This window comes from Sinohyriopsis cumingii, chromosome 17 (genome assembly GCF_028554795.1).
Source record: "Sinohyriopsis cumingii isolate HCF-2022 chromosome 17, ASM2855479v2, whole genome shotgun sequence".
NCBI lineage: Eukaryota > Metazoa > Mollusca > Bivalvia > Unionida > Unionidae > Sinohyriopsis > Sinohyriopsis cumingii.
The window spans coordinates 115,461,240-115,601,400 of record NC_142977.1 but is presented as its reverse complement, the minus strand read 5'-3'; the positions used below and the strand labels follow the sequence as shown (position 1 = coordinate 115,601,400).

Below are 140,161 nucleotides of genomic sequence, written 5' to 3'. Positions count from 1 at the left end.
TTACAAAAACGGTACTAACAGCTCGCTTGGCGGTCAGCATTAAGAGGTTAGTGTTAGGGCTGGTTGGCCTGGTGTGAGGATAATGTGACTGGGCATCACTATAAAATGTTACACTGCAGACATCGTAGCGATATGACTGAAAAACTTGTAAAGTTATGTTAAAAGGCCTAAACACACACACACACACACACACACACCTGTTAATTAAAGGTCTAAAGCTTTAACCCGATTATTCCAGTTGAAACAAGTCTTGAGTGCAAGATTCAACAGATGAGATAAACTCCGTGAAGCAAAAATAAGGAAATGAGGCTATCCATAGGGAAATCAGAAATGTGAAGAAAATTAAGAGAAAGAATTCAGAAAAGTTAGAAACGAAAATTAAATAAAAATACATTATTTAATATTTTAACATATCTATGAAATGCTGTATCAAATTTGCACAGATCGATTTTATAATGCATATTATTTAACATGTTAATTATAATTGAAAGCACATTGATGTTGTAATTCATTTTATTACCACATTCTAAATAAGAAAATAATGATTAAGAATTTACTTAATCATCTCCAATATCTGAAAAATCCCTCGAAGTCTTCGTCTTTGTATCGGAATAAAAAATGGCGACTGTCTCTGGGCTCAGATCATTGGAAATGTTCTCATCAGCGTTTGTCTCCATCTCATTGTCCTCATCTGGCTTCTCTATCCCACTGACAATTTCTGCTTTAGCAAAGCCATTCACAATAGCCAGTTCAGGAACCCTGTTCCATGCATCCTTAACCCAACGTGCAACCTGAAAATATGTAGCGCGCCGCATACGTCCCGTGTTTGTGAAGCTGTTCTTTCCTACCGTCATCCAATGTTTCTACAACTTCTGAAGATCAGCTTTGAAACAGCGATTAACGGAAATTTCTAACGGTTGTAATAATTTTGTCATACCACTTGGGATGATGCCTAACAATGTCTTGGTTTCAATCATCACCTTTGTCTCGGCACTGATGTGTGCACGGATATAATCCATAATGAGAAGGGACTTCTTAGCGATGAAAAATGCAAAAAAGATCGATAATACCGTATTGCCATTTTGTTTTTACAAAATTTAATACAAAATTGTAGGTTCGAAAATACAGTGAGTTATGCATTATTTTATTGCTATTATAACAACTACTACAACAAATGGACAAAGGACTTCAGAGAATATACTTTTAAATATTATTATGAATCGGAAGACTATCAGTACAGCATTAGTCTTCAGGCTAATGGTACATTAATACATTCAAGACAACAGGGACACCAATGTTTTAAGTACTGGATCTTATTTCTTATACCAGTGGAATTTAGTTAGACCCTTATGCATAAGGACTGGTGATAGAGCTCTATGGACTGTTTTGGGATTTAACTTGCATTACCATGATTTTTTTTTCAAATTTTCACTTAGGTTAGAAAAGTGAAAGTAACTTCTCCCCGCAAATAAGAAAGGGAAACGTGATAGACCGAGGGAATCGAGAGATAAATAAAGTGTATAGCATTTATTTGTATGACACCCACACACACCCACACACACACACACCAACCACACACACCCACACATACATACATACATACATACATGTCAAGATTTTCATGAGGGTTTTGCAAACGTAATACAATTTTCTTTATTTTTGAAATGTTTGTTTAGCTTGTTTTGAAAGCTTGTCTCTTGAGAGTTTATTATATGCATAATTTTAGAATTGTTTCACCCTGCAGATTACAAACAAGAAAATAAGGTCACTCTATTTAGAATTTATTAAATGATATGCCAGAGACAACAATGTAGATCTCTGACTTTTCCATCTGTTTTAGAATAAAACAACCAAAATCAGTGGCGGTCTACTCCCCCTACTACATTCTTATGTAGATATCGCCTATATTTTAGGTGGATTCAAGTTGTATTCTGCTTACAAAACCCAAATTTTATACGGACTTTAGGCAACTCAGAATACAGCTAAGGTGACACTGAATCCTTCTAATAGGTAAGCGTACTACTTCTAATATTCTTCCTAAAGGATAACTGTTAGATTGAAATGTTCTGATTTTTCACTTCATTTTCCTACTGCAAGATGGATTTGGACTTAGACTGATTTAGTAGAAATGTTGAGCATAATTCTAAACTTTATAATAAGAACTACAAGCATAGAAAATTTAGTATAAGGTGTATTTTGGACTTGATCTGAGCTTTACTCTGAGAAATATTTGTGTTTTCTATTAAAGAATGATCTAAAAATCATATCTAGTGAAAATTTTGACTGACAGATCAGTAAATTCGCAGTGAAACGTCAGTGAAATTCGCTAAAATGTCATTTGTTTTCTCTAGACTTCTTGTGCTTCACCAGATTTCAGTGAAGTTTCAATGAGACTTTGCCAAAATGTCTAAAAAATCAGTGAGAATTTGTGATCGTAATATCACTGAAATTACAACAAAATATCAATTTTAAACATTAATTTACCGATATAAACGAACCTATATTCCAGTCTAATATAAATTATTTTGTATCATGTATATTTTGAATGATTTTTCGTGTTTCTGATTTAATTTTCTTCATTTTGGGAACAATAACTTTATTTGTTATTTTTTTATTTTTGTGTTTAACTAGAATTGGATTGAACTGTCCTCAGACAACGATATTGTTTTCCACTTTAAAGCAGAATTTTATTGGACCTGAATATGATTTTCCTCCATATGGACCTTTTTTTATATGGTCTTTTTTATATGATCTGTCTAATCCCGTTCTGCAATGACCATTATAATATGTATTTGTTATATATATTATTTAACAGATGATCAATGTAAAAAGCTTTCTGACTGGTAAAACAAATTGTACTTGCCCAATGAATGTTCCCTAATGGAAACTGATGTGAATGAACATGCTCGCCAAACATGGTATTTTGAATTTTCGAGCAGGACATGAGTTTGAATAATCATATAAAGATAAGCGGAAATGAGAATGACTTGAATGTAAAGTCATACTCATTCTCGTGAAGTTTTCAGCAATAGCAAGAACAAAGCAAGAAGATGGAGACAACACAAATGGGTAATAAACACTGCGTAAAACCTTTGTTGTGCCTACTTTTCTCTGCTTAACCCATCGTTGCATTACGCTGCACGTTTGTTTATGCACACTTTTTATCCTTGTTTCTTATATTTATTGGTATTCCTTTTCGGACTTTTCTTTTCTCTGCATTGTTTGAGATATCATTTGACTGACCTATATTCACCTGAGTGAGTAGAGATCAAGCCTAAGTGGGTTTTTTTTTTCTTTTCATACCGGTGTTAGCACCCATGCTGTCTTTGAGTCCAAGTTAAAGAAAATTTAATTTATAATGCATTTTTAATGTTCATTTCCAATCTGAATACTACGGAAATAGTCAATTTGACTCTATATTGTGATTTGTTTAGCCATCGTTCAATAAGTTTGTTAGAGGAATGCTCTTTTAACACAAGAATTTTAAAAATCATTTTGAAATCTGAGATAATTTCTATATCGATCTCTGAGAAGTGAGCTCAACTCAACCAATTTGACATTAATGGATGTCAATGAAAACACAAATGGAATCAAATCTACATTGTTATTTCAAAACCACGATAGAAGCGGGTGGGGATTATCAGAGACTGGTGGCATATCACCCACCTGGATGTCAGGAGATATATTTTAGGAGTAGCCCAGATTTTTCCCCGATAGGCAGATATATCCTGACAGCCCTAAAGGCCACAGGCTCGCCCGGTATTCGAATCCACGACCTCCCGCATCTGAGACACATGCTCTAACCATTAGGCCACCAGACAGGTAAGAGATATAAGTAGTGAATAGGGATAGTATAGGGTCTATGGGACTTATCATTAAAAACACCCCTGGGACAATATAGGGTCTATGTAAATTTAACATGGACAAAAATCGTGGGACAATATAGGGTCTATGGGAATTAACATGGCCAAAAACCCATGGGACTGTATAGGGTCTATGTAAATTTAACATGGCCAAAAACCCTTGGGACTGTATAGGGTCTATGTAAAATTGAAACAGGGAGGGTCTCTATTTTTTAAAAAAAATAAAAAACAAAATAAAAAAGGGGTAGGCAATGGAAAGGCTATCTCTTTTCGAGAAATATGGCTGGCCCTGAAAAGAGCCTTTGGGTTTTCTTCTTCTTCTTCTAATTTCTTCTTTTTCTCCACCAAGTTCTTATTTTATCTCCTACACTCTTTTTCTTCTTTTTTTCTCCTCCTCTTCTTTCTTCTCTTCCTCTTCTTTCTTCTCTTCCTCCTCCTCTTCTTTCTTCCTCTTCTCATTTTCTTCTTCTTTTTTAATTTTTTCGTTCCATTTTGTGACGATCGTCGAAAAATACCTATGTATCTATAATCAGCTGAAATTCCTATGAAATCCCACTATCTATTTATAGCTCCAACTTGTGGGTTTTTCCTTTGGAAAATCCCACTATCTTTTTATAGCCTCAGCTTGAGTGACGTTCCTGTTTATGAATTCTAGTATATATGTATAGCTACAAAATGTGGAAATCCCCAAGTCGATATTTATAGTCTCGAAATTTCCAGCGTCAGTGACGTCACTGTACTGAACACTAGGGATAAATATCAACAGTGTTGCAAGTGGCTGACCTGAATGCACGCTACTGCAGGTAGGTAGGTAGAGTGTATTTGATAGGGATAAAGTGAGTTTTATACGGACAAACAGAGACCAATACACACACCCACACAACGTACGCGCGCAGACACACACACACACACACACACACACACACACACACACACACACACATACACACACACACACACATACAGAGGGAAGAGGAAAAAACAAACCCCAAATATACTATCAACACAGAAGGGAGATGATACAAACCCCAAATAAACTATCCACACAAACGTACGCGAACGCATACAAACCCCAAATATACTATCAACACAGAAGGGAGATGATACAAACCCCAAATAAACTATCCACACAAACGTACGCGAACGCATACAAACCCCAAATATACTATCAACACAGAAGGGAGATGATACAAACCCCAAATAAACTATCCACACAAACGTACGCGAACGCATACAAACCCCAAATATACTATCAACACAGAGTGAAGAAGTAAAAGTTTTTTGAAAGCACCTAAGCCCTCACCTGCAATGACCAACTCTGCCAAACACCTACACCCACCCCACCCCACCCCCCACTCCCAACACTACAAAACCCATTTAACCCGTTATTTTATGGCATCAGTGTGTGATTTAGGAAATATCAAGACATAAATTAATGGAGGAATAGACTGACTATTGTTTACCGACTTGCATGCCTAAAGAGCGTGCGTGAAGGAAAACATCCTTCCATTTCAATTCTAACTAAAACATGATCCAGAGGGATAGAGATAGGTGAAAGGGCACAATTTCATAAAGTGTGAGTAGAAAACAAAACACGCCATCCTTATTATACAATGTCAAGACCAAGAGACACTTACGTGTTCTTTCTGGTCTATTCTCTTTTAGAAGGTAGTATGAAATTTCACATCAGGGCCAACGCATCGGCTCACATTGTCAATTTTTCCATTTCCATGTCTTTACTGGCACAAGTTCTTCATCATCTTCAATTTCTTCTTCTTCTGAATCCCTCTTCTCTGTTTCGTCTTGTTTTTGTTTATTCTCTTTTCTCGTAGGGCACTCTGAATTCCAGTGTCCTTTCTCCTGACAACGATATTAGGTATCTTGACTTTTGTCTCTCTTTCTTAGACGAAGCAGGTATTCTGGAGACAAATACCCATTTACCTTTGCAGATATAGCAAACTTCATTAGCACTTACACACTTTCGTATGACTCTCATCAAATCAACGACCAAAAGAGTAAGTTTTGTTGCCACTTTCGCATGTGAATTATGCTTTCGTATGACTTTTAGCAAATATTTGACCAGCAGGTCGATCTGTGCTGACTCTTCCATCTTTGATCGTTTGAGAGCGGAATGAATACTCTGACGCTAAGACACTCTCCTTATATACAGAGACCTGCTGCGTATGAAACCTAGTCAAATGTAATTTTGCAATAAGATGAAACGATTTCATTGAGGAAGTAAAAGGCAATGATGTACCGTATCGCCTCACACAAAACATGAAGTGTTAGTTCAAATCCGTGTCAGCGATTTCGAAGACGACATAACTGGGCTTTAATCAATGCTCTCCATTTCTGCCACAAAACCACGAGTCCTGATTCACGCCAAAAGAAATTTCGTTCGGTCCATAAAAAATAGTATCACATCTGAGAAACGCAAAAACGAACTTCCAGAAAACTGAGAACGACGGCTTACACCTACAACGTAAATGTATGAGTTCAAGTAGTGCGTAAAACTTAGTCAAATTAAATTTTTATAGTCAAGACGAAACGATCTCTTTTCGAAGAAGAAAGCAGACACCAAACGACAATGGCCATCCGTGTCACACAACACTTTTCAAAATGTGTATGATCAGAGGTTTATTTAGCGATCTGCACGGTTAAATTAAATGTTGATGTATTTTGCAATAAGACGGACACAATTTCCATGGGATCGCCCATGGTACGATTGTTCGTGCATTAGTTTAATTTTTAAAAATATTTTTTTATATAAATCGCCTATAGGATAGACCCAGTAAAGCATGGCCATTCTCGTCACTGTCTGAATAGCTACTCAAGTCAATTCGAAGCGAGCGCGGTAAGAAAATAAGTATAGCCAATGAAATGGCTTACAACGGGTGATGCATTGTTTTGTTCTAGGACTGTGTGGCATAATAATCCCTATGTTCTTGCGTTGTTACCATTACAGTGCAGACACTGAAATGTGAACTTACAAGCCCTCTTTGTGTGTGTGTGTTGTACCATTTCCTCTTACCACATCAAAATACTGAGCGTCACAGTATTGGTTCGCGTTTTCAAGCTGACCATTTTTTTATATCTCACTTAAACATTTCGACATAAACACTCACACTCACATCGGTAGAATCAGAACAGACGTGTTACAGTATTGAGGGGCATGTTATCTTTTTTTTTCAAGCCAATAAATTTGGGGTTTGTATGAAGTAAAGAACCGAAAGTACAGTGAAACTCAAGGATGATGACCCAATCTGTCTGTCTATTGATGCATGTATTTACTTAAGAAGAAATATGACCTCTAAAACACAAAGAGATACGGCAAGCATGATTAGATTAAACACAACGATGTTTTTCCTTCACGCCTGTGTAATTTAGAGTTGCAATCGTCTTTGAACACAAACTTGGTCTCCTTTTGTAGGGCTTGAAATAATAAAAAAAGCTGAAAAATCTTAAGCACTTTGCTATAGATAATTTCATCAACAGACTAAACAACATAAATACCGTTACAACAATAGAAAGCCTTAAATCTTCTATCAAAAAGAAATGCATGAAAAAAATTAAAGATTAACGATAACTAACCAATGAAACCGAATTTAACAAAGGCAATGACATGTGAAGAAATGCCTCTCACTTTGGAAAGGTAGGCGAATGTACTCTGTCATGCACCATCAACTTGAAAAAAATTATAAACAGAGAGAAACCTGAATTCAAAATTCAGTTGTTTTTTTTTTTTCTTCAAAATTATTTCGTTTCTTTTTTCTTTTTTTTCTTGAACAAATCTAAGCACTAATATAGAGTGGAAAAGGGAAAATGCACATACAAGCTTTGATATTTCTGAAAAAATGAGGGGATATTCCTAACGTTCATAACCACCTATATATGCTTGGACTTGTCTGTGACTTATCCACAAATCAAGATGTACATATTTCTGGTCAAGCTGCAAGTGTGTGCGTGTTTTTGAAAATGGTAAAAACTTGGATATACAATTTTCTCGTGACACTTATAAAGTGAAGAGTCTGTGCAAGTGTCAAAAGCCAAAGTCATATAAGTTTTGTATTTTGTACGGCTTGTAAAGATTTCCACTTTAGGAAATGTGAAGTATCACAAGTTATTATCACAAACAGAAGTGGAACATAGGGGCTTGCAAGAAAGAAAATAACCCAGACAGTTGGTGTCATCAAGAGTGCTAGAGACGGTACCCGAACTTGCTTGCTTGCTTACTTGAATTAAAGTGATTTTCGCTCTAATGGAGCATGTATCACTGGTTTAATAACGCACCGCGTGATTTTGAATTACTCCTGGGGAAGGAAAGAGAGCCTCATCCCCCAGGCTTTTATGTACTCACAGACTATTTTTAAATTTAGCCACTCAGGTGTAGGACTAACTAGTCCTTAACAACCTGACTGAAAGGCTTTACACATGAGTGGGAATTGTCTCACCACACACTCATTTTTCTGTCCGAGCGTGGTAAAGGAGGAAAAAGGTGCTCAGCAAGACAGCCATGGATGTTAAGTACTCACCAAAACGCTAGCCAGTACTTATTTCAAATCAAGTCCTGTTTTTTGCTAATCGACAATAATAAGTACCAATAATGTGTTAACCACCTGTGCAATTAGTTCAAATCTAACGAGTCTGTTAAATTTCCTAACATATCTGTCTAATATTAGTTCTTAGTGTACATAAAAATAGTCATACTGATCTTATTTAAATTATTATGTCTAAGCGACATATACCAGTTTGGTCACTGTTAGGTTTAAAAAGTTAAGTTTGTTGCAGTGTTCCAATGGGTCAAGTTTGTTTCGAGAATAGTTTAGTCAAGGAGGGATACCAAGCCAAATATGTTCCCTATTTAATAAAAAGCAATCTTTTGGAGCCCTAAAAAAAGTCTGTTTATTCTGTTAGAAGGTAACACGTCTCTCTTTTGCTTTCACGTTCTTTCCCGCACTCCTAGTCACATGATTCTTGATATCAGGAAATGCGTAGCCATGATGGGCGGTAATGTAAGCAGCGGCTTCTACCAGTTGACTGAGGGGGTATCCAGTGTAGGTTTGTCTGTAGAATTGGGGAAGAACTCTGACCCCTAATCCCATTGAGAAGGTCTTGGTTTAAAGGTGTCTAGAGATTTGTAGGCAACGTATTGTATGGCTCTAATAAACTGCCCTGCTATGTTGACGTCATACAATGCTTGATCTAGCCCCATTTCGGTGTACTTTTCAACGAGGGTCAGCGTCCCCCTCCTCCTCCTCAACCGCCTCAATTTCTTTTTCTGGTTCTGATACTAATTCTTCAGATAGTTTCAAATCCGCCGCTATGGTGTCTGTCGCTGTTATTGTTGTTGTGGTTGTTATTTCAGCTGAGATTGCCTGTAGTATCGGAGTGAGAAAAGAACGTAGTGCCTCCGATAATTACATTTGAGTTTGCCATACCGTTTGTGTAACATAATTGGACCTTTGTTTTGCCACCACTCTTTCCGGGACGGGTTGTTTGTTAGGTATAGTCGGCTGTTGACTAGATGTTATTTGTGTTCTCGAGGTGGGTGGAGTGCTAACTGGCAGAAACCGTAAAGTGGGCAAACGACGTCAAAGAAGTCAAAGTACGTTGGAAAGGATATCCGACCAGTTATCATTCTTGGATCGACGCTTCGCACGTCATCGACTATAAAAAGAAGTGACCATCATTCCCTTTCACACAGATTCAGCTACTGCGATGACTCCTTCACCCAATTCTTCTCTGCAAGATTTACAAAAACAACCCTTGTGGGTGTAGTGTGGAGAACGTGTGCCTAAAACGCAAATCGTCTTTTTCTGCCAAATCTTCGTGGTGTATTGTGTCATCGGGGCAGCCATCGCCAATTTGAGTTTGCAACAAGGAGACAAACAATTGTGGACCATTGTATTGAGCAGTTACATCGATTACCTGCTTCCCAATCCCTCCCTGAAATTCTCCTCGAACGGGAACCACGGGAACCTTGTGTCCAGTGTCAGTGCCAGCCACCACTCCAACAACAACTCCATTTTGGGCGGAGACACTCCTCTGACTTCCAGTATCGCCTCGGAGAGCCACAAAACTCTGGAATTATGAGCAATAACAGCCAATTTTACTTAACCTTACCCAGTGACAGTTCCATGGAGGTGTTTCCCAACATAACGTTGTACTGTTACACGGTCAAATTACCTCAGACCATCCAGTTAGATCACGAAGCCGATTGGGAAGTGGCTTTAGTGGAAATCATTCACCCAACACAAATCAAAAACATCACCGAAAAGCAAAACACTTTCGAGGTGGAAATCCTGAATGCCCAACTGGAGGAAGAAATCAACAAAATCGGGTTTTTAGGGGACACAAGAGCAGCCAGCAATCCAGCCTTCATTATCTACACCTTGAAAATTCCTTCAGGTTATTATTTTAGTGGTGAACATTTGGCGGACACTATTGCGGACAGGTTCAACTTAGCCTTTGGCAAAGCACTGAACAGAGCCAAAAAAAGTGTGAAGATTGAGTACCATAAAGTGGCTCATCGTCTCGTGATCAAATTTCAAGATACGGACACATTGTCCCTCAGGTTCAATGGTAGTTTGTTTGAAATTTTGGGTGGACATGCAGAAATGGTCGCAAACAATATGAGCCCCAAGATGAAAAGTAATATTGATTTTTACAGAGCTTTTGGAAACCCGGTAGAACTGAACCAAGGACTTAATTTGATCTTTGTGTATTCCGATGTGGTGGAGTACAACGTGGTGGGACACACCTCTGTGCCGTTACTGCGTGTCATTCCTTTCAAAGTGGATAGTACCACAAACAATGACCAGGAAGGTGCAAACACCTATCACGTACACCGTGAATTTGTACATCCTCACTATTTACCCGTCAGTAAGTCGTATTTAGACACTGTCAACATTGCTATAAAAGGAGATCTGGGACAAAATATTCCTTTCTCCAAAGGGAAAGTTACAGTGAAACTCCATTTTCGAAAACGGTTCTCTAACGAATTGTAAGTCAAGACAGCGACGAGTGACATTTTCACCCTATAAAATCCGGCCAGATCCGTGTGGAATTTCAGTTTGCAGAAAATCTACGCGCAGATAATACGGTGAACGTCCTCCTGTATGCTGAATTGGACAATACGATATAAGCCAACAGTTTGAGAGAAGTCATTCTACACTATTAGAAGTCATGGAAGACTTTTATCAATGTTTGTATAGTAGGGATTCTTTGGACATGGAATGTGAAGATCCTGAGGAAGGAGAACCCCAAGACAAAGACGAAAAAGTCATCATGATGAAGTCTAGATGGCCAGAACAAGAATCACATATAGTTTCCTGTTATGCTATAGTCTTGACAGAAAAAAAATTAAGGAATTGATCAAGAAAGATTGCTATGGATGTCATAACGATCATCCCAGTCAAATTCAACACGATAAATGCTAATGCTGAGTCAAGAAGAAAAATTGGACGAATATCTGGACGAAGCTTGGAGTCTCATATCGGAAGAAGACGTGTTACAACAGTGGAATAAAGGCTTGCGTGAACATTATTGTCCTCCATTAACAACTCAAGAGATCCATCGCATCGAAGCTCTGTTGGATCAGAGTTGGGAGACAAGGCGAAGAAAACGATTACTTGTCAGACATTTTCAAGCAGAAAGTCAGGATCGAATTGATGACTTAAGAAAAAAAACAAAAAATGGATACCTGAGAACTTTATTACCTTTTGAACCACAGTTCGTATACGGCTTCTTGGAATCCTGTCGTCTGTGCTAAAGATGAACTCCCTCATCGCAAACCTAAAGACCATCAAGCTTACGTGATCAACACGGACGACAGTCATCTCCCAGGAACCCACTAGGTAGCCGTCTACTTTCCTCAAGAAGGATGTGTGGAATATTTCGATTCGTACGGATTGCCCCCTTTGGAAGACGATATCATCGACTTTATGAGAAGAAATGCTCAAACCACCCGATTCAATAATGTGAAATTACAAGGCACAGATTCCTTGGTGTGTGGACAGTACTGTGTGTATTTTCTTCATCATCGCAGCCTGGGCTATTCCTTAGAACATTTAGTGACTCATTTTGATCCTCGTTCTTCTGCTAGAAACGATGTGAAAGTAGATCGATGGTTTTGTGACCATTATGCTTATCTTTTGTCTCAAGCTAGGAAACGTAGTGTCCATCAATGGCCTAATGATTTCCAACAGTGGAAATCACAATTTCATTCACAACGTTGTCAGCCCTGTTTAAAGTAGAGTGTGAATTAAAAAAACGTTTGGTATTTGAAAAAATGTTTGATGTTATAGTGTTAGATTATTGTTAAAAAAATGTTAGAGTTGTTTGTTAGTATGAATAAAAAAATGTTGTGTTTTGAAGAAAAAAAATGCCTTTGTGGTTTGTTTGGCTATAGGAATGTTGAATTGATGCTCTTTGACTTCTTTCTATCCCTCCCATCACACTATTTGAACGTTCCGGCTCGAAAACCGTGTAGCACTGTTTTCCTTCACGTCCGCGCTTTGACAATACAAACGGGGAAGTCTCCAGTCTGGCCATCCATTGTTAACTTATCTTCATACGAAGATGTGCTCAAGATTAGCCAAGTTGAACGAAGCCTATGTGAATTTGCATAGGGTCACGACAAGTCTGATACCGAGACCTGAAGAGATAGACAATATCATAATGTTAAAAGTCACTGAAGACCAGAAAGAAGAGCTCTTCAAGGAGGAATTCAAGAAGGAGAAAGAAGAATGGATGGAGAAGTACAGACTTCATAAACGGCAGAGAGAGAGCAGCAACAGCAGCAGCATGAACCTGACAGAGGCTTTGTCGATTGTCGTATCGACACCAAAGAGTTCTTCTTCTCTTTTCCGAAGTTGCAGACCTTATCCTGTGAGAAAGCCTGTCGTCAGAGGAGGCCGCCATCTTATAACCTAAGCGATCGCCATAGCTTCAAGTTCCCAAAAAATTTCAGGGCTACCCCATACTCTCGAAAAGAAATAACATTCCATTGCCTATGATATGTTAGTCAGTTAGAAGAAAAAATACAGAAGTGAGTCTATCAGCACATGATTTCTTTATCTTGGTTAGAAAGTGTGACTCTAAGTTGTTCGTTTCCGTCGATTATCAAAATTTTAAAAATAGTAATATTCTGTAAAAAAGTGAGTGAATGTTTCTTTTAGGTCTGTGCGTTTTTTTTTTTTTTTTTTGTTGGTGATAATATGGATAATGTAAGTTCGGGTACAACGAAATTAAAATAATTAGACCCAGAACTCGGTGTGGAGGGAAGAAATATACGCAACAGCAGCGGGAGCAAGAAATGCAGACCTAGCCAGTTAGCATTGAGGCATTCTGCGTTTGACAATGCCTTTGATGTCGTACACGTCGTCTTTTTTGGTGACACGACTTGATTTGAAATAAGTACTGGCTAGCGTTTTGGTGAGTACTTAACATCCATGGCTGTCTTGCTGAGCACCTTTTTCCTCCTTTACCACGCTCGGACAGAAAAATGAGTGTGTGGTGAGACAATTCCCACTCATGTGTAAAGCCTTTCAGTCAGGTTGTTAAGGACTAGTTAGTCCTACACCTGAGTGGCTAAATTTAAAAATAGTCTGTGAGTACATAAAAGCCTGGGGGATGAGGCTCTCTTTCCTTCCCCAGGAGTAATTCAAAATCACGCGGTGCGTTATTAAACCAGTGATACATGCTCCATTAGAGCGAAAATCACTTTAATTCAAGTAAGCAAGCAAGCAAGTTCGGGTACCGTCTCTAGCACTCTTGATGACACCAACTGTCTGGGTTATTTTCTTTCTTGCAAGCCCCTATGTTCCACTTCTGTTTGTGATAATAACTTGTGATACTTCACATTTCCTAAAGTGGAAATCTTTACAAGCCGTACAAAATACAAAACTTATATGACTTTGGCTTTTGACACTTGCACAGACTCTTCACTTTATAAGTGTCACGAGAAAATTGTATATCCAAGTTTTTACCATTTTCAAAAACACGCACACACTTGCAGCTTGACCAGAAATATGTACATCTTGTTTTGTGGATAAGTCACAGACAAGTCCAAGCATATATAGGTGGTTATGAACGTTAGGAATATCCCCTCATTTTTTCAGAAATATCAAAGCTTGTATGTGCATTTTCCCTTTTCCACTCTATATTAGTTCTTAGATTTGTTCAAAAAAAAAAGAAAAAAGAAACAAAATAATTTTGAAGAAAAAAAAAAACAACTGAATTTTGAATTCAGGTTTCTCTCTGTTTATAATTTTTTTCAAGTTGATGGTGCATGACAGAGTACATTCGCCTACCTTTCCAAAGTGAGAGGCATTTCTTCACATTGCCTTTGTTAAATTCGGTTTCATTGGTTAGTTATCGTTAATCTTTAATTTTTTTCATGCATTTCTTTTTGATAGAAGATTTAAGGCTTTCTATTGTTGTAACGGTATTTATGTTGTTTAGTCTGTTGATGAAATTATCTATGGCAAAGTGCTTAAGATTTTTCAGCTTTTTTTATTATTTCAAGCCCTACAAAAGGAGACCAAGTTTGTGTTCAAAGACGATTGCAACTCTAAATTACACAGGCGTGAAGGAAAAACATCGTTGTGTTTAATCTAATCATGCTTGCCGTATCTCTTTGTGTTTTAGAGGTCATATTTCTTCTTAAGTAAATACATGCATCAATAGACAGACAGATTGGGTCATCATCCTTGAGTTTCACTGTACTTTCGGTTCTTTACTTCATACAAACCCCAAATTTATTGGTTTGAAAAAAAAAGATAACATGCCCCTCAATACTGTAACACGTCTGTTCTGATTCTACCGATGTGAGTGTGAGTGTTTATGTCGAAATGTTTAAGTGAGATATAAAAAAATGGTCAGCTTGAAAACGCGAACCAATACTGTGACGCTCAGTATTTTGATGTGGTAAGAGGAAATGGTACAACACACACACACAAAGAGGGCTTGTAAGTTCACATTTCAGTGTCTGCACTGTAATGGTAACAACGCAAGAACATAGAGATTATTATGCCACACAGTCCTAGAACAAAACAATGCATCACCCGTTGTAAGCCATTTCATTGGCTATACTTATTTTCTTACCGCGTTCGCTTCGAATTGACTTGAGTAGCTATTCAGACAGTGACGAGAATGGCCATGCTTTACTGGGTCTATCCTATAGGCGATTTATATAAAAAAATATTTTTAAAAATTAAACTAATGCACGAACAATCGTACCATGGGCGATCCCATGGAAATTGTGTCCGTCTTATTGCAAAATACATCAACATTTAATTTAACCGTGCAGATCGCTAAATAAACCTCTGATCATACACATTTTGAAAAGTGTTGTGTGACACGGATGGCCATTGTCGTTTGGTGTCTGCTTTCTTCTTCGAAAAGAGATCGTTTCGTCTTGACTATAAAAATTTAATTTGACTAAGTTTTACGCACTACTTGAACTCATACATTTACGTTGTAGGTGTAAGCCGTCGTTCTCAGTTTTCTGGAAGTTCGTTTTTGCGTTTCTCAGATGTGATACTATTTTTTATGGACCGAACGAAATTTCTTTTGGCGTGAATCAGGACTCGTGGTTTTGTGGCAGAAATGGAGAGCATTGATTAAAGCCCAGTTATGTCGTCTTCGAAATCGCTGACACGGATTTGAACTAACACTTCATGTTTTGTGTGAGGCGATACGGTACATCATTGCCTTTTACTTCCTCAATGAAATCGTTTCATCTTATTGCAAAATTACATTTGACTAGGTTTCATACGCAGCAGGTCTCTGTATATAAGGAGAGTGTCTTAGCGTCAGAGTATTCATTCCGCTCTCAAACGATCAAAGATGGAAGAGTCAGCACAGATCGACCTGCTGGTCAAATATTTGCTAAAAGTCATACGAAAGCATAATTCACATGCGAAAGTGGCAACAAAACTTACTCTTTTGGTCGTTGATTTGATGAGAGTCATACGAAAGTGTGTAAGTGCTAATGAAGTTTGCTATATCTGCAAAGGTAAATGGGTATTTGTCTCCAGAATACCTGCTTCGTCTAAGAAAGAGAGACAAAAGTCAAGATACCTAATATCGTTGTCAGGAGAAAGGACACTGGAATTCAGAGTGCCCTACGAGAAAAGAGAATAAACAAAAACAAGACGAAACAGAGAAGAGGGATTCAGAAGAAGAAGAAATTGAAGATGATGAAGAACTTGTGCCAGTAAAGACATGGAAATGGAAAAATTGACAATGTGAGCCGATGCGTTGGCCCTGATGTGAAATTTCATACTACCTTCTAAAAGAGAATAGACCAGAAAGAACACGTAAGTGTCTCTTGGTCTTGACATTGTATAATAAGGATGGCGTGTTTTGTTTTCTACTCACACTTTATGAAATTGTGCCCTTTCACCTATCTCTATCCCTCTGGATCATGTTTTAGTTAGAATTGAAATGGAAGGATGTTTTCCTTCACGCACGCTCTTTAGGCATGCAAGTCGGTAAACAATAGTCAGTCTATTCCTCCATTATTTTATGTCTTGATATTTCCTAAATCACACACTGATGCCATAAAATAACGGGTTAAATGGGTTTTGTAGTGTTGGGAGTGGGGGGTGGGGTGGGGTGGGGTGTAGGTGTTTGGCAGAGTTGGTCATTGCAGGTGAGGGCTTAGGTGCTTTCAAAAAACTTTTACTTCTTCACTCTGTGTTGATAGTATATTTGGGGTTTGTATGCGTTCGCGTACGTTTGTGTGGATAGTTTATTTGGGGTTTGTATCATCTCCCTTCTGTGTTGATAGTATATTTGGGGTTTGTATGCGTTCGCGTACGTTTGTGTGGATAGTTTATTTGGGGTTTGTATCATCTCCCTTCTGTGTTGATAGTATATTTGGGGTTTGTATGCGTTCGCGTACGTTTGTGTGGATAGTTTATTTGGGGTTTGTATCATCTCCCTTCTGTGTTGATAGTATATTTGGGGTTTGTATGCGTTCGCGTACGTTTGTGTGGATAGTTTATTTGGGGTTTGTATCATCTCCCTTCTTTGTTGATAGTATATTTGGGGTTTGTTTTTTCCTCTTCCCTCTGTATGTGTGTGTGTGTGTGTGTATGTGTGTATGTGTGTTACAGCGAAACCGTCATTACGGCGACAGTTCATTGTCACTGGGTAGTCATTATGGCGACAGTAGCATTAGGGTGACAAAATCTGTGTCACCCTAATGTGTGCTATTCTTATGTAGCTTAGCTTGCTGACTGATTCACTTACAGAATTGTATACATGTATCACAATATCATCGGTAACTAGTATTAGAAATTTTGATGCAAGATATACACGATTTTATTAAATATTGTTATGCAAAAACTGAACCGTGTGTTAAGGTTGTGCTTTCTCCCACCGTCAGTGAATAACTATTAGGAAATTTCTGAAATTGCTTCCTATTTTTTCAAAGTTAATGAAAAATTTTAAGCAGATATATTGAATTGATTTAAGATAAAAAGATTCTTTTCATTTCTTTTATTTCGAATCAAATTTCTTGTTAAGACATAACACACTCAACTTTTCGAAACTGGTTCGAACAAAAATCGAGCTGTAGTTAAAAATAGCGTTATCTTAAATTTGTGTTTGGTAAAGAATACATAAATGGAACAAACTTAATAAATAAATCATAAAAATAATATAAAAAAGTATTATAGATCAAGAGATTTATAAAAATGTTATCAATGTTTTACACATTCAAATATTTTATTTTGTTCTTAATTTATATAATAACCAATTTTTCTCTTTCCGTAAATTGTAAATCCGTTGACAAATAGGACCTCGAAAGTACGAAGGACATACATGTAGAGAACGCTGGTTAGTATTGTTATATATTATTTGTGTAATAAATAACTTTGTTTTACTCATGAGATAAAGACGTATAATAGCTCGTTGAAACTTTTAACATAAACAAATGATGCCTAAATTATTGAAAAGAGTCGCTGACTTAAGTAATCAAAGGCAAGGTTTGAAACTGGAAGTTGAACATAAAAGTTCATAATAATTCTACTGGAGTGCTACAGTATCTCGGGTCTTAAATTTTGCGATTGGTGAATAAGTAAATAAAGACATCGACCTTCTAGATATTATATGTCTGTTTGGTGTTCTTTGCTCTATACTAACATAACATACATTTCAGGGCCAGATCAGGTCAAGTGTTTGGGGGAGTGGGTTTCCAAAATTTCAAAAGGGCCTTGACATTCCTCGAAAGGGCACCATAGGAAAAGTCTGTGTAAAATGTACCTACTAAAGCTCTGTTTGTGTAAAATGTACCTACTAAAGGTGTGTGTGTGTGTGTGTGTGTGTAAAATGTACCTACTAAAGGTCTAAAGTGGAGGACGAAAGGACCGGTTATCAGTATTATTTACTTGATTTGTATGTAAAGGATGCACTGTCATGTTCCTTTTTAAAGCTGAATATATATATATATATATATATATATATATATATATATATATATATATATATATATATATAACATTATCAAAAATAAAGGATAAGGACTTTGGAGTATTTATAACTGGAATTTTATATCCATGATTCTCCGGCGACATATTTGAGCTGAAAAATTTACGGTCTCTCAAGTCTGTGCAAACTTTGTCCGATATTTGCACTCCGTCGTATGAGATCAAACTAATGTAAAGAGTTTTATATGCAAATAAATTACATGGTCCATTAGACTAAAATACACATTAAATAAAGTTGAAGGCAATATCCTACTCTGTTAGAGGTCCAAATTATTTGAATACGTCCCAGCTGTATAGCAGTAAATTATTATTTCATGCCGACTCAAGCACACATAAATCTTAAAGTAAGAACATATTAAACATTTTACAATGCTATTTATAGCTGACAGACGTCTACAAATCATCGACACTTTGCGATTCAAGTAAAGACGGTCATATTTCAAAACGGTGCTGCGTACTCGTAATGTTTACTCGTCCTAAAATATCCTCGTTTTAAGTGGTTTATTTCTCTGTACAAGATTAAGTTGAAAGTACTCTAATGTTAAGAAAAAGGAAATGTATAATTCATTTATGCAGTAGTTGTATAACTTCTCAAAAAGCAGTTGCTATTGAAAGAAGAAAAAGATCAGCATTTGATACTAAAACATCAATCGGATATTTAAACAAAAAGTAAATATTCATTTTTTTTCCACAATACAACTATTTTGGATTGAATGTTTATACTACCTACGCATCCACTTGCCTGCTAAATCTCTTTCGATTTGACCAACATATGATTTTGTTTTGTTTTGTTTTTATTTTACTTTTCTCTTTACTGATTTAATAATCACTGTAGGATTTGCAAACCTTTCTTGAAGCCATTGCATTACAATTACTATAGATCGGGTAACATCTATCACCAGGCCTATAGGCTTGATGGCGGTTGTGTGTAACTACAGGACAGTAGTAGGCAGAACAGTGAGCGAAAACCATACATCGATTACAATCATTTACGTCAAGAAGAATTATATATATATATATATATATATATATATATATATATATATATATATATATATATATATATCCATCCATTATTAATATTATCATTATTATCACAACTAATCATGAAAAAAAATCTTAACAACAAAGTTTCACGAAAATGCTCGACGAATTTTCTTTACATACATAGCTTCACAGGTATATATTCTCATATTTTTCCAAACCTCTATCTCTGAACTGATGTTTGATAAGTCAAAACCTGCTGCCATGCGACACTTAATGCAGCTCGGTTGATGTTTTCCAATAACAAACACACACACACACAAACATACAGACGTAAAGGGAGAAATTTCTACCGTTTTATTTTTTATTTTCCTTTTGATTTTCGGCCTGTTTTCTTTAGACCTCTTTTCCAGCTTTAGGAAAACTCGAGGCACCACAAGACCATGTCCTAAAATAAGGAGCAGCACGATTATCAAGTAATGGTAGTGTAGCCCCCTATATCAGGCTAGGCAAAGTGCCCTATATCAGGCTAGGCAAAGTGCCCTCGAATAATATTAAAAGAATGAGAGAGAAACTTACAACAAGCAAACAGAAAAATACAGTTTAGGGGTTTCTTTGCATTTTGTATCTTTTGATAAAATACATAAACGTCTCTCATTCTTAAAGACATTTAAAAGCAATAAAGAACCAAAAAGAACTCCAGAAAGGAAAATGTTCCTATTTAAAAAAACAAGTATACAACCAGGGGAATGATAGCACATAATGCCGTCCTTACAATAACATCTATAGCATACAAACACTATAGCAAATATACATATAGTAAACACAGGGCATAGACAATCACATAAACAACAGGAGGAAGGGGATCGGCCATAGGGAATGGTCGTTGGTCAGGTGAACATCCCCATTAGCTAGAGGAACCAGCCTGGGTAACTCACATATACATATACAAGCTTTTTCTTATATTGCGGGATGGGGGGGGGAGGGGATTTAAAAAACAAAAGTTAAACATAAAAGCGATTCCAAATGGATAAACAGACGTTGTAATACAGTTTTAAAAGGCATATATTTATGATTTTGATCACCTTAAAAATATAATTTTATTTCTTTGTTTTGTTTGGCATGGCAATACGGCCATTAGAAACACTGTCGCCTTAATGCTGGGTTAGACACAATATGTGTGTGAAGATTATGTGGGCATATGGATGTGGATGCACATACGTAATACAGTTTTAAAAGGCATATATTTAAGATTCTGATGATCTTAAAATATAATGTTAGTTTTCTGTTGTGTTTGGTATGGCAATAAGGACATTAGAACGTTGTTGCCTTAACGCTGGATTAGACAGAATATGTGTGTGAAAGTTTGTCGCCATAAGGATGTTTTGACTATCACAGTTGTGTGTAGGCATTACGGCGACGCAGTATTAAGACGATATGTATGTGTTTATATTCAAAAATGAATTTTTGTTTGTTTTAAACATGAATATTGAAGCTTGATAATAGGAATTATAATTTATTTTGATGAATTCAAATACAAATATGTGCTATTGTTTCATAACACAACATGATGTCATTCTGTCACTCTAATGCTGCTATGTGACATATGTCACCCTAATGCTGGTTACGTGCTCATGTGTGTGTGTGTGTGTGTGTGTGTGTGTATGTCTGCGCGCGTACGTTGTGTGGGTGTGTGTATTGGTCTCTGTTTGTCCGTATAAAACTCACTTTATCCCTATCAGATACACTCTACCTACCTACCTGCAGTAGCGTGCATTCAGGTCAGCCACTTGCAACACTGTTGATATTTATCCCTAGTGTTCAGTACAGTGACGTCACTGACGCTGGAAATTTCGAGACTATAAATATCGACTTGGGGATTTCCACATTTTGTAGCTATACATATATACTAGAATTCATAAACAGGAACGTCACTCAAGCTGAGGCTATAAAAAGATAGTGGAATTTTCCAAAGGAAAAACCCACAAGTTGGAGCTATAAATAGATAGTGGGATTTCATAGGAATTTCAGCTGATTATATATACATAGGTATTTATCCACGATCGTCACAGAAGTTGATAGTGTAAGTAGTTACTAATTTTATCTATTTTATAGTGTGTTTGTTTATGTGTGTGTGTGTGAGTATGTCTGCGCGCGTACGTTGTGTGTTTCTGTGTCTCTGTGTGTGTGTGTGTGTGTGTATGTGTGTGTGTGTGTGTGTGTGTGAGTATGTGTGTGTGAGTATGTCGGCGCGCGTACGTTGTGTGTGTGTGTGTGTTTGTGTGTTTGTGTGTGTGTGTGTGTCTGCGCGCGTACGTTGTGTGTGTCTATTGGTCTCTGTTTGTCCGTATAAAACTCACTTTATCCCTATTAGATACACTCTACCTACCTACCTATAGTAGCGCGTATTCAGGTCAGCCACTTGCAACACTGTTGATATTTATCCCTAGTGTTTAGTACAGTGACGTCACTGACTCTGGAAATTTCGAGACTATAAATATCGACTTGGGGATTTCCACATTTTGTAGCTATACATATATACTAGAATTCATAAACAGGAACGTCACTCAAGCTGAGGCTATAAAAAGATAGTGGAATTTTCCAAAGGAAAAAACCCACAAGTTGGAGCTATAAATAGATAGTGGGATTTCATAGGAATTTCAGCTGATTATAGATACATAGGTATTTATCCACGATCGTCACAGAAGTTGATATTGTAAGTAGTTACTAATTTTATCTATTTTATAGTGTGTGTGTTTATGTGTGTGTGTGTGAGTATGTCTGCGCGCGTACGTTGTGTGTTTCTGTGTGTGTGTGTGTGTGTGTGTGTGTGTGAGTATGTGTGTGTGTGTATGTCGGCGCGCGTACGTTGTGTGTGTGTGTGATTGTGTGTTTGTGTGTGTGTGTGTGTGTGTGTGTGTGTGTCTGCGCGCGTACGTTGTGTGTGTCTATTGGTCTCTGTTTGTCCGTATAAAACTCACTTTATCCCTATCAGATACACTCTACCTACCTACCTGCAGTAGCGTGCATTCAGGTCAGCCACTTGCAACACTGTTGATATTTATCCCTAGTGTTCAGTACAGTGACGTCACTGACGCTGGAAATTTCGAGACTATAAATATCGACTTGGGGATTTCCACATTTTGTAGCTATACATATATACTAGAATTCATAAACAGGAACGTCACTCAATCTGAGGCTATAAAAAGATAGTGGGATTTTCCAAAGGAAAAACCCACAAGTTGGAGCTATAAATAGATAGTGGGATTTCATAGGAATTTCAGCTGATTATAGATACATAGGTATTTATCGACGATCGTCACAAAATGGAACGAAAAAATTGAAAAAGAAGAAGAAAATGAGAAGAGGAAGAAAGAAGAGGAGGAGGAAGAGAAGAAAGAAGAGGAAGAGAAGAAAGAAGAGGAGGAGAAAAAAAGAAGAAAAAGAGTGTAGGAGATAAAATAAGAACTTGGTGGAGAAAAAGAAGAAATTAGAAGAAGAAGAAGAAAACCCAAAGGCCCTTTTCAGGGCCAGCCATATTTCTCGAAAAGAGATAGCCTTTCCATTGCCTACCCCTTTTTTATTTTGTTTTTTATTTTTTTTTTAAAATAGAGACCCTCCCTGTTTCAATTTTACATAGACCCTATACAGTCCCAAGGGTTTTTGGCCATGTTAAATTTACGTAGACCCTATACAGTCCCATGGGTTTTTGGCCATGTTAATTCCCATAGACCCTATATTGTCCCACGATTTTTGTCCATGTTAAATTTACATAGACCCTATATTGTCCCAGGGGTGTTTTTAATGATAAGTCCCATAGACCCTATACTATCCCTATTCACTACTGATATAGAAGAAACTCTAAATTGCACCACCAATAAAATAATTAGAATGGGAGAAGTTTAATGGGACAAGTCCCTTTCAAAAGCACACTCCACAATTCTGACAGATAAAGAGTTAAAGGAGAAGTAGCTTTTGCAAAATAATTAATATTATCTCCATTAAGTCTCAACTGAAATGGGAGAAGAGTCCTCGGACAAGGACTAATATGGCTGGGAGTCATCTATAGTAGGAGAAATTATATTCAAGGGGCCAGAGGATGACCTAATTCATTTCAAGCCCATCACATCTACCCCGGCAAAGAAGGAAAAAAGCGGAAATAGTCAAATTCAGAAGAATGTTCACAGGAGGAGAACAAATCCATAGAAAAAAGTAGGGTAAAAACATCAATGACAAAAATTCCCGCCCAAATAATAACAATACTAAGTTGCAAAGGAAAAGTAAAGATCAATCTTAAAACAAAAGTGATAGGGACATAGAACAAATAAACAGGTAAATATGGAACTAGAAACGGGCGAAAAACCAACAATAAGTGACAAACAGAAAAGCGATGCAGTTACAAAAGACACAATACAAACTGACAAAACAGGAATGGACAACTTAAGATTAAGCATAACAGATGGACAGGAACAAATACCGGAAGAAACATGTGGAGGCAACTTAAACAAGATAGGACAAGACGGGTTAAAAAGCTGACAGAACAAATGCAACAGAAAATGCTACCGGAAGAGGCCGCCGTAAAAATTAACAAAATTAACAAGACATGTAAAATGTACCACATGTCTAGAACCGGACCTAGTTCTAAAATTGGATACAAATGAACTGAAAATAGTAAGCATAAATGTTAATGGAGTAATGAAAGCAAAAATAGGTAATGGCGGATCGCAATATATACTACTGCAAGAAACATTAGGAGTATTAACGTTCCATTAGACGAAAATCAAGAATCGATGATAATAACAAAAAACAAAAATAGACGTAATGCCTGGGGTTGCCACACCTACAGAACTGAAGAAATAGAACAAAACGATGGGAAGAAGTCAGCGTAGGGGAAGTCTTCAATGGCAGATAAACACATGCAAAGATGCCATGGCATGTTTTAAAGGTTTACGCATAATTGCAGTACAATGCTACACAGATGCAATTTTTGGATAAATTGACACACAAGATTTCACAACGCAAAATTTTATATTCAGTGGAGATTTTAAATGGGTGGAGGGAGAGATCGATAGGAAGTGGGGTCTTACTAATAAAGATGTACTACTAAAGCAGTACTTAGAAACTTGTTGAGGGGAACAATTTGTAGATAGTTACAGGAAACTGGATATTTTAAGAACACTACACTTATGAATTTAAATATGATTAAGTAGGCTTAACACGTTTTACGTATCAGAAATAGGAATGAAGCACATACATGATACTGTAATAAGAGAAAGAAAGACTAGGCAGAGAGCGACTTAGAAATACGGTAACATTGAAAAGAAAAACAAAAAAAAGGCAAATATAATAAGAACAGGGACGTATGAAGATATGTACGAGAAGGCAGAAGGTTTATATGAGAGGAAATAAGGGAAAAGAAAAGAACAGAGAACATAACGGAAGACGGAGAATTAACTAGTGGGCAACCGGAATTTCCTGAAAAATTAAGACACGCTATCAATTAGTTTGTACATCACAAAAAATAGAAGAGGAAAACACTAGGGCATTACTGAATGATGTAAAAGTAAAGGAAATAACAGAAGATGAAGGGAGGGTGAAGAGATTATAAGGGGAGTGGAGATAGCACGGATGATCACATCAATGTCAAAGGGCAAAGCACATAGATCTAAAGTGCATGCTGCAGAATTTTACACCACATGCAAACACAACATCATTCCCATACTAGAGTTCTTATACAATATTTATTTACAAAATATTATATACAAAGGGGAAGGGAATCATGACAAAATTGAAAAATTGGAAACCAGTATCTCTACTGAATGTTAATTACATACTATTCAAACAGGAATTTAGCAAAAAGAATTAGAACATGGGTAAATTAATTAATAAATACTAGCCAAAGTTGCGGGGATGACGGGATGGACATACAAAATAACATCTTGACAATTAAAACTACCATTGATTATCTGATCATGGAAGGATATCAGTGATGATACTTTTTAACGAAGACAAATCATTTGAGCGATTAGAACAAAGCTATATTTATACGGCACTGGAATATGGCACTGGCAAAATTTGGTCTCGGAGAAAACTTCCGAAAATGGACTACAATCCTGTAAAAGAAGATCTTCTTAAAAGTACAGATAAATGGCGCAACGACTTTTGAGGTCGAAAGATCAGTAAGACAGGGCTGCTCTCTGTCTATGATACGATACGTAACAGCAATAGAAATACTGAGTTCCTAAATTAGAAATTAAAAAGGTATAAATATACCAATTATACCAAACTGTAAAAGTGAACAGAACATTCTGCAACACGCTGACGATTTCACAAACTTAATATCCGACTCAAATTCATTTAAACACCACGAAAAGGATGTTGAGAAATTAGAGGAGGTTTCAGGGTTAAAGAATAACGATGACAAGACAGAAATTTGTTTTACTGATAGGTAACTCGGGGAGGGGAGAGAACAACCAGGACTCCACTTATCCAGTAAGTAGATTTAAATTTATTTCGGAAAATATCTAACATAACAAGGGATGGGTGTTAATTACTTCCACTCCTTTTATATATATATATATATATATATATATATATATATATATATATATATATATATATATATATATACAAATCCATTACCAATGGGGGGAAATCGACAACTTACTTGATTTGAATTTAATGCCAGCCGCAATACAAACAAATGCACAAACACTATTATATGCTCATTTTTTTCTTCGTTCCCTTTACATTTGTCAGAACCATTCATTATTTAACGATATTGCACACCTTCATATTGCATTCACGTATATACAGGAACTACTTTATATTGTAAAGAAACAAATGGACGCAGACGCCAGCACTTTTGATTTGTAAACAAATCATTTACTCTCGCGTAGTGGGCATTTTACGTTGTGGTTGTTTAAATTTGTTTCTGAATGAAGTTAAAAAGCAATTGTTTCGTGGACTGCCACATACCAGTTGCTTTGTCATGAGCCATGTCATAGGTTATCAAAGTTGATTACACATTTCGAAATTGTACTGTAATTTCAAATATAAATGCAATTACATCCTCCTTACTGCACTCTAAATGAAATAAGCATTACATTCCATAGCGTCTTTTTGATAACTGCAAATGAAAGACTTGATATGTTTCCCACATTATGATATCAAACATTCAGTGACAGAAACAGAAACACATTTGCAGATGTCAACACGCTTCAATCCTATGTATTTCTTGTGGAATTGTCACAAATAAATCCAGTCCATAGTCACGAAATTTCGTAGAATCGAAAAAATACCAAAATCTATTCATTCCATATCAGATGGAAAAGTTGTGTCATGCGTATTCATTCACAATATGAGTCAAAATGTCAATTTTAACTAGACACGCCATTTTCTTTGGAAAGTTATGCCGAGCGCGCGACTAAATTTAAATTTATCTTGGCGGAGTTATGTGCGCAGTAAAAATGTTATTGTATACTGATGAAACTGCGCTTGTGTATTTAGTTTGGAATACGGCATGCATTCAGTTATTTTGTTTCTTGTTGTGTATTTTCTTAATATAATTAAGCATTAGGTAGAATTAAAACATTTTAGCATATACTAAAAAGTTACTGCATTTGTATGGAAAAATATGAACTCGTTTTGTCGGATAAATATACTGCACTCCCAAGGTCCTGCAGTATTTACGTCAGAAAAAGCTCATTCATATGTCCCCATATAAATGCAGTAACCTATAAATACAGCATAGAACATGTCACAAACACAGGGCAATATGGAAATCTGGCAACAGATTATTATCAGACAATGGGTGGAAACCAGCCTTAGAAATGTGTCTAAGGGAGGAAGTACAACCCCAGTAATTTCTTCTTTTAGACATTAAGAATGTTGAGGAACCAGCCTGGGAACCTTAGCAAGTCCCACCGAAATTATTAAGGTAAGATCAATCGAAATTTCCAAAACATTATCCAAATAAATTTTTGTCACTAATTTATTTTAATAAAAAGTACAACACTACGGACCTATGGGAGATACATCAAGGGCGGATTTCTCAAAGGCATACGAGCTAATATTACTGGGAGTCTGCGAATAGCTCACATATAAAGAATACAATGTCATTGGCAACATAATTCGTCAATCTGTAAGACAACTTAATATCAGGACTAGCATTTTGTGATTTTAGCCATAAATGTTTAATCTATTATGAGCTCAACAGTAGTGACTAAACGTTTTAAATGAAACAGAAATGAGCCAGAATGATTTTGAAGTTATGCAACTCCAAACTCATTCACTTCCAGAATTTGAGGAGGGACAATGCATATATCACTGGTGGGAAAGTGTTGATTTTGCTGCCAGATACCCATGTCTATCAAAGATGGTCATATCTTTGCAGAGTTGTTTTCATGGCCTACAAGTAGAATCGTCTTTCAATGTCGTAAGTGATATTTTGTCTATTGTTGTATTAGTATTCAGAGTGAAACCAGTGTAATTATATCATGATAAACGCTTGCCACGGCTGCCTATTGATCGAGGGCTCGTTCAAGCGATCACAACAGCATCATAGTTTGTAAATTCAAAAGTCGAATTGCCGTACAACTCCCATATCTTATGGATGTTATAATTATAACAGCCGTATAATTTTTTTCATGTGTACTGAAATATTAGTGGTTAGTAAAGTGGTATATAATTCGTATCCATTATTTCGTTTGAAACCTTTTGAAATGTCTGTCAAAATTATTTCTGAAACTTCAGTAAAACACTATATACTGGTCAATCCGATAGTAAAATCACACCAAACGTTCAATGAAATGTTAATGAGATCTAACAAAAGTTTCAGTGAATGTCTGGATCAAAATGCTTGTGAAATCGTAACAAAATTTCAGTGAAAGGAAAAAGACATGAATAATGCCATTATATAAAAGTTTCATATGCATAAAAAGAAAATGAGAACAATAAAATCTAAATCTTATTTGATGATGTCTGTCAAAATATAATTTATGATCCAATAATAAAAGTATTGTATTTATTATTGATTCCCAATAATTCCTAAGCATCGTTAGTGTTTTTAATGGAAATCTGAAGCAGATTTTGTATAGGATGATTTTTAAGTGGACATTTTGGGCAGCACTTACTTATACAAAAACCTCAATCAGATTTTTATATCAGTTGGGAATCTCAGGTGGGATTTTTTTCAGGCAGAAATCTCAGACCGGATTTTATTACAGGTGGATTTTTGTTTCAGGCAGGAATGGATTTTTGTTTGGTTAAGTGGACACTTAGAACATCTAATTTGCATATGTCGCCTACAATTCCATCCTCAATCCACGTAATAATAAGCAGGTTATGGTTTAGGCAGAAATCTTTTAAAATTCCTTTCTAAAATCCGCATTGAGTCCGCCTAGAAAATTTTGTATGGGTCAGATTAATCTTGTCACATAAAACAGCCTATATAAGGCAACAAATGATTATGTATTGAGTTAAGCGGGTAATTACGTTGACAATAACAGGCACGTGCGAGGCGAACCACATGTTATGGATAAAATGGTATTGTCACAAGATGCAGCAGGGTTGGGACTGGATTAGTGAAGACACCCAAAGCAACTGCGTTTATAAGATGTTTATTTATAAAAGCAAATTAAATATTAACAAATATGACACCATTATAAACAAAAAGATAAGGAAAATAATAAGGTTCATAACATGGGACTATCAACAAGTAACTCAACAAAAAAAAATCAAACATGAATTTAACAAATGGAATTTCAAACAAACGTGAAGTCCTATCACCAAACAACAAAATAAAAGTAGATGATCTACACCCCAATATCAACAGTCTTAAATGTATCGTTCATACAACGATATTGAAATGCATGTAAATTTGAATGTATCGTTTTATATAACGTTAATGAAATGCACGTGAATTCGAATGTATCGTTCATATAAGGATATTGAAATGCATGTGAATTTGCTCAGATAGCAATAGTGAAAATAATAACGTGGAACGCATAATATTTATAACTATCGTGGCACCCATTTGACGTCCAAGATGTAACTCCGGTTCCACTCGCTCTAGTCAATGGCCAGAGAAGCGCCCACGCATGGTCCGCCCCACTCAGTCTGTTGAAGGATCCCTCTAGAGCCCTCACATTTCACACAGACCCGATGGTCGCGAAGCGCTGGTCCCTCGCATCGAGAAAACTAGTACACTCTTCCGAACCAACGTCACTAGACACAGCGTATACGTCACACGAAACCACACAGAGTTATGTGACTCCACATCAAACCATGTATAAGGCAGCTAAAATTATAACAACTAAACCGTGTAGTACATATGACACTGATAAATACTTCTACATTGATATATGTTGCGGATGCGCGTACATGAATTCGTTACCCATTACATAAATCGTTTAATGCATGCAGCGTATAATTAAATTCAATTTGTCTGTTCAGTTACAACAAATAGCTAACTCGAACCAGACTATAATATTTATAATATGGCGTTGTATAACCTAGGTATTGACTCTGTAGAATTTAGAATAAATTCTAAAACATCTAAAGTATGAAACAATTCTGTCATATAAAACGAAAAGTAATAAAGAATACTTAAATTTCATTACCTCTACAGCTGGAGATTTGCTCCCGTAAGAGGGGTAGGCTTTCTGACAAGACTCGTTGTAATGGAATTTGGTTATAGAGAATTTGCTCTATATGTATACTAGCTGTGACAGATATGGGCAGGTACTCTATATGTATACTAGCTGTGACAGATATGGGCAGGTACTCTATATGTATACTAGCTGTGACAGATATGGGCAGGTACTCTATATGTATACTAGCTGTGACAGATATGGGCAGGTACCTACCTGCCCATATCTGTCACAGCTAGTATACATATAGAGCAAATTCTCTATAACCAAATTCCATTGCAACGAGTTAGGTTTTTCCGCTGCAGGCAATTCGCACGTGCAGCATGGTTTGAGTTTTTCTAGTATTTCGAAATAACTAGAGCCGAAAAAATATACCACCCTCGGGTGACGCTGTACGCGGCAACGAAACCCGAGTACATTTTTGACAACATATACATATTGATATAACTCGTACACAATTTCTTCACATGGGTCTGAACTATGAAATTGCTGTAAATTAGGGCCCTGGGATAAACCCATGATAAGGTTCTTCAGGAACCTTATAGTTAGAGTACATTTTAAGGTCATCTTTTATTGAATGTCATCTCCAGATTTAGTTGGCTAAGTGGAAACTGGTCATATACACCAAAAACAAAGTATCTGGACCAAAAATAAAAAATAAAAAGCAGATTGTTATCACTTGCTTGCCTGCTGGATTCATCTCTGTAATATTTGTGTGGGTCCAAAGATGTTCTTATCATGTTCTTATCATAGATAGATAGATAAACAGTTTTATCAATATTTGTATTATGTATAATGCAAACTGATTAGAGATATAGAAAATAATAAATAAATAAATAAATAGAAAGAAATAATAATAATAATAATAATAATAATAATAATAATAAAATTAAAAAAATAAAAATATATAAAAAATATATCTTGATATAATCTTGACAAATGTTAAATCGGTTATCATAACTCACTACGTTTAGATATTTGTTGACTGGTTTGTCCAACATATTGGATGCCACATTTTTTGCATCTCATCAAGCAAATAGCATTTGATGTTGCACAATTAGTATCACAACGCATATTACAAGTTTCTGTCGTATTATTGCTATTGAAAGAAGTATTTTCATTAATAAATGAACAGTGTGAACATCTAGGTCTATTACATTTAGTTGATGATCCTATTGTATATGATGGCTTTTCTAAAATGGAATTAGTTAGGAAATCTTTAAGATTTTTAGTCCATTTATAAGCAAGTGTGGGTTTGCTTTCTTGTAGCGATTTAACACTTGCTTTACGTGATAAGTTTAATAAATCCCAATATTTATTGATAATCGTACCTATATTAGGCAAACTTGGATTATATTCAATAACAATAGGAATGATATCTACATGTCTACTTTTAATTTTATATTGTAAAGATTCAAGGTGTGTAAGAGAGGATACTTTTTGGAAAGCAGTTTTAATGATGTCAATAGGGTAATTTCTATTTAAAAAATGCTGACCTAACTCTGTCAAAGATGATTTAAAGTCATCCGAAATAATTCTTCTATATCATTTTGCTTGACTATATGGTATCCCATTTTTACATGATTTAGGATGGCAAGAATAATATTCAACATATTGATGAATATTTGTGTTTTTAACATGAACCATGGTAGTAATGTCATTAATTTCATTTTTCACGACATCTACGTCCAAAAATGACACTTTAGTTTTAGAGACATTGAATATAAATTTTATTGTTGGATGTAATTTGTTTAAATTGTCTATAAAGTAATAAAGGTCTTCTAATAAATAACTCCATATCATGAAAATATCATCTAAAAACCTTAACCATACATCCGGTTTTAAGAGGCATTTATTTAGAAAATCATTTTCTAATTTTCCCATAAATAAAGATGCATAAGCAGGTACCATTGGACTACCCATTGCTGTTCCCATTTGTTTGGAGATAGTTTGCATTACCAAATTGAAAAAAGTTATTTTCGAGCACAAGTTTTATCAAATCACAAATATGTTCTTTTGATAGTTTATATGTATGTTCGTTTTCTTCAAGATACCATCATTGTGTGGTATATTTGTGTAGAGTAAAACCATATGAAGTATAACAAGGAATGCATTTTCAGTTAGTTTCGGTAAAGATTTCAATTTGGCAATGAAATCAAAAGTATGTTTGTCATATGAAGGTAGTGATTGCATCAGTGGTTGTAAAATGTGATCGATATGTTGCGATATATTATTTGTAATTGAGTTGTATGTAGAAATAATGGGTCTACCTGGATACCCTAAAGGTAGTGACTTATCAACCGTTTTATGTATTTTTGGTAAAATATAAAACAGAGGTGTGCGTATTTTATCTGGGAAGATATATAGTTCATCATATATGGAACAATTGTGGACAGCTATTTGATTAATACATTGGCTTATTTTTTCTTTTATTTCTTCAGAAGGATTATAGGAATATTTTGTGTAATATTCTTCATCATTTATTTGTCTTTTTACTTCTTTAATATAATCCTCCATATTCCTTATTACTATGGTGCTAGACTTATCAGCTTTTTTAATAATAATACTTTCATCTTGCGATACGCTACATAAAGAATTTAGTTCTTCTTTAAATATGTTTGTAAAATGTTTTCTTTTAGGACTGCTATTTAGAATTTCTTGTTTAGTTGCTTCAATATAAAAACCGAGATAAATATCTCGTCCACTAGAAGGTGTAAATGTTGATTCTTTTTTATTGTAACAGGGCTTATTTTGTAGATGAAAACTGTTTTCATATTGTGAAGATGAACATGATTGTGAGAAAAATTATTTTAATTTTAACGATCTTGTGTATTTGCAAAATGCTTCTTCTAAATTAATATTATCATGTACTTTAGTTCTCGGACAATATGATAATCCCTTACCTAGAAGAATGTAATCACTATTAGTTAGAATTCATTTAGAAAGGTTTAACACAGTTTCTTTTCCTTTTTCGATTTCTTTTTATCTTTTCTTTTCTTTCCTCCATCTGTTCTTGTTTTGTATTCTAATGAATCTCCTATTCTTTCTTCTATTTGTGTAGTTTTCAACAGATCCTTGAGGGTTTCCATTAGACTTTGTATTGTTGCTATAACGGTTCTGTTGGATTCTTGTGTAGTTTTCTTCGCCCCATTTTTTTTGCATCTGCTTAGGTAGACTTTCGTGTGCCTGGGGCTGTTAAGTTTTTTGCTTGATCATTTTTGCAATTGTTTCGAATGGATCTATTAGTGTTTTCAATGTGATTTGGTTGATAGATAATTCTTGCTCTTGGTGATGCTTGTTCCATTTCCTTTTCCTGTCTTGGTTGTTGGTTATTCCGTTTGTGATTCTTAGTTACTGCTCGTTTCCTTTTTACATTGATGAAGTCAATTTCATCTGCTGATTTATTTGGTTGTTGATTATCTCTTTTTGATTTTCCTCCAGTTATTTTCGATGCTGATGTTTCTCTTTGTCCAGGAAAATTGTTTTTCTCTCTCTGTAAGTTCTGTAACTTTTTAAGCTGACTTTATAATAGTTCGTCTATTTTGGATTCAGTTTAAAAAAAAAAATAAAGTTCTCATCAAAAATGCCAGTATTTCCTTTTATCAACGTTTTAATTTCATCTCTTTGTTTTTCTAGTTCCTTGCCTATCTTGATCACTCTCCTCTAATGTTCTTTTATTCTCTCACATCTTTCCAAAGATACCTTTTCCAATAGGGAGTCAATAGATTATTGAAACTTCTTTGATGCTGTTTCATTCCCAATTTGAACTTTTAATTTTAAACGCAATCCCTTTGGCACAAGGTTGTCTTCCAGACAATTTTCAAGAAAGCGTGCGTGTAATCCATTTTTCATCTGTCTCTCCGCTAATTTTTCCGTTGTCATTTTTAAATAAGTCGCTCTATTGCTAATTCGTGGATCATATGTTGATGCCATGGTGTTGTCAGGGTTTTCTTGATAAATTATAAAATAAACAACACCAACACGTAGAATATATATATATATATATATATATATATATATATATATATATATATATATATATATATATATATATATATATATATATATATATATATAGGCACTCAACAGACAGAGGAGATATCGTGTCAGACGATTACAGTCAGAATACAAGAGAGGAGAGAAAGTTTCTCTACACGTTCGTTAGGAAAGAAGAGGGATGACTTTGCAAGAAATATAAATAAAATGATTATCCACTTTCAGGTTGATATGTGTTATTGGGAGAAGGACATGGTTTGTTCCGTTGGCACAGTGCAGATATTGGAGTGGTGAAACTTACCAATGAACATACGGCATGTGCTGCATCAACAAGACAGAGGAAATGTCGAGAGAACTAATTTAATCAGAGAGTAACAGGACATTGGGAATATAAATATAGTTTTGAATTTCCTTCTTATTAAATGCACTTCTCTGTAGCCAGTTTTTAAGAAACATACAGTAGGTCAGACGAAGATTTTCAAGTTTCTTTGAGGTATGTAATACTTTTAGCGTTGCATGTGAAACGGAAAATCTAGGTAGGAAATCGGGGTGTAAACATTTTGTCAAGACATGTTTAGTAGATCAAGATATAATATCAACAATGTGCAGAGATAAGCGTAAATTGTGTTGTGTTACATATTTATTCTAATTTACCAAATAATATCAAAGAGTTTTTATATTTATTCATCACATGAGAGGTTCCCAATTTATGACAAATTTGCTACCGCGGTATTTCCCAACGTACCAAAGTATACTACAATTATATTAACGACCAACAATTCAATGTACTGGGGCAGGTGCCTGACACGTTTTGGTTTAATTTCCGTGAGTGAATAACTGGAACAAAATATCGTGCTCTGATTTATAACAAAATAAACCATATTATATTCATGATAGTATTAGGAAAGAGATGTTAATTATCTCGAGAAAAAATAACAGAATATTTTTCATCTTAAACAAAAATCGCAGTCCCCCATAATTGAATGTCAAGTACCTTAAAGTAGATGCTTTTGCTATGTGAATGTTAATTGTTGTATAAGTTGCAAACTAAAACCTGGAACTGAAGATTGATGATTAGGCTTACAATATACCTGCGACTGTGAAAGACATCGTGCTGACATTAGAGAACCTTTCGATATACATGTGATGTGTTGATACAGACGTTTACAGTTTTCTTTCTACACTGTTGTTATAATAGGCACGGAACTTTGATAGAAGGCCAAACAGTCGGGTAAGATATTTATCAGAGAGAGCCTGTAACCATTAAACAGTACTCAACAAACGAGAAAATATTTAATGGAATGAGAAATTACGTACAGTTCACACCACAAATGAGTTCGTGAAAAACGTCTTACAAAGGAATGTATATACTTAATATATTCGTGGCACAGCCACAATATTTGCCATGGCCATATTATAACTTAGACGTTGCCCATCAAACAGTAGTAACCCGTGTCCTTTGCTATTCATCCAACCATATTAGCTCGTGATAAAATTTCGTGCAGATATTACCTAACATTAAAAACCACATTGGTTCCATGAATCTACAAAACTGCATAAAACGTGAATTAAGTTGTTCGGATTCATAATAGGCGGAATAAAGTAGAATTCTAACATAAATCTGATTAGGTTTACTGCTTTTGATTTCACCCACCCCAACCACCCGATCAACAATAGAACAACAGCAATACAAAACAACACATATGTCAGCAATTACGCAGTTTGTATTGCTTCACCAGCAAATAAAACAATCGGCATTGCATGCTTAGTGTATATAAAGTTTACTGGTTACATCTCTACGTTCGGAACAAACCTTTAACTTGAACTGCGAGTCTGGTCCATGGATTCTATCTTAATTGGCAACGAGGTAGCTTAACATTAAAGATGTAAAAGTATATAAGGAAAACATAACGAAACAATTTAATTATTTATTGAATCATTTCCTTTTATTAGTTGGTCAGATGTTTGGTTAGAGTCTGATGGACGCAGAGGCAATGGTCAAATACGCCAAGACATGGAAGACCGTACCAGATCAAGTAAACTGTACGGGCATTAACAGTACGCCGCATTGGTATGTCATCCATGCTTGTTTATGATTATTTTATTTTGCATGCTTGTTTTTCTTTATTTATTACTTTTGTATAAGTTGCAATATATTTAAAGAAACGAGGTACAACAAATCAAGAGTATTCACGTCTTAGTTTTAATGAAACAACTAACATTTAAACAACAGGTGAATATAATTTCCTGTCTTTTGGAAATTGCGCAGAAGACTAAAATGTGAGTTAAATATAGCTTTGCAAGATTCTCTCTGGGTGAAACTTTCTTACAGTAATACAACATTTAACACATGTGGCAACAAGACTATATATATATATATATATATATATATATATATATATATATATATATATATATATATATATATATATATATATATATATAGAAGCATATGGTCAAGTTTAAATCTTCCGTTGTTATTTTTCACATCCTACGAAGGAACTGATACACATAAACTTCGACACAAAATATAGGCCTCAAAGATATACAATCGCAAAAAGATTACATTAGTTGTCTTGTGGAAACATCTCAACCGATGAAAGTTTGATCCTACAAATTGTGACTTGAGAGATACTATATAAAGTACAAATAAAAGACAATGTTTATTTTACAATTAAAATATAAGGTGCTCAATTCAACATTGTCAACAAAGTCTGACTACCTCACGGTGGAGGAGAGAACGTGTCCAATAAATTACTTTGAGCACGTGCAGGTGCAACATTTTTCCAAAGCAGTGAGCGAACGTAAGTGGAGCTAGAACTGGTTTCCCCAGCGGGGGCACGGAGTAAGCTGATGAACCAAAGGAGATACGGCAAAGCGGTTAGTAAACAACAAGAGTGGACCTTTATGTCTGTTCAATTCTGGGGCGAAAACCCCTTGGGAAACTGGACTTTCTCCATTACGATTCCCAGAAATCAGAACGGTAAGGAATGACTTTCTTTCACTCATGCAGTTTGGAAGTAGTTCTATATATAAGAGATTGTAGATTCAATTGCAAGAGTGGTGAAAGGATATGACTTGTAAAACAGAAACACTGAACGTGTTTTGGCAAATGTAATTCATCTCTTCTTAGATTTGCGGACGATAAGAAAATTAATAGACTTTTATTATTTAGATGGATTCTAGAGGACAATTTTTCTGGCCGAGTATTATCTTGTTGTAGAAGGTAAATATTTCAGGTTACAAATGTTGACATGGCTAATGTTTGACAATTAAAAGTTTGAGGAAAGGAACAGAATTGAAAATTAAAAGAACTTTTCTTCATGAAATGGTTTTTAGGGTATAATATTTCTGGCGGATTAATACCTTGATGTAGAAGGGAAATGTTGCACGTTACCGAAGCTGACATGTCTTGTTTGTGATGATTGTAAATTTGAACAAATAAACAGATAAATGTAAATTGATGACAAAGAAATAGACATGTAATACACCAGTAATTAGTATGAATGCCATATGCATTAAAAGTTTCGTATGTGTGTTTCTTTTACTGAATCAATATCAATATATGGCAATGCGGACACAAAGTTTTTAAGCCGACTTTTGTAGCCCTCCGAGTACCAGTCGGCGTTCTCAAGCTAAAACAAAGTCTTCTCTGCCAAGGGCTTGATAAAACAAACCCAGGCAGTCATTAACACTTTAAAATTAGGTCACTGTAACCTACAGGTGGATGCGCTGAATAGTTCTTAAGGCAAATCAAACTGCAGGCAAAACATTTCCGATTGCGCACATTTATTTTGCTGGATATGAAAATGTATTCCATTCAAAAGAGTAACTAATGAGATTATCCTTACTGCTTTTGTCGTCCAAAGATGATAGTTTCGTCACTTTGATAATTACAGGCTATAATTATTACAACTGATATATATCAAAATGGTAAACGATAACAGCTGAAAAGCGCAGCATTGTTCAACTCCAATCAAGGTAACTTCAAATCACCATAAATAAAAAAGGTATGTTAGCCAGCATTGTTTTTTTCCGTTACAAGATAAAAACTAGTGGATCACGTTACAACCTTACTTCATTTGTAAACATTTTGTGTATTGTTTTGGTAGATAACTGGAGTTTACCGTAATAACTGACTTAGTTTGAAATGGGTTTGGTTGCCAATGTAGTGCTAGGTTGTTGCAAAAAGTACAAAACCTCGTCAGGCATATTCGTGTAATCGTTGCATAGAAAGTTGACGTCAGAAAGATAGCTTCTACTCGGAAAGAAATATAGCTACCGTCATACAAGGTTTTTGGTGTCTTTGCATTGCGATTGATGGATATTCAAAAGTATCTTAAATAACTTTAATATAAGTTTTATCACATTTATTCGATAACTTACAGGTGAGTTTCAAATGAAACCATTAAATCTTTTAAAACAATTTAGTTAGTCTCTATTACTTTATAAGTGCGTATTACTCATATATGTTTCACAACCCACTAGAAAGGATAGTTAATGTCGCATTTACAGCATGTTTTTTCAAGCACAAAATATTTTGAATAAAAACAGATGACGTCTAAATATTCATAACGTCAGTAAATGATGTCATTATTATAACAACATTATATATATATAAAGAGACAGAGAATGTTATATACCCTCTATTAAACTGATGGTGCATAATTTGATTTAGTTAAGAGAAAAATATTAAAAACGCATATTTGTTGTGACTTTAAATTGCTGTAGATGTAAAGAAAATGATTTCGTGTGGAATTCAGTAATTTTATCCATTATGCATTGGTAATGTCCGACAAGTTCCTTGAAACAGTGAAACAGATTCAATGTTTTATTTTATCATATGCTTTATCCACAATTATGAGGGATACATAAATAAAAGCAAAGATTCCGATTAAGTTCACTTAACAGCCAATATATAGATGACCAATGTATACAGAACGCAATTTGAATTTGAAATATTTATAATACACCTCATGCATTATGCGTAACTTGTTTATTTATCACAATGATTTATTATCAAAATAACTGAGATAAAGAAGTAAAACTCATAGCACACAAAAGATGAAAAGTACATATCATTTAGAAAGGAATTGGCAGCTGTTAGGTTTTTCAATAAATCTAAGCTAACATAAGGCTATGTCACCTATCCTTTCACTGACGCTTTAAGCATGTTGTGGCTTCTCCTATAATGTGCAGTGACTTCATTAATAAAACTTGATTTAATAATATCGATATTTTCTTTTTCAAAGATTGTTATTTCGCTTAGGGTATAAAAACGTCTTTCTTTGAAAATAGGGAGGGAAATTACTGTCATCAATAGCTGAAATCGATTGGAATGCTCATTTAATAAATCCGCCTTTTCCTTTTGTGGTGTAATTGAATTTGACGGATTTGTCTCTTTGTTCCAAAAGGAATGTTATATTTTTTCCAAAATGGCTTAGAAATTTGTCCTCAGAAGCTGAAAGATCTGAATCAATATTACTTAGTGTACGTTTTCATTTTGCGTACATCATTCGTGATTTGTATATACCTATTCTAATCGATTGTCCTATTATGATTAAAAGCAAATGTGTGTCCTCTGTCGCTTTTTCGCTATTTGCAAATGGGAATCAGAATATTGTTCATCATTTGGGCGAATGGTTACTGTTTTATAAGGAATACAAAATGATTAGAATTCTAGAAATTTGTATTAAATATTTTAGTTGTATCATCTTAATATCTTGGAGTTAGCAATACATCTATCCGGTTAAGTCCTCTTATCAGAACGTTGAATCGTTTGATCTCAGCTTTGCTGTAAATCCAGCCAGAACGCTTATGGACCTGTTGGAGGTAAAAACACTGATTGCTCTATTAGGAGCAATCAGTTCTCTACCAATGATTAAAATGTCAGGGTGACGTATGTTTATACCACTATTTACAAAGATTGAGCCATGCAAGGTTTTGGTACTAGATCTATTTGTTTAACGTTTGTTATCAGATTTTGTACAATATATCCTGACATAACATTGATTAATTCTGCAGAAATAGAAGGTGTGAGTAAATCAACTTTATGGTCACCCATAATAATACTATGCTTATACATGTCACTAATGACATCAATCGAAGTTTTAAAATATTCCCATACATTAGAAGGATAGCCGTTCTTATCTATAACCTACCCACTACTTTATGAGAGTATAACTTAATCTCAATACACATGATCTGAACGTCATGATATCCTAAGTTCGAATCATTCAGACGTTTGCTACTTAACGTTATTGGAACGTATACCATGATGCCGCTTCTATGAGAGTTTCTGTTGTGTATAAAATATTCTTTAAAACCATCGAGTTTTTAAACCATCCATATAGATGCTAGAATTTAAATGTGCTTCTCTATAGCAAACAAATTGACAAATCTGCAGCTGCATTTTCCAAATAATCAAGTTTCTCTTGGATGCTCCTAACATTTAAATCAAGTCAAGAAATTTCATTATCCTCTGGATAGTTTCAGTATCTCCACACAAAATCAATAAGAGTGAAATCAATATATCATGGAATATTCATGATACGTTTCAGTACAGCAAACGCGTATACTTGTATTAAAATCATATTTCGGGACCAATTTGTGTCGTTTATTTTCATGCCTTTACCACTGAATAAAAAGGAACGATACTTTCAATACCCCGATTGAGATTCTGTACTGCATAATGGAGTTATCCGGAACGATTAACAGGTTAATTAATGTCATGCCTATTCTCCATTGGAGTACTCGCACTTAGACAAGATATCCACAAATCAATATAAACTTCTAAATGTACAACACTGTGGTACTGACGGTGTGCCCGGTGAAAGAGAAAAAAATCAAAATAGAGAAAGAGATGAATAAATCATTAAATGAGAATATGTTTCAAAGTTTTTCTATATATGGACGTATGCCAATGTTTCAGTAGAATGGACATATATGGTAACAGTTAAATGTACAACATTAGTCAGACTTAGATAAGATGTGTCTAAGATGTTATTGACACGGCGTCTGAACCAGTCATAATAAATTATATGTGTTAGACAAGGTGCAATCGTAATAAATGGTATGTTTTAAACCTGGTGCAGGTTTGGCAAAAACATTCCAGATTATTGTATCTGTGTAATAAACAAAGCTGACTATAAATTGTAACCTTGAGTTTACCTAACATTTTGTTTTTCACATTATTTTTATTAATCATTTGTTTAAATTAATGGACTTATGCATAATGAATAGGGGTTGTTTAGTTCGAGTGTGTGTGTAGTGTGACTGCACATAAGATAGCTGGAACCGGATTGGATTGGTTTTATGTGCTGACGTTGGAGAATTGCCAGTATTGCATAGTTGTTATTACAGGTTTCGTTCTATCTGGAGTTGCTTCAACATGCGTTTATTAATTTTAGGAATTAGTGATTGACAGCCTAATTTCTCATCTTAATATGTTTTGTTACCACTTGGTGGTGGTGGTGGTACCGAGTTGAAGATATGTCGATTAGTTTCTAGGGACTTCATAGAGCCCTTGTCACTGATTTTATTCAAGACTTTCGGCTTTTGGATTCAATCCTGATTGATGTATTTTTCAGAGTCGGAGACAATAACGTTAGAAGATGTGTGCCAAGGGCCATTTTTGCGTTTCTATGTTCCCTGTGTCTGCTGATGAGATCTCGTAGTGTTGTTGTAGTTTATGTTGGACCCATGCTGTGTCTTTCTATCCCTGCTAGAGCTCTCGTCGTCCATATTCTGAAGTCATCAATCTTATTAATCGTCCGCTCTCGACTTCTCTAAGTGATTTTCCTAACGATGATTTTTTGGTCCGATATGTCCTACCTAATCGCATAAAGATTCAAATGTTTGTATAATCGCTTCCAATCAAGTACATCTTTTATATTATCTTTTTGTTTTTCTTGATAATTACAAAATATAGCCAAAGCTGCTCCAAATTCCCTTTGATGATGTTTTTAAGTGAATTTTTTATGACAGACGTTTGATGTGTGATAATATGTTAATCACCGTTGACAAGGATTACCAAAAAATACATTTCAAATAATTAAAACCCATTCAGAGTCCTAAATTAGACATCGATATCGATTTTATAAAATTAGATATTTGTTTCTTTGAAAATGTTTATTTCATCCTAATTGCTAAAAGTTAGTAAAAAGCCCCGTACCTTGGCATCGTAATGTTTCTGAGGGAATAAGAAAAAGAAAAAGTTACCACTTTCGAAATAAGTATCTGGAACTAGAAAAATCGTGAAATGCAAATGATTTTTGTGGCTAAATCCTGACCGAAAGTCTAATATTCCAAAAGAGTGCATCGGATTCATTTTGCCTATATCTGTTTTTTGACGAAATTATAGGTATAAAAATGTTTGAGAGACTGAATTAGAATTGACATACAGATTTCTCCGTTTGACATAGTGCCCGACAGTTCATCAATCAAGCTTTAAAAAAAAGCTCAGTGATGGTTATTGATAATTCTGATTAAAGTTCACAGAGATCTTTGCTCATCTAATCATGTTTTAATGGTCAACGTAATAGTTGTATGCATATCATAAATATTTATATTCTTCCGTTCAATCCATTAGCTCCGATTGAAAATGTATAACACAGGAGTTTTAACACAGGATGGACGAAGATAAAAAAATCCATGTTGCACATACCTGTCGCACATATATGTCTAGTGACTACTGTATTAACTTCACACACGTATACTCACATAATTTCATATGATGAGTTTGCCATTTTAGATGTGAAAGTACAAATATGTTCTTTCTGCGATAAGACGTACTGATTACGTATTTGTAATTTATTAAATACTCAAGCAAGTATAAACAAATCTACTAGTTTCGATCATTAGAATCCAGCCAATCGTAAACGAGCAGCATAGGTTTATCTGTTCAGAACTTTAGTTGTGCTCTCAGTTCGCTCCAGGTAATTCGATTCTTCAGAGCAGAGCTTGAAGGTTTGGTGGCGCTAGCAGTATCGGGTATGTATTTTAATTGCAGGAACAAAATTATGACGCTCTTGATTTCCTCACCACCATTTATCTGACAGTGACATCTTTAGTCTTCTTCCTTTATTGGCACTACCACTAAAACTAACAGTAGCACAACTGTTACTGATAATAATACTACTGTTGCTTCTCGAATGAACTTGAGCCCGAACAAATTTCCCGCTGGTTAATATTAACATTTGCATACGTGTTCTTTAATCTGACATGTTTAGAAAGAAAAAATTCAAGGTGGTACGATATATATTGATATTGATTAACTCTCACGAAATATCATCGGTCATCCAATCATTCTCTGCAAACATCCAATCTAAATGAAATTGTAATTGAAGAAAATTGTAAAATGTCATTGAAAATAAAACACAAATATCATAATGTTGATGCTGATTGTGATTATTTTTGCTGTCTTCGTTATTATTATTATTATTATTATTAATCGCAGCAGCAGCAGTAGTAATAGTAGATGTTGAAATTGTTGTTTCTGTTGTAGGTCATCGGCTCTTTAAGTTGTTTCATTATACCAGTAGCAACTACTGTTGCTGTTATTACGGCTATAATGATAGTTTTCAGGCTGGTAATCCAATGGAGCTTTTTTCCTTTATTAATTGTGTAACTTTCATTAAATATTATAATATATTCTTCAGAATACCGTAATTATTTAAACACTGTATTCTGCAATAAATCTGAAATGATAAATAGAGTAATCATTACTAATATATATTCCTATGAGTTGAAAATAATTAAAATACTATTTTCTAAAAAGTACATAACGTAAATCTTGTATTTAATTCAAGCATGTTTAACACGTTTTGACGTTCCTCGTTACATTTTATACACTTATCTGTCTTATATACAAGCTCCTAAAGAAATATGATTGACAAAAAATTTTAATTTTAAGTTTTATGCAGCTATATTTTTATGATAAAAAAATTGCATGTTAAGACAAATATTAGGATAACTCAGCTGGTGTATGGATAGAAGAATAACATTTTATCGAGAGACATACATATAGGAAGAAATAAACACCAACACTTATCTCCCTTTAATACATGATGGCGATATGAATTTATTTTCCGTTCAATATAACCTGCACACATGAGTTAGACTAAGAAGTTGTACAATATGTAAAAGTTAGAAGTAATGCTGTACAATAAGAATAACTTAGCAGATTGCTCTAATTCAAATAAAGCCACAATATTGCTCAAAGATGCATGGAAATTATTCAGTTCTTTCAACAGACTGATGTTTTAAAGGAAGACTTTGTGCCATCGAAATATGGTGGCAAAACAGTTCATTTTCGAAAACAGAAGGAAGAATCACCAAATGCGTACCTGAAATAAGGTCAACGCTAAACTCGCCAACAGCTTCAACTCGATCGGACAGTCTGGAAAGACCCTTGAAATGCTAAAACATCGCGTCGTCAAATTAAGTTTGGACTAGTAGTGAAGAACATTTTGGGAATTAATGAGTAAAGTAGTGACAGTATGACATCATGACATTATTATCAAGACGTATCTCTGTTCGAAACTTTAATGCCTCGAAACGAGGTCACTATTTAAATGCATCTGAGATGAAACTTTTAAGTAAGGAAATACTTAAGAACCAAATATGAACTGGATTATTTTTTAATTACATCTTACTTAAGAGGAAGAGGAATTCACGTACCATAATTCTGACACCCCATTGTACTAAATTAGATATAATATTTGTAACGTAAACAAAAGATGATGAGGCAACTATAAAATATAATTTGAGAGGTTGATCTATATGATATAACCCTAATCATATCCAGTCATAAAACTTGCTGTATTGTTGTAAAAATTGCTATTTATTTATTGCTACCTTTAATTCACCCTGTCAGTAGTTGAAGAAAATTTCTTTTAGAGCGATTTGTTCACTGTCTACAACTGTTAGTCTGTTTTTGACCGATTGCATATACGCTAAATCAATTTTTCATGTATTACTCCAGGGGTCTTGACTAAATCATTGCTAAGCGGTGTATGTATGCATATTTTAAGCCTTGAGATGCACACCCACTTATCCATCGAATGTAGTTTATATTAATCCATATATTACCATTATTGTTCTATCTATGGAGCTAGTACCAAGTAAATCGTTCAATTATTTCTATATTTTTGAAAATTATATATCCATTATAATTTGGTTTAATTGAGAATGTGTATGAGTGTCTTTGCTTTAAGCATAATAGCTTTGTTATTGTAAGATATATGCCATGCTTATATTGTTGGGTTTTTTTACAGTGTAAAGATAATCATGGCTACACAACCTGCAGTTGCGCTGACTTTGCTGATCATGCACATTTCTGCTGTTCTACTGTTGCTAGCTTTGGGAAGTGTAACCGGTATGATAGACATTCTCTGCATGTACATTCTTGCCTGCACATATACAGAACACGATGCGTGGTATTACGTGTTATATATATATATATATATATATATATATATATATATATATATATATATATATATATATATATATATATGTGTGTGTGTGTGTGTGTGTGTGTGTCTGTCTGTCTGTCTGTTTATGTATGTGAGCTTGTGTGTGTATAAGTGTGTATTGCAACAACAACAACAACATTAAACAAAGAAAACTCCACTAATATAACTATAAATGATTGGCCTAAAGAAATTATACAATATATAAATGCTCCAGTTACAGTATATCACAATTAATTCAATACAAATATATTTTCTTTACCGACATTCAGGCACAGACACCAAGAATAAAACAAATGTCTCTTTAAGACCGCCATGAAAGTACGACTAAGGTTGCTATCTAAGCATTAATGACCTGGAAGGATCAGAGCTTATTTTTTAAAAACGGCCTACTCTAAGAAGGATATCCCATTATTACAACTTGAAATAATCAGGAATCATAGAAATTTTGCGCACAAGTTTGTTAACTGCAAACTAAGATCAAATTCTTGCATAATTTAAACATTAGTGTTTCTGGAACATGCGTGGGTAAGGAACTTTTACCACGAAAACACTCTGTCCTGTTGCATAAATGTTGTAGATAGTATGTCTCGTCTCTTAAATTGCGGTTTGTCACTTACAGTGGAGATATTTCATGGGTATAAATAATCTCAGATGCATGTTTTTGAATATTCTCTTGAATCATATTTTTTTTAAAAACAATAATGAATGATCGTATGGAGCGAAAGTGTTAATTTAAGATTCTTTTCAAACATGCTTCTACTTTGTATGCAACTCTGTTGATAAAAAACATAATTTGTATCACTCAGGTCAAGACTGCAATGACAAGTACGATATTCTACCAGATTTGGATCGACGTAGCCGAAACTATGCAGTTTCCCGTCCCAGTGAGCCATACGTAAATGACAGATATTTACCACCAAAATGGTATAACGTTCTGAGCAATAACATGCCGACTGACAGCGCAAATATTGAATCAGGATCATCATGCGGGTCCTATTATCCAGGATGGATGAATGGTGGGTTTTCTATGCCAACTGCCTTTCAAACTGTCATACTCGAGTTCTGTTTATACATATATATGAGTGTTGTCTCATATGGGCCCTTGAATGTCATTATCTCTCCAGCTATCCTTGAATTTGTATGTATGTCTGTCTGTCTGTATGTCTGTCTGTATTTATGTATGTATGTATGTATGTATGTATGTATGTATATATGTATGTATGTATGTATGTATGTATGTATGTATGTGTGTGTGTGTTTGTGATGAGATGTGATTTGGATTGTTAAGGTTGCATTAACAATTTTTAAGTCATATCGCCACGATGTCTGCAGTGTGGCAGTTTATAGTGATGTCTAGCACTGGGGCATCATGCAGCAGACATGTAGCATGATATCCCACCCAGTCACATTATCCTGACACCAGGCCGACCAGTCCTAGCACTAACCGCTTAATGCTGAGCGCCAAGCGAGGCAGCTGTTAGTGCCAGTTATTGTAAATCTTTGGTACGACTCGGCCGGGGATCAAACCCACGATGTCCCGCATCCGAGGCGGACGCTCTAACCACTAGGCCACCGGAGGGTATGTATGTATGTATGTATGTATTACTAGCAGCTTTATGACGCATGTTTTTGCTCCTTACATATATTTCAAGTGGACCTCGCATATGTAGCAATAATGTATCAATAATCAATTAAACACTGATACGTTATATGCAAGAAAAGAAAACAGAAAATGGAAAGATGATGCTCAGTTTGTCGTTAACTTGTTTGTTCGAAACTTCTTTATTATTATTGAAATTTCAAAGCAATAAATTAATAGCATTTTTTTACAATACTTGTTTTTGTAACAGGTACGGTTCCTGACAAAGGTAATGTTGTTAGCCGCAAAGTCTGTTTCGTGACATTTAGTGGTATTTGTGGCCAAGAGAGGACCATACAAGTAAAAAATTGCAGTACATTCATGCTGTACAATCTAGTGTCTACTGCTGCGTCCATGGCCTACTGTTTTGGTAAAAATTCATGTCAATTGTGTGTGTGTACAAATAAACATAGTTGTTAATACAGTAGTTAATGTATATTGGAAATGATCAAGTCTAAAATCGTTCCGATAGTTCTTTGTCTTCTTCAAATTAAATAATTCCAAATACATTTTATTTCGCCACCAGTAATCGACTAAATTATTTTTGTCATTTAGTTCAATAATTATGTATTTGCTTTTAATTTCCTATCAGATATTTGAACAGATTTCCAAGATTCTGGAATTATAAAAAACGCAAGAAAGTTAAAATTGTTAATGACTTCTTACTTGCCAGAGAAGTATTGACGTTACGTGATTTCAGCAGTCAGAGGTTTGTCTTGATTAGATATTCTGAACTTTCATGGTTGTAATTCTGGCATCACGATGTGTGTATGTTTATCAGAGAATCACTTCTTGCGACAAGAAAACATTTTTATTTTACTCACGAAGTCGAATGCAAACGAACGAGATCTGGAACGAGATTTATTAAGATGAGATGACATATTATTAGCTGTGGTGTTACTTCTCTCATTTCCACATTTTTTACTCTTATCAATCTTAGAACATAAAGTTTAAGAACGCTGTACACATTTTAATAAATACTCTGGCTTAGTGATTGATTTGATCAACTTGAGATCACCTGGAAAGATTTCCACTAGCCCGACAAAACTGACAAAATGGTTATCATCTATTAGACATCTGATTGTATCCAATCTAGAGAAGGTTTTCTGACCAGAAATAGATTTGAAATTAATATATAATTTATCTTCCTGTGTAGCACACGAGAGTGTAAATATGCGTGCGTGCGTGCGTGTGTGTGTGTGTGTGTGTGTGTGGTATCGGCTTATTTTTATTTCTAGTGGCATTGTTTTGTGATATTTGTTGTTCTTGTGTATTAGATTCCAATTGAGTGACCTTATAGTTATCCCAATGTTTGTTTTCTCTCTACAAGGGTTATTCCATTCAAACTTAGTTTTGAATAGTTTAGAAGATAGTTTACTTGGGAACGGATGCATATAAAGATAAAATAGTCTCCGGCAAGAATAATGCATAGCAATAACATTTGACTGATCATGCTCTTCGGTTTATTTGTTATGGCTGACAGTAGTGAAACTATTCTGGTTTTAGAATGGTCACAAGACTAGTATTAGCGACTTTATCTAACACATAGTCCCCTTTCCATATTTTGTTATAATATTTCTTTAAACTTCAATTTCAGATAGCTTAAAAGACTTTAAAGGTAAATATTCTCCGCCACATCTTTATCGACACAGTAGTGATATAGCAACTTTATTGTTTCAATCAAGAGATACATTTATATTTTACGCTTTGTAACAATTATTTAAGGAAGTGTCTGTGTGTGATTTGGATTTTTAACGTAGCTTTAACAATGTTTCAGTCATATCGTTACGATGTTTGCAGTGTGACAGTTCATAGTGATGTCTAGCACTGGGGCATCATGCCGCAGACATGTAGCATGATGTCACACCCAGTCACATTACCCTGACACTAGGCCGACCAGTCATAACACTAACCGCTTAATGCTGAGTGCCAAGCGAGCCAGCTGTTAGTACAATTAGTACAATTTTTATAAGTCTTTGAGATGACTCGGCCGGGGATTGAACCCACTACCCCCCGCATCCGAGGCGGACGCTCTAACCACTAAGCCACCGGAGCGGTTATTTTAAGAAGTGAGAATTATTGAATTGTTCCACTCCTATATATGACACGTGATAAAGAGCGATATTTCGCTGATTCTCTTATATTATAGGTGCATTTCAAATAAACTATTGAAATACAAGTAAATTCGAACGAAGACAACATTGAATCAATAACATACAAAATGTATTAATTTGAGAGCATTTATTCAAATCGTTTTGATAAATGCAACCCATTTATTCCAGTCCCCGTGCATGCCCCCGAGTTTCAGCCTGATTTTATAGCAGTTCAACATGATCTCATATTTACACCAGAAATGGAACCATCGAATAGCAAAGAGTATTATAAGCCAAGATTGAAGTTCCAATGCAATTTTACCAAAAGCCATGAAGTTGAGTGGTACTACACCGTGTATTGGTAAGGGAGATACCGATCGCAATGTACTGGCCGAAATGTAAGGGATAAATAAAAACCTAATTCAAGAACTTGTAAACTTTGAACTATTTGCTTTTGCATATAATATTCCGTTTGTTTAATTTTGATGTATTTTATTTCGGGGCAGTAAATATTGTAAGCTCTTCCGAAATTGGAATTTATATTAGTATATGCTCGTTTTTTTTCTTCGTTGACTTTACATTGTCAGAATCTTTCAGTATTTTACGATATTTCACACCTTCTTATTACATTCACGTGCATAAAGGAACTACTTTCTATTGTACTAGTAGTCGCTTTACGTTTTGGTTGATTAAATTTGTTTCGGAATGAAGTAAAGCAAATGTTTCGTAAACTGCCACATACCAGCTGTTTGGCACATTCCGCATTAACTTTTTTGATACAATGTTTCGGATTTAGGCTAGCTATACAGCAGACGCCAGAAAGGGACCTTACAAATAATATCCAAGTGACAAGGCATAAACAGTCTTCTTTAGCTGGTAATAAGAATGGCAAAAAATATACTTAGTTTTACATTCTGAATTTCCTCAGAATGTACTTTCTTATTTCTGCAAATCCGAATTACGTGAGCCATGTCATAGGTTCTCAATCTTGATTACACATTTCGAAATTGTACTGTAATTTCGAATATAAGTGCAATTACATCCTCCTTATTTCACTCATAATGCAATAAGCATTAAATTACATAGCGTCTCTTTGATAATTGCAATTGAAAGACTTCGTATTTTTCCACATTATGATTTCAAACATTCAATGACAGAAACAGAAATACATCTGCAGATGTCAACACGCTTCTCCCTAGCTTCTTGAATCCAATGTATTTTCATATGGAATTATCACATATAACTCCAGTCCATAATCACGAAATTTCGTAGAATCGAAACAATACCAAATTCTTTTCATTCCAGATCAAATGGAAAAGTTGCTGCAATGCACACATTCATTCACAATGTGACTCCAAATTTCAATTTTAACTAGACACGTCATTTTCTTTCGAAAGTTATGTCGAGCGCGCGACTAAGTTCAAATTTATCTTGGCGGAGTTATGTGCGCAGTAATAATGTTGTTGTTGTGCAATGATGAATCTGCGCTTGTGTTTTTAGTTTTGAATACGACACACATTCAGTTACTTTGTTTCTTGTAGTTTATTTTGTTAATATAATTAAGCATTAGGTAGAATTAAAAAATATGAGCATATAATAAAAAGGTTACTGCATTTGTATGGGAAATTACGAACTCGTTTTGTCGGATGGATATACTGCACTCCCAAGCTATATTATTGTATATATTAGTATTTTTCTTCCAAGTAAGCGTTTAATGAACATATTTAATGCTATAATTCCACGAGTAGAACCTTGCGTATCATTATGCAAATTATTATAATTCGTTGCAGGTATATCAATGAGAAATACCTTCTGAAGAAAGGTCCCATTTTGTATCCCAATCTAAACAATACAGATTTGCTGGAATCTGACCTTATTTCCGGCGGATACAAATTAGATATAACCGTAAGCAAAAACTTAATTGCTTCGATTACCTTTTCCTTTCTGTCCGACCCAATGTTGCTCCGTGTTATCTACAAGATCAAATATAAAGCACAGAAGAAAAAAGAAACCGACAATAAAGTTAAGTTTCAGAGGTAAACTGCGTAACCGTTTTACAAATTTAGAAACCAAAGTACATGTTACCCTGAAATAGCATGACCGCAAATGTTATAACAAAAGTATGACATTTATGATGAAAAACTTGGAAAAAACAATACATAAATATCTTTCATTTAAATTGCGAACGAATTTTAAATCGGCACAAGTCATGAGTAAGTATTAAATTAATAGTGTTTGCATAATTTCATTGCAGTTATCAAAATGAGCGTTTGATAAAAAGGTACACAATTTATATTACAGGTGCTACATTGAACACAGAAACTTATACGACTGTGTAATCTTTACCTCCTTAAAATAATTATATGTAATATTTTCTATCGCAAAAGACATAGATTTGAATAGATTACATTAAAGCCACGAATGATAATCGAAACTCCACTGTTGTTATTATTATTATTATTATTATTATTATAAAATAATGAATATGCTTCGTTTTGTTGCACACAGGTTTAAACTTTTTGTTCTAGATAAAATGTGGCGTTTCCGCAAGTGTGACTGAGGAGAGCTATCTGAGCAAGAAGACATTTAGTCCTGGATTTTGGATGGGAATCCGAGTAAAGTCTATATTAAGATTCATACATATTAAATGATTTTTCTTTGTTCAACCCCCTTTCTTCCTTTCTTTCGCTCTCGCTCTCTCTCTTTGATGAATATATATATATATATATATATATATATATATATATATATATATATATATATATATATATATATATATATATATATATAGCTGGTGAATAAATAAAAATTATATCTCATTATATGCGCCAGATAATTGTTTTTAGCACTTTCCGTGGTACACATATTTTGGAAGTGATCGAACAAGTAGATTTTAAGACCTCTATTAACAGAACCCGCAACATTTATTAATAATTAACACTATTGCTTTTATATATGGGATTCACACCATCACTACCTGATATTGTATAATCAATATTCTATTGAACTTCGAGAACTTTGCAGTTGCTATCTGAAAAAAGTGTAGTGAGTTTGTTTTTAACAAAACGTAAGTACACGCGAACACATAATCTTGGAAAGCCGTCTGCGAAATAAATGTAAAGTTTTATTTTGACAATAGTAGAGATTGTGCGAAAACTTATAAGGCAATGACAAATTATAGTGTTCATTTTAATCTTAACACAGCTACAAACATATTAGTGACATTATATACCTTCTAACCCGTATTTATATTTATTAATTTCGCAGTCACACATTTCAGACATCACTCAAAAATACGATTCTTTTCTTTTAAATGTGATATTTGTCGTGATATTTCCTTTTTTGGGGGCTGTTATTTTATTTGTTCCTTTCAATTTGTTTACGGCATATTTTATTGTGAAACTTTTCAGACTTATCCGTTTATTTCTTATGTTTCTTTTCTGGTTGAGATTCACAGAACGAATTCCAACATTAGAAGCATGTTATACAGTATATTTACTACCGATATTCGACACGTTTAATTGAATGTAAAGCAGGTTTATTATTAATAACTGTAAACTTGAATACAGTAGACATATCACACGTTTGACGTAAAATATTCCAACATGGTGAACAATGATATGGTGTCTTCACTTTTGAATAAAGATGAGAAGTGAATGACACGACACCGATTTATTATTGCAGGTTCTTAATTCCACCGTGTTTTTGAAAGAAGGTAAAACTGCTGATATACAATTTCAATCGACTGTACCGTTTGGATGCAACTCGAAAAAAAGTGATGGTCCAAAATGTGTTTTATCAATCCAAATGATTGATCCCAGTGACACTCATGACTGTGAAAAAAGCAGCCTATCTAGTTCTGATCTATGTGCAAGCGAACTTCCTGGTGTAATATACAGTCAGTGGGATGAAGGCATACGTTACTACAATACATCAACGATGACTATAACTACAAGGGACTCAGAAAGTTACGATTCTAGTTCGAGAACATTCAGACTTAGTTTAATTGCAACAGCCACTGACGTTAATGACATTATGAATTATACCCAACTTAAAGACATAACTGTAAGTACAAGAAACGTTTGCTATTTCAATATATTTGGTATATACACAATGCATTACATGCATCTATAATTGGCATTGACCAAGCAGTCAATTCATTGTTTCAATAACACAATAGTGCTAAAATTATTTTAATAACCGTTGTCGACTATATACTGCATGTGCTCTTCATATAAGAATATTGCTATATATACCACTGTCATAGCATATATATGCCCTCAGTTTTAACATTGCACATTGGTATAAAAAGACGTGTATTGAGTGTTCTTTAAGGCTTCCACAAGTGTGGATTTTAGAGTAAATACAATATAACGAACACGCGTACCTTCATAACACACTATGTTTCAAATGTGACAGTACAGTATATTTTTCCATATGAAAAAGATAGTGGAAAAATAGTCGATCAAGGAGGATTAAATGGGGTTGGGGGAGAGCTTTCTTTTTAATCGTAGTTTTTACGATATGTACAGCATCAAGGGAAAATGTTCATATTCAATGCATATATAAGCTGTTCAAAGCCAATCAAAGCGCTATCCATTTTACAAACCTTTGATAGAAGTCTAAGGTATTTGGGAAGAGTAAATGGACACGTTTATAATCAATGTGCAATTTGATACAATTGGTCGCCCCATTTCAAAAATGAAATATTGTCTTTATTCCCGTTAAAAAAATAAAATATAAATAAATGCATTTGTTAGATCATTGAAGCTTTTATATCGTATTTCAACATCCTATTCATGATTCGAAACTTCTTATAATTAGCTATCTAAGTTCAAGTTTAATTTATCATTGTAGACACACCTCTCTTTCTGCTTATGAGTACTTGCAGATGTTTTTCTGAGTAAAAGACTAAAAATTGTCTTCGAATGTCATATTTTTTGTATTGATCCGATACTTATAAACTGGAAATTTTACCATCTATCGTCGGAAATGAAATTAATTCAAGAATACAACTAGGATGGTCTCAAAACGCATGCGCTATTTTCCATAAACAAATTAAATCAAAATGTCTTTTAAAGGTTGCAACTCTTTTTTTAGGTGGAGGTTGTTGGTGAAAAAGTCTATCAGGGGAAAAAATGTGAGGCGAACGTCGATCCTCATATGCTCTCATTCGATGGCAGGTCTGAGAATGACACACTTTTGTAGCAAGTTGCTGCTGTGTACAAATATTAAAATCACTATTACACAAAAAGCACAAGCAGTACAATTATATATGTGTATAGGTCTACTCTTAGGTGCATAGATGTATTCGTTCATAAGGTTAAAATATCGATGTATAGATTAATAGATGTACTTTTGGCAATTTTCATATGATCATTAAATGTCGATTCTTTAGATTTTTTTTCTCTCCATTAATACCAGTTCAGATTTTTCCAATATGTTGGTAAGTAACATGTTACATCATTTAGACAAAAATTGTCCTTCAATACCAACAAGGATTTGGGGTTTATATTTATCGGATTAGTCAGAAAGTAATTCGTGAAAATAATAATCAATAAGGTTTAAGTCGAGTTGAGAACATACTTTTCATTCGTTCATGACTGGAGTGGCATGTTTATATTGAACATTGATCTCTCGATCTCTGATTCATGTATCGATGAAGTCGGGCATAATGATCGTTACTGCATTTATATCAACTATTCTTTATAAAAGGACTTACCATGTTTATGAACTTATTCACGCCTCTCCTTACTATCATGTTCACTGTATATTTACTTACAGAAAATACGACAATCAAAACCTGGGTGAGTTCATCATGTATAACAACACAAAGTTCAAACAACAAGTAAGAATATAAAGAGAACGGGATGTTTTCACAATGGAAATATTGACAAAAATATTAAGAATATAAATGATTTTGCATAATGACCCATAACATGATTCTAAAGATTCTAAACACAGATCTAAGACACCAGATGTAGTGCAAAGTGTCATATCCACACGTTAGGGTACCCAATAGCGGAGCTCATGAAAACCACTCGTTCCCTCGTGCTGACTTAGCCAGTAAAACTTCACAATGTATGCGTGCGTCCCTGGGCCGAGTAGATTCCGATTCGCACCTTGAAAAACAATGTGAGTGCAATTACTACCCCTAACATGCGACGCAGTTCTATTATAAGCAACGTCTGCCTAATTTAACTACTTTTTGTCAATCTAGAACAGGTATCCGATGTAAGGTTTGGCAGGATAATGTGTAAATTTTATGAAAGTATCATGCTGCAGGTTCAGAGAGTGATACCTTTCAGTAATTTATATAGGCCAGTTAGAAATCATCCTCTTTATAATGGAGTTTTCATCAAAATGGATCATTTAGTGGGAATGTTGCTGGAAAATAAGATGGTTGTAAATCGTTCAAATGCATGTTACTGACGTTTTTCGTTTCTAAAACAACTACATACTTATATAAGTATTTTCTGGCGTCTTTACTTTGGAGTATCAAAGTACTAAAAGGGTAGCACAGTCTTAGAAATACTGGTGATATGAAGGGCAAGCAATCCAGGGTCTGACCGGAGGAAAATCATACAATTCTGACATTCCTTGTCTCTTTTCTGCTGATACTTACGCAACTTAAGCAACTCTCTAAAGATGTGTCACAGCCCTTTTAAAAGAAACGAAATGACACCTACAATTGCAATAAAAACTAAGATTTGTTTAAGTGTGCAACTGCAATTTCTTTAGTTATAAGTATATGTTTATTAAATGCCCAATGTATTTTCATGATTTTTACCCAATTTAGGATCAACTTGCATAGTTTAGGTACCTAAGGTTCTTTATTAAAAGCAAAAACAGTTAAGTGGAGAAGTGTTACTTTTTGAATATTATGAGGACAGGGATGAGCACGTGTTGCAACGCATTCGTGTCAGGAAGGAGAGTTTCAGAAATATTTTTATGAGGCCTGCAAAAGGCATTTGATTTGAACAAGTTTCATGTTAATAAGGAACACTTAGTTTATAAGGAACACTTATTTATTTTTGCGACAAGGTTATGTAAACTAAAAGGTATACATTTGTATCCATCAGTCCATATTCATATTTGTTTGCTTTTTACAAGGCTCAATAAGGCTAATTGAAATACTCATTTTTAATGATTAAGCCAATACTTCTCATGTGAAAAGGTAATAATCTCATTCCTTATCCTTGTCTTGTCATAAAGATTTATAATATCAATCGACTGACTATTCCGTCGAGTCTTGCCAAATGCTTTTCATCGTGTCATGAAAACAGTTTTCCCAATTCACCTGTATTACTTAGAAGAAATGATTTCACTGTCTGAAACTAAATAACGGCGAATATGAATTTTGTTCCTCTACTGCAGTGCAATACAAGAAATATTAAACAGTTTGAGCAATTGCTTAAATTATCTTTCACGAAGATAACATTTGCTTCATAATATGATATTATTTAAGCTACCAATACTCGTGATCTCTATTCAGACTTTATGGGGTGCTATTGGGCATTGTATAACATTTTCTAAATCTCGGATAATACTACCTTGCACTTTAGGTTCAGATAAAAACTACTCCCTGTTGGACAGCAGCTGCAACATGTGCTTGTGCGGTGTCAGTCAGAGCTGGAGGCGACTTGTTCGTTCTGAATCGATGCGACAATAAAGCGTTTATTGACTTTGTATCTTGCAAAGAAAACATAATTGATGTTAGGAGACCAAAGGAAACTCCAAACATATATGAGGTACGAATGTGCTTTGAAAGACATTAAGGAAAGCTCTGTGTGAAACAAATTGGTTTCTTTGTGTAAGATAAACGATTTTATACATAAATGTCACATTGAGGCTAATATGTTCTTTAATTTGTCTTCTTTAAATCATAATCATTGCGCATGCATCAATACCTCTAAGTGAACGTCTATTAGTTGTTGCCAAGTTGTTTGTATTCAGTACGTTATAATCCTTACTTTATATCTAATATAATATTTCGTACACATTCGCCTCAATATATATATATATATATATATATATATATATATATATATATATATATATATATATATATATGTGTGTGTGTGTGTGTGTGTGTGCCAGATAATTTGCACAATAGTCCATTGGTATTACAGATACACCTGCCACTTGGGACAATCGTGACTGTTTTCCTCAGTCCGTGGCCTACTTACGGATCTACTATGAACGTATTAATTACTCCGGCAATAAAGGATGTAAATGCAACAGAGGGGTTATGTGGTCTCCTAAACGATCATGAAGGAGATGACTGGAAAAAAAGAAACGGAAATGAAGCCAAGAATGAGAACGAATTTTCCTTATCTTGGAGGTATTCGTGTCATTTTTAATCTATACTGCGATAATAATGAAGAATACACAAACTAACAAAAATGGAATTAAATAGAATTCCTATTGTATGCCTAAATATATGCCTTAATTACATTTACTCAAACGCTTTTAGAAATAGATGATGTATCATATTATCTGAATGTTGTTTTAATCATTGCATTGATGCACGATAAATCATTTGTTTGTTTTTTTTTTTACATTTTTGTGTGTAACTGAGTTCTTTTCTTTTGTTATCTGTATAATATGGGCTAAGCCCAGGTAGCATGCGCAACTGACCGTCTCCTCCTAACTTCATTTGTAACATGTATCTTTTTTATTTGTTATTCCCAGCTGTATTTGGACTAGTTTCAAAACAATGGCCTCTCGATATGGTAAAGATATGAATAAATCTAATTCATTTGATTCGGGGTTGTTCTAATTTTGTTCGCAACACTCTTGTACAAGCCGGGTCATCCACTATTTTAACCCCCGTATGGGATAGCTGATCAACTGTATTTCGTCTAATCGTCACGGTGTTCTCTTGTACGAACTTTCAATTGACACTAGACTTGCTCCAAACGTTCGTGGATATTGCATATACAACTGAGAATAATTAATCTACCTAACCTACATATAAATGCTCAGAATCCCATGGCTTTTTAAAATATCATTTTAATTGATATATCACGTTTTCAAATTACCGGAAAGTGATACGGCACAGTTAATTAAACAATGTTTTCATGTGTGTCTCTGTTAACAGGTAAAATATCCCCAAAACATGTATGTAAGTTAACGTAAAGGTAACATGTTCGTTGTATTGCAATTATCGGCTACTGATTGGTGAGCTTAAAATGTGGCTTCATTCTCTTAGCACATGTTGCAATTTGATGTAGAGAATACCGTCATTAGTAAAGGAGGATAACAACATATGGACTGGAGTAGAACGGAGGAAAAAATAGAATACTACTTTAAATGAGAATAGGATAACCATCACAACTAGTCAAGGCATAGTTTTCTGCAAAGCTTACAAAATAACAGAATAAAATCTAGATGATACTTGTAATGGTTTAGAAATGGTGTAGTTCATGTTAATCATAACTTTCATGATTTGCTTTTTGTTCTTAGAAGATCGATGCTGATACCATAAAAACGTGGTAAAGGCAAAGTGAAACATTAAGACAAAATATTGCTTTACTTCTCGATGGAGTTGTAAAACTTTTCAAGCTTTATATAGAACCATATGAAGAATCCTAAACCTCAGTAGTTCAAAAAGAATAATGTGAAGATTACGTGTGAATACCGCAAGGTCATCTTGCAATAATCATGGCATTTAAGGTTCGGCCAGGTTTCTTTTTCATAGCTCAGACAAAAAAATCTTATACAAAAATAATACAAATAACCAGAACATTAACAAGATATTGCTATAAAATATATGTATTATGTATGAGAAACTCTCATTAGGTAGCTTTGTTTATTTTACTTTTGCTCACAATATTCGTGATCGTTTGACTCAAACCTTAAGTAAATTTAAATATTTACACGACCTTCTGTTACATAATTTTTTGCAATTTCCATTTATTTCCGGTAATTTAATTTGCTCATTTAGTTGTATTCTTAATCAGCTGATTCCTAAGAAACAAGACAATTAGTAAAAAAGATCCGAGGTCTTTCGTCAATACAATAATATTTACACAATATCTGTGCAATAGTCATTTTCATTACAGTATTAATTCCTCTGAATCCTTCCTGAATGCAAAGTATGAACCGGACATGTGGGAAAAGGCCGCTCGTTTTTGTTTTTGTCCAAATAGTACCGGACATATTCAAGATGGGACCAATGATGATCAGCCAGTTAACCCAGTTTGTTCATCTAGTATGTTCAAGACCTGTAAACGGAAGATAGATCCTAACACCGAGAAATATGGCAATTGCAATATAAGAACGAAGAGATCAAAAGCATCAAAAAAGAGAGAAATTCAAAGAATATTCAAAGAGACTACACCTGAAGCAGGCTATAGACAACGAATCAATGATTCGACAAATTTTCACCATATCGGCAAGGTGACAAACAGTCACATGGGATGCTGTCATTAAGAGATACAATACTAAATTTAAATTTCTCAATTTGAAATTCGTTAACTATTGCAAATATTGTGTCATGGGAATATGGATGGGCATTGACTCCAGCAAGGTCTTAACCAGATTTAAAAATGACGACATGACTAATCATTCTTGTCTACTGACCTAGCGTCGAACATTAGTCTGAGCTACAGCATTTGGATAAAACACATGTAAAATACAAAAACCTGGTACTGCATTTACTCATTAAACACGATTGTAGAAAGGTTTCCCATCCAAGAATATTAGTACACAATATTGGGGACTGTATCAATGTTTTTGTGAGTGGGTGTGATTGGTTAAAATCAAAACGCGATTTTGTATTATATTATCGTCATTTGGTAGGACAATTCGCTTTGATAACAATTGTTATGTCAACTTGCGTCGGGAAAACACGATCGTCAAGTGGTTAACGGAGTAAACATGGTTAACGCCTGATTACCTCTTGAAATCCAAAGTTCAAGATTAAGACAAGAATTAACACTTAAATAGTAATGCTAGTTGTTGCTCGTTGAAACGAACATGATTAGAAGGAAATTTCCAGATTCCAACATAATACTGAAGAAAACAAACATGTTACGTAGAATATTTGTTCTTTATAAGTGCATGTTCAGCTTCCGACACCGACAACAATTTAACGATTACTCACGCATACCAATTTTATACGACACTGTCTGTCCTCAGAATGTTATTTTTAACTTGAAATATGTCAGAACATAGCATGTAAGCATTTGGTTGGAGAAAATGTGTTTCAATTGTGAGAAAAGTCAATGGAGATATAACAGTAATTACAACAATATTAGATACTAACTGGTGCTGAGATTTTGACTTAATTTTTTAATGTTTTACCTACTTTTGATAACGATTAGACAAAAAAACATATTTTCCTAAATTAAAGGCATTATGTATCAATAAATAAATATGTCCATTCACACATGCATACATATATATGTGTGCATTTTAACACGCTATTTTGAGGGGTTCATATATATGTTCACTATGCACTTCCACACTATTATAAATGTAGATAAACGTTAAAGATACAGCTACAAAGGCATCTGTAGCTTGGGTTTGAAAAGCATATCAAAAAAATTCTTAGTTGTGTTCACGTTTCTAATATCCTCCAATTACATTAGAGACTTACATATCTTTCGACAGAGATCCACGTTTGAGGACAGCTATGCTATGTGTTCAGAAATATTCAGAGTTAATTGCTCAACGGCTGCTTTTGAAAACGAATTACCGCCGGTCACACAAAACAGTAAAAATGTCTCCCTCGTCAACTGTGCTTTGGATTATCAGGCGAGTATACTTTGCTGACTAAATTTACCCAGAGTGACTGTACTGATGTTCCCATTATATATATATATATATATATATATATATATATATATATATATATATATATATATATATATATATATATATATTTCCCGATTCTTGATAAAATATTAACTCCGATCTTAACAATAAAATACATAAATATTTTATCACAACCGTTATATAATTTGACATATATTATTCGGTTTTTACAGATTTTTGATATATATTGATATGCGTTTTGAGGTTTTGAAAGCGACACAAAATTTTATCAAGTGCCATTTTCTACATTAACTATTTCCCTAAAAAAAAGTATTTGCAAACATTTAAATGTGGTCTTCTCGTATGTTTCACTTACAGTGATCTTTATGCAATAAAATTTGGATTTTTAATCAAAAATTCTTTTTAATAAACTAAGATTTTGACCAGTTTTATTCGGAAATACTCGAACTTTCATAACACGAATGTCATCATTAGTTCATCGATTCATATTTTTGGAAATAACCTAGATGAGTTAGAAAATATGCGTACAATCCCATTTTATTTAATTAGACGACAATATGATATATTTAAAATAGAACAAGCAAAGATTTCCAGCAATAGGCTTTATATTCAATCCTCAAAAATATTATAATGAATTTGGATGTTTTCTAATAAACAAACAGTTCATATTCTGAACAATATCAATCTAGAATAGAAACCTACTAACCACCAAACTTATGTGAATTAGTGGGAACTGGAACCATCAAAGTTTTATATCGTATGTGATTATGTACATTGGAGTAAAAGAGTTGTTGAAATATACTACTCTCGAACATTTAAATCATTACATCATTTCACTTGAAATTTTGGTCTTTTGTCTTTCCCCTTCCCTCATGTCTCTTATGTCAAAAAAATGTACATATACATTATATACATTATGTATTTATGTATCGTCAGATAGGCATTTAGCCTGGCACTTTCATTTTTAGTCTAACTAAACCAATGCAAAGTAAAATAATATAAATATAACACACACATATGCTACAAGTTAGCGAATTGGATGAATGTGAATTGGGGTTAACTGTCAACAGTGAATGGCAAAGATTTGATTTTTTTGTTGCAGAATATTTACAAAACTAAAAACAATTGTCTGGGTAAAAATCACACAGGACCTCACGAAGCTCGAGGACAATTCATAATTAATTGTTGCCTTCAAATTGACGCTCTTAATCATAACCATTGTATAAGTCACCCATCTTGTCCATGATGCGACTTGTGTCACGAAATAGATGCATAACAATGTATTGAACGTTTTGCAAGCAATACAGGTACAAAATTCATGTAGATTTCAGTTAGACGAATCCTCCTCCTCATTTCCTCCTTCACTGATTCATCCTTTCCTCTCTTTTTTACACAGCCACAGCCACACATTCACACTTGCTTGCGCAAATACGTGCTCACACATATATAGAAACCACACGCCGAAGATTAGAATAATCCATATCTCTCTCCAGCATATGTGAATCGTAGAAGGGGGTTGGGATAACTCCAAACCAAATTAAACTTCCATGGAAATTTCCAATTTCTACCTCCGTTTGTTTAGATTCATAGCAACTATACGGACTCGTTAACAACATACTTCCTTGGATTCTTGGTTTTCAAGTTGCGATAATGACATTCTACGTAACATAAGTTAAGCCGATTGATACTGCATTCAACGAATACAAAAAGCATTCTGTACAATATAGGGAGAAAACAGGTTTAAAAGATATTTGACAATTACAACAATGAGACTTTTTCCATATCATAATTGCAAGCATGACATTTTAAAATATCGATCAAAATATTTATATAGAAGAGCCTATTTATCGATTCAGTTCAAGGTTAAAAGATAATTTTATTGCAGATTGTTATATTGTGTTTTTAGTTTTTAATTTTATAGTTCTCTTGATCGGCTCATTTTCCATAGTTTCATATTATCATTATCATTGACAAAATGGTCTTTCCCTCACATGTTAAATTTGCTCATCTTGATTATTTTTGAAATTTCTTTCCTGTTATCTTTTGAATCTGTCTACCATCTCCGTTATCTAATATGATTTTACTTTATCTTTGTTAATTACATCACGTCTTTTGGACCTTCATTTTATTTGCTTCTTTCCAATCATCCTTTACAAACATATGATTAAATTATGTTCTATTTTGCTATATCATTTCCCATACTAATTATATATATATATATATATATATATATATATATATATATATATATATATATATATATATATATATATGGTCTATGTATGTGTCTGTGCAAAATACGTAACTTTGAACTTTGTATGTCTTGTTACATCGATCACACTCTAAGGATTGGTACTATGAAATGTCACGGATTAGTGGATCTAGTTTAGAGAAGAGTTTTGTGAAACTATTTAAAACAAAATTAACATCCTATTTGTCTTCTTCAAGATAGGCACGTTTTTCAGAAGTGGGAGAATTACATTTGATCAAGCTGAGGTTATGAATGTTTTGTTTTCCCGTTTTTTCATATCTTCTACAAATAATAATTTTCAGTTCACCATCTATGGATAATGATAGCGATATAATCATTCTAGATATGTAAAACAAATTATAGAATTACTCCGATTAATATATATATGATTTCAATCTTGATAATAGTAATAACATCCTTCAAGAGCAATTATGTGGCTATAGGAGGTAATTTTAATTTAGTATTGGACTTAGAAGTTCATACCTATAATTAATCTGTGTTAAAAAGTCCCATAATACTGGAATATTGGTGCAAAAACAGCTCATATCCATCAGATGGAAAATTTCTGTTTCATGTAATAGATACAAGAAAAGCTGATGGTATGGTTTATTTATTTATATTACAGTTGAAATTATACGTTAGTAACTATAAATGTAATAATATGAATTACCGAATGTGCCTCATTTTAAGAAATAACTGAAATTACTCATCGTGTCAGAAAGTATATAGCATACACAAACTGCACGTGGGAAAAGTTTGGTACAAAATAGGAACCTAATAAAAGTATTTTTTTAAACTGAATTTTAATTTACCTTAATTATTCATTCTAATTATAGTAAGTCATGCCTTGATACAATTATATTTATATCACGTTAAGCATATATATATATATATATATATATATATATATATATATATATATATATATATATATATATATATATATATATATATAATGATGCTTCCCTGAGGTGGCACACATAAACGAATGTATATACATGGATAGAAAGCCAGATTATTGTCATTCATTTTCACTCTGCATACGCGGTGCAGAGATGTTCCACTGTATCAAATAATATGTGTATATGCATAGAAATACATGTTTATGTATAGATACCAACTTATTTACAATTATGTGTGTATATATGAAGTTCAGCGTGTCGAACATGATAGTAGATTAGGGTACATGCATAGTTTCCTTAGCATGTTCCTTGAGTTAGTGGAAGTAATGATGTGTCACCTGTATGACGTAGCAAGTTTAAATGTCAGTTTTACTTCATGTGATTTCAAAATCAAATATGCTGTTCATCGTGACAGTACGATTTACGAAATCGAAACAATCTTAAATAGGGTTCAAAATAATGCACTCTTTGCTAAATAATTGCTTTGATAATTATGACTAAAAATTTTAACATTAGCAAAATATACGGATTTACATAATACTTTGACGTAAATCTATGTCCGGATTCTTGTTTAGGTATTGTGAACTTTTGTTGTTTATAGTGGAGCTTTTTCATTAATATCAGATTACTGGAGACAGAAGTTTAGCTAACATCCATTGTGAGTCTTATAGAATTGAGTCAGAGATGGAAATTAGGAAAAACAAGACATTCCGAGAGGTTCATGCTGATCTCGTCAAATCTTTCAAATCAGCAACATGCATTAACAACTGTTATGGACATGGAGACTGCGTGAACGGTACGTACTTCAAATATAATTACTATTAGAATATGAAGTTTGTATGCTTGTCCAGTTGTTACTTTTATGTATTGTATGCTGTTTGCCAACATTGTTTAAAAATAACCTTATAAAGATGAATATCCATGTAAAATATATCTCAAAATTTGTTTTCAAAAGGTATATCCTCAAATATATTTGCTGGAATAGAATATGCTTATACCCAGTATGTTTCCATAGCAAATGAGCTTATATCCCGGTTTTACAATTTGTATGCTTTACTAAGGCCTTTATTAGACAACTCAGCAAATTAGTTTTGGTAAAGATATAATCAAATTCTCAAAAACTCGAAATATGTATAATTATTTCCTCAATACATGAAATACAAAACAACATAAATACAAACAGGAAAAAGAAAATCAATAATAGCAAAGTTGGGCTAGAAGGAAGCTTATTTAGTAAATAAAATCAAAATATACAATTTAAATTTAAGATAACTAGTTCTGCCTTATTATTCAAATTTAAAGAGTACATAATAGTTTCTCTTGAACACTGTGCAATAATTCAACAATCTTTATCATTGAAGCATACATCTGCTGATAAAAGGCGTGTAAGTGGATTCTTCGTATCTGAGGTAGAATGGTCAACTACTTTTTATGAGGGGTTTAGAATATTCCTCCAGTCATTACTGGTACCGGATAAATATGAAAGAAATTCTCATATAATAACTTTTGCATTATCACTTCTGCGCTCTCCATTTCTCAAGCAAAACGGTGAGGATTCTATAAAATTCTGTATCTTTATATGCCATTTCATTCTTTTCTCTTTGCTGTCTGGCTGCTACCTGTGTGACCTTGTCCACTCGTAAACCATCGATAGATCACTACTCATATTGTAATGTTATACTTATCAATGTGAAGAAGAGCGACAAGTGATTAATGTGGACCCCGACTAAACTAAATTTGTGGCGTTAACAGGGTTAGTTGTATGTTTCAAAAAGAAGGAAGAAAAAACAATTTAGCAGTCTAAATAACGTCTTCGTCAGAGGAGTATCAATCGTTCTTGTCTCAAATATATATATATATATATATATATATATATATATATATATATATATATATATATATATTGAAGCAGATTATGTTGTATAAACTTAAATATGAACAAATCACCAGAAAACTAGTGCAGATATCGATATATATCATATCCTGCTCTCCCGTGCTTGTCCACTATTATATATATTTGATATTTGAACAAATGTTAATTTGAATTTCATGCCTACATTTAATAGAAGCAGAACTAAGTTGCACCCAGTGTAGTTAAGTATACAATGTTGATTCCCTTGTGTCTCTGTGTTTGTTATACTCTGATTACACTGGTCAACAATGAAATCATTACTGACTTGAAAAGGCCCTAATCTGTAGTATTTTGGTGTGCCGAACACGAATATAACCATGAAAAATTTGTATTGGCTCTCGTTTTGAAGATATTCATATACCTCATTTTCTATGTTTCACTGTGTAAATTTCTCCAGTAGGACTGCAGCAACATCCGGAATAATGATGTAACATTGCATAATACCATCATGCTCACATCATCCACAGTTGATTGCATCATTTTCTGATGCAATGCAATACTAATGCCATGCGGCTGCTGAAGTAAGTTGACGTCAGCAGTGTACTATACATGTGTAGGCCTATTATACTAATGCCAGGCGGCTGCTGAAGCTGACGTAAGCAGTGTACTATATAAAGCCCAATCAGATAGGTTCAGCATTTAAAATATTTTAGACGTTGTGCGAGACAGTTCAAGCTACTGTTACATAAAACTTATTATTTTATCCATTTACGTACAATAAAGAACAGTAATGCCTCGAAAGTGTGTTAATACCGCGGACAATTTTTGCTATATTTGTGGGGAAGTGACATTTGCCAACCAGAAGAAAAGTATCAATTCTCAAGTGAAGAAGGCATATCATCTTTACTTCGGATGCAAGGTTGGTGACCAAGACAAGCCTTGGGCTCCGCATATATGCTGTGCTACATGTACAACACAGCTTTCACAGTGGTTGAATTGCAAAAGGTCATCAATGCCGTTTGCAGTCCCAATGGTGTGGAGAGAGCCAAGCAACCACCTAAATGACTGTTACTTCTGCTTGGTTCCTCCTCTTTCCGGCGGAATAACGAAGCGAAAGAAGTCGAGAATAGTCTACCCAAACATTCCGTCTGCATTGAGACCAGTTCCACATGGTGAGGGACTTCCTATTCCAGAACCTCCAGCAGAATATTCTCTTGATTCATCTGACGAAGACAAAGGTGAGTCGACCTGTTCTTCTCCTGGTCCATCAGCATGCAGTGATCCAGATTTTCACTGTGGTGCATCATCAACCCCACACAGAATAACACAGGAAGAACTAAATGACCTGATTCGTGATTAGGACTTATCAAAGAACAAGGCAGAATTGCTAGGATCAAGACTCCAACAATGGAATCTTCTAGAAGAAGATGTCACAATTACTGCATATCGAAAGCGCCACCAGCAATTGGAGCCTTTCTTCAGAAAGGAAAGTAATCTGATATTCTGTTCCGATATTGAGGGCCTCATGAATGCTTTAAAAATCACTCATGACCCACAAGAATGGAGACTATTTGTGGACTCTTCGAAACTGAGTCTCAAGGCTGTGCTTTTGCACAATGGAAACATTCTTCCATCTATTCCAGTAGCGTATGCTGTCCACATGAAAGAGACATACGATAACTTAAGGCAGCTACTGAATTCCATTGAGTATAACAAGTACAGCTGGCACCTCTGTGGTGATTTGAAGGTAGTTGCCCTTTTAATGGGACTGCAGCAAGGATATACAAAATACATGTGTTTCTTATGCGAGTGGGATAGCCGAGCAAGGGAAATGCACTACATGAGGAAGGAATGGACTCACAGGCAGAATGTAGCCATTGGAGAGAAGAATATCCAACACCCAGCTCTGGTTGAGGCTCAGAAAATCTTGCTACCACCCCTTCACATCAAACTAGGTTTGATGAAGAACTTCGTGAAAGCCATTGACCGGACTTTGCCAGCATTCCGATACCTGCATGAAAAATTCCCTCGACTCAGCGAAGCAAAGATTAAAGAGGGAGTTTTTGTGGGTCCTCAGATTCGAGAGCTTTTCAAAGATGACCGGTTCAACAACTTGCTGGAAGGTGACGCGAAACAAGCATGGAATGCTTTTCGCCTAGTTTCTACAAACTTCCTCGGAAATGTTAGGGCAGAAAACTATAAGGAACTAGTAGAAGACATGTTGATGAAGTATAAGAAACTTGGCTGCAATATGTCTCTAAAGATTCACTTCCTTCATTCCCATTTGGATTTCTTTCCTAGCAACTGTGGTATTGTTAGTGATGAACACGGCGAACGTTTTCATCAAGATATCGCAACAATGGAACAAAGATACCAGGGAAAATGGTCCACTACAATGCTGGCTGACTACTGCTGGACACTCCTCAGAGATGCTCCCGAACAGCTGTACAAGAGACAGGCGAAGAAATCTAAGATGTAGTCAATGACTTGATTTTTTACAGGTAGGCTATTACAGTTGACCTTTTACTATTGGAATGCATTTCGTTATGTAAACATTAATTTCTTGCAGATTACAAAAAAACTAGAGCCAATTTTGCAATTTGACTGTCATATTCGTGTTCAGCACATAAAAATTGATAAGAATTGACTAATTTTATTTCAGTAACATGACTTTTGTAAAAATTTGTTGTCCAGTGTTATATTGCGTCTAAAATCTCTTGCCACGTAAATACAGAATAAGTAGTAAAGTGGACCACTATATTGACAATATACATAAGTAATCGGCTGGCATAGTGAGAAGGGAAATTGAACAGGTGGGTGATGTGACGGGACTTGACATTGGCAACAATGTTGCACGGGGCTGACCTCAAATGGAACCAAACAGCAAACAGCGACAGAGGGGAAAAATATAAAGTTATGTCCCATCCCACTAAGTCGGTAAATTCAGCTATTTCAGCAGTGAAATTATAATAATAATGCGCGGCGGGAGGGGACATCGAACTGGATAGAACGCTTGGCAGGGCGGTACTGGCGGGGCGGGACTGTAGAGTTTTTGTTGTTGTTGTTGTTGTAGGGTTTAACGCCATCTTTCAGCACACGATAGGCTATACATGGCGGCCAGTATCAATGGTGGAGGAAGAACCCGAGGAAAAACCCCGGGAAGAACCACCGACCCACAAGAAGCTACTGGCAAGCTTTCTCACATACCCACATTGGCCGAATCAGAGACTCGAACCCACGCAGACAGAGGTGAGATGGCATTGATCCGTAACGGAAAGCGCTTGAGACCTTTCGGCCAATCGGTGCCCCTGGGACTGTAGGAACATATGAACATGGGACTATTGCATAGATTTATGAACATAAATCTATCACACATAAAATATAAACTCGGCTACAAATTTGTAGGCAAGAGAGATTAGATAACATTTCGAGACATATGAGTGGCCCCAAAAAGGTCATTTGAGTATTTTCTTTTTCTTTTGTTTTTTCTCTCCTCCCTTCTACTTCTACAACAAGACCTCAATTTTGTTGCATCGACGTTGGCTTCTTCTTCTTCTTCTTGTTCGTCTTCTTTTTCTCCCTCAGGCTTGACCTCAAACAAAGGCCTAAGGATGGCGAGAGGCAGGATCCCTCTCTTCATTTCCTCTTCTTTTTTCTTCTTTTCTTCCTCTTCAAGCCTGCAGCTTCTGCAATGGCCTACATAGCCAGCTCGTCTACTAGGCGCCTGGCATACTCCATGTGCATCTGTAGATCAAGTAATTTGGTGAGTCTGCTCATTCTTCGTAATTGACGAGTGAACACTGGGTAGGGAGACTGATGGACGCTAGACTTTATAATCATGAGACATGGACATGAGGGAAAACATCCCCTACACCAAAACTTACAGTTCCACTCCACTATACATAACATGAAATGCGCCGACCTAAAAGAAACACTTACGTTGAATTTTTACTTTCAAACACATACATACTATCTGACAAGACAGAAAAACGAAATTCTTATATGGACACCTTATTTTTTGACATAAAACAAAGAAACGAAGTGTTTAAAGACACACTTCTATTTTTTAACTAAAAAACACACAAAAGCAGACAAATAGCATGGCAATTTGAGTATGATCTCTTTTCTCCAGGGTTGGATAGACCTGAAAAGGGGTGTTGTGTTGACGCGGATTATGACAATCTTTAATTGTCTAAGATTGCGTCCCCGTCTGGCGGCAGGCTTTCCAACATGATAGGGTCTGCTTCTTCGGAAGGAGAAGGCGAACTCTTTCGTGTCTACACGACAGTTGACAAAATCTCTGTCTGGCTCCTGCTGTTGCTGCTGTGGCTTGGTTTTTTATCTGTAATCAAATCGACGACACTGAAATTGCTTGCCGTGTCAGGTTTCCATGCCACGCAAGCATCCATATGGGCGTTTTTCGCTTCTTTTCCGAACGTTAAGCGATTTTCCAGGTATGCTCGGTAATGGTAAGAATCAATGCTGCTACTGATCAGTTTGTTATTCAAGCACAAATCCACTGAGCTAAACAAGGAGTGCGTGAAATTGATGATGAGAGCTACTGCTTCAGTGTCTCTAGAATCTCCATTTGGATCTTTAACTTTGACTTTCAGGTACAAGCAACTGCTATTCAGATCGATGTAAACTTCGGGCTGTCCTTTGATTTCAAAATCGATGTGGGTTGATACTGAATCCTTGACAGAGGAAACGAGATGAAATTTTAGCCCTTACTTATTCTTGCCTCGTCATATGGTGGGCGGCATGGAAAACAGATCGATTTCTGACTTGGAACATGAGCAAGACTCTCGGTGCATCATTTCTCTCTCTCTCTCTCTCTCTCTCGTTCCGTTCTACCGGGGATCCAAAACACTTGTAAAAAGTCATATTCCTGTTGATCCTCGGGGTATAATTCTGTGCTACCATCTGTAGATGTCCACCCAAAATTTCAAAAAGGTACCATTAAATCTGATGACCAACGTTTCATCGAATGGGTTAGTGTAAGGTGTACGTGGCTTGTTCTGATAACTATTGTCGCATTTGAGGTATACTGTTACTTTTCAGTTGGGTTTTGGCAGTACCTGGACTTTGATTTTGGGGATAGGTGATTTATGAGCAATCCGGAGACCATTGAGCATGTTCCAGGTAAGCCGAATCTTTCTGCTCCCCTTCGTGAAGTGACACACCGCAACTGAAGAACTTGACTTTATCCCCTTCGCCCAAGTAGTAGAGGTCACAAAGTACGGCATCCCTGCAATCGCAAGGTACAGCATCGCACTCCACTTAAGAATCATTGAGCTTGAATGGTGTTGTCTGATTGTTAGAAGGATTCATCTTACTCGCTTGGCAATGGTTGTCACAATGAACTACCGATCTTGGACGTTTTCCCATTTTATATGCTGGCTAATATCAGCGTGTACGTACGCTTCTGGAACACGATTTGAAAGACTTTTTTCAAAGGAAGACTGACGATATGGTGTGTGGCAAAACGTACACTCTTGTGAGGCTGGTAGTTGGTCACTTTAAAATATCTATCCTCTCCAGTCTACAAGGATTCATTCATTACCCCAAAGATCACCAAATGACTGGTGCGATAATTGGGAGTCAATCCTTTCACTTTACACTCCGTATGCACTTCTCGTTGTGGGTCGCGGTATTCGTAACCGTAATTTTTGGGGCCACCACTAACAAAGCTAATCTTGTCGTTGGCGTGGTCGTCCTTCCAGGCTCCTAAATGGTCTCCTTCGATAACGCGATGAAGTTGACCCAGACGATCGATGTAAATGCAATTGTCTGTGTCCAAATAAAGCACACGATCTCCAAATTGGTGTAAAGCTTCGCATAGTTTTGAGTGAGCATGGGCTGTCACGAATGCTACAAAGATGATATTTCCAAATTCGTCAGCTTCTGCAAACTTTAATTCTTCGTAATTGACTCAGACCAAGTTCTCACAAAGGACGTCCACGTGTTTCATGCATTTGGTTTTGTCGTGAATCATCTGGAAGTAGCGTAAAGGATCAGACAAATACTTGGGTAAATACGGCCGTTGTGCCATTTTACCCCACAAGCTTTCAAGATCACTTTGACAAACAATCGCCTTCCTTCGTTTTTCTCAATATGGTCAAAAGTAATTCATTCCTCTCCCAGTATTTCTCTTTGAATTTCTATTGGTCTTCGGGAGTCTGGCACCAGGAAGGATATCCGCTAGCTTCTTGTTTTAGTTTCAAAAGAGCATCCACGTAGTCTGCGAAAATGTCATTCTGTGTTTGCTCACCCTTATGGTATTTTTCTGTCTTGGGAAAGTGTTAAATTTCGTGCCATTCTAATAGTTGGTACCCCAAGTCCACAGCTATAAACAATTCCTCACTGACCCACCTTCCCGTTAAGGCGCATTGGTTCTGGGTGTACCGACAAGATCGGTCTTGGTTACACGTTTCGGAACAAGTACGGCACAAGGGATACATCAGTTTCCGCTTGACAATGGTAAGGTAAAACGGGATGGTACAAGTTCGTGGGAGGCAAGACTTTATATTTAATCAATCGTTCATATTGTCGAATGTTGTCCAGGTCGATGTGTTCCGTCAGCAATTTCGGTTGCTCTCCGGAAAATTGTCAGTATTTGTACACATTATTACGAGCACACGTCTAAGTATTTGATTTCTTCTCCTTTCTGCTCGTCGGCTTGATACAGCAAACAGGTGACATTCGTCCGTCCTCCGTACAAACTGTTTGGCTGTTTCAGTGGGTCCACCAACTTGTAACTTTCCACAATGCGTTTAAACTCAGGATCAGTTTTCAAGCGGTGACCGAACTTGTGTTCCCACATTTCCACCACTTGGTATTCTTGCTGTTCTAACTTCAAGCACTGTTGACAAGTGGCCTGGTACAAGTCTTCATGTATTTTTTGTGTCAGATTGAGGGTAGCAGATGGGACATCCTTGAAATAAGCAACCGTTATTAAATTCGTAAACGATCTCAGCGTTTTCTAAATCCTAGCCGTCTAGCCGTCTACCGAATAGGTTCCAATGGCCTTTTTCCCTCCACCGTTTCGGGCATGTAGGACACATTTGTCTTCCTTGTCGCACCGAATATTGACGTTTGACAAAATTGGTCGTTTGAGGACTTATGACAGCAGCCAATGTGTTTTTCGGGCATGAATGGTTTGCCGTACACTAATTAACACGCTTTGCCATTGGTGCAACCTTCTTTCAAAGAATCAATCCATCTGTATTCCACGAACAGTTTTCAAAATTGTCCACATCACGCCGTAAAATGACCACTTCGGAACGAGAATATTTCAACTTGTCTTCCTGAAAGTCGAAGGAGTCCGAGGGATGAGTGTGGTAGCAATCTTAGAAAACTTCTCGTTGTTACGTACGTATGTTGTGAGGGTCGTAGTAGTGAGCATCAGGCAAATGGGACAGAACGGCGTGTTGACTGGCGTTGGTATTAAAAATGTGCGGAAATAGCCTTTGGTTATTTCTGTCATTCCAAACAATTTAGGCACTTGACTCAAAGGCATGACCAAGCAACTCATCGACTAAGCTCCACTGGGCGAAATCGGCCAGCGTGATCGGTCACCAAAAGATTTGTTACACGTTCTCCTGGAATAATGTTGCAGTGAGGGCAATGATTAAAGAGAGGCTCTTGGATGAACATTCTCGATGAGCCACACAGAAATTAGGATTGTGAATACCGGTCTCTTTTGCATGCATTCGTAATTGAAAAAAATGAAATTGACTTTCTTCTGGTCATCTTCTTCTTCATGTTTGAAATGGTATTTTGGAATGAAGCATTCGTGTTCCAAGTCCACGATTTGGTGACAAATGTGATATCGCTTCCTTTCTCAACATACGTGAGCCTTGGCATTATTGGTACACATGCCTTGTCCACAAGTAGGACAAAATCTCAGGAGTTAACAAGCACTTTTTTGTTGTGACCCATCCGTCTTCATATGTTGTTGGTAACATGTAGGGTTCACAACAATGAACTCTTTCTTGTCCTTTGTCAAGACATGATTTAGAGGCCAAATATCCCTCACATTTCGATCCACATTGCTTGTGTTTCTCTTGACTGTTATAGCCATATTTACATTTCTCACAATAATATTTGTATCCCAGGAATACGGTGATACTGGTGATGGCATCGAAATTTTCATCGTGATGACAGACGTGAATGTATTTTCCGTCTTTGAAATCTTTGCCTTGAAACAACAGATGTCCACGCACTTCTTGAGTGTACACTTTGAAGGTGTCGTGTGAAGCCAAGACGTCTTGCAATTTTGGCATTTCAGGAATGCCACAGGGGGTGTCTTTAGATATCATCGCTTGCTGTACCAGGAGTTCTGCTTCTCTTCGTTGTTTGGCTCGGTCCGATCGTTGAATGGTTTTACAGGCTCTTTTCCATTCTTCAGTGTCGTTCTTATAGATATACGTTCATCCCACCACGATGGTACGGGCTAAACACATCTGGTGTTGAGGTATGTTGATAAGGACGAGGCTTCGCTTGATGCTACGAAGGTCGTCCACCAATAACACCTTTTTGCGTCCCGCCCCTTTGGGAAGAGAAACGTGAGTCATATGCAGTGTCACTTTTCCATCGGTGATGTGAAACTTGTTGTTGGATTGCTGTTTATGTTGAATCTTGTTGATGACTTTGGAAGGTGTAAATTCTGACGTCCTGCTAAACTTGATCCAAATTGGGACTTCAGACTGTCGTGATGAATGGAAATTGTGAAGCGATCGTCTTCTTTGGCTCGACATCGCCGTTTCAGTGTGGTTAACAAAGAATCCCATACTTCGGTGATGAACTCTTTTGCATTCTCCAGAGGTAGGTCGGATTTGAAATCTTTAAACTTTACAGTGTACGTGTAGGCCGTGTTTCTAAATTTTCTAGAATAGCGCTTTACCGTCTCTCGAATGGGGTAGTAATTTTTAGGGTTTAGACGTGGTGGACTTTTGTTTGTTGTAGACTCTCTGTACCTAGATGCTGGCTCAATCGTGTCATCTTCAATAACGGTGGCATGGATTTGAACCAAGACTTCAGTTGCTGCGAGAGGAGATAAGTCACGTTTCTGCCTCTTACTTTCTTATTTCTCCACAAAATGATGCGTTCGTTTCATCTTTACTGCAAAAAGTCAAATGACTACATTTGAAATGCCGTGGACCCTAATACCATGTCAGGACTGTGCCTTCCCTATATAATGGGGCAGTGTCTTCCCTCCCAGTATTCATTTCACTCTCAAGCCCAACAGAAAGATGGAAGAGCCAACACGGATCGAACTTCTGGTCAAAGCTTTGCGAGGTGTCATACGAAGGTTTTCTTTCTTCCGAGATAAATTTCAAGATACTTGCTATATTTGTCAGATGAAAAGGCATTGGTGTACATACTGCCCTAAGAAACAACAGGATCATGAGGAAGAGAGCGGTTCAGAATAGGAAGAAGAACCCCGACAGGTCCGCAAAGAGAAGAACGAAAAGAAAAGAAGTCGAGGTCAGTGTGAGAAAGAAAAAGACGAGAAACCTGTGACAGTGCAGAAATTCAAAAAAAAAACCGAGACAGTGAAATGACACAAAAGAAGATAATAAACTTTTTAAAGTGTTGTGTTGTGACATCGGATTGTAAAATTTGTACCAGAATAGACAAAACAGGTAAAACGTGTCTCTCAGTTTCGATTTTTTAGAATTAAGACCTACACTCACACATTCAAACACGTTTATCATAGGGTTTTATTTGATTTGAGAAAAATCAATGTCATCTGTTTTTGAGAGCGGTGGGTGATCCTGAAAAGGACCGTTGGCTGTTTGTTCTTTTACAACACACTCAGGAAGGTGCAGTAATCAGCCTTAACTGTCTTATCTCTTTGCCACGGCCAAGGCCTACTGTTAGACATGCTCCTGTCGATGATTTGGTAAAAATCACTTGTGTGGGTATCTCCGGCGTAGTTGACGTGTGAACAGGGTTGGGTTTTTTGACTGTGGAAGGTCTTTTTCTCTTGCGTCGTAATAAAGACGACTGATACATTTCTTTCGGACTCCTTAACTATGCCAAAATGTCTAAGATTAACGTCACTGTTTGACTTTCACCGTCCTCATTCTGTCCTAGACCTTGTTTCTTCTCCGCTTCTTCTTCTTTCTGTCCCTTCTCGACGTTGCTTTTGAAAGAGAAAAGTTTGTTCTGCTTCTTTCTGCTGTGGCAAGAACGCCTCCAATTCTTCTTTCTATCTCTATTTAAAATTATATATGTGTGGTAAGGAAGGCGAAGGTGGCGATGGTGTTGGTACCGGAACAAATTCTTGCAACAAAGAGAGAAAATCCACTAAATCCCAATTCAAAAATCGGTCTCTTCTGGAAGTAGGACCATGTTGACGTTGGTAGCAGGTGCTATGCTATCACTTCTCGTCTCCATAGCCGGTGCACCTCAATTCATGGTCTTTTTAGTTTCTGTCATGTTCTAACTCTGTCGCATTGATTCACAGCACAGAAACGCTTGCGCACCAATATAGGGAATGTCATGTCACAGGCAGCTGTCTTCGGATTCGAAGACAGATTCTGCACTGTGACTGATTTTTGTAACCCGTATTGCGATTGGTGAAAAATTCAATCCGTTTCCATCCGCTCTTCTACTATAAATAACCGAGGTTCACTTCATTCCCTTCACCTGTTCTCGTCACAAGATGCGGAATTACGTATCCTATCGTCGATGCTGGATTATCCCCTATATGTCAGATCCTCATGGGCTGTCACCCATATGATTGACACAGCCCTTTGGAAACGAAGGATCTATGTGGAGAGGCAAGGGTCTCTGAAGAGAGTCTTAACCTACCGTCCAGAAGTCAGAAGAGGTTTGATGACGAGAAGAAGATCCGTACGATTCCCTCTATGTTAACGGTATGATGTTAACAAAACACACAAAGGTCCTTTTCATGTCCACTCATATATTTCGAAAAGATATCTATTCTCTCTTGCATAATTTTTTTTAACTCGATTATATATTATATATGGGATAGATCTATGTTCATAAATATATTTATGTGTCTTATGCCTATGTCTATGTCCCACCAGTCCCGACCCGCCAAGCGTTAAATCCAGTTCGATGTCCCGCTCCGTCAAGCGTTATTATTATTATTATAGCTTCACTGCTGAACCAGCTAATCTTACCGACTTTGGAGGTGCAGGAAATAACGTTATATTTTTCCCACTTTCGCTGTTTGCTGGTTGGTCCCAATTGAGGTCAGCCCTTTGCAACATTGTTGCCAATGTCCAGTCCTGTGACGTCACCCATCCGTTCCATTTCCCCTGTCGCTATATCAGCCCGATACATTTTGTCGCAATACCGCCCCAATATTCACCATTTTTAAATTCCCCTTGTCGCTATTAGTGACCCAAGGGAGGGGGTTGACTGAGATTTCCACGGTCGCTATTAATTTTGCCGCTATAGTGGCCCACAACCTTTTGATTGTGATTTCCATTTTCGCTATGGTGGCCCATTTCACTACTAGCATAGACATTTCAGAATTTCACTCCTAGCATACCTGCGAATTTAAATAATTTGGAAATGCGATAGCGATCTCTTTATATGGCTAGAGCATTGCCTGTTTGAACTTTACATTCTTAACTTCAGGAACATGCATTTGCCATGACTCCTACATTGAGAAAGATTGTTCAGTGTCTCTGCACGACTATCCTGCAGTAGATGATACCTATGCTGGTGGACTGTGTAAAAAGGATATGGATTTGTGCTGCGGAGAATTACCAATATACGGATCTCGTTTTGTACAGGGCAGAACTAGACAAAAGGTGGAAGGGTTTCAGGTTAGTTTCAAATAAAAAGGATATTTCGTTTGAATTGTACATATATGCATTTGCAGCAAATATTACTGCTTAACAGTAATATGTTATAATATAGACATGAGAATGGTAATTGAAACTAGTTGAAAGATGAAACAACAAGATTTTGTCATCAAATATCTCCATGATAAAATCATTTTAACTGCTTGCTCTGTTATACTCTTGCACATACAAATGGGGTTTCTTCATTCTAAGTATTAGATTAAAACACATAATAATAATAAAAATAATGATAAGGACTTTGCATAGCGACTAATCTTTAGAAGCTCTAAGAGCCTTACAACATTAAACAACATCTATAACATAAGAAACATATAATGATATTATTACAAAAAAACAAATACCATGAAATTAAAATACATAAACAACATGCTGAAAATATTTAAGGTAGGGAACATTATTAGGTCTTTAAGTTTGTTGTTGCAGTCGAAATAAGTGAGTTCTAATAGCACTCTTGAATGTTATCTCTGTGTCTTTGTATGTAAGTTCAGTGGGTAATTCATTCCACGTTGCTGGGCCCTGGTATGCAAAAGAACGTTGTCCATATGACTTTCGTAGTAAGAATAATGAGTATACGACTGTCAGAAGAGGAGCGTAAGCATCTTGCTGGTGTGTACGCATGGGTGAGGTCGGATAGCTATGTTGGACTGGAGTCCGTCAGTGAAACGTAACACAGAGAACAAATTTTGTGTTTGATTCTGGATCGAATGGATAGCCAGTGTATGGTACAGAGCAGCGGGTGTGTGTGCTCTGATCGTGGTACTCTAAGTATGATCCCAGAAGTTGTGTTTTGAACTTTTTGAAGTTTCTGAAGTAGATATTAAGATGAACCTGACAGAATTGAGTTACAATAGTCCAGTCTTGAAAGTACTAATGAACATACAAGCGTTTTATTGACATCAGCTGAAAGATATTTGCGAATGGAACTTATACGTCTCAGCTCAAGATATGCAACCTTGCATATGTTCATAACATGTTGGTGCAACGTGAAAGTACTGTCCAGAGTGAAACCTAGGTTCCGTACCGACCGTGTGAATTTAATGTTGGTGTTGCTGATATTTATTGTCTATAGGATGTGGTTAAGAAATTCTTTGTGTTGTGATCAGAATGGCCTCAGTTTTATCATCATTGATCTGCAGCTTGTTACATGTCATCCATGATTTCACATCAGTAATGCACCTCTCTACACCATGGATGGTAGCATCTCCTTCAGTTGGGTGGCTAGATTTGCACATTTGGGTGTCGTCAGCGTACAATTGGAGAGACACTGAGTGATGATCTATGACACGTGAGAGCGTCTGAGTGTATAGAATGAAGAGAACAGGAACACCACAACATAGATTAATTGGGCTGCAGTGTATTTCATTTGCAGACACAATTTGTGTCCTGTTGACCAAGTAGGACTTGAACCAAAGTAAGGCTGTATCATGAATGCCAAATACTTGCTGGAGACGGTGAAGTAATATATCATGGTCTATTGTGTCTAATGCTGCAGACAAATCAAGGAAGGTGAGAACTGTAATATTTCCTCTATCCAAAGCAGAGAGACTGTGATTAACTACTTTTAGAAGAGTAGTTTCAATACTGTGGCAAGGGCGATATGCAGATTGTACATTGCTAAAAAGACTGTTTGAATTCAGATGAGATACAAACTGGGATACAACAACCTTTTCTAAGTTTTTCTTTATGAATGGGTGATTAGAAACTGGGCGGTAGTTCTTTAAATCGTTATGGTCGAGTGTTGGTGTCTTCAGCAGAGGGTTTACAATGGCAGTTTTGAACCATGATGGGAATTCCCCTGATGAGAGAGAGGTATTAATAACATCAGTTAATGAAGGCAATACTGGATCTAAGCACTCAAGCAGCAGTGATGTTGGAATTGGATTAAGTTCACATGACTTTGGTACACTCTTCATCACGAATGTACGTACTAAATCCATAGAGACAGGTTCAAATGATGCTAATGGTTGCCGCTGAAATTCTTTATCCCAACTCTATGGTGATGAGTCAATTGAAACTATGTTGTGAAGCTTATCTCTAATGGTTTGTACTTTGTCACGGAAGAAATTTGCAAGATAGTTGGAAGTTGTGTACATTTGTTCTTTGACATTCGCTTGTTAGTAATCTCGAAGAGCTCTTTGCAGCTCGAACTTTCCATGATCTTAGTACTGCAGTGGGCTGATTTTGCTGCATGGACTATGTCTGTGACGTTCATCTTAGCGGCTTCATAAATTTGCTTATGAATAGTGAGTCTGGTGGAAAGCCAAAGCCTCTCAGCTTTACGGCGGTCTCTTTTAGCAGTGCGAAGCAGGTCCCTAACACTGATTTACCATGGAGAACACTTTTGAATTGATACTCTGCACTTGGTGGCTGAGGCATGTTTGTCGAGCAATAAACTCAGGCAGTTATCGAGTTGTTCTGCTGTAGGAGGTAGGCAAGTTGTTAGGTTTGCTTGGATGTCATGCATTAGCTTGGTTCTATTTATTATACAGGGGTTTCTCTTAGTAGCAAATATGGGTGGAGGGTTAGGGACTGATACGTCAAGATGGCATATATTGGATACCAGGGACGAACATAGAATATTATCATCAGGTCTATGATGAATCCAGTCTAAAATGTGACCATGTTTATGGGTGGGTTGGTTAACCGACTGTTTGAGGCTTAAATCATTAATCGACTCTAGACGTTTTGATGTGTTTGGGTTTCCGGGACAGACAAAGTGAAAGTTGAAATCTCCAAGAATAATCAGGTTGCCACCTATTGAATTTCCATACTCCAGGAGATTCTGAACTGCTCCGAAATGAGAGATTCGGTCAGCTTGTGTATTCCACTAGGAGAAGGGCGGTATAGACGGAACAAATGGACTGACCTTTGTTCCAGTGTAAATGTGGTTTGAACTAGTTCAAACGATGTGTGGTATAAATTGAAAATTGTGGTGTGGTTAAGACGTTTGATCATGGGGTTCTTTGTGATGACAGCAATTCCACCTCCGCGAGAATGGCGGGGGAACCACTTGATGGAGTAAACGATGGGTGTTAGATCCGCGCACTTGGGTTCATCGCCTGATGTTTTAGCCATGTTTCTGTCAGGTAAAAGAAGTCGATATTCTGATTGTTGATAACATTAACTATTTCTGTGTGCTTTTCCGGTTGTCTGACTGATTGGGCATTGAATAATGCAATACAGAGGTATATCTTGTAAAGCTGACACAAAGGTTGACGATTTAATAGGGATTATTTGAATTAGGGTATCTAAATTAACGATGAATTTTTAAATTGCTGAGCCGGAACGGGCATAAGGGAGATAACTGGAAGTTTCTTTTTTCGCTTCTGTTTACATTTAAGTAATGATGAATGTAGTTCGAGTTCGTTTAGTCTAGAGCACAATGTAGTGTGGAGAGCCAAGGAGTGGTCATTTAAAGCAATTAATAAGGGTCCATCATAGCATAAACGGGTTGACTGGCGAGTATCACGTGATGGCGCTTTGTTCAACAATAAAGGAAGTTGTAGCAGTGGAGCAAGACAGCTGAGAAAAAGTCTAATTTTACTCGTTTCCAAAACAAGGAGATGAAGAAACACATAGAAACTGAACAGCCAATGCATGATTAGCACAATAACGTAGACGAAGACAGACATTTATCATGCAAAACGGCACAAAAAAACAGAACACCTGCTTCAAGCCGGTTAAGCGATAGCGGCCATCTTGTTTGCCATAGTTTCAAGGACTCAATACCCGCATTGAACGACGTGCTTTAGGCATATTGTAGTTAAAAGAACGGTCTTTGTGGATGATAACAGCAACCTTAATATAAATGTAAATATTTTGTCACTATTTATCAAATTAACGTTAATATTTCTTATTTATCATTTGTATTTGACAATAGTTATTGTGTTCACAAAATTAACTTTTATAAAGAGTCCCATAATGATGATACAAACCTTTGCTAATGCTATTTATTCGTGGCCAAGGAGAGATCCAAATGTAATGTTGTTGTGGGAAATGCTATTATACATCTCTTAAATATCTCATGTACATTTGTACAGTAATATATTTTACAGATTGATGTAAACGACACATTTCAAGTTGTGGAAACAATTGAAACAAACATTACTGTTTATAATCCGTTTCAAGCTGAGATGATTGTTCCATGTCCTCTTCGAAAGCGTCGATCAACGGATGTTGATAATGCCATATTTGTACGGGGAACACGAGTGTCGTTAACAAATGATGGAACCAACTATGGATCAATGCAATATTTCTATATATATGATCCCAACTGTCAAGGCGTTTCCAAAAATGCAACTAAATACAATTTTTATATCTTGGTGAGTAACTCCCATCACAAAACACTTCCTACGGACCAACTTTTTCTATATGTATTTCTGTCACTTTCTCGTGATTATTGAGGGCTACATTTTATTGTATGTAATTATATGACTGTACTTACTTCATTATTTACTGCTTCGTACAACTACATATCTTAGTATATATTTAAAGAACACATTGTTAAAGAACAAGGGTGGGTGTATTTTCTGACATGTTGACACTTTTCTTTGCAGGCGTGTAACAGATTCAGCTTTAAACCTTAAACATAAAAAGGAAATAGTAATGTGTTACTTAGATGTTGCTGTTACAATGCAAAAGAAACTCGTGGAGTTTTAAAGATTTAATAAAGAATGAAAAAATTTGTGGCTAAGAATAAACAGAAAAGGACATTGCGTCAGGGAATTCATAACTACTGTATATATCTATAATAAGCACGATTAGACCGCATGTGCGATGTATAATGATTATTATTGGTTTTTCATTGACAAACTAAACTTTTTCAGGATCGGCTGGGTTCTAATATTATAATTCATTGTCTGAGTATATTTCCTACGGAAATTTCACATTAAAAAATAATGCAGTAAGACTTTTGATTGAGATTACAATCTTCATTTCCCCAGAGTATTATCAGATGTAAAATGTTATCTGGTGATTAAATGTATGATAGATTTAGCATATGTTCAAGGTATTTGCTTAATGAATGCATACGTGCCTACCTGAGAAACTGATATATCTTCAATTTTTATTCACGTGCTGGTTATCTGTAATCCAGGCGTTCAGCTGAGCAACAGATTTCCTAATTTAGTGTAACTTTAGTACTCAATCATAATTGACAAAGGTGTGGGCATTCAAAGATCTATATTCTGAATTTTGTAGCACTTTTCGCTATGTTACTTGCACATAATTCTTTGTAATGTTCCCCTGATTTTCGCAAAAGTTTCGATAATTGCTTAAGTTTAGAAATATCTCATGTTTATAATAGTTACAAAAAGAAGAAGAGAAAATAAGATTAAATATGACACGTAATGATAATGTTTTTCTCATTTTTCTGCTGTGTGTCTGCTATGTTGGTATGTTTTTTAATTTAAAACACTAACTGTCAGGTAAAATTGTGATTTTATTTCTTTATTGATTAAACTAATTTTTATTTCTGGATTAAATATTGAACTGGTGTGAAATTTCTTTTAAGGACGGAAAGTGTTTTATCAACAACGAATGCTACTCTGAAAACCAAAGGAACCCGTCGGATAGCTGTGAAATGTGTCAGCCTTTAGTCAATCCCTATTTCTGGACAAGAGGTATATTTTTAAATTTGTGTGATTCGTATCATTCAAAAACTTGTTTTTCATTTTCAAAAAACAGTTGTTTATTAGATGCAATTTTCTATGTGATATAGATCATTGTCTAAATATGTTATGTTAATTTCGGACACTTATTTTTTTGATTGAGCAATGCATTCATGATTGCGGTTCCTCTGAATCGTTCTCCTTAAACAAGCTTTTGAGGGACTTAATCAGAGTTTCAGTTCCTCTCCTTTCAGGTATTATTTGCTGCTCAGAGACAGTTTGCAAAGTTAGGTGACGATAGGTAGATATATAGATCGATATATATATATATATATAGATAGATATATACATACATACATACAGACAGACAGACAGACAGACATACACAAACACACATACGTACATACATACATACATACATACTGTGTGTTTGTGTGCGTGTGATACCTGTTCTAGTATTTCTTAATACTTCTGTTTGTAGTATCTACTTTATGTGTGGACTGTGTTTTCACTATTTATCTTTTTCTCCTATCTTTTCTCTTTAATTGTTTCCTTGACTGTTTCTTCTGGTTTAATTTGCTTCTTTTTTGAAGGCTTTGGATCTTTTTGGTTGTGTGTGTTACCCTGTGCCTCGATTTTCTCTCTGATCGAAACTTTCTTTTACCATAATTCTTTTCTGACAAGGGCGTCAACAGGAGTTCTGTTTCTTCCTTTTTGGGTTTCTTTAAATATCACTTTATTCATTCTGTTTTTTTTTTTTTTTTTTTTTTGGGGAAGACAAAAAGATTGCTCCTCTGCATTTGCACATGTGTTTATTTTTCTGTTATTTTTTCTTTCTCTTTCTATTCCTCTCCTTTCTTCTCTTTGTCCTTCTCTTCTTGTATCTGGTTAATTTTGACGTGGGTCATGTGGTACCAGAGTTTTTGCACTCTCAGTAACAAGATACATATGTTATACTAGCTTTACGTTGTTCTTTTTCAGCTTCCATGACTCCATATTTTCCTTGGTATCTTCCGTGCGTTGCTATTTTGCGGTATTGTGTCTTTTTGGGTGTTTAATTTCTGATTGAATCTTGTCACAATGGCTTCTAATGGGATTTCAAAATGCATGCCTGTAATATGTCATTCATCCGTTTTGTGCTTGATCTTTCTGATTATATGTGGCGTTTCCACTATCATAACTTTTTCCCTCCTATTTCCATGGACCAGTACAACAGTAACAGTTTTGCTTTTTTGGAGTGTAAAATGTTTACTCTGTCTTTTCCATTTATTTAGGGCAAATGCTTCTTCTTTACGAAGTATACTTCCAGGGCTGCCAGAAGTTTTATCATTGTAATACCTGCCGTTAGACTGGATGCGTGAAGAATCAATCGCTTTTGTTTCTTCTGGTATTTTAGAAGCTAAAAACACTGGCCTTCCTCTGAATGTATCTTCTGAGTAGTGAATCAATAGTTCAGAACGGGTTGAAAGAGTTTCAGTTAAAGGCCACAGCATATTATCTACTTTATGAGGAACTTCAATATGATATAGTCTTTATGATACTGTATGTAAGCACATGGAGATTTCTTTCTGATCGGACTTTGTGTGAGGAATATTTCTCGCTCAATTTTTCTTAACTTTGTGAATTCCATTTGTTTCTTTCTTTTCGTTCTTCCTTTTAGTGAGAAGGCTATTAATACAAACGTCCTTTGTTGCTCTGTAAAATGTTGGGGTTCCTTTTAAAGAAGGTAGACTTGCTCTCGATTTGCTGGTACAAGCTATATTTCTTAAATCAACGTTTCCGAAGAAAGAAACAATGTTCGTCTCAAGAATGAGTTTGAGATAAAGTTTGAATATGTACGAGTCGCAAGCTAAGAAATATCTTCACAAAAGTGGAAAGAAAACAAATCAGAGAAATTTCTACAAAGATTTTTCAAGAGCAAAAAAGTGCATTTATAAATTCGTTGCTTTTATATTGATTTTAAAGGTAAAGTAGTGCAGCTTAGAATGAATTTTCTTACAACCATATTATGACATATATTCATATTAACTGAGAAAATATTATGTAACTGGCACATTTTGAATAATACCAAGCACGTAGAGTTCCTCGTTAGGAAATAAAATGTGCTCCGTTATTTTCGTACGTAGCGTAACAAATTTACCATTGCCATCTTGAACTCGCGCTCGTCAGTGAATGGCAGATACCCGAAAAAATTGATGGCACTATTTCGGTGATCTACATTTTTGTATAAGTATCTACTCGATTGTGTTCACCAAAATTGATGACGTATAACACAACCACTACCACTACCAAACCGAGCAACAGGTCAACAACGGTGAGTACGAATCTAGTTCTGTTTCTGATCCCTTCACCATTTTGCTTCTTAGTTTGAGAAGAAACATTTTAATGCAATTATAACTGACTTTTATAATCATATTTAAATAGCTTTGGTGATAAGATAATGATTTAAATCAATATACTTTGTAAAGTATTGTCAAAAGACCATTGATACTTAATGCCTTTTATGGATGCATGTGAGATTTCAGTTACATAAGAGAGTGTTGTAAAGTTACAGAAGTGAATGTTCTTTACCTGTTGTAAAGCAAAACAAAATAAGAGATCAAAAGTACGTAATATCTAACAACTACATATCATAGCATCAAATGGAAGAGATAAAAGTGGCTTTACTAACTAACTAACTAACTATATATATATATATATGATTGTGTGTGTGTGTGTCTTTGATCTCCTTCTCCATGTGATACCTTAAAGACACAGGGAATTCGTGTACACTTTACCTGGGAGTAGGAACGGCGTTGAAATATGTATTAAAATCTGCAAATAGAGTAGAAGATCCAGGTCCAAAATAACGTGCAAAAGATCAGAACCTCGGTGTGTTAATTTGTGACTGTTCAGTAGCACTATATTCATAAAAGTTTGAATCATGAATACATCGGTTCCAAACGTTTACATATCAAAATTCATTACCTAGATAACCGGCCCATATTAATGTGTAATGGTGAAGATACACACCCTCTAATAAACTCAGCGTAGATGTCCCCGACTGAAGAATCAGCTTGCTGTTTAGCTCAAGTCCAGAGTGACCTTGAACAAGTACACAAGAAGTGAAGCCTGAAGACAACTAAGCTCACCAATCTCAGTAACGAGGCAGACAATAAAGAGGGTAATTGTGTATTTGTGTCATGCATATCAAGTTTTGATACAAAGTGCAAGGGGTTTCATATTTGACACCCATTCAAATATGTTTATGTAAGTTGTGTTTTGCACCAGTTATTGAATTTATACTTCCACTGAAAGACGATTTGTTTTACCAAAAAGTGTATAATCGAACTGTGTTACTTTTGGTAGCCTCTCACCTCAAATTAAACCCCACATCATTTGATAAAGGAAGACTTAGTACTTAGTACTGGTACATAGAAGATATAGAGACCACTTCTTGTATATGGTTGCCTTTCATTGCACCAAATATAATACATGTAATCTATTTTATCTTCATACTCACAGGCTACTTCTTTTATAAGTTACAAAAATGGTTTCCTTATGAGATAGGAATGGAGGCATTTGTTGACGTCGGGCTATTGATTCAGCAGTTCAAACAACAATTTTACAAAATACATGCAATGATGTAAATAAATCCTTGTGGTCCAATTTTAAAATCATGTGAATATAAATTAACTAGCATGAGTTCATATATAGGTAAAAGTGATCCCTACAAGTGACCAAATATTTAACATTATTCCGATCCATTTACCCGTTACAAAATTTAAATAAAAATTAATAATTTGTATAAATAATGCAAAACTATTTTTAAAAAAGCCATGCCATCTTAATTTGGAGTCTAGCGATTAGACCTGACTAAATAGCCTGGTTCTGTTACAATAACGAGGAAAAATATATCACCTGTACAAATTCATAAAGCTATTTAGTTCTTGCAAATTAATGACTACACGTTTATGTTTCTGTTTTGAGCTTGATGCATGTCTTAAGGCGTATTTATAAACCTACAAATATATTAAGACATTACTTTATATGTACTATCATGGTAAACAGCATGATTTAAAGAATCCTAAAATGTCTAACTTGAGCAGAATTCAGAGTTACCTATGAATGCATTTGATAATTTGGGAATAACTTTAATTATCCAGGCTGCTGGGCATTCAGTGTTTCCGCCTTTGAACAGGTCATTACCGTAAATGATTTCTGCAAAGAGAATTGTAACTGATGCAATGAAAAGGTTGAAACTTCTTTAACTGTCTAAAGGAACCTTTGTGTATTCCTTGAGCACATGAGTTCCGAAGCATTCAGAGATTCTGTTCACAAAATTTATCACAACAAAACTGTACTGATGTGCCAATATACATGAATGAATAATGTTGATAGGCTAGAAGTCTTGATGTATCACAATAATACAATCAAAAATGGCTTTAAATGAATTCAGAAAGATTCCAAAATAGTTGATTAGTCCTAAATTATATGAGTAACTTCTAATTCCAATGAATCATTGAATATATCTCCTCAAACAATAATTGAGCAAAACAGATGTTTAAGGCGACAATATCAGTTCTGTTATTTGGCACTTTATATAGAAGAAATAAAATATAATTTCAGTACAAGAATGATGGTCAAATATTAATTTCCAGAACATTCCATTTGTTAACAAGGTCGGGCCCTTTTACAGCTAACCAGTCTTAAATGCGGTGAGCCAAATTGTCCATGGAAAACCCATGACCTAAACTCAAATTTCACAAAATTCCACAAAATTCATCAACATAATTAAAGTTTACACCTTCAAAGGCAAAATGTCACAAAAACATGTTAAATCAAATGGACCTCATGTCAAAGTGAAACCCAGAATGGACCAAATTACCTATATAATATGTTGGTTATTAAATTACCCTTATAATCTATAATAACACAAATGAATGCACATTATGGGCAGACATACCAATACCTGGAGCTGAATATCGTAACATAAAATATACTTAATATCGATTCCAACTCTGACGGAAATGTTATTGCTGATATCAAAATAAACCCTTTGTGCAATTTGAACCCCATATTGATCCATGTTTATTTTAAGGTGGATTCTGGTGACGTCAGACAACTAAAATTGGAACAAGTGGATATTCCTATTACTTCTCAATTATATTGTTTTACATTTTAGAAATAGCTTATTACATTTAAATCAATTTTCAGGATTTTCAAGTTCTAATCCTGTATGAGGCTGGTCCTGTCTTTGCCAGTGTGCATAAATGGAATATTCTATTTCTTGATGATGAGGATGATCGGATGAACGTCAATAGATATGCTAACTAGAAGTAGTTCGTACTATGGCAATATGGTAGGCTGCGTTCCGGACGAAAACCTATCATCTCCTTTCGTGACAAATATCCTGATGCTTTTGAACAGTAAACTGGCTTCATTATCTCTAGGCTCGCATGAACTTTGATACTTTCTTGTCTTTAAATATTCCTATATAGACGAATACAAGTGACTTCATTCTTTATTTCGTCATTACCACTTTAATGCATCATATTATAATGCATTCATTCCGATTTTTAACACACTAGGCTATTTATGCCCTATAGCCAATGTGGACTGTAAGGTCAGAAATAATCAATACATGAAGTTTTCACTAACTACAGTATTAGGCTATACTTTGGTTTTAAATTATTACATTTACAGAATATTATGTAAAGCGTAACCTCTCTTAACAGACACCTTCCTATAGCAGACAGTTTCATTGTGTACGTTGATAATGGCAAAACCTAGATACCTTCATTAACGAAATGTAAGTTTGTGGCAGTGAATGATGTGTTTAGTTTATACTAGTTCTCCGGAAACAATCATCATATAGTCTCTCCTTTGTTTCCTAGTTATCCACAACGTCGAGAGACAAACGAGTTTTGCATAAACTCCCTTGTTTAGGTGTGTTTTCTTGTTCTGCAAGGAAATACGGACCATCTGCCACTTATCTTATTGTAAAATCGATGATACCTGTTTTAAAGAGAATTTTATTTTCTTTCTTAGCCTGTGTGACAAATATCCCGCTGCTAATCCATATTGACTTTTCATCCAGTCTTAGAAGCCAATGAACAGTTTTCCAGAGGAGATGATGTTGTGGCCGTTTTAGATCGTACGGATTTAGTTCTGTCTGATGAGCACTACTTGACACAAGATCCATTTTTGATCATCTCTTTAGACTTTTTGTAAACAAATAATCATTATCATGACAGCATTGTCCCTACAACTCCTGGACATGGCCATGAATTCCAAATATCCTTAATAATGTGCTTCAATCCCTATAGTTTTGAAAGTCCTATGCAACTATGATTGGATCTAATAGATAGACTTGCAAAATGACATACCTAATACAAAGTTTCATTACTTATATACATATTAATATAATTCCAACCCCTTGATGTCCAATTGGGATCATGATGTACAAACACCATATGAAAGTATTTATGTTGCTGTACTGAAAAAATAAGTGACACTATCCGTCCTTGTTTGTTTCAAATTACATCTCTACCACTTTGTATAATGTGATCCAAAGAAGTTAGCTAATGATGTAGAGAAGAGGCGTTTATGACAATCTCATGACCTAGTACACTAGGATGTGGTGATGGAAAAATCCAAGATCAGCAGTACTTCAACGATCATCGAGAAGATGTATATTTTAACATGTGCCACAGATAATCTGTTTACAGAAAAATATAACTGTTAAACAATCATTACTGATGGTAAATTTTGCATATATCCAGTCATATTTTCTGTGGTGTTTATTAATACAAAGTATCGCGTAATTGTATTATTTATTATACCTAAACTCATCAACATCTTCAGAATAAGAAACATTGTAGCTGATATAACGTATCCAGATCTACAGACTGCTAACTTATTTAGAGTCTGAAAAGGTAAAATTATACAGTACATATTTGTTGAGTTGAGAACAAAAATATTTAAATCAGTGTTAAAATTGTGTTGTTTAAATACCAAACAATGTTTAAAATACTGAAATGGCAATCCTGAAATTTAAGCTGTACTCTGCTTTGTTTATACAACTTTTGTCCAAACGATCATGTGCCAAGGATTTTAGCACTTTGGTGTCATTCTTTGTATCAAGCCAAGGCTTTGTCTGATGTGTATTCTCTGATAAGGCTTCATGCAGGCATATGTTAATGACTTGGTTATGTCAGAGGATCCACTCATGTGTGTTAGTGATGTATGACACTGCTCCAGATACTCTGACAGATTGCCACAATTAGTATATAAACCGCCTAATTCTGGCTTTTTTTTGTCTGTATGACTTTGAAATGACCTTTCAATACACTGTACGATAGATAGTTTTATATCATCATGGCAAAAGCGACATGGTAGATTAGGCTAATGTTTAACGGAGCAGGATTGTATTTTTGCAAAGGATCAATGTTCCTTCAATATTCAACATTACTCTGTTATTGAAAGTAACTTACTTCTCATAGACTTCATATTTACAAGATTCGGTGACATACGAACATTGATAAAATACAAATTAACAGAAATCATAAGATAAGAATTATGGATTTCATAGCAAATATTATTTCGTTATACAGTAGTACACGTGTTCATTTATCTGTTTAAAATACAAGGGCAGAAATCTCACCAAAAACTGTTTATAGTATTTTTCAGTCTTGCATAAAAACCACGAATGGTTCATGTGTCATGATGATAAACACGTGGGTTCCAGCAATTAACTTCTTCAGCTGTATGAAACATGTAACGTAATACATATAATGTAATTTGGAAATGTGGATCCCAATAATTAACTGAAGACGCACCAGACATTTTGTGCAGTATGTATGATATAACATACTTGGAGAATACATTTTAAAGTTAGGTTCCACTGTCTAATTACTTATCTCTTTATCTCTACATTAGCATCCAAATTATTTAACATGATCATGATCAAGATTAATTCTGTCTACATTTAAGTTTTAGATTTAGATAAAGATAACTTGCCACTGAAGTAAAATGGCCAATCCATGCGTACGAGCTTAAGAGTATTTTGGCCATTGATTTGTTCAAGTAAATTTGTTCAGGAACAAGTATGTTTCTTCATTTGCTGTTTCGTAGGTTGCTTGATATTTTAACAGCCCTTTAAACACTGTATTGGCTCTATCATACTGAGGAAATCAAAGATAAATGCATTTCCTAAGGTAGCTCACCCAGGCTTTTAAATACACTTTCTGTGCAAAGGTTGTTAAATATTTAGTTGTCAGCGTTAACAAATCTACACGTTTGCACAGTAAGCTAAGTAATAAAAGTACATATAATAATTTCGATGTTTAATGAACTTCATACCGAGAACATGACATATATGAGCAATGATGAAAACGAAACATGTCATTCATGTCATTCACCATGACAATCATTTAATTATGATCATTGCAATAAATTAATGGAGTTTAAGAAGCTATTCAAATTGATATTTAATTATACTTATCAATAGTAATCAAAATTTATACAATCTGTTCCAATCATTTCTACACCTGAAACATAAAGGAAATTGTCTTCTATAGATAGAATTCATATGAGGTATATATACACGACAACTCTATGTTGTCCCAGTATTTTTTTATAAAAATTTTCTTGTATGTGCATTCATCATGAAATGAGTGATAAGATGAGAGGGGAGTGTTAACAGAGTTTTCACGTGGGATATAGTTACAAAAATGAAACTGCTTAAAGAAAGCATTTGTGATGAAGCGTGTGTGAGAGGATAACAACACTAAGGAGGAAAGAAAGTCACTCACTTTGCATGGGACCTGTGCAGCCCCAAAATATAGGATTGAAGCAGAAGTTCAAGATATATAGTAATCACCGTTCCTCTAAGTACCAGTTAACCAGTAGTGACAGATATCAGGGAAGGAATGGGTGTGGAAAACAGTTGTGTCTACTCGTTTAGGTAGTACATTATGCTGGAAATTAACTTAAAATAAATTTTATCATTTAGCATTTGTTGGAATTGATACCTTCCTAGTTCAATAGCCTACACTTGAGATAATCAAAATGTCTTGGTTTTCTCTGTATATCGCACAAGGACTGGTCCAGGTGTTGATATGAAGCATGTTGATGTACTGGCCATTTGTTGCTTGGGTACATCCTTTACTACATTTTTTGTAATTCCGTAACTGAAAAAATGTAACAAATCTTCATTTATATTATCAACTATACCTTAAAGCTGCTTCTTTTTCTGTATAAGGCAAGTGAAGACTTAGAACTGAAATGCTTAATTGTGGCAAGAATACCGTTAAGCTCCCGTGAATGCAGCTCAAAATAATAACTTATAACATAGCAATGGCATAAAAATGGCAACCTGCTGGCAGTACACCTTGTCACCATTAAAATATCCTTGCCTTTCATGACTAGAGATCTGTTGGTAATTGTTATTTCAATGCTTTATAACAAATTTACCAGTAGTTGAAAAATGTACAATAAATCTTAGCATCAAGTCTATCCTAAACTTATGAGATCTAGACAACCTTATGAACAATTCAACACAAAGCATGTATTATTTGTTCTACAAGTTTACATGTACAGGTAATTATGTTTCAGCATACACAATGTGCTTGTCCCATTATTCCAATGTGTGTGTGTGTGTGTGTGTGCGTGTATATGTGTGTGTGCTCGTGTGTGACTGTTTGTGTGTGTGTGAGAGAGAATCTAGATTAGGAACAGTTGTATATGTATCTAAGTTCTCTAAGATAATTTAAAGCACCTGTCTCACGAAGGTAATGGAGATGTATACAAATGACCGTTCTGAGCACACTGTGAGCACCCCGTCTTTATCCACCACTCAACGCAGTCATTGAGTAAAATGCAAGGCAAAGTAAATCCTTGTCCAATGATACTAATAACAAAACTGCTTTCAGACACAGAAACAAGATATGTGACAAGTGGAGAAAACTTTATATTGTTATGGTTATTTAATTTGCATTGTTTGTTATCTTTTGTGTATCTAATTTTATGCTATTTTAATTTAACATTGAATGTTGGACTTACTCTTGTCCAAAAATTAAGCTTATTTTGTATTTGATCTGAATTATTGATTTTTTATTTTGGTTTTAAACAACTAATACATAGCTAAAATATGCTCTATGTGTATGGTTTTAATATTAGGATAATTAATAGAAGTAAACATGTTTATTGGGGTCTGGGTCTAAGTTATTGATATTTCCCTTTATTTTACCTGGCGTAAATGACATATTCCAGGTTCCACCTTATAATTTTAGTAATTGATTTCTAATTATAATTCAGATTTTTATTTGCAGACATTATGAACCTTTTAAAAGGTTATTTTCATTAGATAATATTTTTGCTCGTTGTTACCTGAGGTAATGCAAAATATATACTCTTGCTACAGAAAAAAGTCGTGGCTTAAGATCATGCAGAATCATTAGTGTATCATTATTGTGTTCAGAAGTACAACTGGATTGAAAATGTTTAATCCAATTACTTAATTAAGTGATTTTCTTTTCCCTTGTAAATAGAGAGTGTTCATAACAAATACCATTCTCGGATAGAGATATTCACTGGGATTTATACTGTATTCAAACTTGGAATTATACTACTGTGTTTTAACAAAAGACTGCTGGTACAAGAACAAAATACTGGCCGCCACAAGCACATCAACACGCTTGGCGTTGGACTTAATCTACATTTAAGCTAAAGTTTATTCAGAACTTATATTTATAGGATTTTTTTTCTGTCATTATATGATTATTTTGGGATTTAATTCGCAATACATTATGTTCTTATCTCCTTTTTACTTTATATTCTAAAGAAATAATTTTTGGTAGAATCTTACAAAGCTAACCGCTTTTCACTCTTTTCTGTTACCTAGTTTAAGAGCAAAGATTCCTAACAGAAACTTGAGCGCTCGTCCTTGGGATACGACGTTTGCTAAAATATTTTAGAAAACTTAGTCCTGAAATTGAAATTCAATTTCTTTAAGAATTCCCTAAATCCCAGGTATATATATCTCATTTTAGAAATGTTCCATAAAACCAACAAGCCTTTATAAGGTCATCTAAAGAGGAGATTTTTTATTACCAATCTAACCTAGGAACAGTTAGACTACTTGAAAAAGAGTGAATATACTTCAGCTTACCATAAAGTTGATATTTCACGGGCAAAGTCTTCTTTAGAAAGAACCATACAATAATTTGGTCTAATATTTGGTGGAAGTAAAATTGGATAGAAATAGAAAGAGGACAATCTATTGCAATTAGATAGGTAGGAACGATAATAAATTGCAGTGACAGAAAGAGTAGAGAGAGTGAAATGCAGAACAAGAAAGAAGAACAACAAATGCATGTGCAAATGCAGAAAGAAGAAAGAGAGTGATAAAGAGCCAGAAAAAAGGAAGAATCGGAATTCCAATTTAGATTAAAAGAACTAGAGCTGGCAAGTGAAAAGGAATCCTCCACTTTACACACAATTTCAGATTTATATGTTACCAAGAATGTTTGCTTAGAACCTCTTTTCAAAGAAAGGGAAGTCGCTAGATATGTTCCATATGTTGAAATGGACAAAATATCATAGCACTCTGCTATTACAAAGTGCAGTTTGGCAAAGCTCGTGATATTTTACACCTCTCTGTTAGTACAGCAAAGTGCTGATTATGATCTGGCTAAGGAATGCATTTCGAATGGTTATGACTTGGTACAGGAGGCTTAACGAAAAACGTTTAGAACTATAAAAAGAAAACTGGTCAAACCCATGTTGAAGAGTTCAAGTCCCGTGTTCACAATAACCTTAAGACTTTTCTTGATGAACAGAAGGTCGAAAGTTTAGAAAACGCTGTTCATACAGCTGACAAATATTCCATAGCTCATAACGTTTATTTCATCAGTTAGTCTTCCACTCAGTAGTCTTCTGGTAAACAAATCGATTTCAGCCAAATACGAGCACTTGCAAATTTCAAACTGACAATAAAATCTTTTAGAAATAAATTTTCTGATAAGACAGATCAGAAGTCCTTATATGTTCCTGTATGCACCTATTTCGTATTGCTACCAATTGAAAAATAAGCAACGGAATCAAGATAGACCTATTGCAAATGCTTTAATTTCTAATAGGTTGTTGTTGTTGTTGTAGGGTTTAACGCCATGTTTCAGCACACGATAGGCTATACATGGCGGCCAGTATTAATGGTGGAGGAAGAACCCGGGAAAACCCCGGAAAGAACCATCTACCCACGAGAAGCTACTGGCTAGCTTTCTCACATACCCACACTGGCCGAATACGAGACTCGAACCCACGCAGATAGAGGTGAGATGGCAGTGATCAGTAACGGACAGCGCTTTAGACCACTCGGGCACTCGGGGCACCTTCTAATAGGTAAAGATGACAGTTCATTATTGAAAGCAATACATTGTTTTGTCATATAAATCCTATTAAAAAATTAAGGGACAAAGGAGCTTCTCAGTCTTTTCTTATCAGATACTTTGCCTTTTTCTTGGAAACGACACATGGAAGGCTACTTAGAGACAATTCAAAATTTGTGGACAGACTCAAGATGAAAATTTAACTATTAATTTATTGAAAAGTGAGTTTTCTCGTGCTTCTTTTACATTCCTAGGACATATCGTTGGGCATGGACAAGTAAACCTATTGATACTTAAAAGATGTTGCATTTATTATAAACACGCACGTTCTATTTCTGTGTCAAATGATGATTCTTAAGATTTATGTAGAATAAGAAACACACCCATTTATATATGTATGTCTAAATATTTTCCTGTTCAGATGTCTTCTCCTACAAGGTCCGTCTTACTATGATCATCGCGATATCATCAACCTATGTTATTAAACATATGGATATAAAGAATGTACACATGTTATGTAAATTGACCAGATATTGATATTAAATTTTCTTTGAACTTTTTCGCCATATGTAACATTATGATTATGATTATTATCACTATTGATTTCAGAATGTCCCAGTAGCAAGACTGTTGTATTATCCTCTGCTGACAATTCAGTTATCATAGTAGCAGTAGCAGTTACATCGGGGATAGTAGTGATTATCATCGCTACAATAATTATCGCAAGGTGCTGCATGCTCAAGAAAAGTCGGTACGTCTGAATAAAAGAAAACAACTGATATGACTTTGCTGAAAACAAAACACATATGAGACGGTCTTTAGAAATAAATACAAATATGTCTTTTACCAAACGAATGCAAATCTACAAGTGTTAATTATGAAAAATTCATTCTTGTTTCTATAATGGTAGACAGTCTGTCATTTTTAAGGATATCTGGATACAATGTCAGAAATTTATTTCAATCAATAACTGATATGACTTTAAATACCCATTCTGTTTACTTACTTGAATGCTTCCTGTGACATCATATATACTGAAACTAATGACATGTGTTATCCTTCTAAGACAATACACTGATAGTTGTTGTAGCAATGGTTACAAAGGGCAGTCGGTTGTTATAATTGATTTAGTAATTCAGAACACCTTCTTTCTAGGGGTCTATATTAAGTTGTTTCGAAACATAACACAGTTATCAAACTAATATAAAAATATTATCTTGAATCATTAATATGACATCATATCTTATATGTGTTGAAACGTATAGTCAGCCAATTATTGATCTGCCACTTCTAATGTATATTGCAGTCGTCCATAGCTTGTATCATTTTCATTTGTATATGTGTTTGTTTCAGTATTGACGAGTGTAGTTCACAACAGTCGGGAACGACGATGCCGCATAGGAAAAAGTTAAATATAGAGGCTGGTCAGAATAACACTTATGAAATGTCGCTTCCATCAGAAGAACAAATATATGCCAGTCTTAAACCATGCAAAGGAAAACCTGGTACTCCAGGTGCTATATCACTGAAGCTACGATAAAATACTGTCGATTTCCGGACAGGCGTATCACCATACATGATTACAGCGAGGATATAGTCATCGACACTCTGATCAAGCAGGAAGACAATATTCATATTATTGAAAAAAGCTATAACCAGCACAATGAATGTCACTGTGATTTTCATTTTTATTTATTCATTAATGAATTACCCTTGACAATATAAATGGTTTTTATCTGAGTCTGCATAAACATTAAGATTTTAATTTTCTTCCTGAAATTGTCTGATACTACAATAAAAGCAGAATTAAAATTTCAAAATCTTGCAACACGATGGTATCTATAAGGATTTTTGCTCATCTTCCCTATTATTGTTGTTAGCATTATTATTATTATTATTATTATTGCAGTTAACATCGTAAAAGTTTGGATGTGTTACCTGCAATGAAACTTAATACAGATTAAACTTAATTACCTATTTAATCCAGAATACTAACTTTCAGACCTTTTAATGAAATCCTGCTGCTTATACTTGGTAATTTACATGTACTGGGCCTTTAATCAAGTTGCAAGCGAGGAAAGTAAGCTATTGTTTTCATGTATTCGTTGTGTCTACGAATACCGCAACACAATAAGTGATTGCATGGCTGTGAATCAAATTTCGAGGGAAAAATTTAAAGAAAATAAACTAAAGCCAAAATACACATTTTGAAAGTTTTCTTACGGTTCAACATAAAGTATTATAATTTTATATTTATTACTATTGATTGCGGGTATTCAATTCGCATCAATAAACACTGTATATGCCATTCTTAAATATATTTTCCAATATTTCAGAATATATTTTATATTCAATTATTTTATGATCATTTTGTGATATATCTGAATTTGAATCACTAGTATATATGGATATAATATGATGAAATATTTTACAAGTATATATGTGATGCAAATACTTTTATTACCTGCACTGTTAAATTTATCATCTCTTAATATGTTAGATTTATTCACCCTTCTGAAGATTTAAAGTCTATGTAAACATCGTAGTTGATATTTTATATTTCTGAAGGCAAGCATGTCCTTTCGTTTGCACATAAACGTTTGTCAGACTGGTAATGATGGTTGCTTTTTATGGACCCTTAGTGAATAACATTATTTAACGCACCTTCTCTATACAATCAACTGAACCTACAAATGTTTTCTGTTGCAGTGTTCATGGCAAGGGGAAATTAGGAAATAACATCCATAAATCCTCATTGAACTATGTTTCGATTGTAACGTGACTCTGTTGTTGTGGTAAACACATTTATTTCTACTTCGTATGCACGTCTTGAAGCACGTTATATTATAAAATGTTTCTGTCTTGGCATATCGGCTCAAAGTACCTTCATTTAAACATCTCCTGAATTTACTGTACGCATTTGTCGCCTGGTTTTGTTTCAAACGCAAAACAAGCAGTAGGATATATACGGATTTTGGGCCACTTAACCTTTGACCTCTCTCCACTCTTGTGACCTTCAACTCTAGTCTCTCACCTTTATTCTCTGTCACCGACCCACACAATTCTACTACAAACTGGGACTCTGACATTCAAAATGCTATGAAATCGTCTGTGTCACTTGTCCTGAAATCAGATGTAATTAACAGTTTTACAAAAAGACGTAGGATCATAACATTTTATCAAAGAATCGAGACAGTCGTGCGCAACATTGTATGAAAACCCCTAGGCCAGTAACCTTCAAACTGTATGAAAACTAAAACATTCTATAACGACAAAACTACACGTCCAGTAAGCCAAACATGTAGCGTTAAATGTCAACGAGTATCCCAATTTCATATTACTATGGAATGAATTCGTTGTTTGGTGATTGTAACAGGATGATGCCAGGTTAAGATTAAAATTTATCTAAGACACTAAAATCAATTTCATGGATGTGATATTTACTTAAAATGTAATTGAATGATCCCGACACTAAATTAAGTGCCCACAAAGTCCAACAATAGATCCTTCAAGTTAGCGTTAGAATTATCTTCCACTCTCTTGTTCCGTATACACTTGCTTGTAAGTAATGAGGTATAAAAGGCCGTGATCTATTTGAGTAAGAAAGAGCTAAACGCCCACTATTGACACTATTGCAATAGGAGTAATTCAGGCGGCGCCGCCATTTTCTTACCGACGGAAGGATGGCAGCCTCGAGTGACTCTGTGCATTCGTTGTTGGTGTTCCTCACTAACAATTTTTGAACTAGCATGTGACATGAGGATTTGTTGGCCAGTACTAAATGATCCACACGCGAACCATAGCACAGAGCTTTCTCGGAAGATAGGCAAGCGACCTGCTTACCAGTGAGTGGGTTGCTAGCAACCCATTACACATATTGCATCCTATTTGTTTCGCTCAGGGCCGGAAACGTTTCCCAGGAAGTCATTAACGAAGACACAGGAATCTGCCAGCGATGACTGGGCAGTGGTTTGACAGACTCAGATGTGTATCTCACATAAATTGATCGATGGCCTGGATAATAGTGAATATACTTCCATCAGAGAGGACACAAAATTGCTCACAGAAAATAACGCAGCAATACAAGGCGTCGTCGCAAAGAGATCCCTGAGAACCAATATGACGGTGTCGGCGAGTACAACCTGGCACGAATTCTAAATTATCGTTCCAAGAGCAATTTAAGTGCTGGCTATCAGCGCAACTGTATGTTGTATTACAGATGACCACACTTCATCCGGAACCATTCTGGAGTCTATCGCACATCTTCTAGTTTGGCAGGGGTGTCGGAAAGTTACGTTTGGCGCCAATCGGACAGTTGCACTGACATGGTGCGGTAATGACAGCGAAGACTTATGAAGAGGCCACTACGATAAATGACGATGCTGTCAAACCTATTTCTGTAGATGCCAGTCATGCTGACACTATCGCTTGGAGAAGAACAACTGTCATTCGTGTTCTCGATGGGTCACTTTATGATATCGTGGATCCATATGATGCCCGACGAGGTTCAGAGCACAGTGACATATAAATTTACAATGCATATCAGTAACCAGCAATGAGTTTATGCTCCCAGACATTCATTAGTGGAGTTTAATGGCGCGCGTCGGTTGAAAAGACGAGGTGGAAACCTGGTGGCGTTTGATTGATTTTTGGTACTCAGTTGTCATTGTGACTCCACGTTTATCAAGAACCTTATGAAGAAGTTCTTTTCAATGTTGAACACAAACAAGTCACATGCGCAAAGTACAAACTGATGTTGCTCATGTGGCGAGATCAAAACGTCGACAAGGGACTGCAGATTTCTTAACGAGATTTTGCAACGTTATATCCAATATATTACGTTTCCCACAAACACTTGGATGTGTTCAGACAGTCTATCGTGGATATACACTTTGGAGCCAGTGTGTGAACTGCTAGTGCCTAAGATGCATCACCATCATATTATTGGACAAACGCTAATCATCGAGTGGTCTCGATGAATTTTTAATGTTTGCAATGTTTGCCGAACTTGTAATTGATCATAGCACCCAAACGCACTATCAGACACAGATTACCTGCAATTCACAAACGTGATTAAGCCTGGGCTCAAAGACACATAACAAATCTCATACACAAATTTATCGGAGACAATGTGACATAATTACCTTGTAAAATTGACATCAGACGCATAGAAGAACATCGGGATATCTTTGAGGCGGTCCATGGTCTCAGAAGCAGACGGAAAAAATAAACTGCCACTGTCGTTGACATCAATTAATAAGATCAATGCTGCACGCAGATGGGTCGTGGAATTTTAATAGCGCTGCATGAGGCCAAGGATTAAACGATGACAAAATAAGGTGGACTACTTTCATTTATGGCTGAAATTTTCCGCGTTGATTGCCTTTGCTGTACCCATTGGTGTAGTAGAAACCGCCTTGGGAAATGTTATGAAAAAGAAATTGGCGGCGAAATCGGCGACGGCCATTTTGGTACAATAAGACGCACATGCATGTCGCGAGCAAACGGCTGTGGTATTATCGACTTCCACTTCTAACTGCCCACACAATGATGGAGGATTTACCCAAAATCAAGCTCAATGACACGTGTCTAAGACATGATTAAAAAAAGATGAGGGCCTTCGATTTACCTAATGACACAGCACAGGACTCACACGCGTGTGAAGTTCCGGGAAACAACAAAGTTGTGGACCCTGTATAACTTTGATCTACTAGAGCTGGCGTGACCATATGCGGGTTAACCGCTATGAGCCCACAACAGCGTGCCGGCCTGTCACAAGAAACTGGTATCATCAACCTAGATTCATGTTTCGGTCTAGCCAACCATTAGGCTGCGTTCACGATAGATTCGCGTGCATGGTACACTTGTATGCCATTTTGATAGTCGACGCTGATGACGCAGACGCGAGGTTAGAAGCATTTGGAACCCTTGAGGCAAACATCAACTACGAGAATACCGTGAAACTATGGTCTTTTCATAAAGCAAAAGAGTGAATTTGATTACTACTACTACTAATTGCAAGTTGTCGCTAGACTGATATTTTGTGCTATTAACTTTATACTATCGTCAAATACTTATTCCCCTTAACTACAAATCGTTCTATAATTTAGTATATCAAACCGATGTTTACCTTAACACATCGAATGCAACAATGCTGACGAGCTAGACACCGGTTTTGGAAAACACTGTTAACTTGATCTCGATAAAACAACCTTTTCTGAAAATCCGACAACTCTTGGATACCTAATATTGGATATTGGCTGTATCAGGAATCAAACCTGGATAGCAAATATAAGACACCAAAGTAGCTTGACCACTGCGTTTTTAGGGTTGTCTTCCTCATCTGCATATATAGAGAGGAAATAAAGATATCATAGATTACCTTTCACGTGACTTAAATGCACTGCATATATTTGTTTGATTTATCATTACTTATCACTCTCATGTTAATCACAAATTTTAGCGTCATTACATTTTCGTGAATGTTGTACTGACATATTTTCTACACAATGATGTCGCGAATTAAGGAAAGAGTATATTTCTGCCTGTTACATAGTCTTAGCTGTGAAAACTATTATAGAGAACTGTGCCTTACCGAAATTTGCAACAAAAAACGTTACAAGATTAAGAAATTGTTCGAGAACGAGTTAGTCTTTCTTAAATAGACATTTGAGACATTAGACAATGGAAAATGTATATAATATGAACTATTTATAAAAAAAGTAAAAATGGGAGAATTAAAACATAGGTTAGGACAAATCACTTTTCAACGTCACTTGTTCTTGACAAGTGGTTGGGAAACAAATTTGTACAGCCCGGAAAGCAGAGACCTAATGAGAGTACTGGAGAACTAGTTAAAATTTCATAGAGTAAGAGTAAAAGCAAAACTGACTGATTAATTAAAGGGATATAACTCTCATTATACCCCTCCTCTAGCGCACCAGCGCTCGTGCTGATTAAACCTTACTTTTGGCGCAAAACTATCACCTTCTGTAGAAAAATGTACTCTTGGCGGGCGCATTTTGCTTACTGAATTTTTGTTCTACGGGATATTCACGGACGTACTAAAGAAAGCTCAGTATGCTCATAGTGTGTACGATTTTAAATTAAGTGCATATAATCCAACCAGTAACTGGAGTTTGACATACAAGAGCTAAAACTAATAATCTTGAAAGTTACCAGTAGCTCCCACCCCAACCTCATGTGCAGGCACCTATGACTATTAATACAATTGTATTGACCGAAATTCTCGATCTGTCAATTTTGTTATGAATAATGCACGTTTTTGAAAACAAATATATTATACCTTGATATAGCATTGACCAATCAGAACTCAAATTACATAAAAAAGTATGGTGTGCATACTACTTATAGTCATAAAATAAATAAGTTTTTTTATGAATAATTAATCGTAATATAATGAAATTTATTTTAAAATACCCATTCATTTGTAAAGTTTTAGTAAACTTATTTTATGATATTAGTTTATACTTTCACTATTTAAGTTATCTGTAAATTAGAATAATATAAAAATATTATTAACTAATTCTAAATAGGAGACATAATTCAAATAAGAAAAATGAGAAAAAAGATATATTTAAAAAAAAATTGATTAATGAATGCTGTATAGAGTTATGAAATTTAGTCCGTTTGGATATACCGTATTAAGACGGTGAATCCAATAGGTTTACTTTAGCAGACGTTCCATCTCAGAATCAGCTATAACAATAGGTTGAAAGGAGAAATCTTGCAAAGTATGGGAGCTGTTGTTAAAATGTGCGGCAACATGAAAGGAAAATGATTGAGCGATATAATGTTTTATGTCTGATCTATGTTGGTTCATACGTTTAGATATTTGTTGACTGATTTGTCCAATATATTGAATGCCACATTTTTGGCTGTAATCAAATAAATAACATTTTATGTTGCGCAATTAGTATCACAATGCATATTAAATGTTTCTTTCGTATTGTGACTATTGAAAGAAGTATTTTCATTAATAAAAGAACAATGCGAACATCTAGGTCTATCACATTTTGTTGATGATCCTTTTTTATACGATTTTTCTAGTTTAGAATTATTTAGGAAATTTTTAAGATAATTATTCCTTTTATAATCAAGTGTGGCTTTGCTTTCGTGGAGCAATTTAACACTTTCTTCACACGATAATTTTAATAAATCCCAATATTTACTGATACTCTAACCTATATTAGGCAAACGTGGATTATACGAAAGGAATGATATCTTTATTTTTTATTTTATAATGTAAAGATTCAAGTTGTGTAAGAGAATATACTTTTTGGAAAGCAGCATTAATGATGCAAAAAAGGTAATTTCTATTTAACAAATGTTGATCTAACTCTGTAAAAGATGATATAAATATATATCATCCGCAATAATTCTTCTATATATGTTTGATTGACTCTACGACATGAAGAATATTCAACATATTGATGAATATTCATGTTTTTAAGATGAACCTTGGTAGTGATGTCATTATTTTCAATTTTCACGACCTCTACATCCAAAAATGATATCTTAGTTTCCAACACATAGAATGTAATTTTTTTTTGTTGGTTGTAATTTGTTTAAACAGTCTATAAAATAAGAAAGGACTTTTAATGAATAATTTCAAACCAGACAGATATCGTCTAAAAATCCTAATCAAGTATCTGGTTTTAAAAGGCATTTATTTAGAAAGTAATTTTCTAATTTCCCCATAAATAAAGATACTTAAGGAGCTGTTGTAGGATTACCCATTGCCGTTCCCAACATTTGGAGATAGTTTGTATTACCATATTAAAAAATGTTATTTTCGAGCACAAGTTTTATCAAATCAAACAAAGGTTCTTTTGATAGTTTACATGTATATTCGTTTTCTTCAAGATAATATTTACACGCTTCGATTCCATCATTGTGTGGTATATTCGTGTACAGTGAAACCACATCAAGTGTAACTAGGAATGAAATTTGCAGTTAGTTTTGGCAAAGATTTTAATTTGGTAATGAAATCAAAGGTGTCTTTGACATATAAAAGTAATGATTTCATCAGTGGTTGTAAAATATGATCACTATATTTCAATATATTATTTTAATTGAGTTATATATAAAAATAATTGGTCTTCATCGATACCCGAAAGGGAGTGACTTATCATCCGTTTTATATATTTTGGGTAGAATATAAAACTGAGATGTGCGTATTATATTTGGGAAGATATCAAGTTCATCATAAACGGAGCAATTGTGTACAGAGATTTCATTAATCCATTTGCTTAGTTTTGCTTTAATTTCTTCAGAAGGATTATAGGAATGTTTTGTATAATGTACTTCATCATTTAATTGTCTTTCTACTTCTATAATGCAAACCTCCTTATTCATTATTACTATGGTGCTAGACTTATTGCTTTTGTAATAATACTACTTTGGTCTTGTGATAAGGTAGACAAAGAATTTAGTTCTTCTTTAGGTATGTTTTTAAAATGTTTTCTTTTAGGACTGCTATTTAAAATTTCTTGTTTAGTTCCTTCAATATAAAAATCGAAATAAATATCTCGTCCACTGGAAGGTGTAAATGATAATTCATTTTTCATTGGAAACAGGCTTGTTTTGTAGACGAAATCAACTTTCATATTGTGAATATGTACATGATTGTGAGAAAAATTCTTTTAATTTTAATGATCTTGCATATTTAAAAAAAAATGCTTCTGCTAAATTAATATTATCATGCACCTTGTTTCTAAAGCAATATGATAACCCCTTAACTAAAATAATGTAATCACTATTAGTTAGAATTCACTCAGAAAGGTTGAGCTACGTTTCGTTTCCACTTTCGATTTCCTTTTCTTTTTCTTTTCTTTCCTTTTCTTTTCTTTCCTCCATCTGTTCTTGTTTTATATTCTAACAAATCTATTATTTCACTTCTGTTTGTGTTGTCTGCAACAGATCTTTTAGGGTTCCCAATAGTCTTTTTATTGTTGCTATTACTGTTATGCTGGATTCGTGTGTAATTTTCTTCGCCCCAATTTTTACTGCAGCTGCATAATTTGCACCTAGTGTGCCTGGGGCTGTTAAATTTTTTCCTTGATTATTCATAGAATTGTTTTGCCTGGGTCTATTATGTGTTGTGTATATAGGATTCGGTTGATAGGTTCTTCTTGATGTTGACGATGCTTCTTCCATTTCATTTTCATTTCTTGGTCGTTGTTTATTCCGTGTGTGATTCTTAGTTCCTGCACGTTTATTTTTGACGTTTATGAAGTTAATTTCCTCTACTGATTCATTTCGTTGTTGAATATATCTTTTTGATTTATCTCTTACTATGTTCTTCTATTTCTTTGACTATCTTGATTATTCTCTGATGTTCTTCTTTTAGTCTTTCACATATTTCCAGCGATACATTTTCCGATACGGAGTCAATAGATTTTTGAAGCTTCATTGATGCTGTCATTCCTAGCATGCATCTTTAGTTTAAAATGAAATCCCTTTGGCACAAGATTGTCTTCCAAGCAATTTTCAAAAAAGCGAGCGTGTAATCCATTTTTCATCTGTTCCTCTGCTAAACCTTCCATTGTTGTTTTTAAATACGTCACTCTATTGCTAATCCGTGGATCATAAGTTGATGCCGTGGTTTTCCCCAGGTTTTCTTGATAAATGATTAAATAAACAGCACCGACACGTAGAATCTTATATATATATATATATATATATATATATATATATATATATATATATGTGTGTGTGTGTGTGTGTGTGTGTGTGTGTGCAGATATTTCAAGAACTTGACGTTTGTTTCCATTTGATCTTAATCCTGAGTCGATTTCAACTACCAGTATACAGTACTTTAGATCGAACCCTGTTCACACTTATGTTGCTAGGAGTGTATTGCTACGTCGATACTGGACATGTACGTTTTTTTTTCTTTATATCACAGTACATTACAATAACATACTGGCATTGGTCTTATTTGTCTATTTCTACATCGAATGTGAGAATGATATTAATAACAAAATGTCAAATAGAAATAAAAAGTACCCTACCGTCTTGATTTTAGTAAGCAAAAACATACTTAACAGAAAAAAGGCACTTACCTCTATAATCATTTGCTATAAAACAAAGTTAGTATATTAAGTTCATTTCCATTTAACATTTATGAACATCAGCTATCTTGAGGACAAACGTATGAAAATGCTTCCGAGGTGATTGTTTTGGAAAAGGCAGCATAATGGATACAGAGAAAAACAAAAACGGGTCAGATATATTATATAATGTGTAACTGCGTCTGTAGGGCCAACGTCGACTTGTATGTATTTTTGTTGTGTTTGATTTGGTGATTTTTTCCCCAAACTTTATGAATACAACATGAACATAGCTCTCATTCTACATTAAATATGCAACAGTATATTGAACATCGTTTGTGAATTGTATACTGCATATCAAAATCGATTTTTGCATCTTCAGCTTTTCAAAATTTGAGTACAAATGCGAATATTCGGATCACTATAATGTTTGAGATGAAAATAGCTATTCAAACGAGTCGTCAAATTACAATCAGTTGTCTCTTCTATCACTAGCAGCAGAGAGAGCGATCAGACCACTTTAGGGAATGGTCACCCTTGTTTTTAGACAAAAAAAAAATAGTGACCCTTCATAGAGGTCTACGATTAATGTTTGTCCCAAACAGAATTGTAGACGAGCCCTCTCTGCTGCTATGTTATTCTGAATAATCCTGGGAATCTTCATCTTAATCCTGGGAATTTGTTCTATGTTTCAAGTAATATTCAAGTTCTGATGGTCGTTTTTCTATTTTTGGATTTATGTTCTTTCTTTTTCTGTAATATATCATCAAACTTCTGTATCGATCTCCATCTCAATTTTTGCAAATCTGATATAATCCTCTAACGTTGTTGTTACAGCCAACACAACTTCGTGGACCAGCATGAGGGTTATTCTTTATAAGATAATTATGTTTTTGCAATATTCTCCACGACATTTTTTATCACATTTGTTAGTGGTTCCTTGACGCAGCCACGCACAATTGTTCATTATATTAATGATATATTTTTAATTCAATTTAATTTTATCATCATCCCTTCTGCTGCTATTAATTAAAAAATTGTTATATTAAAAATAATGATACATCCAGAATCTCATACTGCAAGAATAGCACGAGAACGATTAGAAGCAATTAAAAAATTTCTTCCTGTCAGAGACTCATTTAGAAAAAATCTACAAGCGCAGCAAGAAGCACAAGCTGAGTACGAAGAAGAAACTAAAAAACTGTTTAAACCCGTCACTGCAGCTACTGAACAAGTTACAGCTGTCATCAAAGAAGATCTTCTTCCGGTATCAAAACAAACAGCAGTACAAACCGAAAAAATAGCAAGAAGAACTAAACAGACAAAGAAGATTTTACGAGATCTTCCAACTGATATAGCTGGAAGAAATACTTGAAAGTATTGGAAAACTTCGTACTGAAGTCGCCGACGTGAGAAAAGAACATACACCTGAACCCGAACTAGTAGCAAAAAAACGTAGAATTGATTGCAAAATTTAGGAAAGGGGTTGTTGAAGAAATTAGAAATACTAAAAAAGAACAATTACCCGAAGTAATATTAAATAGTACATTTAATTAATCTAGTATTTTAAAACCCCGTCATGAAAAAGTAAATGATGATAATCTTATTAAATGGATATATCGCGTATATTACAACAAAAAACAAGCTAAAGGCCAAGAATACAAATATCTTGATGAAGAAGTAAAAAGACTTTATAGAGAGAGACTGAAACAACAAGAACAAAAACAACTCGCCCAGTATCAACTTCCTCCACCACAGCAAGAACCTTCACCTCTGCAGCGATTATACACCCGACGAAGTACTATATTGAGGGAACCAATTGAGGAGTTTAAAGAAGAAAGAGAACGGATGTTGGCAGGGGGGATGATGATGATCCTCCGAGCGCTGTAGGAAGTGGTTTTCTGACTACATTGGGAGAAAACAATTTTGTTTGTCCTGATAATATCATTAATGATGTATCACGGTTAGAAGTTCTCATAGGAGGAAAACGAGCTGGAAATAATTCACCAGAAATGATTAATGAAGCAGCTGATATTTGTCGGCGATTATTTCAAGGTGGTATCATGGATATCGGAGTTTACCGAGAACTTATCGATGAACTTGTTGATGGCTAGTTGTTAGATAAATAACAAATAAAATAAGATGATCATACATAATAATCATCGTAAACCCGTACAGGTCAGAGCGGTAAACTCACGATTACCAATCTACAGAGTTACTTACGGAGATGGACTTGGTGATGTTGTGCGGGGATTATTCACAAGGATGGCTCCAAAAGCAGCACCCGTTGCAAAACAATTATCGATGAAAGCTATTGATATTGTTCGTGATAAAGCCCCTGGAGCAATTGTCAATGATGCTGGTAAGGATTTTTCGGCAATCAAAGATAGACTAGCACGATTATTGTGACGAAAACAACAACCGGTAAAATTACCAAGTACTGAAATTATGCCCGCAGACGTAAGTAAAATAATAAATCAGGCTGCAAATAAAAAACTAGCGGAATTATCTAAAGAGGCAGAAAGAAATATAACATCAAATTTGATAGCAGATCAAGGACTCGGTGAACCAGGGAATAATATTTCAAGTTTGATATCAGGGAGTGGAATTTCCCGAACGCGATAATCAACATGTTAAACGAAAATAATTATAATAAAATGTTCAAGCGTGAATCAGACACAGTATTTGATATGGAGGCGCCGGTCTTTAAAGATGAATCGGTACGTGATTATCAGTTTTATTCTTATGAAGCACGAATACCAGATCAACGTGTAAGAATTGAACTGCAAGTTCATGACACAAGTATATACTTTTTACCCGCTGAATCTTTTCTTGAGGTAGAAGGTACAATTGTAAAAACGGATGATACTAATTATGCAAATACAGTAAAAGTTGGTTTAGTCAACAACGGGATCATGGCACTGTTTGATAGCGCCACTTACATGATCGATGGAAAAAATATCGAATCGATTCAGAAAGATGTAGACGTTGCTACAACAATAATAGGATTAGCAAGATATTCTGATGATTATACAAGATCAGCAGGTCCTACAATGATGTTTGTGAAAGATAATTCCAATCACCATGAAAGCGATCCGTATAATATAAGACGACCAAGAACTTTTGCCGATGATGCTGATGCTGCTGTGCGGCCAGTAGTTCATGGTTCTAATGAAAATTTCAACTTGGGATTTGCAGCACGTAAAAATATGTTACTAGGAGACAATAGAAGATTCTCATGTGCAATTCCACTATCGCATATTTTTGGATTTTGTAGAAATTTTAGAAAGGTTATTTTTGGAGCTAGACACACGGTGGTTCTTGTAAGAAAGGGTGATGATAACGATGCTCTGTGGAGATCTGCTGGTGATGCTGGTAAAGTAGTAAGTAGTAATATGGGGCACCCTAGCGTCAATAGGAATTATCATTACAGAACCCCCTGGGCAACTCTAGCGTCAAGGGAAATTTAACATGGAGAAAAATCGTGGGCAATTCTAGCGTCAAGGGGAATTTAACATGGAGAAAAAATCGTGGGCAACTCTAGCGTCAAGGGGAATTGAACATGGGGGAATAAAGTGTGGGTCTATCTAGGGACTAGGGGAATTTAACATATGGAAATTGAACATGGTGGGTCTGTATAGCGTCAAGGGGAATTGAACATGGTGGGATTATCTAGGGACAATGATTGTAAAGGGTCAAACACAACAGAGACAGAAACATACATACACTAGTACAAGCGTGAGATTTATATATAAAGCATTACCAAGACCTGAAATCTTGCTGGGGTGTTCAAAAATTTGCATAATTGTAATGATGCTATAAATAGCTATAATCAAGGAAATGCTCAACGACAAAATGGATGTAACTAAAAGTAACGCTAAAATGACGAAATTGACCCAGAATTTAAAGGAAAATAAACATATCCCCGAAAATTAAGTTAAAATGGTTTAGACTAAAATGAATAAAATTAGTAACTACTTACAATATCAACTTCTGTGACGATCGTGGATAAATACCTATGTATCTATAATCAGCTGAAATTCCTATGAAATCCCACTATCTATTTATAGCTCCAACTTGTGGGTTATTCCTTTGGAAAATCCCACTATCTTTTTATAGCCTCAGCTTGAGTGACGTTCCTGTTTGTGAACTCTAGTATTTATGTATAGCTACAAAATGTGGAAATCCCCAAGTCCATATTTATAGTCTCAAAATTTCCAGCGTCATTGACGTCACTGTACTGAACACTAGGGGATAAATGGCAACAGTGTTGCAAGTGGCTGACCTGAATACGCGCTACTGTAGGTAGGTAGGTAGTGTGTATCTGATAGGGATAAAGTGAGTTTTATAGGGACAAACAGAGACCAATACACACACACACACACACACACACACACACACACACACACACAGAGGGAAGAGGAAAAAACAAACCCCAAATATACTATCAACACAGAAGGGAGATAATACAAACCCCAAATAAACTATCCACACAAACGTACGCGAACGCATACAAACCCCAAATATACTATCCACACTCCGGAATAAGAAGAAAAAAACAACCAAATATACGATCTACACAACATACGCGAACACACACACACACACACACACACACACACACACACACACACACACACACACACACCACACACACACACACACACACGCACACCACAGAGGGAAGAAGAAAACCATTATACGCTATCCACACGGAGTGAAGAAACAACCCTTTATATATATACTATCAACAGAGAGTGAAGAAAATAACCCATTATATTCCATCAACACAGAGTGAAGAAGGAAAAGTGTTTTGAAAGCACCTAAGCCCTCACCTGCAATGACCAACTCTGCCAAACACCTACACCCCACCCACCCCACTCCCAACCCTACAAAACCCATTTAACCCGTTATTTTATGGCATCAGTGTGTGATTTAGGAAACATCAAGACACAAAATGATGCATGAATAGACTGACTATTGTTTACGGACTTGCATGCCTAAAGAGCGTGCGTGAAGGAAAACATCCTTCCATTTCAATTTTAACTAAAACATGATCCAGAGGGGTAGAGAGAGGTGAAAGAGCACAATTTCATAAAGTGTGAGTAAAAACAAAACACGCCATCCTTATTATACAATGTCAAGACCAAGATACACTTACGTTTTCTTTCTGGTCTATTCTCTTTTAGAAGGTAATATGAAATTTCACATCAGGGCCAACGCATCGGCTCACATTGTCAATTTTTCCATTTCCATGTCTTTACTGGCACAAGTTTTTCATCATCTTCAATTTCTTCTTCTTCTTCTGAATCCCTCTTCTCTGTTTCGTCTTGTTTCTGTTTCTTCTCTTTTCTCGTAGGGCACTCTGAATTCCAGTGTCCTTTCTCCTGACAACGAGGGTGTTTCTGCACCGCGACATATTTTTGTTGCGTTTCAGGGAACTAATCGATTAAACTCACAAACTCACTCTTATATGATATTTGACAAACTAGGTATCACAGATATTTCTTTACGGATAAACGGACAACAAGAACCAACAGAGAATATACAACTAAATTATGAACAGAATCGTACAGGACGTGTATATTATCATTTAATGTCATTCATGGGACGTGATCAAAATGTTGATACTGGATTGCAACTATCACAATTAGATTTTAGAACTTTATATCCGATTTATTATTTTTCACTTGAACATTTTGATCTATCAAAACAATCTGTCGTTGATATACATCTTAAAGCAACATTAAATACAGGTGGTGTTGATTATAGAGCAATCGCAGTCATACTCAGCGATAAAGCCATGTTACTTGAAGGTGGTAGTGGTCGAATGAGAGTCGTTGATGCACCAGTGGAAAATCTTTAATTATTCAGAAAAATATATTTTATATAAAAATGTCGTATGGTCATGTTAATGTTACTCTGACTCCCGGTCAAGTCAAAAAGCTTCAATCAAAAACCGCCAGCAAATGCGGAACTAAAATATCACTAAAACGAGATCAGATGGGTGGTGGTCCAAACAAATTATCGTTGACAAATAATCAGATTAAACATTTCAATAAAGCCCTAGAATCAAAAACTGGAGTTCAATTACATCTTTCTCCGAGCGCCATCAAGGACATGGTTAAAATAGGTGGTATATTTCCACTTCTTGCGGCTATACCAGCGTTAATAGCTGCTGCCGCTCCAGCCGTAGCAAAAGCAGCCGCGTTAGGTGCTGTTGCAACAGCTGCTAGAATGGCTCTAAAGAAAGCAACTGGAAATGGATACCAAAAAAAGGGACGCGGTCAAAGATTACCGGGATCTCGTTGGGGAAGAGGTCTGAGGCTTCCACGTTAGACTTTCCAGCATCAAATTTTGATTTACTTGATGCTGCTAAAAGATTCAAAATAAAAGCCTTTAGAGGTGTTTTTATGCGAGATCAATTACCAAAACAACCGAATAAACTCGAAAGAGGTATTATTAATCTAGACTCGAATTCAGGACCCGGTACTCATTGGGTATCATACGCGGTTGATCCAACTGGAATCGTTTATTTTGATTCATACGGGTTAGCTCCACCTGTTGAATTTATCAAGTATGTCGCACCACTTTACGCAAGAACCTCTGGTTCCAAAGTTTGGTATTCAACGCAACCCACACAAACAATGACAGATCCGCCAATATGCGGCTGTGAGGTAATTAATGTACTTAACGCTATATCAAAATCATCCAAACCGCCACATAAAGTTGATGTTGATCTGTCGAAGTATGCGACTAAAGATGAACTTGCTGATATCATGAATCTTGCTGGAGTTGATCCAGATGAGGTTGTTATTTTTCAAGATCGATATGGTAAACTAAAAGCGAGCAATATCAGATGGAATGTTATAGTTCGACGAGTATTCGGTGCAGTTACGGATAATATTCCTGTGTTTACTGACAGCGGCAGAATCAGAGATTCAAGTGTATCATTTACAACCATCAGAGATGAAATTACAAGAAGCGTTGAACTTAACATGAACGGGAACAAAATAGTAGCTGTAACAACTCCAAAATCTGACAACGACGTCGCAAACAAACTATACGTCGACAACGTAGACAGTAAACTATCCACGCTGCGGGCCGAGTATGACGTTCATGTAAGCGCTTTTGCAAGATTTCGCAGAAACCATCAAAAAACCGCACAAGAATTCGTCGGCACTCCGCACGCCATTGACATAAAACTCGTTGATATCAAAACTAACCTAGACACGATCAAACGAACACAGCAAGACATCTTAGCGGGGATTCCTGAGATCGTTAATAAAACCAATTTGATTAAAATTCCAGCCGGAATAACTCCTGGGCATATCACAAACATCGTATACACAGTATAATCGGGATTTGCAACATGGTCGCAGAAAAATAAAACCATCAAATATACCGCAACAGTCACTGGCGTGTTCAGGCTGTCTGTGTTCAGTGCTGCAAAATTTGAAATATTTGCAACGTTTCCATGGCGTCATTGAACGGATAGGTTTTCCGGGGTTGTATCTGTTATATTAAATAGCGGAACCGAAGAAATACTTATTTTGGAAGCAGATGATAAAAAATTAACCGCAACATCTTACTGGTGGTGTTTGGAATTTGTAGCTGAAACACCTCAATTGGTTACTGCATAAAAATATATGGACGGAGCACAATACAGATACAATCAAGCGCGTGAATGGCAGGGGCGCTAAGAGATCGAGTCGAACAGAATACAGTAAAAGTAAAAAAATATCGACGACGATTAGTTATGGTTGATGTGATTGTTTATTCAGTATCCGCTGTTGTTGCTGGAACAGGTGTTATATTATCAGCGGTGACAATGATGGCACCAGTAGCCGTAACTATTTGTATTTTAGCAGCAACAACGATTGCAGGTGTGCTCAATATCATCACAAAAAAATATGTACTTGCACGAATGAAAAATTATCCGATTACATGATAAGATTACATACAGCGACGGTCGCATACTTGAAGTTATCCTTGTTGTTATCAGCGAGTCTCAGTGATGGAATTATATCTGATTTCGAGTTTTCAATGATGACTAAAATATATGACGAAGGTATCGGTATTAAAGACATAAATACTAATAATGACAGAATTACTCCAGCAGATCGTGACTAACATAACTGCGCCAAAGATAACGATGATCTCGGTAAGTTCAACTAATCCTGAATTTAGTATTAACTTTCCTACTGCAATTCCAGTTAAGGAAATAGCACTAGCTCAATTACGAGTATATTACAGCTGGCCAAATATCAGATCAAAATCATTTAATGGTACACAAGCAAATAATTCGCTTGTATTTGCTAACAAGAACAAACCAGATGGTACTCCTGACTGGATAGATGTTGGAATACCCACTGGTAGTTATGAGATCGAACAAATCAATGAGGAATTTCAACGTAGAATAAAATCAATAACCGGAAAAGAAGCGAAAATATCGATTAACGTTCATGAACCGACGCTGTCCTTGACGGTTGAAATACATTCTCCTGATTACGTCGTTGATATCTATCAATCCACGATAAGATCCGCACTAGGTTGGCCATATGTTCCCCCGGTGTATGAAGGACCACCAGAACCGAAGTTAAATGAATTTCTTACGAATGTGAGTAATTATGCAAGCGGATTAAATTATCTTAATGGAAACTCCGCTCATCAGTACGCTGATGGAATTATTTTTGATTATGTATTTTATAAAAAAATAATTACCAAAAAAATAATTGAATCAATAGGTAAAAAATTTAAGGATGAATATCAAGCTCGATTTAAAATTTTACAGAATTCATTTTCTAGTATTACACAATTGTACAGTGATGATGTAAAACAACAAATCATTGAGTCAATACAACATTTAAATAAAGTTATATCAGATTTTCGTGATGCTAATACAGTAATTGTTGATAGATCGGTCATAAGAATTGCATCTGATGGTAAATTAACAGGTTCAAGATTAGATTATTCTTTTAATGATTTATTTACCAATCATTACAAAAAAACCTACGAGGAAGTATTAAAATTTACATTACCAGAATTTGACACAACTGAGTTAAAAAAAATTTCTCAATGATCTTATCAACGAAAACGTTCCTAAAATACTCGATGCATGGAGAAAACTGCCACCACCTTCAACTGTTCTCAGACATGATAATGATCCACACGGCTGCGGCAGGCACGTATCTCCGGGAATCGTTAATATAACCAGCACGATGGTGGTCAATCTGGTTTGTGACGTAGTCGATGGCAGCTATCAAATAGATCTCGGAAAATCAAATCAGGCTCAACAAGGGTACATCCTATACACGTTCACACCACAAGTTCCCCCTGGAAGTTTAATCGTGCAAGAACCAACTAATCCTGTGTATCTGCGGTGTCACAGTAATATGTTGACACGAATAAATTTTAAGCTCACAGACCACCTTAATCGCTTAATTGACATACGTGGAGAAGAGCTTGTGATAAATCTGTATGTGAAATCTTAATTAATCCAGCAAATATTATATAATGTACCAGCACGTGATGGTTTTTATACATGACAAAGAAGCACTTGAAAACGCCATCAGAATAGTGTTTTCACAAAACAGAGCAATTTAGCGTTAACTTAGTTATTGATGAATATGGAAACGAGGTTTTCTTATTAACACAAGAACAGTTAGATGAACTCCGTCGAGAACATATTATCGAGATCATTTGTAACAGAGATCAGATTCTAAATTATACACACTCCTGTATTAAACTCGATCAACTTAATAAAATAATATTTCAGAATAAATAAATAAATATAATCAATGATGGGATAAATTAAACAAATTAATCAATTTTGTACAATCTGAAATAATTTATTATTATTCTGAAATGAATCAATCTGATGGGGTGGTTGGTACTGAAAATTATACAAATCAATCAGTTTGTTAATTCTGATGGGGTAATTGGTACTGAAAATTATACAAATCATCAGTTTGCTAATTCTGATGGGGTAATTGGTACTGAAAATTATACAAATTAATCAGTTTTCCAAAAAATACTACAAAACAAATATTTTATTATTATTCTGAAATATTTTTATTATTATTCTGAAATATTTTATTTTTTTATGAATCAATCTGATGGAGTGGTTGGTACTGGAAAGTATACAAATTAATTAATTTATTAATTCTGGTGGGGTGGTTACTAAAAATTATACAAATCAATCAGTTTATTAATTCTGATGGGGTGGTTGGTACTCAAAAGTATACAAATCAATCAGTTTATTAATTCTGATGGAGTGGTTGGTACTGAAAATTATGTAAATCAATCAGTTTTCCAAAAAATACTACAAAAAAAATATTTTATCATTATTCTGAAATATTTTATTATTCATGTAAATTAATTAATTTATTAATTCTGATTGGGCGATTGCTACTTAAAAGTATGCAAATCAATCAGTTTATTAATTCTGATGGGGTGGTTGGTACTGAAAATTATGTAAATCAATCAGTTTATTAATTCTGATGGGTGATTGCTACTTAAAGTATGCAAATCAATTAATTTATTAATTCTGATGGGGTGATTGCTACTTAAAGTATGCAAATCAATTAATTTATTAATTCTGATGGGTGATTGCTACTTAAAGTATGCAAATCAATTAATTTATTAATTCTGATGGGGTGATTGCTACTTAAAGTATGCAAATCAATTAATTTATTAATTCTGATGGGTGATTGCTACTTAAAGTATGCAAATCAATTAATTTATTAATTCTGATGGGGTGATTGCTACTTAAAGTATGCAAATCAATTAATTTATTAAGTCTGATGGGGTGATTGCTACTCAAAATTATACAAATCAATCAGTTTATTAATTCTGATGGGGTGATTGCTACTCAAAAGTATACAAATCAATCAGTTTTCCAAAATATATTTTCTTATTATTCTGAAATATTTTATTTTTTTATGTAAATTAATTATGATGTGATATACATGATGAGGGAAATTATATTACTACTCAGGGTTGCTTTGGTCGTTACCCGCTGAAATAATTTTTCTTAAGTATCTTATGCGGGAACTGATTGTTTTTTTTTCGTTTCGTAATCGCTGGATAATCCCGATCTGACCTTGATCATCGTTCACCATAGCCAGCGACTGAAACATAGCTGCCTGAATCCGCTTTATGAACTTATATTGAGATGATAGAACATACTTATTTTCATTTTTAAGTTCTTCTAACGTTTCAAAATCACATATTATTTTTTCAGGATTTAGTTCATCAGATATATTAATTCCGTTTTCTTCTAGTTTTTTGATAGCAGAAATAATATCTTTAATATTTTCATGGTTCATTATATAATATATAAATCTTTAAAATAAAAAAAATATCCCTATAGAACCCCTATCGAGTGTTTAGCGAGTTCGTCGGGATGTTTCAAGGACGGCACAACATATACAATGAAATGAATGACGAGCCCCTATCGAGTGTCTTAGCTAGCTCAGATTATGCATGTAATGAATGAAGGACGGCACAACATATATTATGAAATGAACTTCTATTCGAGTTTTTTAGCAAGTTCATTAAGTATGAAACGAAATATATACAATGAATGAATGAGATGAAATAATTGAATGAGTGAGATGAATGAATGAAGGACGGCTCAAACATATACGCTCAGAAAGACCCCACCCACAATAATCAAATCCGTGGGTGATACGAAAATATGTATCAACCACCGGTTGATATGTGCTTGAGTTTTGCTGAGCGGGGTGTTGCGGTTGCCCCCCAATTATTATAAAAATCGCAATTATGCGCACCACCGACCAGTTGCCAGCCATGGAGATTCGATCCTGGACCGCGAGCGTCACAGTCCAATACGATACTTAAAAACCATAAATATGCTTCTACGAGTAATTAATTACGACGTAAATGGTTAAACTGACTAACTACGATCATAAAAAATCAGAAATCTACGAATAAGGAAGTAATCTCCCTTTCATGAATCAAAAATTCAGTAGTGTATGGAGGAAATACTGTGACAAAAAATTAAAAAATAATTCGAGGTGGTGATGATAGTTAATAAATATAATTCGAGATTGTGATGATATTTAACAATACAGAAAGGTGATTTTCTGCTTATATTTTTTGAGAAAGCGGTTTTATATATATTTTCTGCTACTTTTTGCACTGAATATGAGTGAATATCAAAATATTTCGCAGCAGAACATATCGAACGAAATATAATTACTTCGCCAGTTTATGTGTTTGTGGAATTTACCGCCCTCTTTCCGATTGTTTTACATCTTCCAGTATTACCACGTGTAGAGTTCTCGCTCTGTGTAACAACTCGAAGGTTGGATAAACTATTATTTTGAGGATCCCCGTCAATATGATCAATAACAAGATCATCTTTGATCACTCCAAAGAAACATTCGTAGATGAAACGATGACAGAAATAATGTTTCTTTCCTCCAGCGCTGAACCTTAGATAACCAGTATTATTAACAACACCAAGTGGTCTCTTCAACCTACAGTGTCTGATCACACCATTACGAATTGCCTAGTAGTTTGTTATGACAGGATGTGGGACAAATATATTTTGCTCCATTATAATAATATTATTTGTTTAAATCATTGTTTGTCTGAAATGTTGATATATAATCCTCCACGGATTTTATAGCCTTTTCACTATTATTATTTTTTTGTCATAATACCTTTTAAGTTCTCTGAAACGTTTTGCACCGCACTTTCCACATAATTCTGTTTTTCCTCGTACCCGAACACCACATCGCAGACACGGTATTGGTCCTAGACTTCCTCGCCGTATATTTTGTAAGTGCATCCAGCAAAATTCGCCTCTACAGGATTTATTACATCGATTTACTGAACCGATCATGAACCATCTGCATTGAGACATTGTATATATAATATTCTTTATTTAAATATTTGTTTTAATTATATGAACGAGTTTGAGAGATTATCCCAAACTAGACCTTCTAAATATAAATTCAACCTCGACAGATTATCTCCTGACTTACCAGTACGAGATTTGGTTGATCCGAAAAATAAAAGTTTGATCAATAAAATTCACGACGCCAAGAAAGAATTTTACACGGGTGGTGCATCTCATACATGGTCAACGTTCAAGATTATTCGCAACACTGTCAAGGACGCTACAATGAATGACAAACGAGCGGCAACTATATTAACTACATCGCTGAGTATGAGGGCAATCAAAAATATTTCTTTAGAGTAAAATTTATTGTACTAACAGAAACAGGTAGTTGGATTATCCGTGACAAATATGATCCTGTCCTTGGTAATAATAAAATCGCCATATTAAGTTCAAATTCCAGACCGGGTCTGTTGACGGGTATTGACAAACCGTATTATGAGCGAGCGTATCCTGTAACAGCGGTTATTTATGGAATCTATGAGATAAATAAAAAGCCCAACGTTGATAAACTGACACCCATGAAATTCTCAAAAATAAATTGTGTAGCCGAACGAGTAATAGAGCACTTTACAAACGCGATGCGTGGAAATGGATTAACTGATTTAAGACGTGAAAAAATAAACTCGTGGGCTGATTCAGTTAAGGATACCGGTGCTACAATAAAAGATGTTGCTGAGTTAGGAAAAATATTAAAATTTCCAATAACCGTAGCGACAATAACGGGAGAAATATTATACGAATCGAAATATAAATCGAAAGGAGCTTCAATAAATATTATTGATCATAATGCACACGCATGGACCAGCGCAGTACCAATATTTCCACGTGATCGAGCTGTTAGATTTTTCCCCTCAGATATGAATATGTTTGATTTTATCAACGAAATCAGTAAAAACGATCCTGTATCGGTATGGTTATTTAAAAGTAATGAGGAAGGTGGATTTGATCAGTTTGTTAGAAAAAACGGTGAACTATATCGAACAGAATTTCTCCATGACATGATGAAAAATCTCGCGGAGAAGTTTTTAGAGTGTAAACACGCGGAAAATACCGATAAATTACTAACTAATTGTTTTATCGTTCCATCTGTTGCGGCTCATTTTGCTAGAGAAAGAAATTCATGGAAACCAACACGATTTGATTTACTTGAAGATGTACGCGCAAGTTGCGTCGAATATGGACACGGCGGATTGTGGAATACCAAGTATAATTACAATGATGTTATTTCGGTTGATATGGTTGCATGTTATCCGGGAAGTTTTCTAGGATACGGAGATTGTTCTGTGTACTTTAAAAGATTTGGTCACCCTACAAACGAGATGACGCGAGTGGCAATTAATGTACCATTACCTGATTTTGATCTGACTGGATTCGCTTGTGTTGAATCATTCGAGCTTAACGAAAATCTTCACAAGATTTGTTATGTTTGGTTTGGCAGACATTGTAGTGAAAAACGTTGGGTACCTATAGTTTTATTACGATATATGCTAGATTGTGCTGTACTGACATCGTTGGTTGTCAGTGAAGCGATTATATCATATCACGCGCAGACCGAAGTTTGGTTGCCCATGTCAGATTCTATCAGTATTGACGAAGTTATTAGCGAGTTTAAGGAAAAATGTCCTGGTGTTTCCGAAGATGATATTATCAAAGAAGCTCCTAAAATTCTCGAGATTAAACTTAAAACCGCAAAAGATCTAGGTAGAAAAATTATAGGTAAATTTATTCAAGGTGGTGCATATGATCATAAAAGACATCACGCACGATTAATTCTAGACGATGCCGAGTACGATTTTATAATCGCTGATACAACAGCGAGAAATATATTTGTAAATCCAGAAAGTGTTTATTTATCCGACGGAACAAAATTGGGTACGATCGTTAGTTATATAAATGATATCTCCCGACAGTATACTCATCTATAAATTTATTATCGATGATTAATAGATTTCCTGAGACCGCAGTTAGAGTCGCAACAGATTCGTTTTATATTTCGAGTAAATATTTAGAGTCTGTTATGAAATTTACAAGTGATGATGAACGATGGAGTTCGTGGAGAATAGAAAAGGAAATATTACACAATTATACAGAATCAGCAGATGTTCCAATGAGAGATTTTTATCGTAAGGGTAATAAAATATCAGAAATGTCGAAAGCGCCATCGTTGAGTGATCCAATAACTAGATATAAGACAGTATATCTCAATCAACCTGGTGGATGCGGGAAAACGACTTGAGCAATTAATGTTTTTAGAAATTCAGATATGATCGTTTGACACCCACACACAGACTTGCACGGGAGATGAAACAACGGCAAGTACAATCGTGCACGTATCATAGTTTCTTTCGGTGGCGTGGGGATACATGGACTCCTGAACGAATGGGAGAAAAATATATACCTAAAATAATTATTTGGGACGAGATATGCAAGGTGTCATTGGATACATTAAAAACGTTTCTTGATTGGTTGCTGACGAAAAATACCGCTATAATAATGTGTCGCGGTCATGGTTAACCGCCGTCTTTTGTTGGACCATCTCCACATGATTGGTTAAAAAATTTCGCTGATTATTACGAAGAAATAGATGATGATCATAGAGCTCTCGATGCAAATTTAAAGAAATTTAAAAAATTAATCAGATTACAATCAAACAAAATTCAGTGTGAAATAATACGTGGAGTGATCTCAGAGACCTCAATGAGTGATTTTTTAAATTTATGGAGACCCACCGATTTTATAGTAGCAAGCAGAAAAATAATCAGAGACGCTTTACAACAGCAGTTATTTTAGCTGCATAAAGAAAAATATTCAGAATTGCCGTTCCGTTATGTTATAGACCATCAGATACACGAAAACAGAATATTAATGTTGATATTCCAGGACAGAGTGAGAAGCAAAATCTCGTATTAAATGATATTGTCGCTGTTGATATTAGTGTGGTCGAAGATGCATTACGCGCTGACAAATCTCCATGGGTGTTGGGATACGCTATGACGATCCACTCGTCTCAGGGATTAACTATTTCTGACACACGAGTCTGGATTGTAGACGATCGTATCGAGTGGTCAAATTTAGTCTATTTAGCGGTATCGAGAGTCAGAAAAATATCTCAATTACGTAGAATTATAATTCCTGAAATCGTTAATAAATTTAACATCATCGATGATGATATGATAAGAAAAAAATTAATCGGATACAAACAATCTGATAAAAAAAATAAACGCAACTTTGATCTTGATGTTGAATTTATTATTGAGTTAAAACAGGAGCAGAATGATCATTGCGCAAGTTGCAATTGTATAATGCTGTGGAGGTATTCGAATAATGATTCAAGACAATTTACCGTAGACAGAAAAGATAATAGTCGCGGTCATACACGAGAAAATGTGATGTCGACCTGTCTCGAGTGTAATCGACGTAGAGGCGCTAGTTAAGTGATCGCGGTGGTAGTTGTGTATCCTCGGGAATTATTTGTATTTGTTCACGTGTAAATCCACGTTGAGGAGCAGCCGAATCTAGTCTGTAGATTGCAGGTCTACCTGAGGATCTTGTCACGGTGGATATTTTGTGTGTGGTAACACTCTAAATAGAATCAGTCGCTCTCGCTTTACCACCTTCAAGTTCACCCGATTCATATAAATATCTAACTGTAACATCACCCAATATTTTTTTGTTTTTCAATATCTTTTCGTTGTGTTGGTATATTTTTTTTTTGTAATTGCATTAATGGGTTTCATGTTGGTTGTTCGTGTAATCTCATTATTTAATGCAGCTATCACGCTTGGTAATTTTGCAACCCATTCACGAGATCTTTTATCTTGAATAAATTCCTTAGCGTATTGATATCCAAATAACCGCTCAGCAAGTGTTCGATTAAATCGCTCAACAATTGCCTGATCACGGTGAATTGCAGTACGACCTCGTCGTATTTTGGTATTATGTTGTTTCATCAACGATGATACTGGACCAAGAAATTCCTTACCAGGATCAACCTGTAATAATTGTGGCCATCGTAATGGTCCTCGTTGATAAATTCGTTCAAACGCATCGGCTACTTTAGATGCTGTTTTTGTTGATAGCGGCTCTGCCTCTTTATATCTACTTGCAAAATCAACTACAGTTAACGCGTATTTATATGTTATTCTGCTTACAGTATCATATGGTAAAAACAGAGTATCACCTTGATGAACTTCAATAGGAACATTAACATCGAAATACGCGTACTGAATTCATTTCGGTGGTGGTAGATAAATTTGCCATATTGCCTGTTTGGATAACCACGCTTTAGCAGTAGAATGTTTAACCGCTGCTGCATCAGCAAGTTTACCAATTGCTGCTTTGCCTCTCCAATATCCTCTTGGTGAATAACAAATTAATTCCTTTATATATTACCAGACCCAAACGCTAATTTACCTTTCATCTCAGATCTTACTAACCAATTAGCTAATGATTCTCTAATATTTTTATTTTTTTATAGAATTTAATGCATGAATTAATTTCACATCTGCAATATGCCTGTCTTGTAGATTTTTACTTTTATAAGCTACATCATGAACATGACAAGCTTTATCAATAGCGTTTACTGGTTCCTCGCCTGGTTTTAGTTGATCTTGATTATCAAGTCTGATTTCGAGTCGAGCTCCAGGACCGCAATAATTATATCCTGGTAGATGTTTTTCTCCTGGGTATTTAGCCCATGGAGTACCTGGAAACTTTGACATCAAATTAGCAATATCACCACCGCACTTATTAGGTAAAAACGAAAATTTCTTTCTACCGCACACAGAACATTTTCCACCATACGCTATTTTTTTATTTTTTGTTGTAACTGTAGCTAAATCAGTAGTTGGAGTTTTAACTGTACATCGTAAACAATATAAATTCATGTTATAAAATATGGATATAATTGATTTCTCAGCAACTCGGCAGCGAGAGCCAGTTAAACACCATCCTGCGCTACCGAATTCCATCAGAATGATTATCATAGGACCATCTGGATCGGGTAAGACGCAGTTATTACTTAATCTGATAATGAGATGGTTGAACTGGGATAAGTTGTATTTGGTAGCACCAACCGGTGATGATCAGAGGTGTTATGAAGTATCAAAAGATTTTAACGAAAATGCAAGATTACTGGACGAAGATAATGATGTTATAGAGTTTATAACAGATATTGATGAAGCACCGTCCGTTGATGTTTTAGACGGATTTATTAATAGTTTAGTTGTGTATGATGATGTAATGCTAGATAAACAATCAAATCCAGCCAGAATATTTTCTCGCGGCAGACATAAAAATACAGATGGGATCTATGTTACTCAGCGGTATACACAAATTCCGAAAGTGATCAGAGACAACTGTAATATTTTAGTTGTGTTTAATGGCGTAGACACACACACGCTGCGAAATATACATCAAACTTGGTGCAGCGGTGACATGGATATAATTAAATTCAGAAATTTCTTTTCACGAGCGCAAGCTTCTCCGCATGGGTTTATAACAATAAATTTACATGATCCTAGAACAAGATATCGTGTGGGTCTTGATAAAATATTTGGATAAATTAATAAATTTAATTAAACAGATATCATTAATATAATGAACAATTGTACGTGGTTAATTCAAGGAACAACAGATAAATGCAACAAAAGGTGCCGTGGAGAATACTGCAGGAGACATAATTATATTTTATCAAAAAATATTCATGCTGGTTCACGAAGTTGTGTTGGATGTAACAACGGCGTTAGAGGATTATATCAGATTTGCAAAAATTGCGGTGGAGATCGATACAGAAGTTTAATGATATATTACAGAAAAATAAAGAACATAAATCCAAAAATAGAAATACCACTCTCAGAACTTGAATATTACTTGAAACATAGAACAAAAGATTCCCAGGATTCAGACGAAGATTCCCAGGATTCAGATGAAGATTCCCAGGATTATTCAGAATAACATAGCAGCAGAGAGGGCTCGTCTACAATTCTGTTTGGGACAAACAATAATTGTAGACGTGGTATTGACCTCTATGAAGGGTCACTATTTTTTTTTCTTAAAACCGTACGTGACGCGTTAAGTGGTCTGATCGCCCTCTCTGCTGCTTCACTTTATATAATTAAAACTATAAACTTATCTTATAATGCGTATAGAAAAGCAAATAGTTTTTCTCGTTTGTATCTACTATAATTAACTGGTCCATACATGAAAGCACATTATAAATAAATAACTGTATCGCAGATGTAATGAGTTCAGTGTATTATGTTTATTAGATCTGAACTCTTTAATAACAAAATTGGAACTTTTCGAGCGAAATAACTTTGCCATTTCAAGAAACTCTTCTGCTTGAGAATCAAAATTAAATGAGAAGGGATCGATTTCAGAATTTGCATTTAGACACTGTAGCACTGTATGTGCCCGCTGTGCATGACACGCCTCACTTGTCAAGCAAAAAGAGAAGGGCTCAAAAGAAGAGTGTTTGCAAGGAAATTATATTTCATAAATGTTAACACTCTGCAGAAAGTACATCTTCGAGGGAGTTCACTGATTTGATAACTAACAATAGTCAAGATTTACAAACACAGACGGTGTCAGGTTATCATTTAACATGCTAGTTCATAGGCTGGCAGAACGCAACGTTTTAATGTGACCAGTCTTACTCTTTTTCCAACGGACCGGTAGTTCAAGAAAATACGCAATGATTGTATCATATAGGTTCCACTTATCCTAAATAATTGAAATCTAGTCGACATTCAGTCAAAATATTGATATATAAAATGAAATTGATGCCGATAAAGCTATTAGTTTCCTTTTTCTCTTCTTCATTATATTTCATTGTCCCTTCTTGGCAGATTGAATTACAGACGCCTTGCAATTTTTAATGTACCAACAAGTAAAACTCCCTTGCGTGTGTTAGATTACTATTTACATTCCAGCTATTTAAATACATTCTTGGACAACGATTGTTATCAACCAGACATCTTAACGAAGAGGCTAGGAAAGATTTAGTCGAACCTTCAAGTGAAAAATGCACACACCTGTTATCCTCTAATTACTTGCATCTCACCACTGTTAAGATTAAAATAAAATCAGTACATACTGTACCCCATGCAAGTTTGACATATTCATTTAAAGCCGTTATTGAAGAAATTACTGTTAAAATGCTTGAAAGGTAGAGAACAAATAAATGTTTAGCAATATTAAACTGCTAATCTTGTCAGAAAAAACAGGTCACATTTCAGTTGAATAAAAACATAAAGAAAGCAATCACGATTTAAATATTTTGCAAGTTTTGTTTCTGTTCAGATTGACAGAATTTGTGTGTTTATTTAACATTAGCCAAATGGTTTACAAAATAGAAATTGCTTTATCTGTATATTCTTTCCTGAGTTGTATTTTTCCAGGACGTTAAGGCGTGTCGTTGTTTCTACTTTATTTTCTCTCTTTTATTTGCATTTACAAACATACATGTTACAATGCATGTAATGGCCGCTTTATGAAATGGACCACAGTATTGTCATTAGTTATTTATGGTTGTCCTCTAATCTGTATTATTAATTCATACATTCTTCCCTTTTTATAATGTTATTTATTAGAACCTTAAAATGACATGTTTAACGAGTGAGACCATTTTATATTCATGTATGTTTTAGCATGGTTAATCTAGGGCTACCGTAAATATCAAACAATGAGTATATATTCCTGGACAACCGTAAATACCACATACTCAGTGGTTTATCTAGGACAATCGTAAATATTAGATAATCAAGATATATTTCGGGACCTCCGTAAATATAAGACATAAAATCAGGAACAAAATCAGTATCGTAAACGATTACGGCTTAGGATAAAATATATTTTGTATGTAGTAATTTTCCGCGCTAATTATGATGCCAAAGTTTGCAGGTATATTTCAGTCGTGTATGTTATTTATGTCGTTTTTGTCTCACGTGTCCGTCCAAAATATCACTCAAACACAGCGGTCACAAAGTTTATTTATCTGGCAAAAGATTTTTAAGGGATCGAGGTTTCTTGCTGGTATGAGTGGAGTATCATCATAATTTGCTTTCGTCTGCATCTGCGAGGGAATATGACCATCCCTAATGACTGAGAGACAGTAGTAGTCGTGGTTACAGAAAGCAAGTGTTCAAATTGATAGTAGTTCATTAATAGTAGAAGGTTTAGGATCTGGCAAAATCAAATAATCAATGCATAAATTCTCGTAATTGTTATGTTGCTTCAGCAATTGTATGTATTAGCATACATAGACGATGACTTTTTTGTTCTCGAACATACTCAACAGACTCAGTAACAATACTAAATGCAATACGGCAACGTTTTTGTTCAACCTCAGCACACACAGAATATGTCCACTTCTTCTTACACCTCTTGGTATTCATAGATTAAGTTCACGCTCGAGTTTGTTGTATCATTGTAACCGGCTTTGGATTATCCGAGACTAGTAGTTGCACAGTAATATGTCATATTTGTGTAGAGATGGTGAAAGATGAAAATGTTTTCATATTTGCGTTAAAGTTCTAGAAGTTGATCATCCATCTTGATCTATCCAGATATGAATCCTATTTGTTTAAAAATTCCGTATGTTGATTTTTGTTTGATTCCTCGTTTAAGTTTTATGTTCTGATTAGTTCATTCAGGAACAATATCATTTACTTCTATCAGTTATTTAGCTCGGAGAGCATAATTCTGTTAAATCGATTGTTGGATTTAATGGGCACTAGTTTTGGAGTCAGAATCAATCAATTACATTATAAGTAAACATCTCATTCACGAAACTGTTTTCAGTGTTTTCACTAAACTCCAATCCTAACCCTGCATCATCCTGTTACAATCACCAAACAATAAATTCATTGCACAGTAAAATGAAATTTGGATACGCGTTGTCATTTATCTCTACTTGTTTGGTTTACGTGACGTGTAGTTTTATCGTTATAGAAAATATTTCGAATATTTTTGTTTTTCATACAGTTGGAAGGAAAGCGGCCTAGATTTTTTTATAGAACTTTGCACACAACTGGTTCTCTTTTCTCATACAATTTATCATCCAAAGACTCTTTTGTAACAACTTGTACAACCGCCATCTGAGGTGTTGCTTTCATAAACGTTTGACCACAATCGGCCTGGGTATCGAAGCAATGTCTTTGTAGGATAATGGTCGCGAATTTTTCATAAAATCTGACGTGGCAAAAAGGGGATTCCAGAAACGTTTTCCACCACTGCCTCGGAGTTTTTTTAATAGCTATAACAGCTTTTTCAGCTATCAGGGTTTGATGTGATTATAACTTTTTGGAATACTATTAGCCCAGACATTCTAATACAATATGGGTGCGGAGGTTTCAGTGATCCCGTTTTCTTGCTGTTAATAACATCTGATTTCAAGACAAGTGACCCAGACGTTTTCATAGCATTTTGAAGATCAGAGTCCCAGATTGTACTAGAATTGTGTGGGTCGGTGGCTGATGATATTGGTGAGACACTAGAGTCGAAGGTCACAAGACTGGAAAGAGGTCGAAGGTTAAGTGGTTCAAGATTCGTATATATCAGTGTGTTATATAAAGACCGTGTTTAATATAATGATATTCACTAATGGGTCCATAAAAATGCGATCAACGTTGCCAGTTTGATAAGCGTTTACGTGCAAACGAAAGGACATGCTTGCCTTCAGAAATATAAAATATCAACTACGATGTTTACATAGACTAAATCTTCAGATTTGTTATCGCATACTTATAAGCATATTATATCAACGAGTCGCGTGTTTATGCATAGAACCGACTTATTTGTTTTAGATCTATACAATGTCTTTTCAACAACAAAACTTTTCATTCACCGTGATACTATATAGATGGAAACGAATATGTATGTGCCACCATCTATTCAGTGCTTGTATACCTTCATCGATAAATGAATCAGTACTTCTGTGTTAATACATACATATTTTTATTAATAAGACGTTTAAAGGTAAGTATGTATATTTTTTTTGTATTAACGAGCTGCATACCGTGTATTTAATAGAATTCATTATTATGTATATGTATCACTTTCATATTTAAACTGATAATATTAAATAATGTTCCAGTCGTTTCTATGTATTATCCAGTCTGCAAAAAAAAATCTAACGTTTGTTATAATTTTACGTATGTCCAGTGTACTTCACACGCCTCAATAAATTTACACACAAGATTCACGATGAAAGCAAGCAATGTTCGATATTTTAATACACTGCAATTTGCAATGATTGCTCAGAAATATCTCAAAATGTTTGGCCTGACATCGCCTCATAAAATCAATGAATTATTAATTCTTCGAAAATTGATCTCATTATATTTCCAATATAACAATAATGTTTTGGTTCATTGTTTACAAGATTTAAAACAATGCCCCGAGAAACGTGGTGCAGTATTAAGTATGCGTTCTCGAATACAATAATTTAGATCGTGTACAAAACAGTAAATATGTATGCATATGTCCTGATAATAATACTGATACTTGCCCATATATCAGTTCATCATAAAAGCACCACTGCATTCATTAAGCAAATACACTGAACATATACGAAATGATTAATACATGTAATCACAAAACAACAATATGATTTAGGAAATACATTTACACGATCAATTCATCAGTCGATAATTAAGGCTTTTCGTTTTGTCGTGTAAAACCAATAATTGTATACATCGCACATGAAGTCTAAACGTGTTAATTAAAGATATATGCAGTAGTCAAGCATTCCCTAACGTATCCAAGCAATTCATTTTTTGTATTCTTAGTCACGAAACTCTTTCTTTCTTTATTAAACAGTTAATGTCCCACGAGTTTCTTTTGCACTGTAACAACAACATCCATGTAAAACATTGCACACTTTAACATAAGATTGACATTATTAACACAATCCATGTTTCCTTTTTATGAATAAGGTTTAAAACTGAATCTCTGATTCGCAAATTGACAATATGTATGTACATATTCTACCCATCGTAACACTTTTAAGAACGTGTTCTTTGAATATATTATATGATATGTAGTTTCTAAGCTATGTAGTTGGACGAATGAGTAGATGATGCAATAAGTACAGTTATATAACTAAAATACAATGCAGCCCTCAAAATCATGAGAAAGAGACAGACATACCTATAGAACACGTGGTTATATAGGAAGTGATATTTCTGTGTTCGGAGTTACTCACCAGGCTATAGAAATTGCATTTGGTTGTATTTTTTTAAACGCTCTGACAGCTTGGATCATAGATATAGAAATGTTGCATTGATCCATAGTTGGTTCCATCATTGGTTAACTAAACTCGTATTTCCCATCCAAATATGACGCTATCAATATCCGTCGACCTACGCTTTCGAAGAGGACATGGAGCACACATCTCAGCTTGGAACGGATTATAAACAGTAAGGTTCGTTTAAATTGTTTCCACAACTTGAAATGTGCCATTTATATCAATCTGTAAAATATATAACTCCACAAATGTACATGACATACTTGAGATGCATAATGATATTTGCTGCAACAATATTAAAGCTGGGCCTCTCTTTGGCCATGAACAAATAGCATTAGCAAAATTTAATATCATCATAGCCCAGACTCTATATAAAACTAACTTTGTGGACACAACAACTATAGTCAAATACAATGATATACAAGAAAATGGCCAAGTTAATTTGATAAATAGTGACAAAATATTAACAGATATATTTAATATTGATCAAATATTAACATATATTTAGCCTGTTGTTAACATTTCAAAATGGCCTTTTCTTTTAACTATAGTATGCGTAAAGCACATTTTCAATGCATTTATTGAATCCTGAAATCTGTGTTTTAAAGTAATACTTAGAATTAAGAAACCCAATTTATGTGTGCGAGAGTATAAGAGAAAGGTCTTTAAGATGATTTCTCATGGAGATGTTTGATGAAAAATAGCCTCAGTTATTGACCTTGTTTTGTTTCTTCAACAAGGTTCAAGTTCCTTTCTCATTATAATCATAACATATAAATATAACACTTAAGTTGAGGTTGTCCATATCCTGTTATGTATGCATTATTTATCCACAAGCAAAGTAAAACAAACGACACTGAAATATGTTCCAATTACCTCTGAACATGGCAAGATAGTTTTGATTCATTTCTTGGAACTGTCCAGTTTTCAACTGAATTATGCCGAAATAGTATTTTACTGACGCTTCAAATTTTATGACTTTTCGTGTGTTTTACAGTTCGCTTAACTTGTTTTATCGTGCTTGTTTAGGCTTCCTTTTCTTCTGTTGTATGATATGATTTTAACATATAGTATATAGGAACATTCTAGTGCTAACTGATTTGCTTTCTGTTTAGTTACAGGAAGCATGTTGCGTACATACTCTCTTTCTGCAATTCAAGAAAACGTAACTTTGATTTGAAACTAAACTGAAATCATTCCACTTTTTCATTAGTTCTTCCGTGTACAAAACGAGATCCATATATTGGTAATTCTCTGCAGCACAAATCCCTATCCCGTTTATACAGTCCACCAGTATAATATAATCTTTCTCGATGTAGGAGGCATAGCAACGGGATGTCCTTGAAATTCGGAATGCAAAGTGCAGAAAGGTAATAATTTAGACCTATACATTGATCGTTTTCTCATTTCCAAATGATTTGAATTTACAGGTAGGGTAGCAGTGTAATTATCAAATGTTTCGGTGGCAAATACGTTACAAGATTGTTGAGACACAGTATAAGCAGCGTACAACAAACACAGAGACACACGGAAGCGAATGAGTGCAAGAAATATCTGTATATATCGATACTATTATTCTTTTGATTTGTTCTCATTTTAATATACAGAGCATAATCTGCTTATATATATATATATATATATATATATATATATATATATATATATATATATATATATATATATATATATGAGAAAAGAACGACTAATGATCATCTAATGAAGACGTTATTTAAACTGCTATATTGTCTCTTTCTTCCAGCCTTTAACATACAATTTCCCCTGTTGCCGCCACAAGTTTCTTTAAGTCGGGGCCCAAATTATTCACTTGCTGCTCTTCTTCACATTGAGAAGTATACCTATAAAGTATGAGTAGTAATTTATCCATGGTTTAGGAGTTGACAATATCACACAAGTAGCAGCCTGGCAGCAAAGAGAAATGAATACAGTGGCATACAAAGATGCATAATTGTATAGATTCCTTTTAGCTTTGCTTTAGAATGGAAGAGCGCAGAAGTGAAAATGCAAAGGTTATTTGAGAATTACTTTTCATATTTGTTTGTCACCAGTAATTATTGGAAGAATATTCTGATCATCTTATAAAGTCTTATAGACTAGTATAGCTCAAATACTAAGAATTTGCTCACACTCCATTACAATCAGATTTATGCTTCCATGATACATATTGTTGAGTTATTGCAGTGCTGAAAAGAAACTTTTCCGGTACACTTTAACATTGAATAATAATGCATCAATTAGTTATCTTAAATTTCAATTGCATATTTTGATTTTATTTTTAAATAAACTACATGACATCTAGCTCATCTTTCCTATTATTGATTTGTTTCCCCATTCTATATTTATGTTACAAGCATTTCATCTTTTGAGATAATAATTATACATAATTCGAGTGTTTGAGAATTTGATTATTTCTTTATCAAAACAAATGTGCTTACTTGTCTCATTAAGGCTTTAGCACAATATAAATTGTAAGGACGTCATATGATTTCTTTTTTATATAAACGTACTGTGTATAAGCATCTTCTATTACAACATATGTATCTGAGAACATATGTTATGAAAACGATGCTGATATATACTTTACTTTCTTTCAATATTGATATTGAAGAAAACACAACAAACAATGAATATTTTCAATTTGTGTCCTTATGAGGTAATGTTTCTAACTATGTTGCCAAATAGCATGAGGACACCCTGTATAAGAAACAAGTAAATCAGCATATAAACCTTATTTTCTGAAAGTAATTATATTTGCAATAAGTACCCTTCACGCAGTCTCCATGTTCATAACAGTTGTTGATGCATGTTCCGGATTCGAAAGATTTGACGACATCAGCATGAACCTCTCGGAATGTCTTGTTTTTCCTAAGTCCCATCACTGACTCAATTCATAAGACTCACAATGTATATTAGCTAAACTTGTATCTTCAGTAATATGATATCAATCAATAAGCTCCATTATAAACAAGAAAAGTTCCCAATATCTAAATAGGAATTGGGACATAGAGTTATATCAAATTATTATGTGAATCCATATAATTTGTTAATTGAACAATTTTTACTAGTCATACTATTGAAGTAATTATTTAGCAAAGGGTACATTGTTTTAATCCCTATTTAAGATTTGTTCTATTTTTAAATCAATTTTCACTTTGCAATCACTTTAGGTTAAACGTGCTACGTCATACAAGTGATGATGTTTCTTACACTAACTCAAGGAACATGTTTATGAAACTATGCATATACCCAAATCCTCTATCATGTTCGAAATATCTGCTGAACTTTATATTCAAATAATTTTTCTAAATGAAAAAAAATCCCCAGCAGCGGCCCTTGTTTTTGGATGTAATGGCCTTTTTGGGGATTTGATGACTTAAGCAGCAGAGGAGGTGAACAGACCATTTGCTGAAATGTCCATTTTGGAAAAATAAGGCTTCCTACGAAAACGAAGTAAATAAGGTCAATAACGTCAAACCAAAGCCTCTAACTAACCGAGCGTTTCTCTAATTGAGTTAGTTTTTTTGTTACTTTATTGTTGTCGTTAGTATTTTTTTAAAGTATGCGCGTGTGTTTACCCACCGTGAGGCTTCATTGAGGTCCTACCCGCTCTGCTGCTATTAAAACTATTGGTGCCAACATTTTTTCTGAAAAGTGTTTACCAAACCAGACATAACAAATCGAATGGAGACCTTTAGCAAACTCGAATAACTTAATACATGCTAATCCGGTCAAGTCAAAATCCGATAATGGTCCAATTTTCAATACTCTGGTCATCTCGTCTGTGGGATGTCCGAATCTGATAAATACTCAGAACACTGTCCCATACCAAGAAAACTTCCCGGATAACATGCGACCATATCAACCTAGATAACATCTCTATAATCGTATTTAATATTCCACAATCCACTGTGTCTATATTATATACAACTACCTTGTATTTCTTCAAGACAATCAAACCGAGTTGGTTTCCACGAACTTTTCTTCTGAGCAAAATCAGCCGCAACTGACAGAACGGTAAAACAATTAATCAGTAATTGTTCAGACATGACATAGTCAGGGTCCAGGGATAAATGTAGCCGCGCAAAATTTTTCATTTTTTTGTGGTGAGATTCTTTACAATATATTTCGCCGCTAGGTCTTACAAGCTGATAAAACTTACTTTTTCTTCAATACAGATACTTCGTTCTGGTCTAATCAATTCATCGTCGTTTTCGGAATTCTGAAATAACCATACTGATACAGGATCGTTCTTACTTATTGAGTTAATAAAATCGAACATATCTTCCTGGTAAAATTTAACAGTTCGATTTCGTGGAAATATTGTTACTGCATTAGTCCACGAATTCGCATTATGATTAATAATTTCAATTGAAGCTCACCTCGATTTATTCTTTCATTCGTACCAAATCTCTCCGGTTATCGTTTTTCTATTATTGGAAATTGTAATTTCTTTCCAAATTCGGCAACATCATTTATTGTAGCTCCGGTATCCTTGACTGATTCGGCCCATTTGTTTCTTCTTTTCACGTCGCTGATCCGTTAAACCATTTCCACGTATCGCGTTTGTAAACTGTTCCTTTACTGGTTCGGCTACACAATTTAGTCTTGATGATTTCATCGGTGCAAGATCATTAATGTTAGGATTGTCATTTAGCGGATAAATTCCATAAATATCAGCGGTCACAGGATACCCTCGTTCATAATAAGGTTTCTCAATACCAGTCAACATTCCTGGCATGGAATATTTACTAAAATACGGTAGTTTATTTCATTATGAAGGACAGGTTTATATTTATCACGGATAATCCAAGTAGTATTATCTGTTTCTGCTAATACAATAAACGTTATTCTGAAAAAATATCTTTGTTGAGATAATTAATAATGTTTGCCGCTTGTTTGTCGTTCATTATTGCATCGGTGACACCAGCGGTGACACCATCGGTGTCGCGTATGATTTTGAATGACGACCACACGTGAGATTCACCATCGTTGCGAAATTCCTCTTTAGCATTTCGAATACTATTAATCAGAGTTTTCGTCGGATCAACCAGAGCTCGTATCGGTAAGTCAGGGGTTCGTCTGTCAAGATCTAATCTATATTCAGAGGGTTTGATCCTAATCGCTGATAATATCTCTATATTATAATTAAGACAAGTATTTAAATAAAAATAGTATATGTATATAATGATTCAAACAAAGAACAAATGAAGGTGGCTAATGATGGGCTCTGCAACTCCTTCTAACAAAGCTTGCGTAAAAGAATAATGTGGACTTCACCTACGAAATGTACGAAGAGAGAGCATAAAACCAAAACCGTGATTACGGTGTGGTGATGGGGTCAGAAGAGAAACGCAATTGTGTGTGCAGTTTGGTGGCAAAAAATACAGACAGATAAAAAACAATATTATGAAGGGAAAAATAACACCGACAATGATAGAGTTATAAGAAATGTGAAAGACTATCTAGCTAGATTTTAACAATAATAATATAGACAAATAATATTATATATAAATGAAGCAAAATGAATTTGTGAGACATCCTATCATCAAGAATTATTAAGCATCTCCTGAAGGTATAATCATACACTGTAATCAGTCGGTTCTGTTTATAATAATGGCTATTTAAGATTTGCTTTTGGGAGGAAACAATATCTCTCATAAGTTTATATGCGAATGTTTCCGGGGGTACTAGAAGACGGTCTTGTGATCGATCATAATGATGGTCAAAACCTCAATAACTCTTTAAGTTACTTGCGAGTTACAATGCAGAGCGAAAATTGCAGATTTGGAAATACTGGAATATAATTTAAAAAATTCCTAGAGTCGTTAAATCCGTAAATACAGAGACTGGTGAAGAAATAATATTTCAATCAATGAATGGAGCTGGCAAGTATTTTGATGTGTCCATGCCATTGGTACACCGTGTCGCTGATATAATATAGAAATCGGCGTACTCAAAAATTATTAACAAAAAGTATTATTTTATTACCTCCCGATCGTGTTAGACACAGACTAATGCAGAGAGATAACTATGTAATAAATACGTAGAACGGTTAAGAGTTATCGCCTGTATTGTATGATAGTATTCACTTCTAAAAAAATATTTTCTTTTTGTGGTTAATTCTCTCTCCATCGGTACAACAAGCAAATCGGCGTTACAAATAATATAACCAAATCGGTATTTTCAGAGAAATACAAACAAAAGTATCTTACTTCAGAGTAATTTGACCTCGTCGATGACAAAGTCCCCTTATTATTCCCCTTGACTATCAGAGAATGTAGGTTCTGTAGTTTTTTATTTATTGATGAATGATGTTTTTTTATAAACAACAATACATTTATTTTACTGAATCGTTCAGGTTTCTTGCTTCAACTAGATTTTTACAGCGATAGGAATTTAAAAAAACGAACAGTGAGTATAAACCGCACCATTTTCTGAGCTATTTTTAGATCTATTTGTTATGCAGAAGATCTATTTCTTTCAACCCCGACTTTGTCAGGATAGAAATACGTTTAGAATTATTGTCTTAGCTTTCCCGTGTTTATAATACATCGGGAATATTTGTTTAATTTTGAATTTTGACGATGAGTGGTAGTATGAATATTAATTTAAAACACTCTTGGTTTTTTTGTGTGCACCTATATTCCACTCTCGTATAAGAATAAGATAGTACTGTGTTCGAGATGGGGTTCATACTTTTTTTAATTTCGTGTACTTCTCCCATCTCGAGCAGATCCATCTTTTGAAATTGATATTTTATGCCAAAACGCCAAAAGTATTCTTCCCTTTCAGGGTGCAAAAAAAAAGAAGAAAGAAAAGGGGGAAATCCCACCTTAATTCCTAATAACTATGACCTGACCACAGGCTCTTATTGTTGATATGATGTAGTTACTAATTTCATATAACGTATTTTTAGTGAAAATTCCATCCAGGAATAAAATATTTTGTTTTTGGTATGGATTCATTTTCTGGATTTCACTTATAACTTTTGTACGAGTAGTTTGTGTTTTTGAACATTGTACCATTACATGATATTTAGAGAAGGGTCCTATTTTACACAGTGGACATCTCGGCGGTACTCTGACCATACGACGTAGAATTATTGTATACAGCGTGTTTTTAAACAGAAACAAATTCACGCTGTAATTTTATTTATTATAATGATTATTTTTTGCAATCCCGCGTTGGTAACTTAATAATAATTTCTGATACGTATTTCTTGAACATTGAAACGTAGCACGTTGCTAACTCTTATGCTTGACGTTTCCAGTACAAATCCAGTGACTAATAACTGTCGACAGGGGCGATAATCGCGAGTTTTCTCATTAAAATATTGGGAGTCAACCCCAAGAAAGAACTTAAACAGAAAAAATACACCCTCTCACCATGTCACCAAGATGTGGGTGCTCTTTTGCACTCTTCCGAGGTTGATTATAGGGTGTGTGCAAAAATCTGTTCAACATAGAGAAGGCTCGCCGTATATGTAATGTGCCGTCCTTTGAATTAAGTAAGATATGATTGTATGTTATGTCGTCTTTAGATTAAGTTAAGTTTTGTATCGTCCTTAGAATTAATTTAGATAAGATTGTATGTTGTGCTGTCCTTAGAATTAGGTTCGATAAGATTGTATGTTGTGCCGTATAGAATTAAGTTAGAAAACGATTGTATGTTATGACGTCCTTTTATATACTGTAAATATGCGACTATATGTACTATGCCGTCCTTGTATACACTGTAAATATGCCACTATATGTACTACCATCTGAACTTGCTAGAATGTCTTTTCACAATCTCGGAATTCAGATGTGAGTTGTGTAGTCCTTAGATTGAAGGTTTACTATAAATATATCACCCTCTGAAAATATCGTTTGGCAATCTAGGATCTAGGAGTTCACATTGGGGTTGTGCTATGTACATGTTTCGTGCTCTCTAAACCTGCTATAATGTCGTTTGGCAATCTAGGGATTCACATGGGGGTTGTGTATATACTTTTTATTTTAAATACATATTTATTATATAATGAACTATGAAAACATCAATGTTATTCTTTTTGAAATTATTACAAGAGCGTAAATTCAAAGGTGGATATATACTACCAGCGGAGTACAAATTCATATCGCAACTTCAACAATCTATGTTCCAATCCTTGACTGCAGTCATGGAAATAAAAGAAGTGGAGAAATTTGTCTCACTTTCGCGACGGATCGAAAAAATTAGATCAGAATTGTCTCACGAATACGAAACTAAAAGGTTATGAGAAACGTGTGAGACAATTAAGAAGGATTATCAGAATATCAAAATACTGTCGGTGACTATAGTAACGAAAATGAAAGTTAGGGCCCCTGTCCTGGCGCACGTGCATGGTATTTTGTGTCGGGTTAAATGTCATTATACAACAATTATTGGGGCCCCGAGTGGCCGAGTGGTCTAAAGCGCTCACAGGTCCGGATCACTTATACCTCACCTCTGTTTGCGTGGGTTCGAGTCCAAGGCTCGGCTAGCGTGGGTACGTGCGAAAGCCTGCCAGTAGCTTCTCGTGGGTGGGTGGTTCTTCCCTGGGTTTTCCAGGGTTCTTCCTCTGCCAGATATACTGGCCGCCACGTATGGCATATGTTGTGCTGACAAATGGCGTTAAACCGTCGAACAACAACAACCACAACAACAATTATTCAGTCATTCTGAGGTTTGTATCGTTAGTGGGGGAAACACCACAATTATCTATATAATATTAGTTTTGTATAGTTTCCCCAGTCGTTGCACGTGTGTGGTTTTATTTTTCCAGGCAAAATGCCATTATACAACAGTTATGCAGTCATTCTGAGGTCTCTATCGTCGCTGTGGAAACCCATAATATTGACGAAAAATCAGTATACAATAATAATATACGTATCTGATTTACCTTGTCAAGGATTAGACAATATATTTTAAGCGGATCGAATTCAACACAAGAATGTTCATAATTCTGAATCCGATCTCTTTCACACGTGATCATAGTAATAAGCTCTATACATTATATAATACCTCTTGATTTAATTTCAAAACACTCTTTGTGATTAAAAGTCTTTA

At 35.1% G+C, this 140,161-nt stretch overlaps 1 protein-coding gene across 1 annotated transcript; it reads left to right on the top strand.

Moving 5' to 3' along the window:
- The first annotated feature begins 42,916 nt into the window (after positions 1-42,916).
- LOC149779710 (von Willebrand factor D and EGF domain-containing protein-like) lies at positions 42,917-98,435 on the top strand. The gene is made up of 21 exons (XM_089940563.1): positions 42,917-42,984; positions 45,270-45,370; positions 46,277-46,486; positions 47,321-47,479; positions 48,707-48,727; positions 49,392-49,563; positions 50,993-51,107; positions 51,731-51,817; positions 52,887-53,267; positions 54,303-54,385; positions 54,987-55,050; positions 56,768-56,953; positions 57,335-57,546; positions 59,270-59,606; positions 60,822-60,965; positions 64,764-64,935; positions 77,611-77,801; positions 81,896-82,162; positions 83,353-83,461; positions 96,430-96,571; positions 97,174-98,435. Exons 2-21 carry the CDS (start codon positions 45,283-45,285, stop codon positions 97,358-97,360), a joined length of 3,327 nt encoding a protein of 1,108 aa, XP_089796689.1. The 5' UTR covers positions 42,917-42,984; positions 45,270-45,282; the 3' UTR covers positions 97,361-98,435.
- The last annotated feature ends 41,726 nt before the right edge of the window (positions 98,436-140,161 follow it).

Coding starts and splice junctions, on each gene's coding strand:
- LOC149779710 (XM_089940563.1), top strand. CDS start 45,283: ATGGCTACACAACCTGCAGTTGCGCTGACTTTGCTGATCATGCACATT. Junction 57,547..59,269: donor GAATTTTCCTTATCTTGGAG/GTATTCGTGTCA, acceptor TTTTCATTACAG/TATTAATTCCTCTGAATCCT. Junction 82,163..83,352: donor AATACAATTTTTATATCTTG/GTGAGTAACTCC, acceptor ATTTCTTTTAAG/GACGGAAAGTGTTTTATCAA.